At 37.0% G+C, this 144,179-nt stretch overlaps 2 protein-coding genes and 1 long non-coding RNA gene across 8 annotated transcripts; 1 reads left to right on the forward strand and 2 right to left on the reverse strand.

Annotated features, from left to right (window-relative positions):
- Window positions 1-8,485: 8,485 nt before the first annotated feature.
- Window positions 8,486-13,305, reverse strand: LOC105864270 (uncharacterized). The gene is made up of 4 exons (XR_012922418.1): window positions 12,114-13,305; window positions 11,430-11,520; window positions 11,261-11,333; window positions 8,486-10,703 (listed from the first exon to the last, which is right to left on the reverse strand). It is a non-coding gene; the product is annotated as an uncharacterized LOC105864270 (long non-coding RNA).
- METTL21C (methyltransferase 21C, AARS1 lysine) lies at window positions 9,575-18,066 on the forward strand. Its single transcript, XM_012752037.2, has 4 exons — window positions 9,575-9,739; window positions 12,818-12,969; window positions 16,058-16,175; window positions 17,025-18,066. Exons 1-4 carry the CDS (start codon window positions 9,610-9,612, stop codon window positions 17,417-17,419), a joined length of 795 nt encoding a protein of 264 aa, XP_012607491.1. The 5' UTR covers window positions 9,575-9,609; the 3' UTR covers window positions 17,420-18,066.
- A 6,138-nt stretch (window positions 18,067-24,204) lies between these two features.
- On the reverse strand, window positions 24,205-96,150 carry TPP2 (tripeptidyl peptidase 2). Of its 6 annotated transcripts, none has more exons than XM_012751986.3 (30): window positions 95,871-96,149; window positions 90,082-90,210; window positions 81,782-81,877; window positions 79,965-80,069; window positions 75,561-75,685; window positions 69,588-69,751; window positions 67,877-68,031; window positions 67,135-67,211; window positions 65,193-65,320; window positions 64,618-64,717; window positions 60,492-60,640; window positions 58,432-58,547; window positions 57,748-57,916; window positions 56,894-57,051; window positions 56,162-56,238; window positions 54,026-54,132; window positions 51,362-51,516; window positions 50,105-50,221; window positions 49,863-49,963; window positions 48,526-48,622; window positions 47,959-48,096; window positions 47,171-47,415; window positions 46,861-46,939; window positions 44,532-44,570; window positions 38,589-38,740; window positions 34,963-35,059; window positions 33,825-33,955; window positions 30,426-30,633; window positions 27,092-27,211; window positions 24,205-25,128 (listed from the first exon to the last, which is right to left on the reverse strand). In XM_012751986.3, the coding sequence occupies exons 1-30, from the start codon at window positions 96,033-96,035 to the stop codon at window positions 25,039-25,041; spliced, it is 3,789 nt and encodes a 1,262-aa protein (XP_012607440.1). In that variant the 5' UTR covers window positions 96,036-96,149; the 3' UTR covers window positions 24,205-25,038. The 6 variants fall into 6 exon arrangements, 5 of the variants coding, with proteins under 5 accessions (XP_012607440.1, XP_075865406.1, XP_075865407.1 ...); XM_076009291.1 differs by having other exon boundaries at window positions 34,963-35,173; XR_012922417.1 differs by lacking the exon at window positions 44,532-44,570 and having other exon boundaries at window positions 33,814-33,955.
- Window positions 96,151-144,179: the final 48,029 nt, after the last annotated feature.

The raw sequence follows: 144,179 nt of genomic DNA on the forward strand, positions 1-144,179 counted from the left end.
ACCCTTTCAAAGTTTTTGTTCTTAGTGTATAAGAATGCTGTTTTTGTAAAGGATCTTATATAAAGTTGATGAACTCTTTCATTAGTTCTCACAGCTTGTCTATAGAATTTGTTAACTGTTTTGTATAGAAAATCATGTTATCTACAAACATGGACATGCTATTTCTTCCTTTCCAATCATTATATCTCTTATTTCATTTTTTTGCTTTTATTATACTGTCCAGACCTTCAATAAACAATGCTAAATAGGAACAATGCTAGCTGATAGCTTTGTCTTTTTCCTGTTTTTGTAATTTTCCTCCATTTAATGTATGTACACAATGGATACACTTAATGTGGGCTTTCCGTGGATACACTTTGTCATGTTCATGAAGTCCCTTCTTATTCATGGGTATTTAAAAAGATCATGAATGATGTTGACTTGTACCAAACCTTTTTTTCTGTATCTTTAAGGTATGGTTTTTCTTCTTTAATCTGTTAAAGGGAAGAATTCTACGCATCCACATTTTCCCCAACAATGAAGATATTTTTCTGATTAGTTTAACAATGCACACTCATTGTAGAAAATTCAACCAGGATATGAAGGTGTATCAGACGTCTCTTGTTTGGCACTTTAAATCATCCTTCCCCCAAATCCTTCTCCAGCCGCGGCAGCCACATGGGCTTCGTGGGCCCCGTGAGTACCATAGACGCACATGTCCCCAGGCCCTGCCCTGTCCTGCTTCCTGACCAGGCCTTCTCTGATGCCGCAGCATGGGACACCCTTGGGAACCTGCTGGTTCTTACGCATGCACAACCCAGAAAAGCCATGGCATTATGCTCATGGGGTCACCCATGACCAACGGCAAACAGGAACACATGGAAGCTGTTTCCCCCTTTGGTCCTCTGGGTGAATAATTCTGAGATGCATTTCATAAAGCTCCTCAGAAGGTCCCATAAAATTGAGTCCAGTTACCTGCAGCACTGAGCAACTGAAAAATGCATCCTTAGCCAGGTGTGGTGGCACACACCACATCTGTAGTCCCAGGTACTTGGGAAGCTGAGGCTGAAGGATCACTTGAGCCCAGGAATTCTAGACCTCTCTGGAGGAACCCATATTAAGACAGGATAGAAGCATAAAACTACCCAAAATACAACCATCCAGATATATTAAATAATTATCATTAACATTTTGTTTTTCTATTCATGCATGGGATTACAGCACAAGTGATTTTTAAAAATCCAGCCTTTATTATCATTTGCTTATCACCCTCTTCCTGACTTCCATCTAACTCCCTCTTCATCAACTACCATGAATATCCCAGGATATGTCCTGTACTTTTCTTCATGCTCATAGACCCTCATCATCTGACAAGGGAAGTATATATGGTAACAAAACCCCACCATCTTGGTGGTTTATTCCATATAGTTTTGTCTTGAGCACATCAGATCTGCTGGGCACGGGTCAATGGCACCGTGGAGTGGTTGTCCATGAGATGAAATGAAAGGCTCCAACATTTCTCTACCCAAAAGCTTCTGCTTTTACCAGGGCACAGGAGAGAAACAGATTGAAGAACTAACTGCCCACAGCCTTTTCCTTCCAGAACCCTGGTGGTGTAGGTATGTTAAAGGTATTATTTTCTCTAAATAGGCAAAGGAAACAGAGCCTCGGAGATTAAGTGACTGACTCATCTGAGGCCACAGAGTTGGCAGGTGGGAGAGCTAAGCTTCCAAGGAACAGCCAGCTCCTCTCTGTCCCTTTTCACTTGGGTGGATATTTAAATAATTCAGCATATTTCTCCCAAACCTTGACAGCACAGCCCCATGGGAGAACATCTTTCTCAATTTGAGTCTAGAATGGAGGAAAGAACGAAAGGAATTCCCCATTGTGGCACATCCCAGAATAGTTCCACCAGGTAAACACATTCTTTCCTAAGGGAAATCTGTTGGGAAAATATGTTCTTTCTGAACAGCGATCAACTGCTGTTGCTAAAATCGGAGCATGATTAGTTACAACTAAGTCCCCTCTAAAAAGTGCCATATCCCAGCAGTGGACGCTGCTATGGAAAGACAAGTGGTGTGGGAGGCATTTGCCTCTGGCTGAGACGTAGGGTGTCAGAGGTGTTGGGCAGTCTGTTCTGTCTGCTCCACAGTTCTCACAATAAAACTAGAACCAACGTGTCATCTCCCATCCTCATCCTCAAAACCGAATGACCATGAAGAGATGCTGTTTCTGTACTGATACATGTATCTGGTTCCATTTATCTTAGGATTAAGGTGAGCTTCAGAAAGCTATCATTTATTAAAGTTTAAAATAAAAGGAATATCGTTACCAAACTATTTGTTATTCCAAAGACATTTTCTATGTCAGAATTTCTCATCCAAACCTATTTTCTAAGCATGACATTCCTCCATGATTAATATCACAGGCTTACAGCTCAGCCCCCAAACATTCTTGGCTATTTTGATAACATGAAACCTGGCAATCACTCGCTGTGATTTGCACATGGTTGCAGTTGGAGATTTTTCAAAAATTACAATAACATTTCTTTGAGGGGAAATTTGTTTTAAGAACTGGGTTGAAGAAAAAATTAAAAATAGAAACAAATAGTTTGTACAACTAGAATAGTACATCTATTCTCTAAAACGCATGTTAGTCCGTCAAGGCAACTCATTGGTTCTCTGTCACGGTCACTTTATAAGGCAGATAATTTATGGACAGCCATGCCGGTCCACGAGGTTAAGTATGAGACTCAAATGCCCAGGAACAGACATGTGCTATTTTTAAAATGAAGTGACTATAACTTCACTTGCTATTTCCAAACCTATTGGGTTATTTTACTTAGCGCCCTTCCCTCCTTCTTCACTGGCAATGTTTGTCAATATATAAAAAGCACTTAAGATGCAACAGAAGTAAATTCTTCCATGTCCACAAATTTGAAAAATTTTAGTTTACAAAACTCCTTTCTTTGCAGGGGGAGATTTGACACTGCACTCAAGTAGGTGTGGGATTTGACTGCCACCACAGCCAAAACCAAGGCAAGAAGAGTCCGTTTTAAGATCCCGCTGCACAGGCTGTGTCTGATGGCCTGTGCCGTGCTAGGTGGTCCCAGTCTTGCCACCCCACACAGAAGCGTCAACAGACCCTTTTCTCTGCCACTCTCAGGAGCTGCCCCCAGAAGTCTGGTCCACGAAGGAGCATTGTAGCAGCCCGGGGCCATTTGTCAGAGAGGGCTCTGACCTTTAGGCCACTGTGTCAGCAGCTATTTGAGGGACTGGAAGTTATGAGATTGCGCGATTTCATTGAGGCCAAATATTTTCTGCATAATGCGCTGAAAAGCACACTTGATGTTAGTGGTTCCTAGGGTTCTTTAAGAAGATCTAGTTCTCCAGCGAAACCCTCACCTCTCTGGGAGTGAAAAGCCAGCGCAGCCTCCCTTATAATAAGTGTGGTGGATACGTCTCACATTTGTGTGATTAGCATCCCTTCCTTTGTGGGAACTCTTGGAGACGATCATGTGAAAAGCAACGAGCCTCTTACCCCTATGCTGGGATGGGAGCAGGGACAGCAGCCTGTGATCAGCAGTGGTGAAACAGACAATCAAGTTGTCACCCGTGGCCACCTGGGATCAACGCGCTGATTAAGGAAGAAGCAATGGAACCGGGGTGGGAGGGCTGGGGGAGAAACAGACATCATCTAGTGGCTTGGATTTGGGGAAGAGTGGCTCTCTTCTCTCTAGTTGCAGTAGCTGAATGAGATGATCGGTCATCTTCCATTGTACAGACAGTGGGTCTCCATTTGGAAACTGTATTTCTGGAAATATGAAAGTGTGGATGGCTGGGGCAGCCACGAAGGGGAGGAGGGCCACACTGAACTCTTGCCTTCTATGGGTCTGGTGTCCTTCCTTGAGCTGCCAGCCTGTGTGTCATTTCACGGGCACTTCTCACACAACCCAGCCCTGACAGCAATGGTGAGCTTATGGCAGAATCTTCTTCCCTAGACCCCGAATCTTGACCACAAGCACACAGGATCGCAATGGTGGCTGCAGTTGAGGCCTTCAACAGGATGTTTAAAGAGGCTGACCATGAACTGCTGCTGCTGCTGAGATCTCTGGAGCCAGAGCAGCCCTGGGTCCTTTAGGTCCTCAAGGCCATGAGCTCGGCTTTTCTGTCTGATTCACTAAGTGACCCAAAATCCTTCCAAAGAACCCTGCTGATTCCACCCTCTGCTGAAAAAACACACAATATAACACAAGACATTTATTTATCGATGACCCTGCAGGCACCAGGCGCTGTGCCAAATTATTTCAGATATATGAAATTTCAATTACTTGGTATGATTCTGTAAAGGAATGATGGCATTTGGGGGCTATAGCAGATACTGTCACAGCCTTGCCCACACCTGGCACACATATCTGAATGCCCCGGCTGCTGGTCTCTGCATCTGTGCCTGAGCTATTGGTGTAAAAATACCCCAGAACTCTCTGCCCCTGGACCGGATAGTTTTGAAGTGTGTGTTTTGCCTCGTTTCCCAGCGTTTGCCCACAGGTTTAAGCTTCCATCGCCTACTGCAGTCAATGGCTTCACCTTCTCCCTGGATCCCGTCCCTCTTCCTGGCTGTGCTGCTCATGTTTCACAAACAAAAAACCTTCATTCAAATTCTTGTCTTTGTGTTGCCTCTTGGAGAAACCAGACTACGTAAGACTGGGGTTGCTGGGATGCTTGGAAGATGTAGTCAGCACTGGCCGAGTGTTAATCCCTCTGCAGAGGACGGAGCTGAGAGACAGAGGGGGCAGGGAGCTTACCCAAGGTCCCCTGGCTAGTGGACACCTAGGGTGGCAGTTAGAATTCATCTCGCATCACGACTCTGATCCATGGCCTGGCCCAGGGTTGTCCCACCTCTGCACGGTTGACGTTTTGAGCTGGTAGTTCTCGATCGTGGGGGGCCGTCCGTGCACGGTAGGATGGTTAGCAGCATCCATGGCCTCTATGCACTAGATGCCAGCAACATCCCCTATTGTGACAACCAAAAATGCCTCCCCTCAAAATTGCCAAATGTCCCCTGGGGGGAGGGGAGGACTCCCCCAGGAAAACCACAGCCCGAGAGAGCCCGGTTCCCTCAGAAGCAGCACCATGGCCTACGCTGACGGACAGGGCAAGAGTGACAGCACACGCGTGGCCTATTTATTGACCCTTATAAGCCTTTGATCCAGTCTTGCGCCTCCTGACCGCAGATCTGGCCCACTTTCCATTATGCGAGGCTTCCTGAGATCAATTGTTCCATTGCTCTACTTGTTAGAAAGTTCTTTCCTATTGAGCCCAAATCTGCGTCCCGGGAACTGACTTCATCAGCCTGCCTTCCAGGGCCGCGCAGGGGCCTAATCCTTCTTCAGAGGCTGGCACTTCAACTATTTGAAAACAACTCCTGTGTCCCTGCCTCGTCCCCTCCCCACCAGGCCCTCCCTGGACCTCTTAGACCTTCCGGTGACTGCTCAGCCCCTCGGGGGGTCACGCTCAACAGCACGGCAGCAGCTGTAACACCTACCGTGTGCCAGGCACATAGTAGGTGTTAACACTACAGTGTGAAAGAGCAGTTCCCGGACAAGGAATGCAAACTTCTAGGTTCCTACTCACATGTTTGAACAAGAATTTCCAGAGGCCTAGAGTTTATGTGCTCTGAAGCTTCCAGATAATTCTGATGTAGCCCACCTACAGTCCTGCATTTAAGCACTTCTGATCTAACTTATTCCGACTCCAGGCAATAGAGTTCTCATTTATTTCTTAAAGCGCCACTTTTCTTTCTTTTGAAGAAAACATTAAAAGGAAACTCTTAAAACGATAGGATACTAGGTCAAAGAGGTACATGTTTCTCAGTAAAATATTATTTTTAAAGTTTATACCAAAAAAGCCTAGCAGTTGACACACACACACAAAAATGCTAACTAGGTTTATTTCTCTAGATGGTGGAATTTAATGAGATTTAAATTTTTTCCTTTGTTCTCTTCATTTTAAAGCTTGTAGAATCAATATATGTGTATATGAGTGTGTGTATATAAATATACATGCAAATATTCATATATGTTGCGATCAGGTTTTAATTATTTATAAACCTGTAATAATGACTACCTTTTTACTACTTCTTATAGGGATGATGGCACCTGGTGGAAATATATGACAGAGAAGCAGAATGCAGTCATAGAACTGGACTAGGACATTTTTAAGGACTGGACTGGACATTTTAAGACTAGGAAAAGCTCTAGATCATCTCCCTTCATGTAGGGATGCAGGAAAGAAGATTTAATAGTTATGGGACCATAGCACATCCAGATAAAGATCCTGGGTAAAAAGAAACTGACATAAAGAACAAAAAAAATGGTGACGGCAGAGAAGCAAGTACCAAGGGTGGATAAAAACAAAAAAATAGGCCCTTGTATCTACTCAAGCCAAATTACCATTCATCCAACTCACTGGTTAAATAATCATAAATGATTATTTCCCATTTGCCTAAGGCTTTACTTGACATGACCTAAAGCTTCATAAATGTTTCCAAGCTTCATAAATGAGCACACAATTTTTCTTCTTCCCTTTCGACTGTCTCTTATTTCAATTAAATAAATATTACAATGGCTTACTTTTTTTTCTTGGAAGAGTTTCTCTGATTTCCTGGTCTTGCTGCTCCTCCTAAACACCCTGTATGCGACTTTAAGCCTTTGACTCACCTCCCTTCGTATGGATAGGTGGTCTCCTTTCTTCCCCCTAAAAGTGCACCCTCTCGGTAGATTTGGTGTTATTTCTGGCTGCCAGGATCAGGGTCCTGGGCAGATGCCGCGGCAGGCACGTCCTCCCTGTGGCCACCAGAGTTTGGCGAATGAGCGCAGAGTTTGTGCGTCTGTACAAAACCCCAACTCCCCACCCCCACTTCTTTTTAAAGTGAACTGAAGTCTGCATTTCAAACCAGCCACAGCAACTAGATACCACGGGGGACAGCCTCTGTTCTGCTGGAATGATATTTCTGGATCTTTCGAGGGCCATTCCATTTCACATTGCCAGGACTGTGTGTGTGTGTGTGTGTGTGTGTGTGTGTGAGTGAGAGAGAGAGAGAGAGAGAGAGAGAGAGAGAGAGAGAGAGAGAGAGAGAGAAAAAGAGAGAGAATTCTACTTTGCTAGCAAAGTAACGTGTCTATGAGTACTGGTGGGTAATGCTACCCTAAATAACTTGGGCTTCCACTGGCTGGCTTTTGTTCCTAAAATGCTAATCCTTTCAGGTGTAGACCTATATAAAACATTGGGGATTATAGGTGCACAGAAACCTCAAATCTTTCCTGCTGCATAAGGTAAAGATACTATTAAACTAACAGTTCAAAAGTATTTTGAGGCTACTAACAAGGAGTTTAAAAGATTTTCCAAAGTCCTTATTAAATACTAACACGTGATGGAGATGAACTAATAACGCTGAATTCATAACAGGCACTAGGTAGACTACTGTAGTTATTTTCCAGATTGCTTTTCATGCACAGCTGTCTTTGGGAAAAAATTAATTTCTCGTATCAACTAAAATGCTGGGGAGGGAGTCACCTCGTTTCACAAGGAAAAGCATCACCTGGTATTTGAAGAAAAATAGTTCTCCTTTTCTTGCATGCAAAATGGAGAAGTGTCTTAATGTGATTTAATGTGCAGTGTCCCATGGGGATGGGTTGGAATTCTACACACGGTGTCACACTGTGCTTCGACGCCGTAGCTTTGGGGACATTAGCCACAGTGGCTATTGTATGCGTGAGGGGCTTTGCACAGATCACCTCTCTTCCTTCCCACAACCACCATAGGCAGTGGGTGTCACTATCTACGTTACCTACATGGATTGTACAAGGCGGAGCTAAGATTTAAACTCAGGTTCCTGACTACGCTGCTGAGACGTCTACACTGAGGACACGTATGGACTTTCAGCATCCACTCTGCTCTTTCCTAGGGGGAACAATTAACTTCTTGGAGTCGTGGGAAAGCTGAAGGGAAGGAGCAAGTAAGTATTTGTAAGAGGAAAAAAACAAAATCTCCTGTGAACCACAGACTGGTAGAGCATTCTTGGCTGGTTTGGTGAGTTGGAAAATTGGGGTAAATACGTGATTCTAGAGCCAATGGAAATGCCACGTTACTTCCATGACAGTCTCATTTCTTTGAAATCTGTGGCATAAAGATGTGAAGGGACACACAGCCTCTCCAGGGGTGTGCTGGCATTTCAGACACCCCAGGGGCTGCTCTTTGTGCTTTCTTTGTTCATGGAGAGTGATCCTGAGCAGAATGGCTGGATTTAGTGCTGGGTGTAGGTGAGCCGGTTAGTAACGCACTGTTGCTGGTGTGGCCAGTCGCCATGCTTGGTTGGCTGAAACAACGTGATGGGGCAATGGGTGTGTGGAGTAAACCCAGGGTGGTAAACACAGAGGAGGAAAACCATTTACTTTTATATATATATATATATATAAGACCAGAAAATGTCACTGTGACAGGATGGACTTACGATAAACTAAATAGTGTGAGTCATTTCAGGGCAAACGAGACAAGGAAAACCAAAGCAGAACCAAGGCAACTGAGGCTGCGTCCTGCCTGGTGGGGAAGGACAGAGACTCTGCAGCTGGGCGTCCCAGCTTTCAGTCTCGGCTCTGTCCCTAGCCAGCTGCATCTGGTCTTGGGCTGGTTTCTTTACCTCTCTGTGCCCGAATGTCTCTCATCTGCTCACGGGGCTGTCGTGAGGATTCAGTGACTCCACTGAAAGCACTAGAGCCGTGCTCAGCACCCGTGGGACAAGCCCGCCCTCCGGCAGGGTCAGGCATTATCCTTTTGATGCTGCTCAACGATCCCAATAGCCAGGTCTCTCGTTCTGAACCGGGTGTAATTGTTGTCCTGCTTTAATAACCCCCGTTTTGCTCTTCTGTTTCTCGCTGCAGCCCTATGAGGTAGGCAGATATTATTACTCCCTTTCTGCTGATGAGGAAATGGGCGCTGAGGGGATCAAGTGAGTTGCCAAGCGTTAGAGAAGGAGCCAGATCAGGCTCCTGGCCCAGCCCCAGCGCTTTCTACTCTCGTGCAATAGAGGCTCAGATGAAAGGACAGCCTCGTGTTTGTGCCAAATCCCAGCTTCTCACCCATGATGTCATGAACCCCATAATCCACATGTATCCCCCAGGGGTATGCAATCTGGGCAGATTTTTGTTTTTAAGATTCAGTTCCAAAGGCTATGAGAAATACATTTGAGACTCCCAGAACTCAGTGATGTGCTACAATACTTGGGAAGTGGGGGTGGCGGGGATGGCAAAGAATAAATTTGCAAAATAGCAAAAACTTGCCATAGCCTCCTGAGCAACATGGTGCCTGTTCTCAGGCTACAACTGCTATTTCTGCATTTCTTCATGCACATGGGTTTGGGAACGGGTAATGGTCACCCTGGACCTTGTTCTGTAAAACCGGGATGGCACCTCCTTGGGCGGCTGCTTTGCTCACCCAGGGAATGAAGCTGAAAAGCAGGCGTTCTTTTGGCTTGGATAAGCTACACCTTTGGAACCCTCCAGGAATGTCAGACTTGACTTGGGCTGAGTGACTCCAGTCTTGTCCAGTTCTTTCCTCCCAGCAGGCTCCGGTTATGGACGTGTGTCTGAGCTCCGTGCAGCAGTCCGGGCGCTTGGGGGGAGAACTGAGCTCCCCAGCTGGCTGGTTGGAGACCAAGAAGGAGGGGGCTCCCCAGAAAGATGGCACCGGGGGACCCCCAGGAGGTAACCCCTTTCTCATCACCTCAACGGTTTTCCTCAGTTGCTTTCCTGGTGATGACATTTTCATGTAAACTTCAGTGACAGGAATTTCCATTTTCTTTTTTACTCTAGATTTTTACTATAATGAAGCTTATTAGAAAAATGCCTTTATGTGATGATAAACATAGCATTAAAAGTAATCTCTGTTTTTTCATTATTTACTTATCAAAGTCCACAAATTTGTCTTATCTTATGTATAAATCTAAAATAGCTGTATTTTTGTAACAAGTACTCTTTTAAAAGTCTAGATTCATTTCTGCTTTTCACCAAAATGCATTCCCGGCAGCTTCGTCATATAGTGGATCCTTTTAAATCAAAGCGTGTTTTCCCATTAGGATAATTTAGCAGTTTAGGGTTGCATTTCTGGGCATGGATTCAGTAGTAAATAAATAACAGACATTAACAAATGAAGTGATATAAGCCAAGATACAGCATTTAAAATATCTACAGTCACTTAAAGTGGTAAGAATACATCTCGATTCTACTAAATGAGGATGTTATTTTATTGAATCGTTTACGTAAAAACGCAACTCTCCTTTATTTCTAAAATCTGATCTCTCTAAAATCTGTTCTTTCTAAAACTGTCGCCCAGCACAGATAGCATAAATGAAAATATTTAAAGCACAATACATTTCGAAGAGTCTGTGAGAGAACATTCATATGTCCACACTTCTTCACAATATCGATTGGGGAAGTATAAACTGTCAGTTTATTTACCTGGGAAATGATGAGCCATTGAAATCAGTCCACCAACTTTTCCTACGGTCTTGGGATAAAATAAGTCCCCAGGCAGTGACATGTGGCAGCATGGGCAGAAGGCACAGTCCAGGCGATGGCGGGGTAGGAAGGGGTGCGGGCCCGGCTGGCACGTCCCCGACACTCTGAGTCACCAGTCTGGTGGTATGCTGCGGGTGGCATGTACCAGTGCCTGAATTTCGAATGTTAAGCACGGCCATTATTAAAATGTAAGTCATATAATCTTATGATTAAATAGGTTCCATTAAAGACAAAGGTATATTAAAAAGCTAAGGTAGTAAGTACTCAAAACTGATTATTTTACACTTTACCACTATCTATGCTCTTGAGATGATTTTGGTCTGTCGTGTCCATGTGCTACTGCACGTCTGCTCCCAGGGAAGCCATGCTGGCAGGAGTATTTGCACCAGGGCAATTGTCAACCCTATGAATCAGCGTCCTTCCCCGATCCTCACCCCGCCAAACTGGTTGCTGAACATTCGTCAGCACACCACTGTCTACTCTTCTGCCTCTTTAAGTCTCCCAACCAGAATTCCAAGTCAGCCTCTCAGCTCTGAGGTAGAAGCTAGGGCTTCTTGGGGCACACGTAATACTGGGTTCCTTGCGCTAGATGCCAGGGGCCTCCCGTCATAAGAGGCAGGCGAAGGCTATCTGTCTCCCTCCCTCCCTTCCCAGGGCAGGTAACGGTAAAGGGCAATCTCAGGACTGAATTGGCCACTATTTACTGACAGGTTCTTGTGAGTTCCGTGAAGTCTCAGGTCTGTGGAAGATCACCCCATTTTGGTCAGGGCAGAGAATTCACCTGTAAGTGGTGAACACACTACATCAGAACCGTGGCAAAAAACAAAAACAAAAGAAAACACCTGAAGCGCTAAGGCTGTCCATCATGCCAACTTACAAACGAGTCGCTTCCCTCACACTGTGGGCAAGGACCATTTCTCAGGGTGCTGCACACTGATATTTTCGTCACACACAACAAAAATGAATTTCTAGAAAAACAAAATGAAAGTATACGGACGTAAAATATGAGCCCCATTTTTGGGTAATGAGATTCAACTGACATTGTTAAACGATTGTAAATATTTCTAAACGCTTACTCCAGATTTGTGTACTTACTGCGAACCTGTCACGCAGGGTCTGCAGACCGGCAGCACAGACCTGCTCTACTGTGTATTGGAATTAGCGACACTTGCAATAGCTGGCAGGGCCTGCCCCTGCCGCTGCCCCTGCGGACCCACTGCTGAGTGCATTTCTTCCAAGGCCCACTTCCCTTTGCCTCTATTCACTTTCCCCTCCCACGTCCCTCCTCTTGCACCCTGAGAGCATTTTTCTGGGTAGAGCGCTTCGAATGTTGACTTGCTCCTTCTAGCTTTTCCCCAGAGCCTGTATTCTAGCCCTAGTTAAACATTTTCCAGTCAGATCCCAGGCAACAAGGGCAGATTTCATGCAAATAAAACCGACCTTCCCAGACTCTGCAGTGTTAATTCTTTCCCACTGCGGGCGCCAACATCTTTTCCTCTGCTCCTTACGGCCACTAAGTATGTGTTCAGGCAGCACCCTCCTTCCTAACACCCTTACTCACCACTTCTTTTATCCTTTAAACACTCTGGAAAGCCTGCAACGATTTGTGACTCCATGATGTCAGCCCGATCAGGTGTTCTTTACCTCTCATTTTATATGATATTTTAGAGCTGCTAGAGTGGGCCATGGGTTTAGAGGAGTATTTAAAGCTGTAGTAACTTAATAGCCAGAGCTCATTTGACAGCACCTCCTCCCCTCCCCGCAGGGCTGCAGGGCTGCAGAGCTGGCTGGGCTTTGGGTGGCCTGGACCTTTTGAGGAGCAGTTGTAGGGAGGATTTAAGAAACATGCTCCAGCCAACACGTGGGAATGTTACATCACTTCAAGACCTAAAAATAGCCAGGTCCGTGTTTACCCAGTTCCTCCTTACCCAGATAGCTCATTTGTGCCAGTGAGCTGGTAAGGTAGCTTCTCCCCACCAGCAAAACATAAGGCGGGCTTGGATCCGCTCCTCTTCTGTCCTCTCCTAAATCAAGGAAAGACCCAGAACATAGTTGGGCATTTTGTTGTATTATTAAAAGGTCACATCTGAATTCCATGTCCACATCATCCCATATAATTCAGTTTTGTGCTAGTTTGCAGGCACTGGCATTGATAGAATGACAACGTTTGTGGAACACCCCACCCCCGTGTCACCCTTTGTACCAAGTGTGCATTTGCACTGGATGAACAAATCATGAAATCCGTTTTATTTTTCTGCTTCACAGATTCTAACAAGATAGAACCAACTCTTCATAGCCTCCAGAAATTTGTTCCTACAGATTACGCCAGCTACACTCAGGAGTATTATCAGTTTGCTGGCAAGAAGATAGTCATTCAAGAATCCATAGAGAGTTATGGAGCAGTGGTGTGGCCAGGGGTGAGAACTGTTACATTCATGATGTCAGGATTTCTGGAAATAATTTCATACATCTGTGCTGCCTTGGATAATTTGTCAAGTGCTTGAACATTGTGTGCTTCTCAAATTGAAGTTCAATTGCCTCGCCCCCTGAGGGGTGTTGGTAGTGTTTTGGGGATCAGCAAAAGATAGTATTTGTTCCAGAAGCACTGGCTTTGCTTTAAGCTATGTTTCTTGAAAAACTGTTTTTATATTAAATAAACTCGAATATATCAGGAAGTGGATGCAAAATTCATATGAATTATTAAGCAATGACTCCAGGTAAACTAGAGTTTAGTTGCAGTAGGCACCTTTGGGCCACACCCACTGACGTTGGGCCATTCATATTTTTTACAGGGTTAGTAAAAATGCTTAGGAAGCATTACTTCATCTCATTATACCCCTGCAATACTCCCAAAAGAATGGCAGTGAAATGGGAGAAATATTCTGGGTTTAGAGCCAGAAACCCTGCCATTTCCATGCGGTGTGGTCAGCAATGTTCACTTCGCTTCCATTTGCCTTCACTTCCATATTTAAAACGTGGGACGGTGGTGACGTCTAGTCCCTGCCATGCTGGATGGAAGTGTGAGAATTAAATTCAGGTTGTGAGAACTAGATGAAGTGCTACGTGTTAGCTCGTATTAGCTATAGTTATTAATGTAATATTATTTCCACCTTATAGCTGAGGAAATGGGGGCCGGGAAAGGTTCACTGGTTTGGGAAGCCACTCGGCTGGCACCTGTGCTCGTCCCATGCACAAGCTGTCATGCATAGAAAGGCTCCAGATCAGAATTCCTCGTGTGTGAATCATCATACTGAGATCCTAGTAAAAAGCAGATTTTGACTCAGGAGATCTGGGGGTGGAGGATGGCTGTGACCACATTTCTTGCAAGCTCCCAGGTGATCTGCTGGCCCAGGGACCCGTGTCGAGCAGTCACACTCAGAGGGTCCATGGGGCTCCCGCAGGAGGTCTAGGGGGTGGTGGCAAGTGAGGGGGAGTGGAAGCCAGAGGACTCAAGGCTTGTAGGGCTCCCCACTTCCAAACAAGGAGGCTGTATACTTACACCTTATGCATGGAAGTATGATTTCCTTCAAACAAAGGCTTTTCTTTGCCTTAACACAAGTTTGAAAGCCACCAAACTACTCCACAGATTCCCATTATAATACTGTTGGCAAATAAACTATGGCAGTGGTATAGCTATATAGCAGTAGAGTAAGAGACTAGAAATGGGAAAAAGAGTATTCGTCCACTTGACTGTTTCATTCTCAACAAGGTGTCAGCCTTTCACGCCCCCAACACTGGCCTCTCTTGAAACCTGTTTCCTAAAAGCTGCAGAAGGGTACACAAAGGGGGAAGACACACTTTTCTTGTGTGACTTCAAGTGCAACTCTGTGAAAAGATCACTTCAGAGTTCTCACACAGGACTAAGAGGTAGATCTGGCAATGTCATAAGACATGGCTGTTCCTTTGTCTCTATGACACACCCCTGGAGCCAGCCCCTCCAGGACAGGGCTTGGAAGGGGGGATGCCTACAGCCGTCTCCAGGAAGTCCCTCAACACTTGCCCACTGAACACCTGTCCTCTGGATCAATCACTCTAGGTGACCCTCTCTCCCTAATATGGAATACCCCTTTACAGTGAATACTTACCATCTCTCCTGAAGGACTCCTTTCTTCAAAACTTTCTTCCAGTTCTGGAGCTCCTTGCAATGCGCTGCGGATGGTACAATTTCACACCTTGCTTCCGGTTCACCTGCCGTCTGGTCTGCAGTGCCTCTCGTGCTAGGATGCCGGCTCACTCCTCCCAGGGCCCAGCAAGTTGGTCTGACTCCTCAGTGGCTCCATTGCCCCTCCCCCTCACCTCCCCCAACCAGTCAGTGTATGCCTCCTTTATGCCACTAACCTCCCAGGAACACAATCCATAACTGGTTTACGTGCCCACCAGCCCTGCCACTGAGTTCCTGGACAGGAGTGACTGTCACATTCACCTTTGCACGCACCTGTTCAATATGAACAGATGAGGGTGGAATGGAGTGACTTATGGGGTCAGGTCCTGCCCATCCCCCACTCCAACATGGGCCCAAAACAGAAAGCGGAGCCTGGAGGAAGATATATGAGGGTATATCTTTAGCTAGGGCCTAAGTGTAAAGGCAAATTATAGAGCTCGTTAAAAATCCAAAAAACAAAAAACCCTCAATGTTCACATTCCCAACTCTAGGCTATTTATACTCAAGTTTAAGTCACTTTCTCATACATAACTCTTCCTAACCGCTCCTCTATGGCGTGGCTAGCTGGGCCTCACTGGCATAAATGTAAACACCTCGTGGATCAGTGCAGACCGAATATACTTTACTCTTTGTAGGAAGGTTAGGGGAAGGTGGAGGCAGGACAGAATGGATAAAGAAGGAAAGGGACGTCTGATTTCCTGTATAGATTTATTCACACATAGAACATTTTAAAACAATGTCCTTGCCACTACTGCTCAAAGTGTGGTCCCTGGTCCAGCACACAGTGTCACTGGGGGTTTGTTTAGAAATGCAGGCTCTTAAGCCCCACCCCAGACCTACCAAATGAGGATGTGTGTCTTTAACAAAATAACTTTCTAGTTGTTCAATATAGGACAAACTCCTAACCAAACTGAATTTTGAAAGAGGAGTCAGGAGAAAGGGTCTAAGTTTATACAACATTCTTAAAGCAAGCTGGAGACCCAAAATGATTAAACCAGCAGAAGAAGTTGCTGTTTTTAGCCTGATTTGTAAGAGCTGAGCCGATCTGCTGATCTTCCTCTTCTTTGGAGATTGGTCAAATCTGATGTAGGCAATCTAACAAATCTGTTTCTCCAGTTCCTTAGATGCAATTTATTATAATTTTTATATTCCAGAGGTCTAAATACGGCATTGACAGTATATAAAAACATTCAATAAGCTCAATAATAAATAAGCTGAAAATATTTAATAACATGTATTTTAGTATTGAACTTGAGGTCATGCTGGTTTAGTATTTAACTTGAGGTCATGCTGGTTTCCAATGTCTCAATGCCCAGGTGAAGACTGTAATAAATGTTTTTTAGGCCACAGCTTTGTGTCACTATTTGGAAGAACATACAGATGAACTGAATCTCCAAGATGCTAAAATACTTGAAATTGGCGCTGGACCAGGCCTTGTTTCCATCGTGGCCAGTATTTTAGGTTTGTTTGTTTATTCTTTACCTTGTTTTAAAAGACCTTACCTGTGACATGATAGCAAGTGCTTCCTGTATAACAGGCCGTGGTGTAGGCACTTGGCCATGACCTCACTCAGTGAATCTCCCCAAAATGTCATGCAGCAGGGATTACTACTGTTATCCAGAGATAAGATAACTGAGTCTTAGAGAGGTTCATGAACTTCTCCAGTCCACCCAGTTTCCATGTAAAGGGGGTGAGCATCTAGAAGCCCGACCCTGCTGATGGTCACGACCTGGGTGGGGTGAGCAGGGGTGCTCCTGACATCTAGTGGGTGGAGACCAGGGAGGAGAGCTGCTAATCATCTCATAGCTCACAGGACTGGACCACCCACAAGAAAGAACTATCCAGTCCAAATTATGCCAAATATGTCCAGCCTACATGCCAACAGGGCTGGGGTTGAGACATCTAGTACTATTAAATATTTCTGGCTGGGCGAGGTGGCTCACGCCTGTAATCCTAGCACTCTGGGAGATGGAGGTGGGAGGATTGCTTGAGCTCAGGAGTTCGAGACCAGCATGAGCAAGAGCGAGACCCCATCTTTACTAAAAATAGAAAAAATTAGCCTGGAGTAGCGGCACATGCCTGTAGTCCCAGCTACTTGAGAGGCTGAGGCAAGAGGATTGCTTGAAACCAGGAGTCTGAGGTTGCTGTGAGCTAGGCTGATGCCACCACACTCTAGTCTGGACAACAGAATGAGATTGTCTCAATCAATCAATCAATCAATATTTCTTGTGTTTCTCCACGAGTATGTGCACGCTGTGGCTGCCCAAATGTTTCCATGTAATTATTACAATTTTTCTCTTTTTCTGTTAGGAGCTCAAGTCACAGCAACTGATCTGCCTGATGTCTTAGGAAACCTTCAATACAATCTTTTAAAAAACACACTGAAATGTACAACACATCTGCCTGAAGTAAAAGAACTGGTATGGGGGGAAGACCTGGAACAAAACTTCCCCAAGTCAACTTTTTATTATGATTATATTCTGGCCTCGGATGTGGTCTACCACCATTACTTCCTGGACAAGCTGCTCACCACCATGGTGTACTTTTCCCAGCCAGGGACTGTGCTCCTTTGGGCAAACAAGTTCAGATTCAGCACAGATTATGAATTTTTGGATAAATTCAATCAAGCTTTTGATACAACACTCTTGGCTGAATATCCAGAGTCATCTATCAAACTTTTTAAGGGAATACTAAAATGGGACTAAATCAAACAAAATGCCGTCCAAAATATTAGTGTGTCTTTTGAGCTGTTAGAAACTGCATTAGCAATTAATGACTTCTTTTATAAGACTGAGACAGTAGTGTATAAGAAATGCATTGTATACCTAGAACAAATGTAATTTAATAGTGCAGATATTTTCTAAAATAAGATTACCTGGTTAATCTAAATATATACAAGGGATAACATGAAAACACAAAAGTAGCTTTGTTGACATCCAAAAGTCTCAATTACGTTTAATAAATTTTACACAAATAAATTAATAAACAAGTGGATATCCTCCTTGTTATTTCTGTTGCAGAACATAGTTTTAAACTTGTTAATATAGTTTTGTCACATGATTTTTGAAACCGGGCTTGATAGGGTCACTATAGCTTACTTTGAAGAATCCACTTATATAGATTTTTAACTAGCAAAAGGAGAAGCTATTGAGTGACAGAAAATAGATAACAGGCTTCACACTGATTAAAAGTGATGAAACTGCTGGATGAAAAAAACACATGCTGTTCTAGGGACTTCTTAAGAGAATTTACTTTACAAATACTCGCCCTCTGTGTCAATCACCTGTGACAATTTCAAGTTAAATTTCTGCACTGTCTGCTTTTTTCACAATAAATACTTTCGGCTTTGCAGGCCACATACTGTTTTTGCAAAATATTCTTTGAGTTTTGTGTGTGTGTGTTTGCTTTTATAAAAAGATAAGGACCATTCTTAGCCCACAAAACCAGGCCTTGGGTTAGATTTGGCTTGCAGGTCACAGATTACCAACCCCTGGAACCCACATGTAATCTACACTATAATTACTGGAATTCAAAAGAGTTTAGCAAGGTTGCCAAATGTCAATATATAAAGCTCAATTTTATTTATAAATTCTAACTAAAAATAGTTAGAATATGAAATTTATATAGAGATACCACTTAACTATAGCAATATCAAATACTTAGGAATAAATGTAACAAAAGATGTGTAAAACTTCTACACAAATTTAAAGCAATATTGAGACACATTAAAGATAACCTAAGTAAATAGGGAGGTAGGCCAAGTTTGGGCAATGGAAGACACCGTAAAGATGTCAATTTTATCCAAATTGGTCAATAGCTTATGAGAAGTCATAGTCAAAAAATCCCAATATGAATTCTTGTGGAATTTGTCAAGCTGCTTCTAAAATCATATGAAAATGAAAAGGCTAATACGAGTCAAGATTCTTGAAGAACCAGGTAGGTATACAAGAAGTAAAAAAAAAAAGTACTTAAAGATGTAGTAATTGAGATAGCAATTAGTATTAGTTGCTGATAATAATATATATTGGTCCTTTTTTTTAGTTTTTTGAGACAGAGTCTTGCTCTGTTACCAGGGCTAGAGTGCAGGGGCGTCACCCTAGCTTCAGCAACCTCAAACTCAGGGGATCTTCCTGCCTCACCCTCCTGAGTAGCTGGGACTACAAGCATGTGCCACCAGCCTAGCTAATTTTTCCTATTTTTAGTTGCCCAGGTAATTTTTTTTCTGTTTTTCGTAAAGATGGGGGTCTCACTCTTGTTCAGGCTGGTCTTGAACTCCTGAGCTCAAGCAAATTTCTGCCTCGGGTATTTCTTAATACATGTATATACATATTGGTATTTTTAAAAGTGAACTTTAAAGTTCCCTGCAAAAAATAATACGTATCTATAAGTTTAAGGGCCAAATGAACATTCTAGACATAATTACAAAGATTTAATTGCATCTATTTTCTCCTTTATTGTATTTTCTAAATAGTTTTCAATTCCTCTGGATGATTAAAATTTCTTCTCTTTTAAAACAAATAACAGTCTATTAATCAACTAACAGAAAGGCCTATGTGACAAAAACCTATTTCCAAGATTTTAAAACTAATATTTAAACAAAATAGAGGAAATTATGTGATCCCTACTCCCACTAGGAAAAAAAAAAAGTTTGCTAAAGCAGTAGCCTTAATTTCCTTCTCTTAAGCAAAGGGAAGGAAAATAAACATGCCTTTTGCTATGTTCTCCCTTAGGATATACAACTTAGAAGAGCAGGCCCCCAAAGGTGGAAGGAAAGTTGTAGGGAAAGATAGGATGTCTTTTATATCCAGATACTCTGTGGCAAGCACAGGACGGTCACCTGGTGATTTCTGATTATTTGACCCAGTTTTATTTCCTGCTGCTTTTCTCTCATGTGGACAGGGGTGGGAAAGATAAGGGAATCTGGAAATCCTTGGTTTGTCAGTATGAAGCTCTGTAATCAAGCCAGTTGGTTTCAGCATAAAAACAGAGATATATAATAATGGAACAGAAGAGAGTACCGAAATGGACCCACATACATGTGGTCAATTGATTTTTGGCAAAGGTGCCAAGGTAATTCAATGGCAAAGTATAGTCTTTGAAACCAGTGGTGCTAGAACAATTATCCGTGTACACACAGAGAACTCTGAACTTCTCTCATACCATACACAAAAATTAAATTGAAATGGATCATGGACCTAAATACAAGAGTTAAAGCTATAAAAACTACAAAACTACTAGGAAAAAACAGGATAAAATCTGTTACCTTGGGTTAGACAAAGATATTTTAGATATATCAAAAGTATAATTCATAAATGGAAAAATGTTGAATTGGACCTTATTAAAATTAAAAACTTTTGTAAAAAGACTCCATTAAGAAACACACTGGTGCCCCAGACTTCTACATGGGTTAACACACACACACATACACACACGTGTGCACGGAGAAAATATTTGCAAAATACGTGTCTGAAAAAGGGCTTGTATACAAAACATATAAAGAACTTTCACAACTCAGTAAGACAGACAATCCAACTGATAAAACAGGCAAAAAAACTGAAATAGAAATTTTAACAAAGAAGATACACAAATGTCTAACAAGCTCATTATTTATTAGGGAAATGCAAATCAAAATCATGAGATATACAATCAGTAAAATGGCCAAAGTTAAAAAAGTGACAATATCAAGTGTTGATGAGGATGTGCAAAACTTGCAACACTCACACATTGCTAGTGGGAATGTAAAATGGCACAGTCACTTCGGAAAACAGTTTGCTAGTTTCTTACTATGTTAAAAAGAAACATACCATATGACTCAGCAATTTCAGTCCTGGATATCTACCCAAGATAAATTTAAAATATATGCCTCCACAAAATACTTGTAAACAAATGTTCACAGCAGCATTATTCATATAAGCCTCAAATATAAACAATCCAAATATTTATAAACTGGTAAACAGACAAAATGTGGTACATCACACAATGCAGTTTTACTCAGAAGTAAAAAGGAATGAATGGGTATCCTCAACATGGGTGAAACTCAAGAACATTACACTTAGTGAAAGAAGACATAAAAGATATATCGTATGATTCCATTTATATGAAATTTCTAGAAAAGTCAAAACTTTAGAGTTGGAAAGCAGATCACTGGTTGTCTGAGGCAAGAGGTGGGAATGGAGATTGATTACACATGGGCGGAAGGAATGGAATTGTTGTAAAACTAGACTGTGCTGATGGTTGCACTACAGACATCAGACTGCACACTTAAAATGCTTAAATTTTATAGTATTGTACATTATACCTCAATAGAATCAAAAAATCCCCCCATGGTTTTTCCCAAATACAAAGGAAATTCTCTTTCAAATCCTCTACCTTTCATGTATACAGTATACAAGGATCTACCAAGAAAATTATAGCAATGGGACCCTGCCTCCTAAATCTCTTCTTAGACTTACAAATGCATTTTTTCACAGTCCCAGGGCAAAGGGATATGATCATACACTTAGTTTGTAAATGCACAGAATTCTGTCCTTTTAGAAAAAGCTGGACTGATTGCAGTTATAAGAATCTTTTTCTTTGAATTTTTTATTAAAGAAAAATTTATGTGAAAAGTAGACAAATTATACACTTTAAATATGTGCAATTTATTGTATGGCAACTATTGCTCAATAATCTGCTAAATAAGTAGATGACTATTGTGAATCCCTCTATTCTCTGATGAATTTTCAACTCATAAAAAATTTTGCATCACCTAAACCTCCACCAATTTCTTCACTCCTGTATTAATTTGAAGCAAATCACAGATAAGTCCTTTCTTCTATAAATTCAGCTTATATCAATGATATATAACCATACAATTATCACATCCATAAATACGAAAACATAATTTCATATTACTTTTAGTAACTTAAACATTAAAATTTGAAAATCAAGTTTTCAATCGTCTAATGTTATAACATTTATTTTTAGAATTTGTTTCAATCAGCACCTTAATAAGGTCCACATACTTGTTTGATTAGTATGCCTCTTAAATCTCTTAATTTGATTCTCCTACGTCTTGCTTTTTTTTAGCATTTCAATCTACTACGTTATGTGGACTGGATCATCAGGGTGTCCTTTCATTTGTTCTAGAAAATTGTAAATTTTAACAACTCAGGCTTGGAACAATCTAGGCCAAGCTCAGCTTAGATCTGCCAAACTCCAACCAAGTTACACTCCTGAGTGAAAATAAATTGCTGGAAGCTGTTTTAATTTTAAGGTAGCTTAATCACAGAATTACTGAGGAATATGTCAATACATTAACTTTAAAAATCATACATAACATGAAAGGGAATTATAGAAGGTTATTTCTAGTTGCTTTGTATTCTATTTGCATTTTAGGTAAGATCTGGCACAGTCAGATTCTAGAGTGCATTTGGTTCATACGACTGAGAATGCAGGTAGTCCCAGCTAAACCCCACGACACCTGCACTGATACTGGTTTATACATGTAGTGATATGTACATTAATGGTTAAACACGTTTGACCCTTGTGAGGACATGGCTTGAATAAATTATACCCTTGCTTGTTTGAAATTCTCTCACAAAAGCACCAGTTTGAAATGAAACTAAACAGTACCTTCTGCTGCTTTAAAAGTAAGGACCTTAGGAAAATATAGAAGAGAAACTAAACAGTACCTTCACAGAGCTGAGTGCAATGAAGTGCTGGTGGACACTGCTCCCAATCAAGTCCTGACCCTGACACTTCAGGAAGGGATGAGTTCTGCTGGGCAGAAGCCCAAGAACCTTTCATGTTAGAGCAGCACTTACATCTCCTTTTTCTAGTTTCTAGGAATTTAGTCTGTTTCCTTTTTTCAATTGATTACCCACTACTACAGATGCAGTTTTCTCCTCTTAGTTTACTGTGTTTGGACTCAAAGTTCAGAGTTTCTTTCTTATTCCTCAAAAAAACTCATTCCATTCAAGAGATCCTCCCCCCCCCCTTTTGGTGGGGGGGATGGAAAGGATCCTATCCATTTCCCTACATAGGTTTCTCTTAGAGCCTGCAGGAAAAGACAAGACACATATATTCTTATTGCTGGGGTGTTGGGATTACAGAAAATGAAACATTGAATCCAACACCATACTTTCCTAGATGGGACCCATGGGGGTCAAGTGATTTGGCTTGTCAGTGCCTGAACCAGGACTAGACAGCCAAGACCTAGGTTAGAGTTTCTAGCCTATGGACATGTCTTCAGAATTGGGGGTGGAGTGATAAGGGGTTTGAGATTTGTGGTGCCTAAAAAGAGGACCAGATTGGGCTCTTCTGGTGTAAAGAGAAGTTATCCTAGGAAGCAGGTCAATATTGCAAGGAGAGAGAAATCCCATGAGATGGCAAACTCCCACCAGTAATAACTGGGAACTACCTGTTATCATTGGAAAGGGGCCACAGAACCAATATTGAGCACACTTCTGTTTGTCTAGCTCTTTCGGTTGTCTTCAGTGGGTGCGTGCAAACATTGGCCACCATGACTGAAATAGGAAAACTGTCCCCTGACTTTTTAAAAACACCATCTTACCGCTTGAATTATTTTTAATCGCATAGAGACAAACAATGATTTTACTGAGGATCCCTTCTAAAGCTTACCTGGGTCCAGTTGTTACCATGGAAGCCTAATATAATCCAGACAAAAAGCAGCAGCTGACACAGCAGCTTTGTATAACTGCTTCCAGTTATAGGAGTCATAAATAGATGGGTATGGCTCTGTTCCAATGAAACAATTTACAAAAACAGGCAGCAGTACAGTTTTGGCTTGAGGGCCATAGTTTACTGATTCCTGCTCCTTGAAATGGCAAAACCTGGGCTGTAAAACAGGTTTCTGTAATCAATAATCAATAAGCAGTATGACCTTGGAAGAAGTCATCCTACCCTTTCCGAGTTTCTTGATTCCCTTATTAGACTAAATAAACCTGTATACATGGAGATCTGTGCAGGTGAAAGTATGCATATGTGTGTTAGAATACTAACTGGTTGTTCATGGATGGTCTTCAGACTCTAGATGCCCCAGAAATTGTGTGCAGTTTATATGCATATTTGTATTTTCTCATAAAGGTTCTAATACTTTCATGAGATGAAACAAAAATAGTTATGAATGACCAGACAAGATTATTGGTAGGTCTTTTGCAGTGGTAAATTTTAAGGAAACAAGATTAAAAAAGCATACACACACCACTGTTATTAGATAAGTAACTATAGACTTTTTAATATTGTTTACCTGTGTGTTTATTTCATGCATTAATGATGAGAGAAGCAGGTTTGTTGCCAAAGGATAAAAATAATAAAAAGTTAAACATACACAAAAGTTAATCACACAATAAGAACTGTAAATATATCCAAATAATTGCAAGCCTATAAGAAACATTATAAAATAAATTACCTTATGCTTAATCTTTTGTCTGTGGATCTAATATATTGTTATAACCCCAAATTTTATTTATGAAAAATTAAGACCAACTTTAAGAAGCGTCAATATTCATTTTTATTATTTATTAAAAAAAATTAAGGTATAGAGTGCATATGGTGTACTGTGATCTTGGTTTTGCACATTAATTCACGTGTTTTACATTATTCAACTTTAATAAACATACCATATGTGTATCTTTACAATACCTGATAAAGATTTAGCTGTCTGGCACTTATACATGTATTATTAATTCATTTTGATGCTCTGCACTTCAAGAGGATGTTCAAATGACTTGCCTGTAATAACCCCAAGATGAAGATTTATGGAAGCAGTTATGCTCCAGCAACTGCCAGGCGTTCGTGCCATTTCCCCCCGTAATTGAATGTAAACGTTTGCCAAAAAAGAAAAAAAATCTGGAAATGAAGTTCTTTTAATTTTTAGTCCAATAAATAATTTTAGCTACGCTTAATGTAGCTTTTTTTAAGGCCTTCATATAATTGAAAAAAAAGTTGAGCATGTTAAAACCCTGTTCATTTATAAAATAAAAAATAGAATTTTACAGGTTTGCAGTTAAAAGTTACTATTTAAAACCTATCATGCATGTATAAGCTGCAACCCAACTCAAAGGCCTGGGTGCTGGCAGGCAGGGCATATCCCCGAGCCAGCGATGGTGAGGCATTACGAAAACACCATGATGTCAGAGGTCTAGATTTACATGTATTAAGCCACACGCCAGTGAATTCTCTGATAAATACACATCATTTTAATAATCAGTATTTGATAGTGGATGAAAACATGCATTAGACTAAAAATGCCACAAATTTGTTTTTATATCCATTCACTATAAAACTTTCTTTGTAAAAATTTAAAGTCTTGGTTTCTATTTTAGAATACGCAATAATCAGGAGGATACATGATGGGGAGCCAGTTTTCAGTAAAAGATGCACAATGAGTCCATCCAAGTAACTTCATCAGCTACAACAAAACACAGCAACATATTACTAAAGGAAATGGCAGATTTTCAAGCTCAATATTGAGGGTAAATTCTGTATTAAATATTCAGTAATAATAAAGTAGTGGCATATAGAATCTTCCTTCCATCAATCATCAACCCACCCACCCACTGATTGTCCATCCTTCCTACCAATCAACTTTTCTTAACTAACAACTAATCAACCAACTTTCTGTCTGCTTATTATCTCTACCAACTTTCCTTCTCTCTCCTCTTTCCTACTCCTAACCTTTCTGTCTTCCTTACTTCCTTCCAACTTAACCTACTTGTTCCGTTCCTTCCTACTAACCTAACCTCTTTTCATTTTTTTCTGAGTGCCTACTGTTAAGTCAAATAATGTTCTAAGCATCAGGAAAACAGCATTGAACAAACTCAACTCCCACTTTCATGAAAAGCAAATAATAAGCAAGTTAACAAATGGATGAATAAATAAGTTTATAAATGAATAAATAGATTTTTAGAGACTTTTTTTCTTGTCATTCAAATTCAGCTTAAATGTCACCTCCTCAGAGATCCTTTCTTGACTAACTACCCACTTACTTTGTATTATATCAGGTATTATTTGTATACAATATTTTGTACATATATATTGTACGATATATCGTACAATATATTGTATGATATATTGTACAATATATTGTACGATATATTGTACAATATATTGTACGATCTCTGAGGAGGTGACATTTAAGCTGAATTTGAATGACAAGAAAAAAAGTCTCTGAAAATCTAGGGAAAGAGCTTTCCATATAGTTGTAACAGTGCTAAAATCCTTCACTGGGATAGGGTGTGGCTGCTTTAGTCAAGCAGAGAGAGGCTGCTGTGGCAGAGGAAGAAATTATAAGGGCAAATGTGGTATGAAACAGGGCTGCAGAGGTAGGCAGGAGCCTTCTAGGCCACAGGGGGGAGTTTGGATTTTATTACAAATGTGATGGAGAATCACCATCTTTTCTGGCTGCTGTGTGGAGAACAGACAGTAGAGGGGCAGAGTAGAGTGGAGACAAGTTCTAAAACACCCCTGATGTGAATGTCTGGGGAGAGATCATTGGCTTCAGAGACATAAGTGCTCAGATTATATTTTATGTGATGAGAACCACACAAGACATATCAACAACTGGCTCCAGAAAGAGTTCTCTTAACTAGTCAAAGGTCTGAAGGAGCCAATTTTAAATGTTTTACAATTTGGACTGGTGAAAGTAAACTGAAAAAGTTCTAAGAGTAAAGATAACTTATAGCTTAGTCTAATTATCAAAAATTTTCAGAGGAACCTACCAGTCTGTTTTACATACAAAGCATACTTTGACTATAAAAGTATAACTAACCCAGATCAGCCCCTTAGCCACATTTGGCACCATCAAAATCCCCTACCTTCATATACGCAAACCAATTAGCCAAAGACAAGATAAGACCACAATAATGAAAACTTACTCATAAAAAAACTTGACAGTTTCATACTTGACAATTAACTTGTGCAGAAAACTCAACTATAGAATTTCTCTGCCTATGTGATATATATAAAATAATTAACAAAAATGGCCTATCATCTCAAATGAAAAATAAAATTCAATATAAACTCTGAAAGTCCAACCATTTTAGAATTGAGGTAACATGTATTTAAAAGGAATTGGTCCCTTCAAAAAGGAAAACTGTCTTCTAATTATATAAGATTCAAAATGGATTTTGTCCTTGCTAAAAACATTTGACGCTAAATATATATTTTATGGATAGGAGTAAAAAATGTTCTTAAAATTCAAATAGCTTATTGACTGTCTCTCATATATTTATAGTTCACATTACATTAATTAAAAGTATAACCGGTCATAAAATCAGTACTCTTATGTATTTCCACTCAAAACTTTTCTAGTTATCTTGTTACTATGCAATATTGAAGTGACACTTAACAGTGACATTTTAAAAATCACTTACTTGAATACAATTTTTCCAGTTTTCTTTTGTTGGTTTTTCTTCCACAAGTTTAGTTGCAAATTTAAGGCCTCTCCCATACATTTTATTTACTAATGCATGTTTATATGCAAATGTCAAAACCTATAATATGAAACAAGATAAAGCTTATGATATATTTACATTTTAAGGCACACAGCTTTAATAAAAAAATAATTAAGGTTTTAAGAGAAGTATAGCTTTTAAAATGAATATGTTACATCAAGTAAATTTTTTAGAACTTTTTTTTTGAGACAGAGTCTTACTCTGTCACCCTGGATAGAGTGCAGTGGCATCATTGTAGCTCACTGCAACTTGAAGCTCCTGGGCTCAAGCAATCCTACTGCCTCAGCCTCCCGAGTAGCTGGGACTACAGGCGTGCATCACCAAGGTGTGCATCACTAAGGTGTGCATCACCATGCCTTACTAATTTTTCTATCTTCAGTAGAGACAGAATCTCCCAGTTACTCAGGCTGGTCTTAAACTCCTGAGCCCAAGTAGTTCCCCTGCCTTGGCCTCCCAGAGTTCTAGGATTACAGGTGTGAGCCACTGTGCCCGGCCTTTAAAAACTTTTTAAAATAATTAATGTCTTCAGAAGAGCCAGGTATTCCTCAGAACAGATGATTTATTTTGGAGAAGAAAACTAATAATTTGAGAAATCATTAGCTGTTGAAATCCATTTTAAAATAACCTCTTCACACAAAAGAAACCAGAGCTAACAAAAATAATTATAAAAACATAAACTGGAATAGGAATCCCAAATGGTAGTCACTACAAATCAGTGGACTGGTTTCATGGAAGACACTTTTTTCATAGACCCGGAGGTAGGTGGGGAATGGTTTTGGGATAAGTGCATTACATTTATTGTGCAATTTCTAATATTATTATTACATTGTCACTTGCCACTCACTGATAGGGTTTTGATATGAGTCTGCAAGCAATTGATTTATTATGGTCTCTGTGCAAACAAACCTTTCTGCTATAATAATCTGTATTTGTAGCCACTCCCCAGCGCTAGCATCACCGCTTCAGCTCCACCTCAAGATCATCAGGTATTAGATTCTCACAAGGAAAGTGCAACCTAGATCCCTCGCATGTGCAGGTTACAGTAGGGTTCACAATCCTGTGAGAATCTTATGCTGCTGCTGATCTGACAGGAGGTAGAGCTCAGGCAGTGATGCAAGCGATGGAGAGCGGCTGTAAATACAGATGAAGCTTCACTCCCTTGCCTGCTGCTCACCTCCTGATGTGAGGCCTGCACATCAGGGGTTGGAGACTACGGTTATAAATTACCAAAGTTGCAAATGAGGAAAAAAGGAAAAAAACAAACAAAAAAAGTATTAGATTATATAAACATGTTCCTTTTCTATAAGTTTTATACCTGTCAAATATACTTGTAATCATTTATTTACATTTTTGGTCTCCACTTTAGAATGTGGAAAATGTACTCAAGGAGAGGAATCCTGTTATATCTGCGGTCCCCAATACCCGGGCCGCGGATCTGTACCGGTCCATGGTCTGTTAGGAACCAGGCAGCACAGCAGGTGAGTGGCACGTGAGTGAAGCTTCATCTGTATTTCCAGATGCTCCCTATTGCTTGCATCATCAGCTGAGCTCTGCCTCTTGCCCCATCCCCAATCTGTGGAAAAATTATCTTCCATGAAATCAGTCCCTGGTGACAAAAAGGTTGGGGATCACTGTGTTACATTGATTTGTACTCTAAAGCCAAGTAAAGTGTTGACCAATTGTTGCCATAAGTGTACATAGATAATATAATGCAAAGCTCCCAATATAGTAGTACTATTGCAAAAAGAGAATTATCTACAACAATTTTATTATGATGTTCACCAAATGTTTATTGATCTGTTACATTCCTCAAAGACAGGGACCAGGTTATTATTTGTCTTTATGTTTCTAGCAGCCAGTAGTGTTTGGCACATAGCAGGCCCTCAATAACTGTTAACAGCAACAGCAAATACTGTTGGGGGCCTTCCAAGCACTTAAGACTCATTTGTAACGGCCTATAGGGTAGGCAGTGTAATAACAAAGTGAGGCATCAAAATTTAGTAACCTGCCGAGGTCACAGATTGGTTAGAGACAAATGGAAGGGGTCTAATTTCAGATCCAAATCTTAATCTCTGGTGCGATACTGACTCCTTTAGTTTCATGAATAATTACTGAGTACCTGCCATAAATGTACCACTGTTCTGTAGTGGAAAAATCTAAAGCATATAGGAAGAATTTTTTCCTACTTCCTCAGTTCTTTACTGCAAATTATCATAATTAATCCTGAGAACAAGTATCTGTCTACTAAGACAAAATGACTTTTTCTCCTCTGGGCTGGGTGAGGAGAATCCTACTGATTTCACTTACTTTATTTCCTTTATCTCCATAGGAAAGAAAGATTAAAAAAACTTATAATTATATAACTTCTACTATTAAGAATTATATTGGGCTGGGCAAGTGGCTCATGCCTGTAATCCTAGCATTCTGGGAGGCAGAGGTGGGTGGATTGCTCAAGGTCAGGAGTTCGAAACCAGCCTGAGCAAGAGCGAGACCCTCTTCTAAAAATAGAAAGAAATCAATTGGCCAACTAAAAAATATACAGAAAAAATTAGCCGGACATGGTGGTGCATGCCTGTAGTCCCAGCTATTTGGGAGGCTGAGGCAGGAGAATCGCTTGAGCCCAGGAGTTTGAGGTTGCTGTGAGCTAGGCTGACGCCACGGCACTCTAGCCTGGGCAACAGAGTGAGACTCTGTCTCAAAAAAAAAAAAAAAAAAAAAGAATTATAGTGGAGAGCTAAAGGGATTTGAAATATTTTTATAACTCAAATCCAAATAAGTTCATCAATGTTACTTTTACCAAAACTGGGTTTTAAAATTGGCTACAAATCAAGATGACAGTTATATGGAAGTTAAAGAATTTTGAGGAAAATAAAGAATACCTAAACTAACAAGTATATACTCCTCCTCCTAAGCTCCTACCTCCAACAAATTAGCACATGAACAGATGTGGGAGGGCCTGAAGACAATTTCTGTAAGACTTTATTTTAGCTTTATACATAACTGGTTTAACTAAAAGACCATTACATATATTCTCAAAATGGTTTCAAAATTATTGTGGTTAAATAATCACTTTGTACTCAGACAAAATAATGGTTAAATGTTTTTAAAACAGGTAAGACACATGTGGCATCAGGCTAAACAGAATGTCTTCTTCAGAGATGAACCTCCTCTTCTTCTGGGAAGCAATGAGGCACAAGAGAAGTTTGTCAGGTAACCCCAAGAACTGTTATAAAACAAGGAGCAGAAATGTTACCTTATTGTCAAAAAGATCAGTCCATTTTGTAGTTTCCCAAAATGTTTCTGCCAGAGAATCCAAAGTACTTTCTCCCTCCTCTTCTTTTCCTTCTAGGTCACTTGAAACAGCCCCATCTGGAGCCTGTGTGTGAAGAAGATGGTCTGCCAGTGCACATCCTTTCCTACAAAGGGCATCTACCAGGGTAGATTTTTGTTTGTCCATATCACTGTATAGCAAATCAAACAATATGTCACGTATCAGTAAAATGTCTTTAGAAGAGTCTTACCTGAAATTAAATTCATGCATTCTTTTGCCTAAGATTTACAATGCAGAAATATTATATATTCATGTACATACATTTGCATTGTTCATCAAATAAAATGCCTCACTATTAATAAACATCAAATGAGCCACTATAATACACACATGATTAAATGAGTTAGGGTAGCTGTATCTGTTTGAAACAGAATGTCATAAGCAATAGAGTTGAAAGATTAATCGCTATTCTCAATTGTTAGGCACGTATCTCTTAATCAAGCCAATATCTTTTAAGTCCTTAGATTTCTTATAAATAGCAATTACTATATTATATACCAGTCCATGTGTATACACAGAGGTTATTCTAGTCAAGAATTTTCATTCTTGAGCAAACAAATATAATGCTTACTCTCAATGAGTCAGCCTCAGATGCCAGGTGCCATCCTTCCTGTCTTCCTAGCAGTACTTCACTTACACTTACAACAACCCCAGGAGTCAGGCACAACTATTATTCCTATGTTGTGAAGAGAAAGGGGGCCCTGGAACAGAAATAGACTGACAGGCAAATTTCCTCATCCATGCTAACTAACACTGACTGATAGGGCCTGGCTGCCAAGGGAAGGGCTGGAAGGATGCACAATTCAGAAGGTTAGCTGGAGAGGACACAGGTGTTCTGTTCTGACCAGGGTTTGATTAAATTACCTGTGAAATCCCATTCTATTTTAGCACCCTCTGCTCCAATAATCTAAATTCTCCAAACCTGGAATATTCCTTTTCTACCTTCTTAATCTATGAGGCTTTCCCCACTCAGAAGAAAGTTGGCTTTCCTTCCTATAGGCTTTTACATTTTAAAATGTTTATCATATTTCATATATCTCTTAATCACCTCCTATTTGGCCATTTCATCTTCTGGATTATCAATTTTCTAAGATTAGGGAGGGTCTGCCTTGTTCATTTCTTAAGTCCTTCTCAGTGATGCCTTGCATGTAATATTTGCTCAAGAAACATCTTTTGAATTACATCTAATTAGGTACCTATCAAGGTGATAATAGGTACATTTTAGGAAGCAACTTAATTTGAATCAGATACTTCAATGCTTAAATTAACCAAAACATATTAAGTGAGCAACAAAAAGTTATTTTTAAGACTATAAAATGGCTATAATTATTGACACAAGTGATTTAAGTGAAAGCAATTTTGCATAGAAATGAGAAATCAATGTTTAAGTCTAATGTTACTTGCCAAAAGATAATACTTATATGAAATATTAAATATTTTCTGATAGTATCTTGTCTTGAAAGCAATGGATTTCAAGTCTGGATATGGTTCTCTGTTGAAAAACAAACAACCTGGTCAGAATACATTTCAGTCAGGCCAAAGCAAAGGCCTAGAGAAAAATACCTTAATTACAATGATGGACAAGCTGATCCAATGCTACTAAAACAAAGTAGCTTCACTCGTTGCATTTTTACAAGATTTTATGGCTCCTTTCTAGTTTTATCCCAGTTTATTTCTGATAGCCATTGGAGTCAGTGCCCAGCATTTTCCAAACAGTAGAATTTTTATAAAAAATTGAGATAAAAATAGAAAAAAGACTAATAAGAAAACAAAACTAATATTGTATTTCTGGCTCACTTAAATATGGTATTTAGTTTCTTCTGTGGATGGTATAATTTAGAAAACATGGACCTTAATATTTACTGAAATTTCAAAATAAGTCATACATGTATGAGCTATACATCCTTTATTAAAAGGATTTATTCTGTAAAATTTGGATTTGGTCAAAAGGTTGCACTCAAGGATCCAGAAGGCCGCATGTGGCCCCAAGGCTGCAGGTTCTTTCACTTCTGCCAGAGTCTTCTTACCCCAAAATGGAAGGAAAGCAACGAGGATGGGGAGGCAGGGTGGTGATGCGCCTATTTTTTTCTGTGAGAATTTTTGAGGTTATGTTTATCTTCTCAAGAAGGGAGTAGGAATTTAAGGAGAAATGAAAGGCACAGGCTTTGGAGATAGACACTGATTTGACTACTGGGTTTCCCACTGCCTAGCACTTGAACCTTAGCCAAGTCATCTAACCTCTCTGAACTGCAGTTTCCTCTTCTATAAAACGGGGTTAAAAATATCCTTAGTTCACATGTTGTCTGGAAGACTAAATTTAAATGAGACAATGTATTTAAAATGCCCCTAACAGTCCCTTGTACATAATTGGCACTTAATAAATGCTGGCTACACCATTATTATCATCATTAACAACAGCAAAATGGCAATGTTTTAAGATTATTCTTTTGGAAAATATGAAAGAGTACTAACAATGACCAAATAACCAATTTTAAATAAATTTTATTCTACTTGAAAACTACTGCTTTTAAGAGTCATAAGATCCTATAATATCAATATAAAACAATATAATGGCAAGAGTTCTAGCAGTTTAGAATCCAAATGTTTTATGGAAAATACTGAAACTGCTAAATTTTTTTAAAGGAAAATTACAGTACTTTTAGGCAACTGCAACAGTTTTAGTTTATTAATTCAAATGGCAGCTTGGTTCAAATGGCAGTTTGTTCATACCAACATATGGAAACCATACTCTTAGATGGAAATGACCATATCAATCATGCATAAACCCTGGTAAGCTTCTCTATGTACATATAACAGTGGGTGTTATAAAAGCTAAACTATAAATTTTCCCTAAGTCATACTGTAAATTCAATTCCATAAAACTAAAGTTGCCAGATAATAGTTTTAACCTAATTTTATTTTTTATCATTTATTTCACTAGGCATTACAAACTAAATTTTAGGTTTATCATGCTATTGGTCAATAAATAGTTTAAAAATTAATTTTATAGGGTGTTATGCTTTTGTCTTCTCTATATGGTCCAGGTCACACAAATCCTCAACTGGCTGGACTGCCTAATTACAGCTATTCAAGTCCCTCTAACTCAATAGCAAATGGTCAAGAAAACAAACTACTTTTCTTGGGCTTAGTTTTAAAATTATTATAAAATTTCTAAGGAGGGACTATCCAAATACTGATAATCCCAATTATAAAGATACAACAAACATGGGAAGAGTATTATCTTCTATAACATTAGTCCCTACTTTTTAAACAAGTAACTAAGAAATGAGATGCAAGGAAGATTATTTACTGGTTAGGTACTTTTTTATAGTAGCTGCATCAGGCCTGGGATCAGTCTTCATTGCAATATAAACTGCTAGGGCCGTCTGATCTATATGAGAAATAACAGCATTTGCAGCTTCAACAATTTCATTAAGTCTTTTCATTCGTTCCTGGGGAAGAAATATGAAATAAAAAATCAGTATATCAATCAGTACATGAAAGCATTTTTACTTCTGTAGAGTTGCAACTGAATCATGAGAGGACTATGTAATCTACTTTGCAGCTTAGGGGCTCTGTGCCATCTTTTAATGTGGTTTTTGTAATTGCCAACATCTCTAAAAGCTGTAGCTCAGATGTGAAAATATCTAATTTTATATTCCCCGCTGGAGCTCAATGGTGACAGTAGGCAAAATATAAAGCTCATAAAAATGTAAAGTGTTTTGCTTTTTTTACCAAAGGCACCTTTTCTGTGTATCTTAAGATTCTAGAAATGTGACTGGATATATTACTCCGGTCCCACACTATATAAAAACAGAAGGAAAAATGACTAGCTGACGAAACAAATTCTTTCTAATCTATCATTAAAAACACAAAGAGTAAACAAAATTATAATCAACAGGGTCTACATGTGATTATCAGGGTATTCTCAGAAATTTGCTTCTCTCTTGTTAAAGTCTTCTAAGAGGTCTCCTTTAAACACTTTCTAGTTCACTCTAAACCCTTAATGATTTTTAACTGATTATGGCTAGCACCTTCCTAACCACCATGACTACTAATGAAAGCTGGTCCACATTAGGACAGTCTGGAACTATGGCCAATTCTCACAAATGAGAATCACTAACAAAATTAATGCAAAGTAGGAATAATTCTTTCAGTGAAATTGTTTAGATTTCCAACTGCCTTCTGCTCCTTGCCCCGCAGGTTAAGGTCATAAAAGCAATCCTTAGGGTGTTCTCTCTATTACTACTCTCACTAACCAAAAATGTACAAAAATGCTAAACTAAACTCACAGTGGTCAGGTTCTATAATTACCTTAATGAAAACAGCTTAATACAACATTAAGTTTGAGAAAACATATTTTTAATCAGTAAGAATAAAAGACAATGATGCACTTTTATTCAAAACACAATCCTTATCTATTATTACAAACAAGACATAAAGAATGAACATGTCCAACCTTTTCAGCATCCAACTGATGAAGTCGTGCAACGTACAGAGGAAGATAATTAGGATATGTTTCTTTCAATTCATTATAAATGTCACTAGAATCCAGCCTATGTATGCAAGAAAGAGAGAAACATTCACTTTTTTCTTTTAAAAAAAAATCTCTGTCTTCTCTATTATTTAACATTGTTTGGAAGTTCCAGTCAATAAAATATGGCATCAATCTGAAATATAAGTATAGTGATTGACAAGAATTATCATTTTGACAAGGATTTCATTATTGGCAGGTAATATAAATGCTTACCTAGAAAACCAAGAAAATCAAACTGAAAATTATTTAAATCAAGAGTTCAATATGATGTTCAGATAAAAATATGCATTAATAGCTTTCTTACATACTAGCTATGATTAGATTTGTTAAAAAGGAAGAAATATATAAGATTTAGAAATGTCTAAGATCTACAAGAAGAAAATTTTAAACTTTTCTGAAAATTCTACAGTCTTGAATGAATAAAAAGGGCATCATGTTCCCAGATGGGGAACCTAAATAAAACTATGGCAATATTTCCACAGGGAAGTAATCCAAATTAATATCCAAATGGTAAATAACTAGCATCAGAGACAGGTCACTTACATTAAATTCACTTAAAATTTTACCAAAATCACATAGTTATATAGTATAAAAATAAGGTTAACTGGCATTTTTATAGTGGAACTTTGTATGAAAATAAATTTAACTTGTACAATAAAATCTGCACCAATTCTTAGTACAAAAACTAAATCAGGGCCAGGCGCTGTGGCTCACGCCTGTAATCCTAGCTCTTGGGAGGCAGAGGCGGGCGGATTGCTCAAGGTCAGGAGTTCAAAACCAGCCTGAGCAAGAGCGAGACCCCGTCTCTACTATAAATAGAAAAAAATTAATTGGCCAACTGATATATATATATATAAAATTAGCTGGGCATGGTGGCGCATGCCTGTAGTCCCAGCTACTCGGGAGGCTGAGGCAGGAGGATCGCTTGAGCCCAGGAGTTTGAGGTTGCTGTGAGCTAGGCTGACGCCACGGCACTCACTCTAGCCTGGACAACAAAGTGAGACCCTGTCTCAAAAAAAAAAAAAAAAAAAAAAAAAAAAACTAAATCAAGTTGTTTTTTTCTTTCCACCCCCTCCAACAATTATACAACAGTGAAAACAACATTTTCGCTTAAAACTACTACAGCTTAATTACAGAGAGGGTTTTTTCCCCAAAAAATATTCTAAGGTTTAATAAATTCTACAAAGGGTCTAGAAATTCTTTCCTGTTTTCTTCTAAAATACCTATTAGGTCAAGAATCTTTTCAATTTTTCTCCTGGATGTTTCTGAATAGTCTAATCACATTTGTTATGACTTTGTGAATAATGAGTCTTATTCTCTAACATAATTTGCATTCATTTCACTAAATCTTGCATGTTTTACAAGATTTGCAATTTCATTTTTTAAAAACAGAGATATATTTCACAAATCATATAATTCATCCACTTTAAAAGTATCTATTTCAATAGTTTTTAGTATATTAACAGATATATGCAACCATCACCACAGTCAACATTAAAACATCTTCATTAACACAAAAAGAAACTCCCATACCCTTTAGCTATCAACCCTCCCCCAGCTTCTACAGCCCTCAGCAATCACTAATCTACTTTCTGTCTCTACAGATTTCCCTATCCTGGACATTATATGAATGGAATCATGTAGTATGTGCTTTTTTGTGACTGGCTACTTCTACTTAGCATTACTGTTTTCAACGTTCACTCATGCTGTAGCATGCGTCAGTCTTTTTTGTGGCTGAATAGTATTTGATTGTATGGCTACACCACATTTTATCTACTCATCAGCTAATGGACATTTGGGCTGTTTCCATCTTTTGGCCTTTAATAATGGTGCTATAAACTTTTGTGTGTAAGTTTTTGTGTGAATATAGGTTTTTATTTTTCTTGGGCATATACAGGGGAGTGGAACTGATGGGCTATATGGAAACTATGTTTAATCATTTGAAGAACAGCAAGATTGTCTTCCATAAAGACGTCACCATTTTGCATTGCTATCAGCAATGTCTGAGGATTCTGCTTTCTCCATATACTTGCCAAAACTTATTGGACTTTGATTCTAGCTATCCCAGTGAACGTTAAGTGGTATTTCATTGTGGTTTCGATGTGAAGACTAAAGCTGTTGAGCATCTTTCATGAACTTATTGGCCATTTATATATTTTTATAGAAATGTCTATTCAGATTCTTTACTCATTTTTAAAACTGGGCCATTTGCCTTTGTATTACTGAGTTGTAAGAGACTTTATATGTGCTGGATATAAGTCTCTTAGAGATATATGATTTGCAAATATTTTCTCCCAATTTATAGATTGTTCTTTTCACTTTCTTGATGTTTACAACAAACTACAATCAACTAGAGACAGACCTAAAGACTTTGACTTCTGGTAGAGATACAACCTAGTTTTACATGGAAAGGCAATTTCAATGACATTATAATGTCACTGAACTGACATTATAATGGTTCAATCTTTGAAAATTATTTTCACATTATGATGACTTCTATTCCCTCTAAGACCATATAACTTGCATACATAGCTAAAGATGACTCCCATAGAAAATCAGTGGTAAAAGAAGTATTGCATAACAAATGGAAAAAGCAGTGGATTCAACTACATAGAATAAATTTCTACTATATAAAAAGTAAACTATAAGTCAAAGAACAAGCTGGAGGAAAATTTGTGACAAGTACAGAAAAACAATATCTTTTATATTAAAAAGTTTAAATTGACACAAAAAATGTCTCCATAGAAAAATGGGCAAAGAATATGTTCAATTGACAGAAACTATATAATGAAGGATAACATTAAAAGAGCTCACCTTCAATAATAACTAAAGAATGTAATTTAAGAGAGCCAATAATGGCTTTTTTTTGCATCCTGCATATTATAGAATACATATATATACATTACTAGATGGAGTATAAATTATTATAGTCAATCTGAGAAAGGCATTTGACAAAACATCAAGATGACTTTTAAAAATTAATACTTGATTTGATAATTATACTTTAAAGATGCAATCAAAAATTTAAAAACATCTTTATGTATAAAAATGCTCATCACAGCATTATAGAGGAAAGCTATGAACATATACCAAATAAAATGCTTAAATAGATAATACTGCATACATAGACCCAGTCATTAAAAATGGTATTTCATAGGGCTATTAAATAATAAAAAAGTAATTAAAGAACTAGGATACAACTTTATTATACTGCTATATGCACAAACACAAAGAAAAATAATAATAGGACAATGACTATCTTTAGAGTGTGGGCCAAGGTGATTTTTATTTTCTCTTTTTATACCTTCCAATAAGATTCTCTTCTAAGAGGAAATTAGAATAAGTTATTAAAATAAAAATTTAAAAAATGTCTTATCACAAAAGGTAATTACAAAAATATAAATATAAGAAAATTTAAAAGCACCTATAATCCTACCATCTGCTTTTAACATTTTTGAAGATAGTCTATGCATATATACACAATACTGTTGTAAGTGGGGAAAATAAAACTAAACATTTGAAGAATTAAAATATATTTAAAAACCTACTTTGTCATCCATTGAATTTTAAGATCTCGTAATGCTTCAGTAAACTCTTCTTTTAAATCTTTCTCTTTTTCTGGATCTTTTTCCTTATCTTTGCTGCCATTCTTAGTCTTTGTGGGTGGAGGTATTAAGTAGTAATGAACAGGGATGACATCCTATGAATGTGGAGAGAGTTTCTTAGATTAATATGCTTAATTTTACATACTTGAAAACCATCTTCAATAGCTAAATATCATGTAGCAAGGGCTGCACCTAAGTTGTAGTATTGTATTTCAGATTGTGAGGGTCACAATATATCAAAAATTCCAATCTGCAATCTCAGTAATTTTTTTAGCAAACTTTAAAATACTGATACTTCTAATGTCTCCCTTAAAATAAGAACAAATTTTTCTCTATTTGAACATACTTGGTATTGCTAGCTTTTACTTCACAGACTGATGACAAACTACACTGACCTTTCACATTTTAAATCTGAGAAGGGAAGGAAGTTAAAATTAAAACAGGAAAAAATTCTCTTTTCTAAGTAACTTTAAAGGGACATTTATTCTTTTGTCCAATCAACAGGACTTATTGAGCCCCTCTGATATGCCAGGTAATGCTCTAACAAATAAAGAACGGAGCACACAAAGCCCTTTCTTGCTGTTATGAACATACATTCTAACTGGGGAAATCAGATGATAAATAAACAATTAAATAAATAATTTCTGATATGACATGTGATATGAAGAAAGCAAAACAGAATAAAAGGCCAGCATGACTGTTAAGGTAAGGTGACGGAACCAATGTACACAAATTGGTTATGGAAAACCAATCTGAAGAGGTAAATACCTGATCTAAATGACCCTACCTGACTAGAAGATGATGAGCAACTGCAAAAACCTGAACATGGTATATAGCAAGCATAGCTCTATGTGCTAAGAAGGCAGGCAGCAGCCAAATTAAGTTGGGTTTGACAGAATATGGTAAACATACAAACAACAAAAACAAACATTTTATTCTACGTGCACTAAGAAGTCTACCAGAAGAGTGTTATGCAAGGCAGTGACATGATTAAAGATTTTGCTTTTTGCTTAACTCTGGGATCCTAAATGGATTAAAATTCTTATTTTGTTTTTAATAATTCTTGATACTACATGAAAAATGGACCCTAGAGGGTAAAAATGGAGGCAGGAAAACAAGTTAGGAAGCTCAAGAAACCCTACACTACCTTGGATTAAACAACACGTTGTAGAAATGGAAGAAAATGAATAGATTTGAGATATGCTTTGATGGCAGAACTAATGTGTTTGTTGACAGTGCTGACAAATATGGGATGGAGAATAGAAAAAGAGTAAGTCCAGGACTTGGTGCTAAGCATTCTACTACTTAGATGCTCTGTGAGAAAGGGAGGAAGCAAAAAAAAATCTGGGGTCATGGAAGCCAAGAGGAAAAACCATTGTGAACAAAGAAGTAGCGGTCAACTGATCATGCAGCTGAGAAGTGGTGTACAACGGAGAAGAACATAACTGGAAAACCCGGCAGCACAGAGCTTGTTCATCACTGTGACAAGAGCAGTATCAGGGGATAGTGGAGGCATAAGGGCTGATGAAGACAGACATGAAGAGAGAATGGGAAGTAAGTACATCTACAGTTTTTTTGAGAAGCAGAGAAATGGAATGTAACTAAATCTATTTTATTAGCACATTAAATCTTTACTTATGAAAAGTAAAGAATTATTTGGAAAATGAAATCACATGTTATACATGCTAGATTTGTTTCTGGTGCAATAACTGGGTGTCCTTAATTAAGTTATTATTTATTAAATCAATCTCTCAAATTGTATCTTCAGGTTGTATTAAAGCTGCTAAATAAAAACATTATAGTCATTTTAATTAACATAGTTTCTAAAATTGGAACAAATTATATTACCAAAAAGACTTTTATTGCCCTAATAACAGTAATTTCAGAAAAAATATTACACAGGTTGAGTCCAAAATAGTATTGCAAGCCCCCACCTTCCCCAAAATAGGATTTTTAGGTGTATATGTTACATAAATATTCCCATTTTTAACAATTTTCACAATTAAACTCAATTTGGGGGTATAAAATGAGATAATGGTAAATACGAGGAACTACTGTTATAGTATTCCAACACAAAATAATAATTATCTCCATATGACTCATTTAAAACACAGAAAACCACCTTGATGTGAGATAACCATATAAATTCATTTGTACCCATTCAGTATCTCTCTCCCTCTGAGGTCAGGGAGCCAGAGGCTATAAACAAAGGCCTTATGTGAAATGTGGGACTGGGAAAAAGGAGGAGGTCTACTGCTCGGGCTAGCTCATTCAGAACCTGGCCACCCATCCTTCTCTCCACCTTGAGGTTCACTCTCCAGGGTGGGGACTTCCCTGAGCAAAGCCAAAGTAAGGCGTCTGCAAAATCTAAGCTGATTATCTATCACCAATTTCATATGGAAACAGACTTTTTTAGTGTCATCTGTATAGCACAGACAACATACCTAAGAATTAAAGGTCATGATCCCCAATATTTATTTTGTCAACATAGTTCTATTCTTTTTAGAATCAAGTTTCTTTACTATCCAGTGTGCTAGAATGTCAATGCCACTTGCCTGGCAGCCCCCATTCATTCTAACACCAATGTGTTCTCATGCCTGTTTGCCCTATCAGGGAGAAGTATGACCCTTCCAGGTAGGAAGCCTATGTGCTGTGAGGCAATTCCTCCTCTGAAATTCTCAGGTGAGTTATTTGCTATTTTTGTTTTAGTACAGAAGAGAGAAATAGAATAGAAGTTAAAATGAATAATCCATTAAAATTAATTTACAATTAACAAAGAATTCTTGTTTTTTTTTTTTTGAGACAGAGTTTCACTTTGTTGCCTGGGCTAGAGTGCCGAGCCCTCAAACTCTTAGGCTCAGCAATTCTTCTGCCTCAGCCTCCCGAGTAGCTGGGACTACAGGCATGAGCCACCATGCCCAGCTAATTTTTTCTATATATTTTAGTTGGTCAATTAATTTCTTTCTATTTTTTAGTAGAGACAGGGTCTCACTCTTGCTCAGGCTGGTCTCGAACTCCTGACCTTGAGCGATCAACCCACCTCGGCCTCCCAGAGTGCTAGGATTACAGGCCTGAGCTACCGCCCCTCAGCCTACAATTAACAATGAATTCTAATGAAGACCTGTAAGAAGTAGGAAGAAATCATATATGCTGGCAATCTTGAACTATTACTAAAAGCACAGAGACAAGGAGAGTTTATGATGAGTTATCTCAGGGAAAAAAAAATCAAAGTTTTGTAATTAGCATTTTATATAAATATATCAAATTGTCAAATTTAGTATATAAATATACTAAATGTTAGTATAATCTTATATTTTATGACAGAAACTTTTTATTATTTAAAACCATGAACCTGGTAGCTTTCATTTCTAATCAAAAGAAAAATGACACTATTTTTCATTTGCTTTATCATGGTCATTTGTTCTTTTTGCCAACAAGTATTTTTACAACTTACTTCTCAAGGGCTTAACATAGGGTCAATTTAATAGAAATGAATTTGTACCATAAATCTTGAGAAATGTTGATTATGGTTTAAAAAGACAGTCAAAAAGAAATCTTCAGCGAGGGCTGTGGTGGCTCATGCCTGTAATCGTAGCACTCTGGGAGGCTGAGGCAGGAGGATCGCTTGAGATCAGGAGTTTCAGATCAGCCTGAGCAAGAGTGGGATCCCATCTCTACTAAAAATAGAAAAAGTCAGCTGGGCATGTTGGCGTGTACACATAGTCCCAGCTACTTCAGAGACTGAGGCAGGAGGATTGCTTGAATCCAAGAGTTTGAGGTTGCCGTGAGCTAGGCTGACGTCATGGCATCTAGCCTGGGCAACAGAGTGAGACTCCATCTCAAAAAAAATAAAAGAAATCTGCAGAGCAAGCAGAAAGGATATGAACAGTTCTCTATAGTATATATTTAATGGTAAGTTAAAAAAAAAAAACATTCCACATTCCAGCTATCAGAAAGTATTTCAATAGTGTGCAAATTGAATAATATTTTCTAAAGTCAGACCAATTCACCAAACTAGTACTCTTTAAGCAATATAACAGACGTCATTTAAGTTGGTTTAAAGACTACAATTTCTTTAGTTCCTATATTATTAATAACTGCACAGTCAAAAACCTGAAAGCTTTACACAAACTATTTTAAAGAATTATATCATATTTGAATGCTATTTATGACCTGTTAAAAGTAACTATACTCTTTCATATTACCATAAACTAAAAAAAAGGGTAAGGCACTTTTCAAATCAAGTCACAAACTCAGAGAACAAGTCCATTGGGGATTATGTACAAAATGTTAGTTGGTATTTTTGTCAACCCAGAATTATATATATTTCCTTTGTAATGTGACTATAGAATTCTTAACACCGGTTAATTTTAAAAATAAAGCTTTATTGTGTACTTGAACTGGAAATAGGGAGGAATAAGTAGAGGTATCTCTAGTTGCCAAGTTCTTCACATGAAGCTTTACTAACCATCAAGTAATAACTTACTACTCATTGATACTTTCCTACTTCATACAACTCAATCCAAATAAAAATCCAGGAAAACTCCCAAAAGGTCAACTATAATATGTAAAAGGAAGAAAAAAAATTGGCTATGGCTTTTGTGTAAGTATCTTCTATTTTTAATGGGTTCCTAGGATACCTTTTCCTCATTCTCTAAAGCAGTGGCTTTCAACCTATTCTCACAATGACCCAAAGATATACACATCAATACATAAAATGAAATTAGTTTAAGGAGTCTGCTGAACTAACATTTCCTACTTTTTAAAAAAATGCTATATTCCATTAAATAAATCCCATTTATTTAAATTCCATTAAATAAATTCCAAAAATGTTATATTCCATTAAATAAATTTACATTGACTCAAAGAGGTCAAGACATGCAATTGAGAAATACTGGTCTTTAGTTATTTATCTTAAAAGATGATTGCTAGTGGAGCATTTTGTTTGAACAAAATGTTTAGCATTATGTAATAATATGAACATTTCAGAAGACATTTTAATAAAGGACTTTTATAATTTTTATTATAAAATGGTGATCCCCCCCGCAGTTCCATATCATTATAAATTTAAAAAACAAAGTTTTTTGTTTACACCTTAAAATTCTGATTCTCCCACTGCAACACTTCCTTCTTAAGAAATCACTAAAATGCTAATGTCAGCAGGTCTTCACCCGCGAGCTCATCAAGTGTGTCCCTTTCTCTAGAATATACTTAAAGTAGAAATTTTCTTTTTTGAAATTGGCTCTTTTTTAAAATTTGGCTCTCATAAGCAATCAAAGATTGCTTAATAAGCCACAGGGAAGTCAATCAGACCCCTTACAAGTATGGTGTTAAAATCTATTTGCGCTCTTAGTGTGAGCTTTAAGTTTTGGTCAACAGTCCTTACTTCTGTTCTTTCTATGCCCATTGCTCTGCCCTTCCAGAACTAGGATAGATGCAAGAGCAAGGAATAAAGTTCACTTTAAAGAGCTGCACTATTATCATAAATCAAAGCATCTGATTTAAAAATGCTTTTAGACTTTAAAAATAATAAGCATTTTGGCCCATATGGTGAAAAAATTACACTCATCTCTCTGTAGGATTTTAGATATGCAAAATTTCAAATAGTTACTAGGGATCATATTTGTAGCAAGAAATGAATAGCATTAAAATTTTTCTATATACAGAAAACAGGGGTCTTCCAGGAATTTATGGTTGAAAAATAAACCTTTAGAAAAGCAGTATGTCAGCATTGCTTGCAGGGATAGCTAAGAGCACTATACTGCAGAATGTAAAGAAAGGAAACTAAGGGAGATATTTAAAAAAAAATTGTAATAGTGACAGAAAAAAGGTTTAATATGCAAATAAGGCTTTAAGACATCTTTTTTAAGAACTGACAATCAGTACCTTTTTAAATTTTCCTTGTCGTTTTGCTGCAGACTGCCCCTGGGAGTTAGAATGACATTCTGTAAGAAAACATGCATAATCTACACAGGATGGAGACACCACCTCTGCCTAATTTTCTTCCAGTTTACGTTCCACCTGTGTCACAGCACTTAGAAGGGTCAGGTCTCTAATCAAAATGGCATGCTTTTAAGGAAAGCAACATTGCCACTTTCACTTTTTAAATAAAAATGCACTCTAATATGTTATTCCTAAGAGTAAATCTTTCTCAACTTTCAATTTGAAAAATTTAGTAGATAAAAATCTATTAGTGATGAAAACATTTTTTAAAATATTAAATTTAGCTGACGGTCTACAGAGTTTGATTTTAAAGGATGTCATGACAATCACACAAGCCTATGCATTCGTCTAAAAAGCATCATTCAAAGTTACTGTGAAAGTCAAAGCTAAAAATGAACAGTTACTTTCCCAACTACCAAAAACAAGAAATGAAACTACTGAGGAAAGATTAAATAAAAATGTGACAGAAATTACAACAAACTCAATAGCTTTAGATTACTGCTCTCTCTCAAGAAAGTCTACCCTGATAAATAAGAACTATAGTTAATGCCACATGTTTATAATTTAATATCACAACTGTCTCTGAAACAATTCAGGTAGGAAGTAGTAACTATTTCTGAATTGCTAAAAGCATACCTCTACTAACAATGCTTTTTTATTATAAGGAAGGAAGTGGACTCTTTGTAAGAGTCATCTGTCATATGAATGAAAAATTCATAGCTGAAACAGCTATACTTCTGGTGATATGAAATCTATCAAAAATGACTAACACGATTTCTTAAATTAGTGCATGTATGAATTCCAATATCATTAACAATTGACTTACTTTAAAATATACTGAAGTATGCATGTATAAAAAGTATAAACTGAAATGAGAAACAAGGAATTTCAGAGTAGTTAACTTTTTCTAAGCACAAAATTCCCCAATTATGCTTCAATGACAGTAGATAAATAGCCTTGGGTTCAACAGCGGCAAGAAATAAATATAATTTTAAGATGTATGAGATCTATTAATTTTGATAACAGCATTTGTAGATTCCAGCAGTAGATGGTAGACTTACTTAACTTTGTAAGAACTAATGCTAAAGACAAATGCAAACATGTAAGAATGACAACTTTTACTGCACTGCGCTAAAATGATTTTATAAAAAAGGTGACAAATCTATATAAACACCATTCTCATAATAAATGTGTAATGAAAACACAGAAAAAACAGGCACCTGTAAAATTGAACATTTATCTCCAAACTAAAACCAGCAACATGTTATTTCTAAAAAAAAGCATAATTTTGAAACTAAAAGGCAATGCCAAAATAAATGTCTCATATTTTCTATTATGCAAAACTACAATAAGAAAAAGGTTTGCACATGTGTGAAAAATACCATTCCTTAGTAATAATTACTCTGACTAATTTTTAGAAGCAATCCAAGAGAATCTGATTTATTCCTATATCCATAATATTATGTTGGTTAAAATTCTATAACATGTTTTAAACATCCCATTTACTTAAGCAAAGTTTGATTTGGATCTACACGTTTTACAGGGCGTTTGTGTGTATTAGCCTCGTGAGATACAGTGTTTCCCCAAAAATAAGACTTATCCATAAAATAAGCCCTAGCAGGATTTCTAAGCATTTGCACAATATAAGCCCTACCCCGAAAATAAGACCTAGCAATGGGTGTGGCTACACAGCGTATCTGCACAACCCATGCATTTCCTCCCAGAGCGGTAAAGAAGATGAGCAGCCCTTCTCATCTGCCCCATGAGAGCTCTATTGCTCCACATGAGAGATTGGGGCCAATGGTTCTAAAGGAGATAGAGTCACAAGAAATTCAGGATGGAATTTGGGGTTTGGAGAGTTATGATGATGTTCCAGAAGAAGATGACTTAACTATATTTGAATCAATGTAGATTGTTGTACTGTACTTAAAAAAAATAACACACCCCTGAAAATAAGACCTAGCGTGTCTTCTTGAGGAAAAATAAATATAAGACCCTGTCTTATTTTTGGGGAAACACGGCAGGACAGGTTCAGGGCTCAAGTATTTAAGCTTGTGAAAAAGAACACTAAAATATTTGAATGTATGACTCATTTTAAAAGATAACCAAATATTAATTGACCTTCCCTGGCAACTTGGGGAAAAACTATTGAAATTTTCTTTCCAGGGATATCTTTTCTTTTACCCATTCTGAAATATGGAATTAATTTCCATCTTCAAAGAAATGGAAATTTTGGAATAGGTAATTTCAGTGTAAATAAACTAATACTTACAGCTTTCTTTCCAAGTTCAGTCTTTGACAATGTTAAGGATCCTGCAAGGTAGCATCCAGGTCCTGCCCCTTTAGGTATTCTAATAAGAGAATTCAAAGAGGGGGAAATAAAGCAACAGAAGAGAAAGTTTCACAAAGATAATTAAGGGGAAAAACATCAAAACAATTGAATGAATTCCCATAGCTAAGATTTCAAGAATCAAAGAGAGAAATAACATCAGCCTAAAATGATAAATGATAACATATTATTAACTTAGCCTAATGTATTGTGTATAAGATGGGCATTAAGTACAAGCAATGTTATCACTTACTTATCATCAGGTAAGGAAGTAACAAAGAATGGCTGGTTATATTTGGGTGGTAATGTCAAATTGCTTGATTTCTTCTTTCCCAGAAGTGCAAGACTATGATTTTCATGAATATCTAAGCTCAAGGTATTAGACAATCTATGAGAAACAATAAATGGAAGATCTTTAAGACGTTCCAAATCACTGATTTGCTCATGGCGAATCTGTAGCCGAATTGTATAATCTCCTTTCTCCAGTTTCAAAGAATACTAAAAATAAAAAACAACATTTGGGTAAATTAAGTTTAACCAAGTAAACTGAAATCACAGTTAAGAGGATAAAGTGAAACAGTTACCATTTTCAGATTGCTTACAATATATGAGGTACAGTGTAAGCCACTAAACAAACATCTACCTATACACAAAGACCCTAGTGCACTGGTGAGCAGACAGAGATCATTACAAAGTGCTCACATCTCTCTGATAATTTGCTTTCCACCTTCAGACAGGTGGAAGCAATGTGTAGGAAGGAGAAAAGCAATAAACAAAAAGCCACCCTGACCAGTGTCTGCAAGCGTTCTTTGTCCTCTATTCCAAAACATGATTCATCACAACTATATGACAGAAAAAGTTGTCACAATCTGTTCAACAACTACAATAAACAACACATCTTCTCGTGGTTTAAAAAGTACTAAATAAATGTAAAACTATGACATTTAAAAAAATATGAATATTACCATAACAAGAAATCAGAGTTTCATTAGTTCAGGAAACAGCTTCTGTTAATTCTAAAAATTACTGGGAATTTTATACCTGATGTGGATAGGCATCGCCTGAACCCATCTGTCTTTTGTTCTGGTCAAAAATAATCCACAGCTGGCTGTCAAATTCTGATTCATATAATAATTCACAAAGTAGTGGGCAGCTTGGAGTTACTTCCCCACTCTTAGGCTATAAAAAAAGAAGAAGAATGATTACTTGACAAGGTTTATGTATGATTCTTTTTTGAGACAGAGTCTTTGTAGCCCAGGCTAGAGTGCCATGATGTCAGCCTAGCTCATAGCAACCTCAAACTCCTGGGCTCAAGCAACCCTCCTGCCTCAGCCTCCCAAGTAGCTGGGACTACAGGCACACACCACCAAGCCCAGCTAATTTTTTCTATTTTTAGTAGAGACGGGGTCTCACTTTTGCTCAGGCTGGTCTCAAACTCCTAAGATCAAGCAGTCCTCCTGCTTCAGCCTCTCAGAGTGCTAGGATTACAGGTGTGAGCCACTGTGCCCAACTAGTTTACATATGATTTCTAATACAGATTTTCAATATTGTTATTGACATCAGACTTTTTCATTTAAAAATACAATACTTTATTAGGTAAACACTTACTTGATGAAAGTTGTATGTCAGGACCATCTCATAAAGTTGACGATTATTTGGCAAAACATCCCTTGATCCTAAAGGTTTTGTTTTTGCACTCACTGGCCTGTAAGGAGGGAATCACATAACTGATTTAACAGTTCATTGAATGAGACAAAAGTGTAAGTAACAAAAACTATAAAATGACAGATGAGCATTTCTGAAAATTGTCCTTTTCAGTATAGTTCATAATATTTTAATCAGTAACTTATATAAATCTTTATTGACTGAACTATAGCCATACACAGTTTAAATTTTGTAATAAATATTATAAAGATAATCTTTTCATGATAAAATCATTTTTAAGTGCTAACAAATAGCTCTTAACACAACCAAATACCAACATGAGGGTGACAATCTCTAACAACTATTGAAGGATAGGTTTTGATTTGAACCCTTCTATCTACAATGCTGACAGTGCTACCCATGTACAACACAGGCCACCCCAGCTCCCTGGTGCTGCTCACCACGCGCCAGGGGCTACACTTTGCCCTCATCTTGACGGAGTGAATGGTATTTATTCTTTGTAGTAGTCCTCTGAAGCAAGTTATTAAGGTACAGATTTTATAAAGGAGAATAATGAGATTGGGAAAATAAGTTTTAAATATAGTTTAAAATGTTGATAAAAATAGTCTACTTTAAATTTAGTTCTAATTTTGAGAGTTTGGGGGAAAATATTAAGATGACAGAAACTGGATATATACCTTCTTCAAAAGTTGAAGTCTTAAGTTTTATTGATAATTCTAGAAGGCAGTATATCTTTACACATTATTGTATCACTGACTACTATCCTAATTGGTTATCTTAGTGCAGTTAAGGTCATATTAAACAATAAAAATCAGATATCCTTCTACCATAGTGAGTGTGTGAATATAGGTCAAGGTGCCCTGCTTTTATAGAGAGAGCTGCTGAGGCACCAACAGCAGACTACAGTACTTAAGTTTCTATCATTCAATAAAACTTTCTAGTACTGTAACTTCTGAAAAGGTCTGGACAAAAATTCAGAAAATAATGTCAGAGGGAATGTTAACTTGTTATTTTATGGCAAGAAATAAAAAGGTTAATGTCCACTGATCCTAAGTAGGCTTGACTGGGATGGACTATCCACCATATTTAACCAGCTTGTGCTGGTCGGGTAGGACAGTGAGGCTAGAAGCTGCTCCTGAGGCTGCCTCCCAGAAAGCTGCAAAGATACATTCTCATCTCCAACATTCAGATGGATTTTTAAAAAACTATTTTCAAAGAGTGTAAGAGATTCCTCTCAATCAACATTCACTATTTGTAGCCCCTAAAATATGGAATGGTACCGTAGTGTTTGGACCCAGCTCTTCAAGGTTATGCAGGGAGCCAGATCTTCATATTTCAAGGAGGACTGAACATCAAAACGGTTGATTCCTTCAGATGCATGCTACAAAGGATATTTATCATATTACTTTCTTAAATTTTATTAAAAATTTTTCCCATTAAAGTTTAAATCAAACCAATGAAATTACTTGTCAATAGTAAAAACAGTTGACATTAAAATTGATGTAAATGTTGTAGAACTTACAATGTTTAACTGAGGAGCAGTACACACTATCCCATGGAAAGAAATGGTATAATCAATGTTGACATCACTGAGACTTGCCCACCAACGAGCAATGCAAAATTCAATTGCTTTACCACCCTGCAAAAAAATAATAATAAATTATAAAATATAAATATATTTTATTTTTCATCAAATTATGGATTACAAATATTAGCTGTTTCAGAGCAATTCTATGCTTTTAAACTTTCCTATTTGTAGTAAGAAAATGCAAAGATCTTTTATCAGCTATGCTAAGAGACACAGTTGCATAGATAGGATGTAGTTATTTAAAGATACACAGTTATTTGCCCATAATCTTATAGTTTTCATCATGTAAGATCTGAGGCAGCTTTTGAAAGCACAATAATGGTGAAAAATAAGATGGAATAAAAAATCAGGACCAAGAGAAAAATAATTAAGAATAATGACAAGAGAAAGGATACCATAATTTGCAAGTTATATTCAATAGCTACAGTTGAATTTTGGGCTCAGAGATGCCTACCAACCAAAGCAAAATGAAATCATGGCGACATATAAAAACAATAAAATAAGGATAAATTGTTTTAAATCACTAAGTGTTTTAGCACTAAGTTTTAAATCAAATTTTCTAGTAATCAGTATTAGAAAGTTTAAAAAGATGAATCATACCACAATGATCCATAGAAGAATACAAATGAAAGTAACCAGAAACACAAGAGATAAGGGGAAAAAATTACACAATCAACTGAAAACAAAAAGTAGAAGTTTAAGAAAGAACATCAGTACCTTCACCTTCTATGGAAGAAAAACTAGTCATCACTTCTAGCACCAGAGATAAGACTGGAGATCTCATATTATTTGAGATAACTTAGACATGAAACAGCAGCATCTTAACCTCAGAGATTCTTAACAAAAGGGTATTAATAAAAGAACTGACATACAGAAAAGTCTTAAAGAAGGAAATAATCTATTTTGCAATAAATCAGGGTCTAAATTATGAGGTATCACAATCTACCAGTCTAGCACTTTTCTTTGACTAAATTATTCAAAAATGAAAGAGATTAATATTTACCTCCAATTGGTTTCAAGTACCCTAATTAGACTTCCTATCTTCCTACTTCATTTTTTGGGTATTAACAAAATATACTGTTCCAAAGTGCTCTGAATAGAAACTATAAAATCAAATTCAACTACTTAGTCTTAGCCTGTACCAAAAAGGAAAATAATTATTTCAGGATTTCAAATTGCAATTAAACTTACTAGGACAGGAAAAGCTTCAGTCAGTGTTCCTTTCTCTGGGAGGGAACAAAACTTATAGAATTCATGACTTCGATATGCTCTTTGCTTCACAAGCTGTACGGCATGAAGAACAAACTTGGCCGATACCTCAGAAGAACATGAACACACTGTAACTTCTAAAATAATAGGGCAAGAAACAAAGTTTTAAACTGTTAAGACTTAAAATGGACATAGAGTAGTTTTAATAATTTCTACTTGTTTAGGAAATATTATATCAAAACTGAAAGGATATTCAAATGAAATTTGCAAATTTCCTTAAAAAGAATCAACAGAGTATTAATAAAGCTAGGAAGGTATAAGATTTTCTTTGGGAAATACATTGGTATAAAAATGAACCACCACCATGCTACAAACACCAGGAAACAGCAGCTGTCTACAGATGCACACACTCCTAAACAGGTACCTTTTAAAATCTCTTTCTTCTTGTTTTTGCTGAAAACCAATCAATTCCTGATATAGAAGATTATAATTTATCATGCCTCAATTCCATTAGTACCTATTTATTCAACTTCATTAATAACTTTTCCTAGTCTCTCCCTCTTTGTGTCCTGTTTGCTTCTAAAAAGTATGACCACCAGAACTACTGGTATATATGCTTTTCTTCACTATGAGCTGGAGAGAAGCCAAAATCATTGTGAAGCAAGATTAGCAAGAATACCTGCTTTAATTCAAGGGAACTGGGAACTGAAGCAAGGCTCAATCCATTGGTTCACAAAGCCAAGTGGGCACAGAGCTTTTGAAGCCTTGCCAGTTGCTAAGAATACAAAATCTAATCTAATGTTATAATACTATTTCTAATTATTTGAACTAGAAATCATCTGTAGATTTCTAATCTAAGACTGTTAAAATGCTCTAAGTCACTTCTAGATCATTTGATAAATTTTTATTTAAAAAACTATTTTTAATACTTACCTAAATAAATCATAAATAGGGCATTATAATTACTGACATTTACCACTAAACAACTTCAATTCACTATTAACCACAGATTTTTATTCTTTAATATTAATTACTAGTGTGTGTTTTACCAGAGCCTTGAGCTGTAAAACTTCAAGGGGCCCTGTGTGAATGACACCACAGAGCTGTTCAACGCAGCAAGTCTGACTCTACCTCCTAGAAGAACTGTCACGTATATGAATGTAATCTCAACAAGGATGAGCTATAATCAAGGACTTTATAAAATCTCTAATCCTTTCAACAGGAGAATAAACAGTATTTATAGTTCAAACAGAAGTTCAGATAATTAAGAAACCTGCCCCAGGTAACCATTAGTGTATGGCAGAGTCTGGATCAGAACCCAGACTTGTCAGTGTCCAAAGCCTGTGTCTTACTGCTACTCCATGCTGCCTCCCTCTAACCAAGGTTCTCTTAACCGCAAAATAAGTAATGGGTTTAGACTAGATGCTCCTCAGGCATTTCCAAGAGAAAAGGTCTCTAGAAGCAGGGTCCTTTTCTATGTAGCTCACAATCATAGCCCTTTAAAAAGGGCCTGGCACACAGATGATACATATAAAGATGTTTAACAAGTGAGTCCAGATTATCCACAGAAGGCTATCAATGCTGCAATAGCTCCATTGTTACCCAGTGTGCACATTAACAGGCTATACTGGACCCTGTTCAATTCGTTGCTTTAACTCTTGGCTTTTGCTGTTCATTATTTTGCCCTTACCCAGTTGTGTAAAAGAAGAAAAGCCTTCCATTTCCTGTGCTATCAAGTGACAGATGGACTGCATATAGACAGATGACCAGAAGATGGTATGGGGAACCACAAAGACAATTAGCTCTTCCCAAACTAGCTCTCATATGATTTCATTTTTAATAAGCTCTTAGAGGTAAATACATCTCTATCAGCATGTAAGTACAAAAATACATTCCTAAGTCAAAAATATAAGCCATTTTTTTACTAATGGCACCTATCTACCTTATAGGTTCTGATGGGAATAAATGAGATATAATTTGTGTAAAGTGCCTAGCAGAGGTCCCCAACCCAAGAAGTACCAATAAGGTTGGCTACTAATTTAAATTGGGTGACACTTTCTTGACTGCCCACATTTCTATCAATGTGAGTGAGCTCTGACAGCTTACATTCCCCACCCCCAACACTGACATCTGAATTACATAATTAGGACATAGAACTTGCGAGGGAAAATATGGTATACTCATACCCTTACATAAAAGCATGACATGATTACTCTCATAAGACTGTAATATACAATTCAATAGTATTGTTTTAAGTAATCATTTACTCTCAAAATTTCAGAGACACTAAAGTGAATATCTTTTACGAACTTACAATTTGTTTATAGAACTTCAAAGATGGAAACTCCATTTCTAAAATTCTAAAAGTTTGACAGTTTCAGGTTTAAGCAACAGCTGCTGTAGTTAAACAGATTTGTAGCATTAAAAAAAAATCTTAAGATGGCCTAGATAATATGCTGTATGAGCTAGCAAAATAGTATTAGATTTTAAAAAAAATTAAAACTAACAGTAAATCTAAGGCACTAAATACATATAGTATTATTATGAGAAAAGTATGTGTTGGTAATAAATAAACTTCACATAAATCATTATACAGATAGAATGTACACGGAGATAAGTGGTTAAGACAGACTCTTTTTTACTTACCAGCCCACGTTGCACCCTCAGGAACCTCAATAAAATGCCTTCGAATTTGACCAGGTTTAAAGTGTACATCTGTAAAGGCTACATCATAATGTGATGATTCATTTACTCTGAAAATAAAAATAAATTATTAAATGTGATTCTCTTATAAAACAGCTTTATATTTATAATAAGCCCACTGATACTCTAGATTTTATGGAATAAATGCAAGAGAACAGTTCACTAGAAATAAACACATGGACTTAAAAGCTGGTTACAAAACAGTATGCACAACATTCAATTTTTGCAACATGTTAACAAAGATAACAATCTCTGGACAACAGAGTACAGATAATTCTTTCTACTTGTCTATTTTATAATTTGTAAGATACATACATACACACTATAAAAAAAAGCTCTTTTTTGTTAAAGGAATTTTACAACATTCACAGAATTTTCCAATTACCAGATTCCAAACGATAGTGAGTCCTAGATATTAAAATCAAGGGTAATGTTTTGTGTCACTGACACTGTTTTATTGCTATGAGACTGGTTTTAAATTAAGGCCCTCTTGTAGCTTCAAAATGCTCGCATGCTGTAAAATAGTAAAGAAGAAAGACAAACTACTTTCAAAGCATTTTTGTAAGCAATCAATGAAACACAAAGGTCAAATGTATAACCAAATGCCATGGAAACTAAATAGATGCTAGAGACAAATTCTTGTCTGTAAGACATTTAATGAGTGCCTACACTACATAGGAGGCACTATTATCAGGAGCTACAAATATAACAATGAAGAAAACCTGAGCCTTTGCCCCAGACAACCTAGTGGGGAGAGAAAAACCATCAGAGACATATAACATAAGATGCTCCTAGTAGACAGGAAGCGTTAGGGGAAAATGGGTGAAGAATACTTGTTCATTCCAAGAGAACCTGGGAAAGCTTCCTGAAGGAAGTGATGTATCAGCTGATTCCTGAAGTTCTTATAAATTACCTTATCTAAATTCCTACTGGACTTTGAGGGAATATATGGCTGAGAATTGAACTGTTGTGCAATTTTTCCATGTGAATGCCACTTTTTAAGTTTAATCTACTCAATTTCAACCTATGTTTCTCATGGGCTGAGACTCGTTACATACCTAATATTCAACAGAAATTGTTAACTTAGAACTTTCACTTGTTTCCAGTACTCTCATACAGCCAATCTCACCACTGATCTGCTGAATAATTTGCTTTGCTTTGTACATATTATAAAACGGGCTCCATGTAGGAAGGAGTAAGATATAGTCCCTGTGTCTTAAGTGGTCTCACAGTCAAATGGCATAAATTAATTAAAAAGTTACACTACATTAGCTAATGTCTGTTCAGGGGCATGTAGAAGTGCCATGAGGCAGAAAGAAGGGACTCCCTTTATCCAGGGAGGACCAGGAATGTGCCTGGCCAGTAAGTTAAAAGACAGGCAATCAAAGCAAATTTGTGTGAAATGCACAAATCCCAAGGAAACTTGGAGTATCAGAATCTGTGAACTGATTTTAACCAATCATTTAATTGGTTAAAATGTGTAATTTGTTGTATGGAAAGACAGGAAACACTGGCTGGGATTATAAGTGCGAGGGTTCATTGTTTACTATTTTAAGAAGCTTGAATATGACTCTTGGAAGTACTACTGAAATATTTTAAGCAGGAAGTAAAATGATAAGATTCCATGGCCCCAGGGGGGATAAGATGGAAATTTAGAAGCCTAGAAACATTAAATGCCTAGAAAAGTGGAAGAACCAGGAGAAAAGAATAACCCCAGACACAGGGGGACAAAAAAGGCAGGGATGGAAAGGGACAAAGTAATATTGTCTAACCCTGCAGAGTTGGATAAGATGAAGGCTGAGTTATCCTCTCAATTGGGCAATGAAGAGGTCATCAGTAATCCTGACAGTTTCGATGGAAGAGCAGGGCAGATGCCAGGTGTCATCACTTGTTCTCACAGTTAACAAGGAATGACATGGCTGACTCACACTACCTGAAAATGCTAGCCAGTAGCATAATTAAGACTACATCCCAAATACTTAGTTCCGGACTAGTAATCCATTAAAAGACTACACTATTCCATAAATAGTCATCAAAAACTTCAATGTAACAGTAGACTGTGAATAACCTGTTACTTACTTTGCTGCTATAACTGCAGTGATCGGAACTCTGAACAGAGGACCTGCATTAGGGGATGCTATATCATAGCCACATACCTCGAAAAAAGAAAGATACATTTCAATATCCATAAACAAACTTTTAAAAGAGAGGAAATAAAGGTATAATCTTTTCACAGAATAAATTAATTCAATCTGAAAAGTTAAAGGTCGTCAGCACAGGTGATACCAATTTCCCAACACTAAATCACACAACGGCAAACAGCCCAAATACATGTACAACAATCTCTGACTAATTCAGACTAATGGGGAAATGAGCATCAAGTACAAAATAAGTAATTTTAATTGTTCTCAACTGAAAATCAGCTCAAACTAGTATTACAGACAACTTTAGAAGCAGAGATAGTGTTCCATGCTTATTTACAGCTACTGTTTAACAGATGCTTTAGACATCTGAGTATTTAAAGGTAACTGCAGCCAGGATTAGCTGACTAAACAATGACCTAAGTAAAATGGTTCTGTTGTACCAATTCTCCCCCTTTGCTGCTTTACAAGAGGACATGACATTCTTAATGTATTTCACTGCTTAAATGGAGACAGATATACCAGAAGAGCAGTAAAATTTTGGAAGTAACAAGGTCCAACTGTTTCTTAACAAGAAAGCAATACACTGCAAATATACTTCAGATAGTTCATTTTTAACTTTTAAACATTTTAAAGAGTAAAGAAAGTAAAAATGAAGACATGTCAATACCTCTGTATAATGCAATCCTTCTCTTAAGCCCCTGGGATCCACACGTATGTTTATGTGTCTACACTGATTCATGAGTTCCAAATGGCTGGGACACTGAACCCAAGATGAATTTGAAGTTAAAGCTAAATGAAGCTGAAGGGATATTTTTTCAGAGTTTTCTGGCATTAAAAAGACCAAAAGTTAAAAATTAGTATTTCTTCCTTTACTTCCATTTTAAAAAGTTCTATCTTCTCTCAAAAATATTCGGCAACTTAGTTTAATTGATTATAAAATGTACCCCAAACACAGCTTAAATAAAACAGTCACAGAATCTTATGTTTCAGTACAATCATGATCTACTCATACTTTCACTAAACACTAGTATGACTTAAAATACATTTTAGTGGATATTTTTCATTACTGTGTGCAGATAATAACATTTGACTGAATGAAAACTACCAAATACAAAATGAAGACTATTTTTGTTTATACCTAATGGAGCTGCAATTCTCTCTGGCTGCTTCTACTTTCCACTTTCCAACTGAAAGCTCTATCTTCTACCCAAGCAGTCAGTTAAAGTGGGAAAGAAAAAGAATTTGATGTTTTATTATCCACAATGTAATAAAAATATAGGTTACTGAAGGCCTAGTCTACAGTTTTTCCTCAATAGTCAAGATGTTAATTGCATTGCTATTGAACTGGGATTCCAAACTGTTCTACTATTTCTCCTTGAATCTATAATAAGATCTAAAATAATCATACTGTCAATTCATGCTGTCTTTTCAGAACACTGGCTGAAAACAGTATTTCTCTACTGTGGTATTCATTCAAACTGCAAATGTGAACCTTTCAGCTTATTGCAGCCTATATCTGACCTGTGTTCTCTGGAAATACAGGTTCAATGCCAACACCGTGATCTGAAGGTGCAGCCACTTGGACAGGATCTCGGAGGTAGATGCCACGGTTATTTCCAACAGTAACAGTGAAACCTAATTTATTAGCGAATGATGTATTCTGAACGAGGTAGTCATAGGCTTTATCAACCTAATTAAAAGAATATAAATGGTTGAGTCAAGAAAATACTTTGTTGCAATTTACCAACCCACTTGATTTCAGCTGAAGCAAGTGCAAACAAAAAGTTTCCATATGCACCTCACTAAACTACCCATTACCCCAAATAAGAGGACAATTTCATATTTTTAGAGGCCAGTTGCATCTTCTACTCTGCTCTTTATTCACACTGTTGCTCTCAAATGATCAAATTTAAGAACTGATGATCCCTGTACCATTATGACTGACCAATTTTTGACCTTCTTTCCTTTGAATTTCCAACCTCTACATGGCCTCCATCTGTTATATTTCTCCATCTTAGTGCAACGAATTTGTCTTAACTATAAAATTTGTTTTTGTATCCTTTCTGCTCACAGTTCTACTATGGCCACAGAATCTAGAATTTAGATACACTGAATCACTGTTATAACAGAAAATATTATCCAGTAACATCCAAGACATTATCTTAATGATGCAAAACAACCAGTTTTTCATACAGGTAACAGTACCTGAATAATACCATGTCCTTGGGCAAATACTTCTATATTGTCAGCTTTCACTGCAGTGTTTTCTAGAGCTCTTCTAACTGAGTGCACTGTGTAATCAATATTATTAGCTTTCAGACCTAAAATTAAAAAACAAAAACAAGAAAAGCAGTGTTAGAGAACTCACTATCTGAAACCCTAGTTACCCTGAACCAGTGTGGGATGACATGCAGACTCTCTGGTTTTGTGTTTCAACACTCATTTTTTAATCTTTTTTCAAAGTGACTTACATAGTCTGAGTCAAACTACTTGCATCACACTGAGACTTTGCTCCAAAAGTCACTGCATGTCCATTATGCAGTGTTATTAATGCAGGTTGTGCAGAGGTAATATAAATGTACAAGCACACACCTAAAGGCACTGGAATGAAATTTTTCTTTAAAAGAACATGGTTGTCGGCAGTGGTGTACAACACAATTGCACATTGTAAACACCAGGGCAATTTAAGCAAAAAGAATGCTGAAGTCTCATAACAGACCAACTAAGGCAGAACCTTTGAGGAAGGGATCCCAGGAATTCCTATTTATTAAAAGCTTCCCAGGTGATCCTAGGGTACAGCCAGGTTGGGGAAAACATGGAGGCCATCAATTTGTAAGCCTTTTTATTTTGACTGTTGTTAGAGATAAACGATGATTACTATACCTTTCTTCTCCTTCCCAGAACTCATCAAACTAGACTCTGATATTTTAAGAAACAAACAAGCATGGAAACATAATGATGCTAAAAGAGCAAATCAAGAAAGTGACCAATTTTGTCAGTGAGAAACTTAAAAAAGTGAAGCTGCATCAGAAGAAATAACAGATGAGCTGGATCTTATAGAATGTACAGGAGTTTGCAAGGCCAAAAAAATGACAGAAAGGACTTCTAAGCAGAGAAAACAGTATACCCAAAGATGGAGGCACCTAAGGCCTTGAAATATTTGGTAAGGTTGAATAGGACTAGAAAGTGGATAGAGTCGTATCAGGGATTATTTTTTTTCTTAATATATTTTTTTTGCGACAGAGTCTCACTCAGTTGCCCAGGCTAAAGTGCCATGGCATCAGCCTAGCTCACAGCAACCTCAGAGTCCTGGGCTCAAGCGATCCTCTTGCCTCAGCCTCCCGAGTAGCTGGGACTACAGGCATGTGCCACCATGTCCGGCTAATTTTTTCTATATCATTTTAGTTAGCCAATTAATTTCTTTCTATTTTTAGTAGAGACAGGGTCACACTCTTGCTCAGGATGGTTTTGAACGCTTGACCTTGAGCGATCCTCCTGCCTCGGCCTCCCAGAGTGCTAGGATTACAGGCGTGAGCCACCACGCCCGGTCCATATCAGGGATTATTATCCTAAGAGTTTGGATTCAATTTGGTAAATAACGTGGAACTGACAGGGTTTTTTAAATAAGTGGTATATAATCACTGGCTTGCATTGGTAGTTCTATGGCACCAGTGTGCAAGGACCACTTTGGGGAGATATGGTGAGCAGAGGAGAGAGCTATGATGGTAAGGAAAGGGGAGAACAAAGGAGGCAGGGATGAGACAACTGGAAGAGGGACATTTTTGAGGTAGGAGCTTTACAACAGCATGGCTATCCTGACTCGGAGTCCCAGATTCAACCTGATGACACCCTATTTTATACTGCATACCACCTTAGAAATCTCTACTTCCCATTATACTTCATTTTGCTCCAGAGCATTCTACTTGTAACATGTAACATAATGGTTATTTTTTTGTTCAAAGTCTGTCTCCCTTAACTATAATATAAACTCTATGTGGGAAGATATTTTTTGATATTTTATTCAATAAATTAGCCCCAGAACTAAAATACTCTTTGATAGTCATTAAGAGTAGACAGCCAAAAAATATATTGCTGAATGAAGACAGATTGAAATTGTCATTATCATATTAATTATTTTCTACCTTAAACTTTACTTTGTGCTCTAAGACATTACCAATTCTACCATATGTTCTTACCTAGAGAACTTCAGAAAACAAAAATATTGGTCTGCAGTAAGGTAAGAGAGTAATAAGCAATGTCCTTACCTGAAAGTATCAGGGCAATGCCTCCACACGCATTAGGGGAAGACATAGATGTTCCATTCATTAGCTGAGTCCCCCTCAATGTCCAGTTAGGAACAGAAGCAATGGCTCCTCCTGGTGCACTGATGCTCACGCCAAGGGCCCCATCAGCACTAAAAAGAAAGCCATTGAAGTTTGCTTATGGTGGTGAAAGTTGAGGACACTTGGACATTCTTAAGGAAGCTACTGATCAAATCAATTATAGTACAATAATATGGACTACTTGCAGTCATTACAAATAATGACAAAGATACTACTATGGAAAAATCAGTGGGGAAAACATACCCAGCACAGCTGTTTCCCCATATGCAGCATTTTTTTCCTTATAAATCTCTGTGTGTCTGGGCTTACGTGTGACAGGCCAAAGGTGTCAGGTATATTTACAGAGAGAAAATAAATGAATGTCATTGCTCAGACTCCTTAAAGAACTTCTCTCTTATCTATAGTAAGTAGATTTCCTTTTCTAAATTTAAGATAGCACTGTACAATAGAAATATAATGTAGGCTGCATCATGTAATTTTAAATTTTCTATAAGCCACATTTTGAAAAACAAGATTCTAAATTTTAATAATATATTTTATTTAACTAGACACATCCAAAATTATTATTTCAACACATAATTGATAGGAAAAAAAGAGTTTACATTCTTTTCTGTACTAAGCCTTCGAAATCTGGTGTTCATTTTATACTTATAGCACATCTCAATTCAGACTAATCTCATGTGACTGGTGGCTGCCATACTAGACAACTCAAGTCTAACAGGACTGCCTAATTGAGGACATCAGCTAAGCAAAGTCTAACGAGTTAAAGCACTCACGGTTCACGATCACATTCTCATCCAACACAAGCTCTGTCCTCTGTCCCAAGTAAAGAAATAACATATTGGCATACTTCCTCCTTCCTAGAAAACTGGCCATAAATTCCCCACAGAGGATGCTAGACTCTCCCTCAACCATTCGTCCCCCAACTGAGTGAACTATTTTTGTTCCTGACTAGGAATCAATCCTAGGACAATTAATTTGGTTTCACATTTTTTACAGAAAGCTGACAGCAATGCACCTTTGAAATGGGTTGGTGACACCTCTTTCAGTGAAGATCTTAGAACAAATATTAGGTTAAAAAATCTATTGACCTATAAAGATGTTCATGACTCACCATTGCTGAGTGACAAAAGAAGGTTATAAAAGCACCTGAATAGTGAGACCTCCCATTTATGCATAGGAGAATGACAAAAAGGATGTTCATCAAAACGTCACCCATATGTATCACAGATAATTAGATTTAGGGTGATTTTTACTTTGTTGTTTGCACTGTCTATATTGCCTAGTGATGTTAATAATGAGCAATGGGTATTTTACAACTGGAAAAATAACTGGAAGAGTTAAGAATTCTCTTTTGTTTTCACATGGCAAACTTCATAAAGAGAGACACGAATTTAAACTGACTGATTCCTATTGCTCTTTATTAATTTTCTACTGGCCTGTTAAAGTGGTAAATCATAGAGCATTGCTAAGATATTTAAAACAGCACTAGAAAAATGAGTTGCATGAAATGTGTTTACTAAAAATTTAAAAACACCAGTGATATTTTTCTTCTGAATTACAATATACAATCCAAAAATACCAAATTGAAAACATGTTTATCTACACATTATTTGGTAGTATGTCATTAAGAAATACGCCACAAATATATGTAACCTAAATATTTGTAACCCTGTAATATGCTGAAATTTAAAAAAAAATTAAAAAAAGAGATATGCCATACTTGCAGACACCTGGAAGTAAACGCTACATATCTGACAGTCAGTGCTGACCAAGAGGCAGTGTTTTCCAAAGAGTACAGAACACACTCTGTGCAGTGATCATTAGTCAATGATTTATATATTTTATACTGTATAATAATTAAGACTAATAATTAAACCAAATAGTTTGCAGCATTTCATTTCAAATATAGTAAACATGAAATAAAGTCTCTCAATTCTTAGAACATTGGGTTTGTGAATCATTATCTGCTTTAATCCAAACCTCTCCCATAATTCATGAACTCCTTTGTTTTCTTACAATAATTCTTTAAATGTTCTATGGCAAATAAAATTGGCAAAGGCTCTTTTAAACATTCTCTAATACTTTTTTTCTAAACATTCTCTAATAACTTCATTAACTGTAAGACAAAATTTAAAATTTCAAAATCACTCTGGGAGGCCGAGGCGGGCGGATCCTTTGAGTTCAGGAGTTCGAAACCAACCTGAGCAAGAGCGAGACCCCGTCTCTACTATAAATAGAAACAAATTAATTGGCCAACTAATATATATACAAAAAAATTAGCCGGGCGTGGTAGTGCATGCCTGTAGTCCCAGCTACTCGGGAGGCTGAGGCAGAAGGATCGCTTGAGCCCAGGAGTTTGAGGTTGCTGTGAGCTAGGCTGACGCCACGGCACTCACTCTAGCCTGGGCAACAAAGCGAGACTCTGTCTCAAAAAAAAAAAAAAAAAAAAATTTCAAAATCAATTTTAGAAGAAGAGAATTAAGCTTATTATTAATTAATTAATTAATTAATTTTTGAGACATAGTCTCACTCTGTTGCCCAGCTAGAGTGCCGTGGCCACAATGCCCGGCTAATTTTTTATATATATTTTTAGTTATCTAGCTAATTTCTTTCTGTTTTTACTAGAAATGGGGTCTCACTCTTGCTCAGGCTGGCCTTGAACTCCTGAGCTCAAACGATCCTCCTTCTTTGGCCTCCCAGAGTGCTAGGATTACAGGTGTGAGGCACCATGCGTAGCTGAGAATTAAGTTTATTAATTTGATACTTTTATCTACTGAACATAAAGCAGAAATTTTTGCTAATTTTTCACTCTCATGCCTAGTCACTCTTATTCAATGATGTTAGTTGGGCTGACGAGGGTGGTCTATGGAGACAGTATAAGGCAAAGCTTTCTGACCCATATGGAGATCCACAGCCTGATTGTTTTCAATGACAGTTTATAAAAAACTACTACATTTATTCTTTAAAAAAGAAATTACCTTAGAGAACACTAGGAAGGTATTTGTAACTCAGAGAATTGAATATAACATTATCACATTTGATCTGATCTCAACCAATTTTTCTCATTTTGTCTTCCAAGATTCCCTACTACCTCTTTTATACTTACACACACCCAACTCCTAGTTATTTCCTCAAAAATTTTACATTAAAACCTGCTTATCTTTGGTTTTATGTTATTCTTGGCATATCTGTCTCTCAACATTCTATCCATCCTTCAAGGCCAACTTGAATACCATCTCCCCCATGAATGGTCAAAGTGATTGCTCCTACCTCTGTAGTCCCATCATCCTAAAATGGCATTTTGAATTCAGAACAAAACTGTTCATTTATGCCTTGCCTGATGCAGGAACTAAAGTATCTGCTGAACTGAATTCATTTATTTTCTAAATTAACTCCAAAGAGGTAGAGATGAATTAAAATAGGCTTTATTTTTCAGAAGGTGCCTGTACCACTGATGTCATAATGAGGAATTATATAAATTTGGACTTAATATACTTCTTTAGAAAGATAATCAGTTCCTGGGATCAGATAAATACAGTTCATAAAGGGTTTCAGGGAACCAAAACAGATGAACTTCACTTGTCAATCAGAATCTGCTTACTTAGGGATCTCACCCAAAATTGCTTAAAGCAGGTCATAACTTAAAAACATGAACATGGTATGCAGACCCTATACTGTGATGCTTTACAAAAGCTTAGGGATTTTGTTTCACTGAAGTTCAAATATCAAAATTATTTAAAACAAGGCCATCACTAATTTTTAAGGATAATCAAGTCCTTACTTTTTCTTTAGATCCTAATAAATGAGGAATTATGAATACAGGCATAAGAATTTATACTCAGAATAGTTATGTTATCTACCTAACAATGAAGCAATTATTTTATTTAATTATCTGTTTCTGAGATGAGACTGCTAATTAAAATGAAAATACTGAAAAAATTAAAAGAAAATAGAAGGAAACATCATCTAAAATTCTGCCCTTCACAATCATGTGAAGTTTAACCAAATACATATGATGGTCCCTGTACTACTTACTTACACCTACCTAGGGCCCCTAGAAGACCATGTATATTGATTTGCAGGTAATTTCTCTCTCAACGAATATTCAGCAACCATCATATCAGGAGAAACATAAGCACCAACACCTGTGGAATGAATTTTATCATTAACAAAAAAAAAGTCAAATGTGTATCTTATTCTAAATCTGGTTACTGAGTAAATTGCTTAATCTCTCTACACTAGTCCTGTTTTATAAAACAGAAAGAAGAAATTTAATAAGGAAACAGGGAAGTTTACTACGTACCAGACTTTATACTAAATACTTTGCTTTGGTATAAACATAACTATCTTCCAAAATTATTTAGAGGACTAAATATAATAACGTACCTAAAAGTATCATCTGTACCTCTCTCTATTGAACTACTTTCTCCAGTCTACTTTAAATTACAATAAACTCTAGATTTATAGTATGCTGGTTCCCATACTAGACTATAAGTTTCCTGAGGACACCGTTAAGGTCTACCAGTATCTTGCAAGTAGTGGAGATAAAATTAACGTTTAACTGTCATTTTTTTGTTTACTAATTTTTAAACAAATCTATTTCTAAAACAAGAAACTAACCTATCACACTTGATGTAGTTCCACCTGGACAACCAACTGTAGAAAGGCATGGACCGTTATTTCCAGCACTTGAAACATAAATTATGTTGTGCTTCCATACTGCTTCATTAATTACTTCACAAATTCTCCTGAAAAACAGAGAATTCATTTGAACATATAAACTGTCCTATTTTTCAAGAAATACATTATAATATATAATATGAAAAAATTTTCAAATATAGTTTATATTATAAAACAAACTAAAATATGAGTTCCAAACTGTAGAACTGAACAGTAACTATAAGTAAGGGAGTGTTCATTAGAATAACTCAGCAGACATATTCAAACCATAAACATTTTGCTTCTATTCCCAAAGTGTTTATAGTACTAAAACCTGTTCAAATATATGAGTACATAAATTTTGGCAATTACACCCTTGATGGAACATGATATAGCCATTCTAAGTGATATACTCCAGTTGGGTTTTTGCATAGAGAAGGAGTCATGAGGACAGATTAAATGTGGGAAAAATGCTAGATGCCAAATTTAATATATATAGGGAAATATACTGCAATACTAAAATCTTAGCAGTGACTGGCAATAGGTGTTTCATTTCCACCTCCCACTTAAAATAATATATTCAGAAGAAACTCCTCAGACAATTCCTCTACGTATTTGTGAGCAGAAATTGTTTGCCACTAACCCCTAGTGGCAAAAGTAAATTAGGACACTAGGAAAAACTTAGTTAAGATTTTAAAATATAAGAAATCTGGTTAGAGCTTGCCAGTAAACAAGAAAAACTTGCTGACATTAAAGGAGATGAAATTAGATAATAATGAAGAAGAACATGGAGTTAACATAAAAAAGGTACAGGGCCACAGGACTCTTCCAAATTATAAGCTTGAATATCCAAGCAAGGAAAAAATATCAGAGAAAGAGGAATTTAAAAGGATGAATATCAAAGGAAAGAAATACACGTATGTAATTAAGACAATAAAATGAGAGATGTGGCAAGATTGCATTAAAGAATGAAATGACTGAGGATGACAGGGTGTATGTTACAACAGCAGTAAGGTGTTGTCTCCCAAGAAACCCAGTACCAGTTATTTGAGAAAATTAAATAATTTGATAACAGCAGGGTCTGGCTTGGTAAAACTTCCACTCTGATAAGACATTCTTCAGAAAGCAGATAATGGGGTGTATTTGCATGGCTTGGTGGTGGGAATAGGGGAGAGACAGTCAATAAGTAAGCAAATACTAGAGATAAAGTAATTTCAGATAGTTATTTCTGTGAAGGAAAAAGGAAAACTAATATAATGTCAAGGCCACAATGCTGGGATTGGCAGCAAGACACTGAAGATAAAACAAAGAACAGGAGGGACGTGTGAGACACACTAGGATGGGCAGAGGAGACATGGACACTGAGATGTGGAGACAGTGATCACACACAACCAATAGGAAGTTTTGCAGATCAGGTACAAGGTCACTGTAGTGCACAGCAGGTTTCAGCAAGTCTGAGGGGCAGGAGGTCTGTCAGGTATGTAGCTTCAGGGTGCTTATGAAATGAGTAATTATAATGATGGGGGAACCATCAGATCTAATCTGGCTGGGGAGGAGGTGAAGGTGCAGCAATGGAGTAAACAGTGAAAAAGTACCAGAAGGGTCTGTAGTTTGCAAGTCTCAGAAGAAGGGTTAGGGTGGAGTAACCAAGTAAGAGCTACAAATGGACAGCAAAGGAATGCTTGCAATTGAAATTTCAGGTACGCTGCAATGAATGGCATTAACAACATCAAAGATATGACCACGGGAATGGGGGAGCCCGAGGTCCAGGAGACATACAGTTATTATCTAAGCACTGCGACTGTTCTTTTTTCCATCGTGACATTCAATCCATTTATGAAAAACATTTAAAACTCCTTACCAGCTAAGTTTTTACAGCTAACAACCATGAAAAAACACTCACCCAGAATTTGGCCAGTGAGTTGCTTCTCCATAGCTGTAGTTGACAAGGTCACACTTATGATTTATAACTTCTATCATCTATTAAAAAGATGAAGAGTTTAGTTCAGGCAGCAATTTACAGAAACAGATTAGGCAATAAAATAAAGGTAGGTATATATAATCCTACAGTTTCTGAGCCAATCACTTTCTAATTTATAAGTTACTTCCAGGCATATCACTATGTGTTTGAACATATAAGCAAACAAAAATAAAAAGATAAGAAGAGACACATAATAGTCAAAAAATAAAAACTAACATTTCCAGAGTGGAGTGGGATTAGAGGTAGAGGGAATAGAATGGTTCTTATTAGATTCTAAAATCACTCAAATTAAAGTAAAATATAATTCGTATGTTAAAATGAAGTACTAGCTGAGGTTTTACATTCCCTTTAGTCTGATGGAACAAGCTGGTAAGAGGTGCTTTTAATTTTTTTGTAACAAGTATCTCAAAATTGCTTAGTAGGGGAGAGATTTACAAGAAATGACAAGTATAAAAGAATTTTTTCAAAAGGTTAAGCCAAAAAACTTTATCCTAACAGTTTTTAATAAAAATAATTTTGAAATACATTTTTCCTTTTTAAAACAAAGTCCTGTACACCGAATATAGTTCAATGTATTCTCAGTAAACCAGGAGTACTTTATAAACCCCAAAATATCCAAGATCATTAATCATTAATCTTCTAAATCAACAACTCAAATACTCACAGCTCTTATGAGGCCTGTGCCTGTTTCCATTGTGCTTAGCCTTGTATCACCAATCTTGATGGATAGAATTTGAGCACCAGGAGCTATCCCATTCCTTTCAGGTTCTTCTGGAAAATGTCCAGCAGCTATACTAGCTACATGTGTCCCATGAGCTCCTGGAGACAAGGGTGGGGGTGGGTGACAAAATATTCTCACAGACTGAAAGTTTTAACCATTCAATTCAATTTGCATATTATTAATCATTATAAAAATAATCAATATATACATTGATCTATATATCTTAAGATAATCTTAAATGTCTTACCAATAATTAAAAAAAAAATCCTTGAATTACACCCACTATTTTGCTACCTTGTTCATTGACAGCATAAATACAAGTCACAAAGGAAAGTATTTGAAATATACACGAAAAAAGCTTATATCCAGAAGATATAAAGAATCATTCAGATTGAAAAGAAAAAAAGACTACTTTAAATGTTCATATTTGAGAAAGCATTTCAAAGAAGAGGATATCTGAATAGCAAAGAAACATATGAAAAGATGTTCAATTTCATTAGTAATCTGCGAAATATAAATTAAAGCTGCAATGAGATGTCTCTACATATCTTTCAGATTGGCTAAAAATTTAAAAACTAACAACAGCAAGTGTGAATGGGGGTGTGCATCATACACTGCTGGTGGCAGCGAAAGCTGAACACAGCCACTCCCTATAACCCAGCAATCCCACCTCTAGCTACACCTCCCTCCCCCAAAATGCATGCACATGTAACTAAGACATCCATGAAAATGTTCATGGCAGCATTACTTATAACATAAATTCAAAAACTTAAAATAACCTCAAGATCCATTAATAGTAAATGGCTACATGGCATACTGATTCATAGAACTGAGCAATGCATATGAACTACTTCTATGCACTATGAGATGAAGCTCACAAAAAAGTCACACACAAAAGCATATATACTGAATTCATTTACATAAATGAAAAACGCTACACACATGAAACTATTTTATCATTTCTGACAACAGAAACAGCAACATCATATGGTCCAAACTAACATGGTGACAGAAATCAGGATACTAGTCAACTTTGGGGGCAAGGGGGTAGGTTACTGATTAGGGAAAAGCATGATGGGGACTTTCATACTGGGAACTTTCATGTGTGTAGGTTACATGCAAATATGCCACTTATATCAGGGACTGGAGCATCTTCAGATTTTGGTATCTGAGGGAGGTCATGGAACCCATTCCCCCACAGATACCAAGTGACAATTGTATTTCACTGTAAGATTAACATACAATTATTTTTAAAAATATTCTTTTTGGTTAGTAGTATTTAGGTAGTTTCCAACTTTTTGGAATTTGCACAGAACACTGTAACAAGGATCCTTTTATCAGAATCTCTGTACTCAGGGGTGAAACTCTCAAGGGTTAATATTTGGAAGTAAAATTACTGCTCACATGATGAATTATCTTAATGGATTTTCTGATGTTAGACCATGCTCATATTCTTGGAATGGATCCTACATGGTTATGGCTTTAAAAAAACAACACCTTAATAGTGAATCAAATCACATCTATGATTCCAGACACAGTCCTTTAGTTAGGATCTCTAGACTAAAATTTTCTCTAAGTTTGCTCTGGGCTATAGAATTAATCATCTTACCACCTCATAAATATATCTCTCTTTAGTGAATGTGAAAGAGAATACCTCCACTAGTCACAATGGAGAGCAGGTTTCCATCATCATATATATTAACAGAGTAATTCAACATCTCAGCTGTGCCAAAAGAGCCATATTCTTGGGCCTCTTTGTAATTTCTCAATACAGTAGATTTACTCAAGTCCCCATCTTCATTAGAATCAATGCAGGCTCTGTTAATCAAAAAGAAAAGGGGATATCAAAATTTATCAATTTTCTTACCTTCCTAAAAATCATGTAACAGTTTTCTCTGCTACCTTCTTACAGAGAGGGAATTTATCATAAAGAAAGAAGTATATGTTTCATTAACAAACTATGAGAGTTTGGAAAGATGGATCCCTGAAAGTTTGTTTTTATGCATACCTTAATGTGATATTCTAAAATGATTGATGGTGTTTCTAAAGACATAGAATATACCAAGGTGTAAGAAACTAAACACTTATGGGAAAAATGAGGCAAAGAGAAAACAAGTAGCGTAGCAAATGTAATCAGGACTGAGGTTAATAAGTAAAAATGTATGCCACTAATTCTTCCATATGCTATAGGGAGTAGCACATGTGGCTCTAAAATATCTGTAATTGGCCAGCATCCATTCTGGAGGCATCTATGATGTCCTCTCTCTTCCCTTAACCCATCTAACTACATAGTCCCATATCCCAAAGATCTTCCATGTCTTCTAATGGCTCTCGGCATTGAAACTCCACAGCAAGTTTCCTCACAATCTACTTACCTCCCTTACCTCCTCTTCCCATCATACCCTCTGTGGCTACAACAAACTTCTCAGAGTTTCCACTAATATTCTCTGGATCTTTTCCCTAAACCTTCCACACCCTTTCCTACTCTCTTTGCTTAGCTAACTATACTAATCCTTCAAGTCTAAACTTATGATGTTATTTCTGGGAATTCCTTCCTGAGACTTCCTAGACTCATTCAGATGTTGCCAATACACACACACTTTCATAGAGTCTAGGGTCCATGGAGTAGCTTCTACAGAGTTTTCCTGCTATGAAGAAGGTACTCAATAAATATTTGCCCAATGATGAAAGAAACAGTGAAATCAACATCTTTAATAACATTCTTACAGCAAATACAGTGACACACTTCATAGGTCAGTTTCTTATTAATTGCCATCAAGATGCAACACAAGCATTACATCAAAACAAATTATTAATTACTTCACTAAATAACTCTACATATGGCAAATATGAATGCAGTAGAAGCTTATAGCTTTCTGAAGGTCTGACTGGCCTAATTCAAAGAGTAGTCATTAGAATTACAGAGAAAGGGAATATGAAAATGAGGCTCATAGATAGAATATGTGTGAAAGTGGGGAGGAATAGGAGGAGGGGATGATGTTTTATAAATTTCTTGATATTTTCCACACATTTCTTTGCCCATTTTCTATGGAAAGAATCCACAGCTTTCATCATGAATCTCAAAGCAAACACAACATAAACAAGGTCAAAACAGCACAGAAAAGAAAACAGTTAATAGCCTTTCTTTTTTGTAATACTCTGTAAATACTGTTTCTCTCAACCAGTATTTTCTGTATTTTGAGTGACAGGGAGTCTGACAGTATACAAACCTGACAAATACTCAAAGTGGAATTACACTGGGTTACCTGTGAAGTGAAGAGATATGGGTTAAGATTGCTACAAATGTGGCAGGATGAGAGCAGACTGGACATTCCTTACAAAAACCAAAATAAAACAAAACAAAAACCCAAGGTACTTAAAGAATAGGTCACTATCTCCCCTAAGAACAGCTGGCATTTCTGAAATAAGAAATGAGAACACTTGCAGACACAGATAGATTCACCTTAGGTACCATGGGATCGTCAAGATTCTTCTCAAAAATCTTGGATCTCACACCTCTCACCACTCACAAAAATCAATTCCCAATGGATAACAAACTCAAACCTGAGGCACGAAATCACAAGAATTTTAGAAGAAAATGTTGGAAAAACTCTTATAAACACCAGCATAGGCAAACAATTTATGAAGATGACCCCAAAAGCAATCACAGCAACAATAAAAATAAATAAATGGGACCTGATCAAATTAAAAGCTTCTGCACAGCCAAGGAAATTATCATTAGAGCAAATAGACAACCTACCATTTCTCTAGGGAGAAAATATTTGCATCCAATAAAGGGCTGGTAACTAGAATCTATATAGAACTCAGGAAAATCAGCAAGAAAAAAATCAAACAACCCTAACAAAAAGTGGGCAAAGGACATGAAAAGAAACTTTTCAAAAGGTAAGACAAATGGCTAACGAACATATGAAAAAATGCTGAACATGTTTAATCATCAGGGAAATGCAAATCAAACCCACAATGAGATATCACTTAACTCCAGTAAGAATGGCTTTTATCAAAAAGTCCAAAAACAACAAATGTTGGTGTGGATGTGGAGAGATATAAACACTCCTACACTGCTGGTGGGACTGCAAACTAGTACAACCTCTATGGAAAGTACTATGGAGGCCGGGCGCTGTGGCTCACGCCTGTAATCCTAGCTCTTGGGAGGCTGAGGCGGGCGGATTGCTCAAGGTCAGGAGTTCGAAACCAGCCTGAGCAAGAGCGAGACCCCGTCTCTACTATAAATAGGAAGAAATTAATTGGCCAACTGATATATATATAAAAAAAAATTAGCCGGGCATGGTGGCGCATGCCTGTAGTCCCAGCTACCAGGGAGGCTGAGGCAGAAGGATCACTTGAGCCCAGGAGTTTGAGGTTGCTGTGAGCTAGGCTGACGCCACGGCACTCACTCTAGCCTGGGCAACAAAGCGAGACTCTGTCTCAAAAAAAAAAAAAAAAAAAAAAAAAAAAAAAAAGAAAGTACTATGGAGATATTTCAAAGAGTTAAAAGTAGAATTATCATTTGATCCAGCAATCACACTACTGGGTATTTACACAAAGGACAAAAAAAATTCTATAAAAAAGACATCAGCACTCAAATATTTATAACAGCACAATTCACAATTGCAAAGATGTAGAAACAACCCAAGTGCTCACTGATACATGAGTGGATTAATAAAACATGGTATATGTATACCATGGAGTACTACTCAGCCATAAAAACAATTAGTGAACTACCTCCTGTATTATCCTGGATGGAGCTGGAGCCAGGATGAAGTATCACCGGAATGGAAAAACAAATGCCACATGTACTCACCATTAAATTGGTACTAACTGATCAAAACTTATGCATACATATGGAAGTAACATTGATCAGGTGTCGGGGAGTTGGGGAGGGGCCTGGAGGGGATGGGTAAACTCACACCTAATGGGTGTGGTGCACGCTGTCTGGGGGATGGGCACACTTATAGCTCTGACTCGGGTGTTGCAAAAGCAATTTATGTAACCAAGGTGTTTGTACCCCCATAATATGAAAAAAAAAAAAAATTGGACCTAAGTCTGAGATCAAAGTCCTACGGGATACACTGTTTTCTTTTTTTTTTTTTTTTTTTTTTTTTTGAGACAGTCTCGCTTGTTGACCAGGCTAGAGTGAGTGCCGTGGCGTCAGCCTAGCTCACAGCAACCTCAAACTCCTGGGCTCAAGCAATCCTTCTGCCTCAGCCTCCCGAGTAGCTGGGACTACAGGCATGCGCCACCATGCCCAGCTAATTTTCTATATTATATTAGTTGGCCAATTAATTTCTTTCTATTTATAGTAGAGATGGGGTCTTGCTCTTGCTCAGGCTGGTTTCGAACTCCTGACCTCGAGCAATTCACCCGCCTCAGCCTCCCAGAGTGTTAGGATTACAGGCGTGAGCCACCGCGCCCGGCAGGATACACTGTTTTCATGCAAAAAAGTTAAGCCCCTCAAAGTATGATTCTGCTGTATTTTTCACTAATGATTATAATAAAATTTTCCAAAATGTTACTCTGGGATTTCAGATTTTATTTTACTTAATGTGTGATTAAATTTTATTTCCAATACAAAAGTTCTTTAAAAAAGTCTTAAGAGTAGTCATCAACAAACTGCTACAAGTGAATCACTTTATCAACTCCCTTGAAGATCAATGAAACCTTCTGGAAATACACACTGGCACCTGGACACCATTTCCTTCTGTTAGGACACAGTAACATAACTACAGTGCTTTCAGAACTTGGAGGAAACACTTTAAATGAAACCACTTATCGCCTGACTACCCAATCCCTAATATTTTAGTATTTTTTCTTTTTAAGGCCTTTGTAATATACTTTACCACATATACTCAGTTTCATCTTTAGCATTTTCTTCACATTTAACCTTCTCTCCTCTCCCACACTAAAACTCAACCAAGCCTTATCAACTTGGAGTGACTATATCACCACATAGTAGATACCACAAGATTCATTAAACTATACATCTGAACAACTTTTTAATACTACAAACACTGTGATCGAAACTTTCTGTATAAAGCTTTTGGAAATAAATTTTTCAAAGTATGTTTGCACCTACACATGCCAAAACAACATACTTGAATACATACAAAAACTGCATTAATATTTAATGTCATCTAGACTGAAATAGTCATATGTAGATATTTTTATTAGTACCTTCAGTCACAAATGGAGTAGGGATTTCTCATTCAATTGGTCATTTCATATAACTTTGATCACAGATGAGTTAGCACCCAGATTCATGGGAGGAGAACCCTCCTTTAAAATGGGTGCATCATAAAGGTGAACAATCTGAGAGCAGTAATTAAGTAGTTACATTATATTCTGCCACATCTTGTGAAACAATTCACTGCATATGAGCAAGAACTCAAACTCAAATAATTTTTGATTACCAGTTTTAAGAAGGGTTCCCCTAGTTTACTGAAGAAATTCTAAAATACACATATGGCTAAATATCTGTTAAGAACATCTTCCTGTTTTCATACAGAGATCAACTGAAGAAGATACACTTGGCCAGGTGCGATGGCTCATGCCTGTAATCCTAGCACTCTGGGAGGCCGAGGTGGGTGGATCACTCGAGGTCAGGAGTTCGAAACCAGCCTGAGCAAGAGTGATACCCCATCTCTACTAAAAATAGAAATAAATTAAGTGGCCAACTAAAAATATACAGAAAAAATTAGCCAGGGATGGTGGTGCATGCCTGTAGCCCCAGCTACTCAGGAGGCTGAGGCAGTAGGATTGCTTGAGCCTAGGAGTTTGAGGTTGCTGTAAGCTAGGCTGACGCCACGGCATTCTAGCCTGGGCAACAGAGTAAGACTCTGTTTCAAAAAAAAAAAAAAAAAAAAAAAGAAGATACACTAACCAACTCCAAGCCATATAACTGCAGCACACAAGCCACTAAGAAAGAAACTGAAAAATGTACATGATGGGTAAGTTGGTATAAATCATATTATTAGCAGTTGTAGTAGTAGAAACAGCAGCAGCAGTTAATAGCTTCCATTTACTGAGTGCTTACTATGTCTGAAAACATCAAATTTAATTTTCACAAACCCTGTAAGTACTTTTATTACCCCAATTAACAGATGAGCAAACAGGCTAACAGAGGTTTAAATGATGTGTTCAAGGTCATACACCTAGGATTCCAACTCGCAGACTAGGCTCTTAGCCATTATACTGCCTCGCTTCAACTAAGCAACCCTATCTCCATTTATAAATCTTCAACATTCCTCCTTTGGTCTTAAAATATCTGCAATTAATGCTTTCTTTGTAATATTCACTTGCAGTTACTTTCCAAATTGTCCAGCTTCAATTAGGAACATCCCCATATATACCAATGGTCAACCTGCTAATATCTGGTTAATGAAATAAGTTTAAGACAGATAAAGGTCAGGTTTAGAGTAAAAAAAAAATGACTAAAAGAAATTCAAGAGGCTTATCCAAAACTACCCAAAAGCCAACTGGATTTTCAAATAATTTTTCTGAGTGTTAATATCACATAAAGCAAAAATCTGTGCAGCTCTGAGGGTTTAATGTTCATCAGAGTAGATAAAAACATTTTCAAATGAAGATCTATGATAGAGATGAAGTTTACCTCCAGGTTTCGCCATCATGCCATACTAAGCAGTCATACACAGGGCCAGGATCACTATATTTTTTCTCAAAAGAATTTAGCAATTCCACTTGACTTTGAAGCTCTTCCTTGATTAGTTTATTTGTCTAAATCAATTTAGAAAAGAGATTAACATCAGTATATTTTGTGCTTCAGAAAGCTGTATTAATATATAAACAATGATACAATGTTGCCCCAAAGCAAAATCATCTTGTCCCACAAAAATATAAGAAAATTTTCTTGTATTTATACAACTTATAGTTCAATTTAATGAAGCAGATGTCAATTAATATATTAAACATTAAAAAATACTTCTATAACTCAATCTCATTCAGTGACTTGCTTGGCCTGCTTTGGTCAAGACACTGTGCTATGTGTTGGTCACATATCTGTAATTTGTATAACTCATTTCTTTTTTTTTTTATGAGACAGATCTCGCTTTGTTGCCCAGGCTAGAGTGAGTGCCGTGACGCCAGCCTAGCTCACAGCAACCTCAAACTCCTAGGCTCAAGCAATCCTACTGCCTCAGCCTCCCGAGCAGCTGGAACTACAGGCATGCGCCACCATGCCCCGCTAATTTTTTCTCTATATATTAGTTGGCCAATTAATTTCTTTCTATTTATAGTAGAGACGGGGTCTTGCTCTTGCTAAGGCTGGTTTTGAACTCCTGACCTCGAGCGATCTGCCCGCCTTGGCCTCCCAGACTGCTAGGATTACAGGCGTGAGCCACTGCTCCCGGCCTCATTTCTTAAAGTATCTCTGAAATAAAATTGCTATGAACTAGGTTATCTATTGACTTAGATTTTTATATTAGAACCTTTCTCATCTCAAATTTATTTCTTAAGAACCCAAATAAATAAAAACCATGAACTGTTTTACCTCTTTTAGAATCTGCTAAGTTAAATATATAGAAAAGTTTAATGGGCGTAAGTAAAACTTTTATTTTAGCTCTGTGGTTGTGAATAAAGCAAGTGCTTCAAAATAAGATTACGTACAAACTGGACAACAAGTGGCCCTATCAAGTGTTACCCCTCCAAAATAGTTCTCTAACCTACAGTATCAAAACATCTAAGTTAGGTATTCAAATAATTATGACAGAAAATGGCAGGTTTAAACAGAGAATAAGTTGGCAGGTATAAAAGCAAAGAAATACTGACATTGAGACAAATAATATATTAAACCCCTTAAAACTGTAGTCTCCACCATCCAGGCCACAGCCCACTAGGAAATGGGCTGAACAACAACATCTGAGCTCTGCATCACACACTGTCCCCAACTCTGGTCCCTGGAAAAATTGTCCTCCATGAAACTGGTCCCTGGTGTCAAAAAGACTGAAGACCACTGTCCTAAAAGACACCCAATTATAGTCTAAAACAACAAAAAACACATCTAGATTCACTATATTACTGTTTTAAGATCCAGCAGGGGTTGACAAATCATGGTATATGGGCCAAATCTAGCCTGTGACATGGTTGTATAAATGAAGTTTTAATGGAACACAACCATGCACATTCAGTTACATATTGCCTATGTTTTCATGATACAAGGGTAGTGCTGAGTAGTCATAACAGATAGTGCTGAAAATATTTACTATCTGGCCATTTACAGAAAATGTTAGCCAACTTAACAGCACTTAATATTGTTTAAAATCTATTTTCTCTCTAAGAATAATGTGGTATGAGTATTATCCTAGAGCTAAGAAATGTGGATTCAAATTCCAGTTCAGCCACATATTAGCTGTGCAATTCTGAGCAAGTTACTCATCTTTATGATAATCCTCTGAGGCTGTCACAAACTGGTAGGACAGGATGATTATCTTGGCCAGTGTACCAAACTTCACTGCAAATCACAATCATTTGAAAGGCTATTAAAAAGATTCTATGTGTTGCTCCCAATTATTAAATCAAAATATTAGGGAATAAAGCCCAGAAATCTGAATTATTTTTTAAATATTTCAGGTGATTTGGAAACGACCAGCCCCTCAGTATCAATTCCACATATCAGCATGAACCAAAGAGTATAAACCTGTATGTTTGAAAACGAGGACCATGAGGTCTAATGTTGAGTGAAAATAAAGTATTTTGAAACCCCCTTTAAAAACACTTATAGTTATAAAATGTATTAAGTTGAATCATAGCAAATTGCTATTATTTAACTGTTTTTGACCTAAAATAAGGCAATTTAATATGCTTTGACCTAAGTTTTTTTGATAACCACATACTGTATTAGATTGCTCTACATTCACCTAAATAGTGCTAAGTGGACAAAAACTGATTTTCACATGCTCTAAAAATCTTGTATTGCTTCATTTTTATGTATTCAATATAGGCAATGTTTACTCCTCCTTAAAGGAAATAGCCAATTATATAGACATTATTGGTATATAAAATGTAATAAATTGAATAATGAAATTCAGGTATTTCTTTATTATAAAGTTAGCTATATATGTAACACCTAAAATACTACATTTAATGTATCTAACAGTGAGAGTCTGAAGTATAAATATTGATGTAATGGAAAATTGCACAGGTGCTTAAAAAGGATGATATACATAGATTAAGTAAATAAAAGTTAAACTTGTATGTTGGTATATACAGGCGAGTGGTTCTCAATCCCAGCTGCACATTAGTTAAAGCTCCTGGGGAGTTTTAAAAATGCTTCCCTGTTCCATAAGGTTTTAATTTAATTCCTCTATAGAACAGAAGCACTGGCAGTTTTTAAAGCTCTCCATGTGATTCTAATAGTAGCCAGAGCTAAGAACTGCTAACATGATTCCATTTTTGATTAAGGAAAGTTACATGCATGCATTAAAAGAACAATTTAGAAGGATAAACACCAAGTTGTGTTGATCATCTCAGGGGCTGGCATTATGAAGTCTTTTCACTTGCTACTTTGCACACTTGTGTTGTCCAAAGTTGCTGCAACTAGCACATATTATATTTTCATAATAAACACCAAGACATTATGTTCATCTTATAAACTGATTCAAAAAAATTTAATGCCAAGGGTGCAGAACAACAGGAATTTTCATATACTTCTTGTGGGAATATAAACTGGTATAACCACTTTAGGACCCACCAAATGTTTAAAATAGCATTATTCTTTTTTTTTTTTTTTTTTTTTTTTTTTATTTTTATTTGAGACAGAGTCTCGCTTTGTTGCCCAGGCTAGAGTGAGTGCCGTGGCGTCAGCCTAGCTCACAGCAACCTCAAACTCCTGGGCTCGAGTGATCCTTCTGCCTCAGCCTCCCGGGTAGCTGGGACTACAGGCATGCGCCACCATGCCCGGCTAATTTTATATATATATATCGGTTGGCCAATTAATTTCTTTCTATTTATAGTAGAGACGGGGTCTCGCTCTTGCTCAGGCTGGTTTCGAACTCCTGACCTTGAGCAATCCGCCCGCCTCGGCCTCCCAAGAGCTAGGATTACAGGCGTGAGCCACAGCGCCCGGCCAAAATAGCATTATTCTTAACAGTCAAAAATTGAAAAGACGGCCGGGCGCTGTGGCTCATGCCTGTAATCCTAGCTCTTGGGAGGCCGAGGCGGGCAGATTGCTCAAGGTCAGGAGTTCAAAACCAGCCTGAGCAAGAGCGAGACCCCGTCTCTACTATAAATAGAAAGAAATTAATTGGCCAACGGATATATATATAAAAAATTAGCCGGGCATGGTGGCGCATGCCTGTAGTCCCAGCTACTCGGGAGGCTGAGGCAGGAGGATCGCTTGAGCCCAGGAGTTTGAGGTTGCTGTGAGCTAGGCTGACGCCACGGCACTCACTCTAGCCTGGGCAACAAAGCGAGACTCTGTCTCAAAAAAAAAAAAAAAAAAAAAAATTGAAAAGAAAGCAAACAGCAATCTGCAGAATAAATTGTGGTGCACCCATACAACAGAATATTATAAAGCAATGAAAAATTCAATACTCTACACAACATGGATGAGTATCATAACATAATATTGTGCAAAACAAACTATGAATAAAGGGATACTGTATGGTTTTATTTTACAAAATTCAAAATAGTCAAAATCACTCTATAATATTATAAGTCAGGACAGTGGCTGTCTTTGGAGAGGAGGAAGGGAGAAATGATGAAGAAAGGAAGGGATTTCAGGTATAGCTTACATGACAGAATTTTTAACTATACACCTATGACTTATGCACTTTTACCCTATCTGTATTATGTGCTAATTAAGTTTTAAAAAATGGATAAATACATATGTAAATTGACTTCAGGATAAATAATAAAGGACAAATTAGTAAAATTAACCAACTTAAAAGAAAATTTGTGAAAAAAGAAAACTAGTAAAAATACAGACTATTCATTCTCTAAGCACTCTATGATAATATGGTTGTGTGATAATGTTTAAATAAAAGCGACTAGCACCAACTTGAGAAGAGCCATTGTTGGTGACATCAAATTCTTCCTGTTTTCTACAGGCTTCTGCAAGGGCCACTCTGTGAACAGGGTCCCAGATCTTTTCCTTCCGTTCTTTCTGCAGGGACAGAAAAATTACCTTACAATTAGGCTGAAAAATATTCAGGTAAACCTAGACAGTTATTTATATGTGGATCTTGTTACCAGTTGTGATGCTACACCATCCTCATAGAGATTTTTAAAAAGTGTTTCTAATTAAGTAGATAAAGCAGTAGATCAACTATTAAAAATTAGTTAATTCATTATACCTAGGTTTTAAGACGTTTACCAAGACACATCCAAATGTATTTTTCCATATATCATATTTCCCAATTTAAATCCTTCCTTTTACCAAGAATACACAGTACCCCACCAGAAAACTGATTAAATTTCCAGTCATTGAAAATAAGAAAATACTATATTCTGGGCCCATACAAAATTGAAAAGTGTCATAAGCCAAGGGCAAGCCCAGGACTAGAATACAACTGCAACTGCACCAATATGCAAGCTTCTTCGACTTCCTCCCTCTTGAGGTTATTTTTTTTCCATCGTCTTTGAATGATAGAGTTCTGTGTTACTAAAATTGGCCTTAACCTTTATTTCCAGTGTCTTTGATTCATGGTGACTCCCAATGGAAGTTTGCTACTTAAAGGAATCCTTTCCAGTATTAATACAATAATCAATTCAGCTAATCTAAACAAAGAGTCAACTTTCACTTTTATCTGCATGCTAACTGTACCTTGTCAATGCAGTTGATTAAATTTAATACAGTGCATAATAATGCTATCTGTGTATTTCAGCCAGAAATTTAAAAAACAATATAGTATCCAATGAAAGTTAAGTTGCAGGCATTGAAACTGACCAATAAAGGTTAAATATGTAATCTACTGAGTAACTTCTTATGGTTTATAGACCTCTGGGTAAGGAAATAATATAACAATACTGGGATCATACGAAAGGGCCCACAAGTCTCATTTATTCTCAAGGATTACACCTTACCTTACAGTTGAAACCCTGGACTTGTACCAGCTACTAGTGCTACTGAAGAGGCACTGTGCAATATGGTAGCCACTAGCAACATGTTGCTGTTTAAATTTAAAAATATTACATAAGATTAAAATTTTAATTCCTTCATCCTACTAGCCATATTTCAAGTTTTCAACAGCTACTGTGGCTGGTGTCTACCATAATAGAGCAGACACTGAACACTTCAAATATTTTCCATCATCACAGAAAAGTTCTATTGAATAGCAAGCACTGTCTTAAATCAGGCTCCTTACTGCTCTACTTATAACTCCTATCTTTCTAATGACAAACTTGTTTCTTACACTTCAGCAGTTTAGGTCTGATTAACCCCTTCTTAATACTGAATGATGACTAACTGGGAGGAAGAAGGCTAAACAGAAAAAAAAAAGACAAATTATCATGGAAACTCTAGGAACAGAAATAAGGAGGTCTGGACTTTAAATCAAGTGTCTTTAGCTTTTTTCAAGTAAGTCCTTTAAAAATCCAATGAAAGCTATATCCTATCTCCCAGAAAAACACAAGTGCCTAAAAATTTGAATATAATTTCAGTGTGCTTATAGATTCCCTAAGCTTATCCATGTATTCAAGATTAAGAACCACTAATTTAAATGGATAACATTCCATTAAACAGAATCCTTAAGCAATCATTGTTTGAAAGCCATTTGGCCCCCTAAATAAGATTTTATGAAAAATTCCTTTTTCTTCAGTAGAAATAAAACCTGAGGAAGAAAATATACAAGTCATTGATACCAGGTTGTATATTACCTGTATCCTTTCCTTGAGAGCCTTAGGGTAGAAGTCATAACCATTTTTTATGCCAATATGATATTTGCCTGAGGGATTTGTCCAGCTTGCAGGAATCTATAGGAAAAAAGGTAAATTGTTCATTCACACATTGTTCTCAATTCCAGTGATACACTACTGAGAAAAAAGTATTTTAATTCTACTCTAATAGCTCAACTTGGATAATACTAGAGCAACATTTTAATACTCTAATAACTTAATATCCTTATAGCTTCTTTTTTTCTTGCCCATAAATAAGATGCTTCAACTAGAAGAATACCTTTTATTTATACAATGCTTCAGTCTATAAAGTGCTTTCAGCATACACTACTTCATTAAACTGCTCAGATTGTTAGTTCTTAAATATCAATGATACCTCAATTCCCCCTTCACCACTCTACCTCCGTCAAATGGCTGGGAGGGGAAGAAGCAATTTACAGAACCTTCTCTATGCTTAAATTTCCTGTTAAGAAAAAGAACTTCATTGTCCTCTACACCACCACAGGGATAATGCATAGATATTAAACCAAAGCTCTTTGAATTCTTAAGAAGAAAACTCTATAAAATCATGTTAATTATATATAACATCTTATAATACTATTTTTTAACTATTTCAAAGTATTTAAAAATACTACTTAAAGCTTTTGATTAACAGAATGATGTAAAGAGCATGCCCGATTTGCAAACAGAAAGTAAAGCAACAAAGACAAATTAAATTACTTGTCCCAACAGGAAGGTTGAAAACTGGAACCTAGTTCTATCATGAAGACCAAAAATTCAGTGTAAAGGATATACAATTTCAAGTCAGATAAATCTGGCTGTGAATCGAAACTCTATCACTGACTAGGGGAACCCACAGGCTTCTACTTCTTTAGAAAGAAAATAATCTTCCTTGGGAAGAAAATAATCCCTACCTTATGATTCTTGTGAATAATAAAATGCACTGAGCATCAACCAACTTGAAATGTCAATTAAGAAAATGCAGAATATTCATATTCTATGCAATCATAGGACCCATCATCAAAAACAGCTTTTAAAGGTATATAAATTATAAAGTTGAACCATCAACCACTCAGGGCTGGCTGACTCACCAATCCCTACTTGTGAAATATCTTTAACCCACTCATTCCCATGTCCTTCATCCAATTTTTTCCCAGGTAGAAAACTTTTGGATGAAATAGTCTCACAATTCAAATCAAGAAAACAATCATTTGCAAAACTTCAAAGATCTACTGAATTGTGACTTTTCAAAGGCCTATGTGTCGTTAATCATTTCTGAATCAACTGGATGTCTGGAAATTGTGAAATTTCAAATATGTTCGCGTACAACCTAGCATTTTTCATTCAAAACTTATCAACCTTTAGAAAACAGGAACTCTTAACTAATGTTTTCTGCAATAGACCATGACAAAACACAATAATAAAGTATTGCAACAACAGAGAAGTAAGCAGTCACTAGCTGGCAAATTCAAAGACTATTTGATGTGTATCCCACTGTACAGGCAGCCTTGTAACTCTCAGCTACTGGTAACTTCTTTGTTGAAGAGATTACAGAAAGCCATGAAATGCCAAAGGATTAAATGGAAGAACTAATTAAAACAACTGTAAAATAAAAAGGGGTTAAGACATATTTAATCATAACTACTTAAAATGTATGTAATACAATAAAAATAATCCAAGACATAATTTATATTTAATTATAAATAAGACCAAAACCTTCATGGTCCATGGAACCAGATACTTCTCAAACCATGACTATATATTTTCTTTACAATGAAGGCAGAATAGTAACAAAAATCAGATAAAAGTTATAATCATGGTTATCCTATCTAACCTTAGCCAAGTAAAGTTTACTTTATGAAGCAATTATGGAATATGTTATTTTATCTATTTGAATATTCTACATAAATGAAGTTACTTGTGGTTTCTTTAAGAATCAAACCTTTACATTTGACCATTTAAATTGACATCTTTAAAATAGTTCTAATTACATGGTAATATAACGTAACAAGACTGATTTTCATAATACATACATAATCTCTAATTATCAATTACACCTCATTTCTACAACTCTCTTAAAGAGTGGATGCCTAACAAATAGAATATTTCAGTGTGCCAAGTGTCATCTGCGTGTTATTGTACTAGGCAGTAAAGTCCTTTTAGAGGTGTTTTCTTTTCTTTTTTTGTTTGCTTCAAAATGATTTCAGCCATGCCAGCCTCATGCACACACCTGTCCTCTGGCTACCTCTTCATCTGAATACTGTGCTAAATGTGGCTGGGTCATTCATCATGCCTTTTATCTTTTTATTTTATCTTTTCATCATCTTTTTTTTTAAAAAAAATATTTAAGGCTAAATAGTGATTTAAAAATGACTTCAAGTTAAATGTGGTAATACTGAAAAAGTACTGTGTTCCCTTCCAAAATTCTCCTAAAATTAGAATAAAGGAGGGATAAAAACATTTAGAAACCAAAGGGACAAAGAGAATAGGAAATAAGACCTTAGAAACTCACATTTTGAAGGTCAAAGAGAAAAGGCGGCACTAAAAATTAGTGAGGAAATTGTGGAATAATAATATATGGTGTTGGGGCAATTGGGTTTTCTTATGGGAAAGAGAAAATAGAACTCCTATTTCAAAGCATATAAAATCAATTCCCAGGTGATTTCTAGAACAAATACGAAAAGAAAAGCTGTGGAACTTTTTTAAAATATAGGATATTTTCATGATTATGAGGTCAGAAAAGTTTTTTTGACATAAAAATCCTACTCAAAAAGGCAAAGGTTGATAAAGCATTATACATAAAGTAAAAATACAAGTACAGAATGGGAAAAGACACCTGTAACACATATAATTAAATGATAGGTAAACAGATTATATAAAGAAATCCTACAAATCAGTAAGAAAACAACAATCATTAGCATAAAAAAAGGCAAATGTAGTTTAATAGGAACTCACAAAGAGGAAATACAAATGTCTAAATGTATGAAAAGGCACTCAATCTCTGCAGAAATTAGGGAAATGCAAAATTGAAACTACAATGTGATATACCTGGATTCCCTGCATATTTTCAAAAATTAAAAGTTTGAACATACCAAATGTTAGAAAAGTAGTACAACTATTGAAACTCTTACACACTGCTAGTGGAAGTGTCTTTTAATACAAACACTTTGAAAAACTGGCAGTCTAGTGAAATTGTATCCCCATGACGTAGCAATTCCACTCCTAGGCACACGACCTGGAGATGTCCACACATACGTGCACAGGATACATATACAGAGCAGAATGGACTGAATGTGGTATGTACAACCATAGCATACTATATAGCAATGAAACTGAATAAACCACTGTTACACTTAACAACAGAGGCGAAGATTACAAATCTCAAATCTCACAAACACCAGCAAGGGTGAGAAGACATAAAATGATATAGAAATAGAAATGAGACTATCATGTAAAGTTCAAAAACAGGCAAAACTATTAATACATTTTAGGTATCCATATATGTGTAGTGAAACTACAAAGGAAAACAAAGAAATGATTATCACAAAAGTCAAAATAGGTTATGATAGGAGAAAACACAGGAAGTTTCTCAGGTATGACAATATTATTAGTCTTATGGGGTCGATTCAATGGTGTTAGCTTTGTTCATTAAACTGTACACATGTGTTTTATGTGCTTTATTGCATGTATATTTTACAATAAAAAGTTTTAATGTTTCTATTCACTTTTTCCTTTTACTTGCTTATGAGAGTACCCATGGTCCAAAGTAACTTACCACTAGTTTCTCAAGGAGGCCCTAGAATATCACCGTCCTTAGAGAATGAGACTACTGAAATGTCAAAGCACCTAACTGGTTGATCTTAAACTCAGAGATGAATAAGACACTACCTGTCAGCAGTTTATGGGACTATTTAAAAGAAGAAGAAATAGAATACACATTTAATTCATTTTAAAGCATGACTAAATCAAAGAAACTTGAAGCCTTTATTGTGCTGATTTCTGAAAGTTGTGTACTAAAGAGTTGGGCAGATTCAAGTAGCTAGAATCTCCATGAGTAGTGATTCTTTTTTTTAATGACTACTGCGAAATATATGAACACCTGCACATCTTTGAAAAAAAATTAACTGAACATGTGTGTGGGTACATTTTATTTATGGATAGAGAGGGGAGTTGTAACGAAGATTGGTGGAAAGTTGGTACAAGGAGCAATTAGACTCCCACTGTCCCATCCCATATCCTGCCTAAACTTCACGCACCAGGCAAGGGCTCCCCATTTGAACCAGAGAGATGTTAGGATCTTAACTTTCTGAAGAGGTTTACATAGCAAAGAAGAGAGAGGCCTGGGGGTATAGCTCAGTGGTAGAGCATCTGACTACAAAGAAGAGAGATGGGACATACTGAAAAGAGTCAGCCAAGAGATCACCCCAAGCCCTTTCACAGCCCGACTCTCTGAATAACAATGGCTAGGTTTCTCTCTCACTCTTCCCCCTTAACCCCAGGACAAACAGGCTAAGGCCCTCTTTCAGGTAACTGAGCATATCAGTGGGGAAAAAAAATACTATAGACTAACATTCTTGGGTCCCCCCAAAACATCATTATTACCCTACAGTGAAACCCACTGCCAAAATATGCTGCATAAGCAAAGAGAGTTTCCAATCACTGTTCCTTGCTAAATAAATAACAGACAGCCAGGGATGACTAGATATCTAAGGAAAACATCTAAAGTAAAAAGCAGAGAGCAAGGAAAGAGAAAAGGAAGAGGAAGTGGCCCAGAAAAGAGGAGGAGGAGGAAGAGAAAGAGGATGAAGAAAAAAGCAAAAAGGAGAGAAGAAGAAAGCAGATAAGGAGACTAACAGGAGAAAAGGAAGAGGAGGAAAGAAACAAAAAGCAAAAAACTTTAAATAATAAATATTCTCATAGAGATAAAATGTTGCATGTATGAGACAAAAATATGCTCTGAGTGAAAATAAAGGGGCTTTTGCAATTAAAAATAGGTAAAAAAGTTTACATAAGGGCTAGTTAACAAAGTTTACATAAGGGCTAGAAGACAATGTTGAGACAATCTTGGAAATTTCTCAAGAAGGAAAAAGACAAAAGCAGTGAAGAAAAGGTGGAAAAACAAGATAATTGAAGGATCAATTCAAGAGTCCAATGTCCAATTAACAGGAGTTCCAGATGAAAGAACAGCAAAAACAATAGGGAGGAAGTTATTTAAGAGATGATGCAAAATAATTTCTTAGAAATAAAGGACCTGCAAGTTAAACCGTCTTCATCCACATATTAATTCCACAAATAAAGACTAAGACTAGGGAAAAAACTCAAGAAACAAAAAGCATTAGTATGTTACTTAAAACATTGAAAAGAATTTAATGTACGCAAAACTTAAGCCTGGTGGAGTCAAAATCAGCAGGGGAGAGATGGGACAAGAGACTTAACTTTTCTTGTTAGAAGCCTTGTAGAAATATTTGTCTTTTCAAACCATGCAGAAATATTAAACACAATTAAAAATTAAATAAAAAAACCCAAAATGGTGAGCTGAGAATTCTTAACAGTAGAGCTAAAGAAATCTGTCAAGTTGAGAAAAGACCAACTTTATCAATTTTTTACTTTTATACATTAGCAATATACATAGTATATATAATTTTACCTTTGAGCACCAGTGATATTACTAGTTCATGTGGTTTATCTAAAGCATGGGTTACTAGAGCTATTTTAAAATAAATGGTTGAGAAGAATACTTTATATGGTTCTAAATCTGTATGACCTACTAGGAATGCTCTCTGGTTTCCTAGAGTAACATAACTCACAGGAATCCCAAATTTCTCTTTAAAACATTTGCTATAACAAGGGTGACTGGGGAAAGACAGGCCAAACTCTAGAGTAATCCAGATGTGTGGAATTTCCCTGCAGTTTTTTTTTCCTTAATAAAAGCACATGGTGTCTTAGCTCAGACTGCTATAAGAAAATACAGGGTGAGTGAGTATCCTTTATTTGAAATGCTTCGAACCAGAAGTGTTTTGGATTTCAGATTCTGGAATATTTGCATTATACATACAGGTTGAGCATATCTAACCTGAAGATATGTAATCTGAAAAATGTGCCAGTGAGCATTTCCTTTGAGTATAATGTTGATGTGCAAAAGAGTTTTGTATTTTGAAGCATTTGGGATTTTAAAGGGTTTTAGATTAGGGATGCTCAACCACTATGTATGATACAAATATTCCAAAATCCAAAACACTCTGGTCTTAAGTATTTCAGATAAGGGATACTCAACCTGTACCATAAACTGGATGACTTTAACAACAGAAACTTCTTTTCTCACAGTTCAGGAGACTGAAGTCCCAACAGGGTACCAGCATGGTTAAGTTCTGATAAGAGCCTTCTTCCTGGCTTGCAGAGGCTGCCTTCTTGCTGTGTCTGCACATATCTTAGAGAGAGCAAGCTCTCTAGTGTCTCTTCTCATAAGGATACTAATCCCATCCTGAGGGGCCTCACCCTCATGACCTCATCTAACTCTAATTACATACCAAAAGTCCAACCTCCAAATGCCAAACACATTGCAGGTTAGGGCTTCAACATATGAATTGTGGAGGGACACATTCAGCCCATAACACACGGAAAAAGAAGCAAAACTTGGATATTAATGACTGCCATCTGCCCGTAATAGGCAGATTTCTAAAATGACCCAAGCCTCTGTTTAGTCCCTCTCCTTAGTGAGGGCAGGACCTGTGAATATGAGACATCACTCCCATGATTATGTTATGGTATGGAATGTGGCAAAAGTAAAAAGATTTTGCAGACGCAATTAAGGACTCTGAGTTAATCAAAAGGGAGATTATCCTGGATGGGCCTGAATTTATCAGGTGAGCTCTTTAAAAGAGGAACTGGTACCATCCCGAAGGCCAGAGATGCTCTTGCTGGCCTTGAAGAAGCAAGCAATTACAAGTGTTACAGCTGCAAGGAAATGAATTTTTCCAATAACCAAATGAACTTGGAAGAGGACCATGAACTTCAGGTGAGGCTTTGACCTTGACTGCAGTCTTGTGAGACCCTGAGCAGAGACCCATAAAAAGCTATACCTGGAATCCTGACCCATGGAAATAGTGAGATAATGAATGTAAAAATGTATGAGATTTTAAGATGTTCAGTTTTTGACAACTTGTTACACAACACAGAAAACTAATATGCTGCTATATACTAAGTGTATCTAAAGGACAATGCCTAAGTATAATTCAGATAGGTGGGAAAAGTTAATTATAGCTCTTCAAGATATCTAAATAATCACAATTTTATATTCCAAACTAATTCTGTTTGTTGCTTTAAAAGATAGAGTGCCGAATCACAGTTAAATTCCTGTCATCCTCTATGATCATTAGCTAGTATCTCATGATCTGTTCTATGCTTATTTGTAATTATTTTTTATGTTTAGCTTACCCAAGTCTTTCTACCAAGGACACAGAATAAGACAAAGCTAGTCATTTAAGTCTACAGCTATTATATCCTAAATACTTATTCATGGTCAAGTTTGAGCAAATATTAGGAAGGGACAGGAAAGATGAAAGCAAAGCTACCATGCAATAGCTTTCTCCACCTTTCTATTCAAAACATAAAATAGAATTTAGCAACTTCATTGAAAATAACTCAATTCCAACTACCTTTCCAAACAATAAAACAATGGTTGCTTCTAAGATGGCCCTAATGATCCATACCTACTGGTATTCATGCTCTTGTGAAATCCTCTCCCCTTAACTGTGTGCTGGATTTATTGACTCACTTCCAACAAACAGTATATAGTCAAGTAAAGGGCTGTCACTTCAAAGATTACTTTTATAAAAAAGACTGTGACCTTCATTGTGGGCACTCTGTCTCGGATACCTATTTACCCTGAGTGATGGCAGACAGCTGCCATATTGTAAAGCAGCATTGTGGAGAGGCCCATGTGGCAAAGAACCAAGGTCTGCCAATGACCACTTGAGTAAGTTTGGAAAGGGAACCCTTGTCCCCCACCCAAGTGGAGCCTTCAGATGAAGTCATAGCTAACAGTCTGCAACCTCATGAGAGTTCTTGAACTAGAGGTACCCAGCTAAGTCATACCCAGATTCCTGACTCGCCGAAACTGTGAGGTCATAAATACTTGCTTTTTTAAACCACAAGGTTTTTGGGTAATTTGTTATACATCTATAAGCTAATAATAAACCTACCGCCAAATGTAAGCTAGAAACATTAGATGCTTTGAGGCAACAGTACAAAAAAAATTAAAAAAAAAAGATAAAAGCTCCAACCTTAAGCACTCTTCCTGAAAGACCAATAATTTCACCATCTTTTGGCTCGACTTCTATAGCAGTATTCACATCACCACTTCCTGTTGTATCAATGATATCAATGATTTTTGGTTTTCCATCAGGTGTAACCTGAAAATTGAGACAATTAAAATATAAATTACAGATTTTAGGTTTTTATCCTTAAAGAAACCAATGTAAACTCATATGTAAGTGTGTATAAAATTTCCCACAAAATTTGCATTCATTTAAAAAAGAGAATTGAATTCTTTTAAACCAAAGCCTGACAAATACTAATAAGAAAATTTAGCCCTGAAACACTACAGGATCCTTCAAGTGGTTTCATACATCCACTTAAACATTTACTGAGCATTTACTATAGGCCACACCCTGTTTTAGGTACTGGGGATACACAGCAGTGATGAACACACAAAAATCCCTGACCTCACAAATCTTATATTGTAGCAAGGAGGAAGTCAATAAACAAGCATGTAAAATAAAGAACATGTTGGATGGTGATAATTACTACAGAGAAAAATCAAGCAGTGAAGGGAAGATAGGTGTTGTGGGGCTTTCAATTTTAATTCGGCAGGTCAAGGAAGGCCTGGCTGAGAAGATAACATTTGAGAAAAGACCTGAAGAAGGTGAGCTTTGGGCTGGACAAGTATAAAACTTTAAGGGAAAAAATGTTTAGTAACATTTAACAACATCATTATAAGATGCCACACTAGCACCTTAAATGCAACAAGTCCGAAGTTCAAATTTAACATGACTTTCAAAAACCCATTTTTCTCCAGGCTTTGCCATCTCAAAAATCACTACACACCCAGTTGCTCATGCCAGAAACTGAAAAATCCTTTTCTGATTCTTTACTCCAATTTACTCCTCACATCAAAGCTATCAGAAAGTCCTGTTAATTATTTCTCTAAAACATAGTTCAAATCCATCTTCCCTTCTGATTTTCACTACCACTATTCTTTCTTCAGACCATCATCAACTCTTGCCTTCATTATGTGGATCACCTCCTTAGAGGTCTCTCATTTTCCATCATTTGCCCCAACCAAAATGAATGCAGGCTGATCCAAAAATCTGAAATTTAAAATGCTCCAAAATCTTTTTTAGAGCTAACAGGACACTTTTCAAAGGACACGTTGATTGGAACATTTCAGATTTTTGATATTTAAACAAGCTATATTGTATCAGTCCTCCCCTTTAAACCCATCAATGGATTCGTAAAGCACTCAGAATACTCTGTATAAAAAGCCCGGTGCTCTCTGACCCCAGTCACTCACGACTCTAACCACACTGGCTTCCTTTCAATTCCTGAAACATGACAAACTGTTTCCTGCCTCGTGACTTTCTAAGCAGGGTTCTTCTGCCTAGAATCCCCTATCCCTTCAACTGTTCTGCAAGATTCCACCTTATCTTTCAGTTTTCCATTAGTGTCACCCCTTCCTGATGACTTCAAGAGTCTGCCATCCTAAACTTGAGTATGCTTTCTCATTGTACCTTGTTTCTTTCACATCACATAATTCAATTTCTAACTATACAGTTAGTCTTTCTCTACTTCTATTAGAATATAAAGCTCCATAAGGGCAAGAACTATGTCTATTTTATTCACCAACATGCCCAACATCTAGCAGTGCTTGTTAGGTACTCAAATATTTATTTAATTATTGAAAGACACACAATTAGCACTAAGAACACAAATCATCCATCTTTATATTCTCATTCAATGAGCAAAATTCAGTGACTTGAGATCAAGAATAACAAGTGGTTACTAACAAGTCAGACAGATCTCCCTCATTAGAAACCTCATTATCAATATATGCACAAAGGAAAAATGCCTCATGGGATTTAATGGCTTATTTACCATCTATTTCCACAAGCTTTACTTATAAGGACCTCTCTCTCTCTCTAAAAATTCTCATTAAAAATTCTCTTTTTGTTTTTCAGAGACAGGATCATACTCTGTCACCCAGGCTGGCACAATCATAGCTTACTATAACCTCAAATTCCTGGGCTCAAGTGATTCTCCTGCCTCAGTCTCCTGAACAGCTGGGACTACAGGTGTATGCCACCATGTGAGGCTAATTTTTTTATTATTTACAGATGGAGTCTTGCTATGTTGTCCAGTCTGGTCTCGAACTGCTGGCCTCATATGATCTTCCCGCCTCAGCCTCCCAAAGTGCTGGGATTACAAGTGTGAGCCGCCACACCCTATTTTGTAACTTTTATTCTGAGAACATAACGATGAACAAATAAATCTTTGCTTTCAGGAAGCTTACTATCAGTTGGGAAGACAGATGAGTGGAGAGATAATTACAATACAAAACAATAAATAATAGAAGTAAGGGACAATATCTATGAAGCATATAAGAACACAAAACCCAGCTTGGAGGAATAAGGGAAAGCTAATGCAAAGAGAAGTAATAAAATTTAAAATTAGTAACCAATTATATATTTAATATATAACTTAGTATATTCTTTACTATATTTTAGTGAATATAAAAATAGATTTTGATAGGACTACTTGTAACCTCCTCCCCTAAACCTTTTTTATTCCACAAGGAAATGCTCCTTCATTGTGCATATACATTTTTTCCATTCAATGAAAACATTTAACATTGTAAGCACATTTCATACAAAATGAATTTTGATGGTTTCAAAGAATGTTAACCAGGAAAAAGGCACATAAACAGAAAAACTGAAATGATGTTATTTTAAATGTTACTGGGGGATAAGAGCAAATTGCTATGAGAAAAAATAAGGGGGAAAAATCCTAAATAACTGTCAGCAGGGATCATCTTTGAAGCTTCAGGCCCTAACACAATGGCTGGTATGTACACATAAATATATGTGGAGGGGTGTGGAATTAAATCAGTTGGTTTCCCAAAAAGTAATGGGGTCAAGAACCAGCTGCGTCTTAATGGATTAAGCAGTTTACAGGTGATTGTAGAAGACTTGCAGAAAGATTATACACTACATGCAAACGCATGTGTTGGGAAAAAGACCTGAAACATCTGGGTGAGTGGAAAAGTGTGAAATGTTCAGGGGAGAGGCACAGGATGAATGGTAGGAGGGGATGAAGGGGTGATGGGCAGAAGAACTGAGGCTGTACGAGGCAGCTAGTGTTGTATGGTGAAGGGCCTTATATACAAAGCTCACAGTTTTGGATTTGCAGGCGAAAGCAAGTGGGATTACAAAATGGTTTTGTTTTTTTAAGGAAAATAACTTTGGCATTGCGAAGGATGGATCAAAGAGAAGCAGGACTCGTGGCAGGGAGACCTCCTGGCTACTACATATATATACTTTGATCTAGTCCAAGTTCCATCTTGTCTGTGAAAACCAACTGGTCCAGCTCTCACTGGCTGCCACTGTCTCCCAATGCCCAATCTCTGTGATAGTTACAGTCTGCAAGACTAGACAGTTTAACACAACCTTAGGAACCTGGCAGGTGCTTGAATATTTGCTGAGGAAATATTTAATCATTTATGTAATTACTACTCTCATGCTGTCCACTCCCCACCTCCCCAACACACACTTTTAATATGCCCAGAGAGCTGTCACAAAAGAACTTGGCCCGAGAAGTCATCAAAGAATGATAGAACCCACTGCATTCTTGAAAGTTTTTACTGTGCCTCTAGTCCTTTTCAGCCCTCACCTGGCTTTCCCAATGGCCAGTTCAGTCACCTATTCCTATTTCATTCTTTCCTTCCATTTAATTTCTATCTACCTTAATGATGTATACATAGATCTCAAGATAAATTTCTTAGAGGTAAGCGGGAAAAATTCCTTACAAATTCACTCATGTTTGCAAGCCACCTTACTGAATTTCTTTTCACCAGTTGGATTTAGGTGAGTATCTGAGAGTTAAAGTTGTTAGAAGATAATATGAGTTATGTTTTCATTTGATTTTTAGTATTTAGTGCTTCAATATTTGTTATTACATGCAAAATCTAACACATATTTACCCTTCAGATAATTGATTAAGGATTCAGCACAAACTTATTCTACTAAATATCCTTGCTTAAAAAAATTAGTGTTTAATACTTTTCTTGAGTACTTTAAAAAGTCACTTGTAATTAATCCTCCCCTAATGAATATTCATAGCAACTCTGTGGGGTGAAAATCATTGTTACTTTAAAGAGAGTAACACAATAATCTGATATGCAGATCTGGAAATTCTATGAACAAATTTCTATGGAACAGTACTTCTCTAAACTTTTCTGATCCTCTTATTTTCCTGACAAAAGAACCAGTGAACCACTTATCCCAGCTGTTCTCCTCTCACTTATCCCTATAAAAAGTAAACACACTCCACAGCAGAAAGGAAAACATAACTACTCTGAAATAAAGCCTCAATGAGGTGACGGCTGTCATTATTTTAAGTCTTAAGAGTTATTAACAACAACTATATAACCACAGCCGGAGGGAACACATCACCTGCTCCTCTTCTAATTCCTCAAAGATGTGTGCTGTACTCCACAGTGGTGTTGAAGAATTAACACCAGAAAGCAAGATTCCCAGAGGGTTTCTATACTGTCAGCCAGACTGCCGCCCCTCATTACTTCCTGACCTCCAAAATGCTACCTCAGTTATTAGAGAGCACAATCAAGGATCCAGAGGAAAAGGGACGTTGGGAGCAATAGGAAGAGTATTATTAAACCCCAATATTTAGTGTAGAAAGGGGGATAACATACACAGATGAGGAACAGATAAAAAAGAGTGATCAGCACACAGTAGGATTAGACAGGGATGAGAGATGGATCTTGAACATGGTGAAATTTTGTTTATTACTAGATTTCAGTAAAAGGCTACATTTACAAAAGTTTTAAGGGTTTAAACCGAATGTTTTTGACTGAGACACAATATTTTTTCTAAAAAATTACCTTTCAGTATGGTATCCTGATCTAAATATTTTAAAGCTGCCTAAGGCAAAACTAAAACTGTAATTAAAGTATGGCATCTCATGTTTTTGAGGTTTACATAAAAACAGAGAAACATAATTTCATAAGGCCTTTAAAGTTCGCAAAAAACAAACTCAACTGGATTCTTCTCATGTCAACGAAGGCTACGCCACAAGATTCACTGACCCTAAGCAAATACACTGCAGAGCGTTTAAAAATAGAATACACAAAACTACCAGAAGAAACAATTCCGGAAGTGGATAAGCGAGTTATCTTCTGAAACCCGGCTTTTGTGTTTAAAGACAATTCTTCCCCAAACCAAATTTCCCGAACCCTAAAAATTAAGTTCTGATAGGTCATTTGCCTATCTGTTTTCTCTACCCCACCTCAATGATAAAAATTGTAAAAATTCTTGTTTGAAAATATCCGGCAAGGATCGGTGCTCAAGACACGCGGGACCTGCAAAGGAAAGCGGCGTGGTGGGAAGGAGCCCCGAGGTGTCTGGCCTGGCAGTGCCTAAGAAAGAAAGAAGGGGCATCCCTGGGGTGAAAAGCGGAGCCAGGCTCCCCCAGCCAGCCGCGCCAAGCACAATGCTTTTGTCTGGGCCAGGAACGGCCCAGCCCGGGCGCCCAGCCTGTGGGCCCTCACCCACCTTGCGCGTTCGGCACTCGGACGCCTCCAGGCCCCCTTGGCGGGCGCGGGTCCCTCTCACACCCGGCTCTGCCCTCTGCCTCCTCCTGGCGCCTGGCTCTTGGCGCTACCCACCCCAGCCCAGGCTTGGCCGCAAAGTGGGGCTTCGGCCTGCTAGGCTCCGAGGCTGGGTCCCCGCCCGCGTCCCGGCCTCCCGCGTCCCCGCGCCCGGGCCCTCGGGAGCTGCCTCACCTGCATGCCCGGAGCCCCGGGATCGACCCCCGTGTCCAGGACGGCGATGAGCACCCCCCGCCCGTCATACTCCGGGTAGCGGCAGAGGAAGGAGGCGGCCCCGGTCTCTTTCTTTGGCAGGAGACCGTGAAAAGGGAAGGGCTCCTCGGTCGCGGCGGTGGCCATGGACGCAAGCTAGAGGACGAGGAAGAGGCAAACTGCCAGGCTGCGCGCGGACAAGCAGCGCGAGGACACCCTGGTAGCCGTGGGTCGTAGGCGGGGGCGAGGGGCGGGGCCGACACGCCTCCACCAATCTCGGCGTGCCAGAATAAGGAGACCAATCACACACTGCGACGTAAGCCAACGGCGCCGCTCTCGGGAGGTAGGCCCGAGTGTTGCCCAGGCTGCAGTGAAGAGGGCGGAGTCTGAGTGTATTACTAGAGGGTTCGGTTCTCGAACCTGGGGTCTTAAAGAGACCCGCACTTGGGATTTGTAGGAGAGCGTAAGCCTCCCAGCAAAGGCCTTGGTGTCCGGGACCGGAACACTCTCCGAGAGACTGGGAAGAAACTGGATCACCAGTCAGGAGTAGCGGGAACCTTCCATCTGGCAAACGAGGTTTCCGAACTTGAGGTGGTGGATGAAACTTTTCCGTGCGGCTGCTGCAGGGGTCCCAGCCCGGGTGTGCTGACCCAAAGAAAGGGACCCTGCGGATATCGGCGAAATCCCTAGAGCGTCGTTTTGAAAGACCTTAGATTCAGTGGTGTAGGTTTGGGGTTCCCCTGTCTGGTTGTGCCTCTTTGATGGCGGTGGGGGGTCCTGGGGGAAGAATAGGGTGGGGATAGGCAATAGTTTCAGTCAACAGGAAGTGGGTTGTTGGCCATTCTGTCGCCTTTGTAGCCCGTAACAAAGCGGAGACTGAAATGGGCCCCTCCTATCCTCATTGCCTACCCTTGGCTTCCGGGATTTCGAAAAAACATTTTTTTTTCCCTTCTTAAATTGAAGTTCCTGATTGCTCCTTAGGGCTCTCAGCTCAGTTTGCAGTTTTTCAGATTCACAGTGACTGCCATCTATTGCACCAGGCTGCACAGAGGTCCTCTAATGATCTTTATGTCTGCGTTCATGCCAGACTAATGCCTTTTTTGTGCCATAGACCCCTTTGGCAATCTAGCGAGGCCTATTTCTCAGAGCAGTGTTTTTAAAAAGATAAAATGAAAGATGTAGGATTACAAAGGAAATAAATTATATTGAAATATAGTTATCAAAAATATTAAAGCCAACTTTGTTATATAGCAATAGTTTTATATGTGTTTATGTAGTTATATGTGTGCTTCTTTTCGCATTAAATAACAGGAGCTAGCGCCAAGTCTAATAAACTACCATAATTTCAAAATGGTGAAGAACATAAATATTTTGAAATATGTGTAACAACTGCACTATGATAAGAAACTGATTTTTATTGGTAACGGTAACTAACAGCTAATACTACTCTGGTTATTGCCTACATTCGTAATTGAGGAAAACAAATTTAATTAAGAGGTTACCCCTTGGATTCTGTTTATGGACACCAAGTTAAGAATGCCTCATTTAAAGGGAAGCCCTATATATATGCCTGTTTCCAATCCACAGTATTTAGGAGATCCTCCACGAAGTCTCAAAAAATTACTCTAATGGCTGTGTAATGGTTTAAACTGATACCTTGACCATTTATTCATTCCACATGCCTTAGAGAAGCATGTTCTCTTCAGTGGAGAGGAAAAGGAGAAAAGTTAATGTTTTCCTTCTTATTCTCAACTTTTTAAATATTATTTCTAGGAAAGAACTTCAAATTAACAGGAAAATAGAATGACACACTCTCAAAAGACATTGAGTATAAAGTTTATAGTGACAATGGAATGGCTCCCAGTTTCAAATGAATAGTCCAATCACTTCATTTTACAGGTAGGGAAACAAAGCTGGACAGGCTAACTGACTGCCATGGATTACAAAACGAGTTAATGAAAAAGCTGGATTTCTATTCTCATAATCTCTCCCCAATATTTTCTACCACACTATGTTGCCAGAGAATCACTCATTGAATAAATGGGGAATGAACTGTGCATGATGAAACCTAAGTGGCAGACTTTTTATTAGACTGCTGTTAAATGTTCAAGTTTTCTTTTGCTTACATATCTTATAAACATGTTTTAGAAAAATTATTCCTTTGTGGTTATAAGATGGAGTCTAAATTTGTCATAAATTTAAAATTATAAAGCATGTAATTTCTAGCATATTATAAATATTGGTATTCTTTGATGAAACTTTTACATCACTCATTTAAATTTAGCCAGTTGAATGTAATTCTTTGTTACCTACCATTGTCTATTTATAAAATACCTGAACATGTTCCATTTAAAATCAGCCAGACATTTTACATCATGATTTTTTCTTGAAGCTTTATTTCTATTCTACACAGAATATTATCCTTATGTAATTGGCAGTTATAATGGAAAGGCATATTAATAATTTATCTGCAAGAAAAATAGGTGTATTAATATTTTTTAAAATTTTCCTGGGATCAAAATGTTAAAAGTTTTGAGTTATCTTTCAGTTATTATAAAGTTGATCAAAACAACATGAATAAGTCTTAAGTTTTTATTAAAAATTATAGAACAAAAATTTTATTAAAAATACAGCTTTTAAAAAAGATGCATGTTATGAATAAGTTATGCTAACATTAATGACAGGACTACTAAACAACGACAAGGTTTCCATGTCTGTTTCTCTTGTAAAATTGAAACCATAAGCTGGTAAGCTCTTAGGAAGCAAAACTGGGATATCTAAGTATTATGTAATATGCCTAGAAGGTGACATGAACAAGATTCAGAAACACAGCCACTCCCATTTTAAGAACCACTCATCTGACAAATGTCATCTTTTGCTATAACCTTTGCCTAAATTGGAGAAAAGATGGATTTAGTGAGATGAGCAGCTGTTTGACATAGCATGCAGCAGAGTACTATATGCTGTTATGCTTTGGTATTTATTCCCTAGCACTTGTTCCTCATAGTAGATTCTTGGATATTTTTTAAAGACTGTAACCTTTTACTAATTGTGGTCTTACTGAAAATTATCTTTTTTCTAACCACTATATGACCACAGCACAAAAATGTTTATGATAAAAAAAGATGCATGGTTTTGGTTATTGGACTTTGATTGAAGTTTTACTGACAATATTTCAAATTGTTCCTTTATTTGATGCCCTAGAGGCTATCACACCTGCAGGTGGTGCACAATAGCAAGATTCCAGATGTACATCTTTTCTCCAAAAGGTGGAAGATGGAGATGCAGCTGTGAAATAGGAAATGCACAGGAGAAGAGATATATCTTTCCACCACACGCAGGGTCAGGCAGATAAGGTTAGAAAAGAGTAGATAAAATGTTTAATCATCTGGAAGTTGATTTTGTTGAAATTGTGTGACTTTGTACCACAGTTTGAAAACCATTATTTTATATAATTCCTGAAATCACTAACTCAATACAAAGTCATTTACTCTTTGTCTTCAAGCCATAGTATTCTACATGTTATATGTGTTTACAACATTTCCTTCTTTGATTTAATGACACTTTCAGCTAAGGGGAATCTTTCAACGTTAAGTTAGTTTGTGCAATTTTTTGACAAACAACTTGACAGTTCGTTGGATCTTGGAAGAAAAGAAATAAAAGATACTTGTAAAAAAACAATGAAGATATAGATGATCTGTAGTAATAGTAGATAATAAAATAGGGGCTTAGCATGGGGAGAGGAGGAAGGAGAGGAAAAGACAAAACAAGGTTAGTAGACCAAGGCATGTCACCTTATGCAGGGTAAAGTAATAAGCTGGCCGCACAGAAACCTCCCACACAGCATTGCTCACAGCAGGAAGTGGGTGGAGATGTCCTCCAGGAGCACTTCCTTTCCCCAGCATCTGCCCCATTTGAGGCTGCAAGCCAATGCCAGGTGCTGTGAAAGACAATAGTTTCTTAGGAGTTACCTTTGCAGCTGTTGGTGCACCATATCATTTGGAAAATATTTTATTTTATGTTTATTTTTTTTTGAGACAGAGTCTCACTTTGTTGCCCAGGCTAGAGTGTGTGCCGTGGCGTCAGCTTAGCTCACAGCAACCTCAAACTCTTCGGCTCAAGTGATCCTCTCCTGCCTTAGCCTCCCGAGTAGCTGGGACTACAGGCATGTGCCACCATGCCCGGCTAATTTATATATATTAGTTGGCCAATTAATTTCTTTCTATTTATAGTAGAGACCGGGTCTCGCTCTTGATCAGGCTGGTTTTGAACTCCTGATCTTGAGCAATCTGCCCACTTCAGCCTCCTAGAGTGCTAGGATTTGGAAAATATTTTAAAAATCAGCTTCCCAAAACGGTGTAGAGATTTCATAAGTATCCAACTCGTCTGGAGGAAGGGGAACTTTTTGACAGTTGTCTTAGGCATGAGGACTCCCCAAGGGCTTTGCCAACTTTTCCCTAGACTGCTTGGTAGTCTAGGACTCTTCCACTCAACCTTCTCTTTCTCTCTCTCTTTACTCAGGGTCAGACTTGCATCGTGGCCTGATGCCTTTCCCATCTTTTTGTGTACCTCACACAGGCATCTCAGTAGAATCTTTGCTCGTTTTAATCTTGTCTGGGCATCCCTTTCTTGCAGGACTTGAACTGAAATAACTCATACCAAAAGAAACTGAAGTTCAGGTGCTTAAAGCTTCGCCACTGCCCTGCCCCCTAATGGCAAAAGCCTACCAAAGATGCCCACCTCCTAGTAGGTTTAGTCTAAAAACTAGACAGGTGACCTGATCCACACAGCTTAAGTCAGGTGTCTGAGCCTAGCAGTAAAGCAGGCTGGAAGATGACGTTCTGACTTATTACGTGGAGAGGCAGAACTGACAATGTGGGAAAATTCATAGACAGAGGAAGGCTTTTCAGGAGATGCCAACAATTCATGACAAATATCCATTATGCCAACATGTATATGTATGTGAGTATACATATATGCATATATTCATTTAGCCTTGACACTTCTATGACACTAAATCTTCAGAGTATCTTTGCTAGCCTCCCACTTTCTATTCTTTCTACTGCCAGATCAAAGTTGGTGAAATAACATCAAGTTCCAGACACTTGGGCTTCCAGTGATAAAATGGTACACTAGGTAATTTGGACCAAGCTTCTGGTGAGAATGAGAAAAAGCAGACAACATATGAAACATATCTGCTTGAAAGATACCTTCCTGAAGGCATTCAGGAACTAACACTGTGGTGAAGAATTTTTGGAGAAGATGTAGCTCTGAGACGTAAGCCTAACATTTGAGACAACTTTGCCTTTCAGGGCTTCTGCTAATTCTTAAAGCTGTAGCTGAGAGACTGAGAATCCTTTTTACAGTCTTCCAGGGCTATGGGTACAAGGATGAGGCGACAGCCTGCCAAGAGTCAGGGTGGTGATGGTAAACTTCCCACATTTTGGGTTGAGACTGCAAAAGTATTGTACCCCAGAAGTAGAAATGACTTGAAAGTAAACCTAGACTGGCCCTTGAAGGGGTAGCCCATTATAAATAATATTAAGTCCTGAACTTGGATCAAGGTGGTGATTCTCAATTTTGGATGTTCATTGGAATCACCTAGAGAAGCTAAAAAATACTGATATCTGGGCCCACAGATTCCCAGAATCCTAGAGATTCTAATTTAATTGGTCTGAGCTTTAGCCTGTGCAGGGGGACATTTTATACCCACACAGATTATTCTAGTAGGTAGCTAAGGCTGAAACCCACTTGGCTGGTGGTGCCTTGCAGAAGCAAAGTACTTTAAAGTACCTATGCTTACTACATTCAAGAAGATAAAGTAAGATTAAGTTGAGAATTTTGGCAGGAAACTAAAACTTAAGACATAGCAGATTTAGAAAAGAGTCAACTGAAAAACACAAAAACAAAACCAAATTAAGAACTCAGTGAATGAGTTTAATAGCTGTTTTCACTTAGCCAAAGAGAGTTACTGCACCAGCAAATAGATTGGAAGAAAATACTTGAAAATACCTGGAGAGATAAAAGGATGAAAAACACAGAAAGAGAGGAAAATAATCATAGAAGTAATAATAAGAAGTTGTAACAAACTTTTAGCAAATGAGAAAGAGAATGTGCTAGAAGCAATATTTGAAGGGATAATTTATGAGATTTTTCAAAACTGGTGAAAGAAATCAAGCTATATATTCAGAAGATCCTATGACCCTAAAGCAAGATAAAGAAAAAGAGATCCACACCTAGGGACATCATAGTGAAAAAACAGAAAAGAAAAGGCAAGAGTAACTAGAGAAAAAAGACTTTCAAAGGAGCAGCAATTAACTGACACCTGAATTCTCAACAAAAATAAAGAAAACCAGAAGACGATGAGATGACAGCTCATTGATGCTGAAAGAAAATAATTGTCAACCCAGAATTCTATAGCTAATGAAAACATCTTTCAAGAATGAGGATGTGTTGGCCGGGCGCTGTGGCTCACGCCTGTAATCCTAGCTCTTGGGAGGCCGAGGCGGGCGGATTGCTCAAGGTCAGGAGTTCAAAACCAGCCTGAGCAAGAGCGAGACCCCGTCTCTACTATAAATAGAAAGAAATTAATTGGCCAACTGATATATATATAAAAAATTAGCCGGGCATGGTGGCGCATGCCTGTAATCCCAGCTACTCGGGAGGCTGAGGCAGAAGGATCACTCAAGCCCAGGAGTTTGAGGTTGCTGTGAGCTAGGCTGACGCCACAGCACTCACTCTAGCCTGGACAACAAAGTGAGACTCTGTCTCAAAAAAAAAAAAAAAAAAAAAAAAAAAACAAAAGAATGAGGATGTGATAAAGACATTTTCAGAGACACAAAAGCTGAGACAGTGTGTCACCAGAAAGCAAATATTAAAGGAAATTCCCTAGGTAAAAGAAAAATGATCCAGATGCAATATTGGAAATGTATGGGTAAATCTAAATTAATATTGACTCAGGAAACAATAATAATATTAATGTGTTGTGAGATGTAAAACACACCTGAATTAGAGTACCTGACAGCAATGGCAAAAAATTGGAGAGGGGAATAAATGGAATTAAAATGTCCTAGATCCCTTCCATTGCCTAGGAAGGGGATAAACATACCAATTCACTTAGACTCTCGTAAGTGAGGGATGCATGTTTGTGATCACTGAAAAGATAGTAAAGGAAGCTAAACCATACAAACTCTAACCTAAGTAAAGCTGGTGAAGCTATTTAAAACTTAAACTTTAGGGCAAAATGCATTAGCAGAGCTAAAAATTGGCACTTAATAATAAAATATTCATGATAAAATGGTTCTAAATTAGTATGAACCAAATAACCTCAAAATATATAAAGCAAAAGTAGATGAAGGACAAGACCCACAATCATAGTGGAAATTTAACATATTCTCCTCAGTAACTGATAACAGAAAAAAAATTAGTAAAAGTATAGGTAATTTGAACACTAGTCATTTTTCAGGTTGCAATTTAGCTGTAACTTTTTTCAGGAAGTTTCTCTTGATTTCCTACCTGCCCCCACTTCAGTCTACCTCTTTTCTTGCATGAGGTGATCACTGCTGCTCTGTGCTCTTAGTGCAACCTGCACTTCTCCATGTTAGAAATGATCACCCTGGACCATAATTGTCGATTGGCTGTCTTGCTAATCCCATCAAACGCTCCAGGAAGGCAGTGACTATGTCTCTTTCATCATTTGCTGCATACAACACACATTATGCTGTTGAAACTATTGAATTGAGTCAAACAATATTAGTTTGCACTTAAAAATGAATATGGTCATTTGTATGTATTCTCCTTCAATTTATATCATCATTCCCAAATAAGTATTCCATGGGGAAATAGGTATTCCATTCTGGATTATCTTTGGATAGAACGCTGGTGTTACTGTTGCTAAATTTAACTTCAAAGAATCTTCAGATAAAGAAATGAAGTGAAATATATATATATACACATATGTAATATATATAAAATTACTTTGTTATCTTATACATATGTCTAAGTAATCTAGACAAAAAAGTGAATATATGCGTCTATGTATGTATGTGTATGTGCATGTATATATTATATTTATATGTATCCCTGTGTATCTATATACACACATAAGAAATTATACCAAAGAAATCTCTATATACATCAATGTAAAGCAAAGCTTCCCAACCTTATTTATCCTCTCAACCTCAGGGCAGCCTGAGAATTTGGCTGTGGAGCCTGCAGGGTTGTCACAGGCTGTGAGTAGCCTCACTCAGTTTCTACAGTGTGCCATACAAACATTCTCATTTTCTGTGGGTGCAATGATGTAGGAAAGGTTGGAAACTCTGACATATGGCATATATACATTCAATCTGATTGCATCTGTCGTTGAAGGAACTCAGGGGAAAGCTAGTGGTAATAAATTCTCAGTACAGCATGTGTCTGTTAAAGAGATATATTTTGTTGCCCCCTTAGTGCACGGCAATCATTTACTCTAAAGCCAGATAGAAAAAGAATTTAGATGTAGCTTTTGCTATTAAGAAATTTACTACATAAAATCATTTACTTTTGAGCAAATTCACCTAATGAATTTGCCTAATGAATTCCCTTTGTGGTACTCTATCATCTCTCCATAACTGATTGTGCTGAGGGCCCCACTGATCATCCAGTGGATTCTGAACCAGTCCTTGCTCATCATCTGTAAACTAGTATATAGGAGTTGATTCTAGCATAGCTGACACATTCTTTGTGGTGACAGAGTTTACTAATGGGAAGCCAGACAGCTATACAGAATTGTTAGGAAAATGGGGAGAAAATTCTAAAAATTCAGATTGTAGAGGCCATAGACTGCTGGGGTGAGGCAATGTCAATTGTCCATCCATGTCTAGTCCTGTGTAGAAGTCAGTGTTGGGAGGAAGAGGAGAGTTGGCTTTGCAATGCTGGAGATCTGAAACTTAGTCTTGGCTCCTTTTTGTTAAGATTTATTTTATTTTTAATTAACATATAATTGTACATGTTTACTAGGTATAGTGTGATGTATTGATACATGTATACAATCAAATTAGGCCAATTAGTGCTTAAAAAATAGTAGCTGAATTACACCATGTCCTCCCTGGGTATAGCATTGTGTTCTGTAATACCCAATTATTTCTCCCACTGCTTCTAACTTAGATAAGTTCTCAAATCTTTGTGCATTAGCCTAAATTTATTTTAATATCAAATGTTCACAGTATTGGGTTATGACTGCATAGTCTTTTCAGCTCTATTGCTTTGGTATTCTAAGTGAGAAAAGAAAAGTTACAGAAAAACAGAATAATATTATACTTTGTAGTACCACAGGAAGTAGGAATGCCCAAGAAACATCTCATCTTGAAGAATGTAAAATCCTCTAGGCTTCTTTAAATTGTGTATTCTTCTAGAAATGTCTTATACATACAAAGAATATTTCCTCTTCTTTTTTACACAAATGGTAGTATACTGTACTCACTGTTCTGCACTTTGTTTTGTTTTTTTCTTTACAAAATTTCCTGCTGAATATTAGTACACAGAATGATTATTGTGTCTTTTTAATCCTGCATAATATTAATTTTTTGGACACGTCATTGTTTGTTTGATCCCGTGGGTTTGTTTGTAAATTTCTTGTGAAGCTGGAAATAGGTAATTTCTTGCAAGTAAACTTTTTTTCCAAAACATAAACCTTTCAGGTAATAAAAATCTTCATTTACTTTAGTTCTGACAAAGTAAAATTTCCAAATATGGCTTATATAAGGCCCACTCCCATGCTTAGAGGAATTCAACCTATAGACCCTTTTAAGTGGGCAGAAAGAGTGTAACTGACCTACTTTCTGGCCATAGATGATCAGGCCAGGAGTGGACTCCTGACTTGAGACCGAGAGAAAGAAGCAGATAGGTATGCTGTGTGTGGTAGAGGCTTCAAGTGGGAGTTTGGTCCAATAAGCGTCTGCTTTCAGGTTCATGTGTGACTCCCTTGTATCCTGGTATTAAATGCTCTTACTTGACATTATGCAGAATTTTCTCATACTCAAAAAAACTTTAACTACAAAAGACATGTGGTACATATTTTGTTTCACCTCAATTCCTGATATATTTTAATCAGCAAAAAAAAAAAAAAATACTCCCACTGGATTCTATGACAGCAAATCACCATTAGGATGGCAAACATTTATTCAATCAGACAATGAAGGAATTGTGCAAGGAGCAGTTCCCACCCTCCATTGTTTTACTGCAGGAAGCACCTCAGAGTCTCTTGGGTCTCTGGATGGGTTCATGCCTGGTCTTGCCTAACTGGGACTGTTGTTATGTAGAACACCTGCACGAGATTTCATAAACCCCATCCATCTGCCCACACTTGGTATGCCAGAAAACATGTTAGCTTTAGGATTCCAACGAAAGGTTAATCCCAGTGATCATCCTGAACATCTTGAATTGAACAAGAGGCTGACATTATGATAATAAAAGCAGTTAGACAGAAGTTAAAGGATCTATTCTTCTAGGTCTAGTTCTGTCACTAATTAGCTACGTGATCTTTAAGAAGGCCTCCATTTCCTCAACTATAAGTCTGGAAGTTTTATAAGAAATGAGAAAAGTGAGTTGGGTTAAATGAGGAAAAATACCTTCCACAGTGGCAATAAATGATTGCTACTATTATAACGTGGCTGGTACGTAGTAGAGACTCAATAAACTAAACTGAGACTGGTCATATTTAGCATTCCATTACTGAATTTAAGACTTAAGTAGTCAAACATTATTTTTTTTAAAAAAAGGACTATTTAGTTCATAAAAAATGTTTTTAAAAATCATTAGGCATATAGTAAAGGGACCTTACAAGCCTGTTTCTTTGAAGTAAATAGATCAAATTATTTCCTCCATGACTTCTGAAATGTAGTATGGACAGATAAGTTTATATTATTTACAGAATTTAAATTTTTTAACAACATACATCTCTGATTTTGTGGAACTATTCTTTTTTTCTTTAAGAAAGACAAATGGAGCACTGATTATAAATATCACTTTGTGTGTGTGTTTGTGTTTATGTACATGAACTGCGTTATCACATATTGGGTGCCAGACTCAGAATTCTCTGATCTTCTGAAAGCAACTATTAATATAAGTATTGGTTTAGAACAAACCAATATCCAATAAATTCATAAAGTTTTAGGGGGTGTTTTGGGCTGATTTGGAGAGTATAAAAGGAGTTAGGGAGAAGGTAGGAAGGAAAGAGACTTTAAAAAAAATCAAATATTATCAAAGATTTTGAATATATATTTGTTAATTCAAAACAAAAAGTTTAACAAAAATTACAGTATCTATGTGTGTATATAGTGTGTACCATATAAATATGCACACATATACACACATACACTCATGCCGACATTAAAATCAGGAAGCAATTATCTCCTGAATACTGAGAAAAATATTTCCTCAACCAGTGTCTGCAAACTTGCTCAAAGGATCTGAATCACCAAGTACACTTGTTCAAAATGCAGATTACCTACTGAATCAGAGTTTCTAGGGGAGAGCCATAAGAATCTCTGTTTTTAAACAAAGATCCCAGTTAATTCTTATCATCAGGCAAGTTTGGGGAACACTGGCTTGCTGTACTCAGTGCTGAGATAGCGCTATGGTACAGAGAATTCAAACCGGAAAGTTTCTGTGGGATTGTTTACTCCACTGGGTGGTGTGCGAGTTACTAGTTTATTTCTTCTTATCTGGAAATGCTCTCTTCTCTGCTCTGCTTTGTTATCCTCGGGCTGGACCCTGGGGATATGTCTTCCTCACCAGATGGCACAATGTTAAGCTTTGTCAACTTTCTATGTGTGTTGTCTCCAATTTAACCCTTCTATTGTCTAAGAACCCATTCGGATTAGGCTTCTCGACCTTTGAGATCGTTCACCCTAGGATCTCCACGCTACTGAATCTGCAGGCTGACTCTCGTCTGTTTATCTGACGGTTGGCAGTAGTATTTGGCACAGTCAAGGGCTCTTCCTCCTCCACAGTCTGTCTTTGGTTTTCAGAAGAGTGCTTTGTCCTGGCGTCTTCCTGTCTCAAGGCTTCAATCTCCTTGGCTAGTTCTTTTTTTTTTTTTCCTGACTTCTGAAAATTAGCATTCTCTAGGACTCAGTCCTTGGACCTTGTCTCTTTTCCACTCACACTTACTCTCTTGATGATGAAATTGAATTGCGTGGTCTGAGTACCATCTGCATGCTGAAGATTCTGAAATTTGAATCTCCCGCTGGGCCTCCCTCCTAAACTCCAACTGCCTGTTTGATATCGTCACTTGGATGTCTAATAAGAATATCACACTTTACACGCTCCAGACTTAAATGCTGATCTTCCCCAAATCTGTTCTTCTTCTAGTATTTCTCTCCTAAGTTACTGGAAACTTCATGCTTCTGATCACTCAGACAAAAAATCTTGTCTCCACAGTCTCTTGCCATGTGTCCTGCCCATCAGCAAAATCTGTTGGCTCTATCTTAAAAAAACACCAAGAATATGATTACTTCTTATCACCTCCACTGCTAACTGCTTCATCCAAGCCCACATGATGTTTTATCTGCATTATATAGGAGCCTCCTCTATCAAGATAGGCTAGGTTATGTAGTAATCAAAATGGCTCCCCCCTTCCCCCAATCTTAGTTACTCACAACAATGTGTTCTCTCTCTCTGGCTTGATCATTCCCTGACATCTTCTGTACAGGCCCTGGCTGATGGCACATCTGTACACGAGAGCACTGCTAGCTGACCATATGGATCAGGGAAAACAGAGTGAATGATGTGATGGCTCTGAAAGCTCTGCTTGGACATGAAACACGCCCCCTTTGCTTCCATTGCATTGGTCAAAGCATGGACATGCCTGAGTTCAACACGGCAGGGCTGTTCGGCTAATTCTTATTAGTCATGATAGTTATTTTCTATAAGTCATAGCAAATGGAATTCGCAAATACTGAACCATTGCTCCTAGCCTGGGAAATACAGGATTAGGTTTCCGTGAGCTTCTGGTCACGTGTTCATAAAGAGAAACGCCATTTGTGTTAGGTAGGTTCATCTGCCAGCATCCTTGTAAAACAAGCCAGTCTCGTCAGTGTGGAAAACGTGCTCTTCCACATAACCCTTTTCTTGTATAACACGTAGCAGGTATTTTTTTCAATATCTGTATTTTCCTACTGGGGGAGAAATCAGCCCTTATCCTGGGACTGATTCAATGGCAGCTTCTTGTTCCATAGGGTTAAAGGAAGCCTCTGAGGAAATAAAAGCCGGTGTGGTTGTTTTGTATGCTGTGATGGGTAGAAGGGACGAAGCGAAGTGTGAAGGCCCCTGACCCCCTCATCTTGCCTCAGACTGTGTCCTGGAACCTGGGGCAGAGAGAGACTGACTGGGACAGCAGCTTTGTGGGCCAACCCAGGCCCAACCCAGGCACTTCCTGCCTGGGGGCTCACAGCAGTCTCTCCAGCCCTGCTAGCTCACCTGCTGCAGCAGGGGTTTTTCAAATTCTTCCTCAGCCTCCTGATCTGCAGAACCTGCCTCAGCTGCAAGTTTAACATTTCTAGTGCCATCTGGCCTTTTGAAATGAGCCAGCCAGCCAGTGCCAGCTGAGAAGGGTTTAACACTTTCCTGACATTAAGGAACATGACATACATGTCTTTGGCTTTCAGCTTCAAAACAATGCTGTGCACTATGCTTTTTGAATTAATGATCATCTCATCAATCCACGAATTTGGCCTCCTTTCCATCTTTTCCATAGCTTCACCCCACATAGACATAACTTTGGCACTTTCTGGAGTGGCCTTCTACACAGATTGATGAATATCCTCTTCGTTTTTCTGGATGTACCACATTGTTGATTCATTGTTATTGAACTCACGGCTAACAGCACTGGATGAAGTTTATGCCTGAATGAAGTTTATCCAACTTGTATTTTCTCCATAAGGCACATCACAGCCTTCTTTTGCTTCAAAACACTAGGGAGCACTTCTACACAAGGGCCATTTTAAACAGCAAAATTACAAATAAAAAGCACAAAAAATGCAAAAACTTGGCTTAAAGTAGAACTTGAAAAATATGGGGATTGTTTTCTCTTTGGATAGGTTGTTGGATTTGTTGTTCAGATAGTAGTTTGGATAGTTTGCTGTTGGTGTATAGATATGCAGTTGTGGTTGCCAGAAGGCTTGCATCGAACTTCTTATGGTTGTACTAATCTATTTTAAGCTGATAACTTAATTTCATAGGAAATTAAGGAAATTTGCATAGGAAAGCTCTACACGTTTATCTACCCCTCTTCCTCCCACACATTAAGTTACTGATATCAGAGTTTATATCTTTTTATATTCTGTATCTATTAACAAGGTTTTGTGGCTGTAGTTATTTTTAGTACTTTTGTCTTTTAACTTTATAATAAGATTGGAAGTGGTTTATATGGGGCCCTGAAGCCCTATGGTGAAGTTAAACTCAGATCACAACCAGGATTCAGACACGCACAGCTGAATTCATGGCATCGACACGAGTAAAAGAGTAAGAGGGTGATGATGGGAAGTTGGCAGTCTGCAATGGAGATAGAAAGGAGAGGAGAGCGCCTAATCTTGCAGACAGTATTGAGCACTGCTCAGAGAGTGGAGGAGGTGAGTGGGGTGATTGGCCCTTGGATCCCTGATGTGTGTCCATGGTGGAGAGCTGGACTCTTCCGCTGTCCTGTGGAGTGGCCGAGGATGGTCTTCTGCTTGGTGTGCTTTACAGTCACTTCTAACTTTCAGAGGTTGTGCGGTACAGTGGTTAAGTGCATAGACCGGAGCTAGACTCAGTGGGTTTGAATCCTGGCTCTGTCATCCATCCACTCTGCGGCCTGGGGCTAACAGAGTTAGCCTCTCTGTTCCTCAGTTTACTCATCTAGAAAAATAGGGATGCTAATATAACAACAAACCAATTCCATAGAGATGTTGCAAAAATTAAATGACTATGTAAATTGCTTAGTACCATTCTTGGTAAATGGTGAGAGCCAGAAAAGTGTTTGCTATTTTGCTTAAATTACTGTAATATTTACTACTGGTCACAATTGATGGTAGGTAAACTGCAAATCTACACATCGCAGGGAAGCATTCTATTGTGGGGGCAAACTTTTAAAATACGTGCCCTGTTTTACAACTGTAATTCCACTGTAATTATCATTAACAGAAATACATATTTCTTGATCCTTTTATCTACATAAAATTCGATCCAATATCTATTAGTGTGTGTGTGAGTGTGTGTGTGTGTGTGTGTGGGTGCGCGCGCGCACACATGCGCGTCGATGGGTAAATCTTAGAAAATCAAAAGCAATTCATTTAGATTTTTTTACTCGGCATTGGTTTTGCAATAGTGCCACCTTCTGGTTGAAGTCCGCCTTTACAAGCCAGCGTCTTGTCTAGGCTTATCTGACCGCGGTGCTGGGTAAATTGTGATTTTGTGTCAGAGGATACTTGAGTGAGCCATGACAAACCAATCCCAGCAGACTACTCCCTGAAGACGTCGGCCTGATTATGTGCTAGAAGGAGAAAAAGCACACAGAATTCAGGACAACATAAAGAAAATAGAACTAAGAAGTTATGATAGGCGTAGAAACACACCAATAGTGTGGCCTGGAATATTCCTTTGCTTCTGATTGATCAGTTCTCCTTTGGAAACGTTCAGTGGAACTGAATAAGTTGCAGAAAAGGCCAAATACAATGATTTTGTCAAAAGACTGAGGTTTTCTCAGGTTTAAACAGAGGGCGGGAATACACTGTTCCATAATTGTTCTGGAAAAATAATTGTGATAGTCTGGGGCAAAGGCAGACACTTGAAGCCAAAAGTTATAATGGATAGTGCCACAGTCTACAAAATATAGCAACTTTATGTGACTGATTAGCATGAGGGGATAAGAAAAATAAAATATTAACATACTATGTAATAGGTATTTTATGTGTATTATCTAATTTAATTTTCACAACACCCATGCTGTACACTTAGTCTTATCACTCCCTTTCAGATATGAGAAAACAGAAGCTGAAAAAAGTTAAGTATCTTGGTCAAGTTTGTAGAATTTATAAGTGACAATTGTGTCTCTTACTCCAAAGGCTGTGCTCATGAAAGTGTAGTATATGCTGTTACCCATTTTCATTTTTTAATTTTTAGAGAAAAAAGAGAAAAGAAGCAACATGAGCTAATAGTCTTTCAGCCTTAACTTTGTGCTATGCATTACAGTAAATGCTTTTACATGTGTGGCTTCATTTCCTTTATAAAAATAGTATTAATCACAATGGTTTTTTTTTCTTGGAGCTCATACATGCCTCTGTTAATTGTGTATTCGTACTGTTGTTTGTCTTGTCAAGAACAAGGTCTTCCCTTTCCTCTTCCTTTTTTTCCTTTTTCCCTTTACTTGTATCCACAGTCTTCAATTCCACCTCCATAGGGTGCAATTCTAACACATGCAGTGATACTCTTTTTGCATGTATGTGCTATTGTAAAATGTGTATTGCTGTCATATGTGCCTTTGTTTTAAGTATGCTGTATTATTTACTTGTCTCATATTGTTTCTTACTTTTGCTCACTCAACACTATTTTAAAAATCCCTGTGTGCTGCTCTGTGTACACCATTCAGTTACTTCTAATGGCTGACTAGTGCTCCCTTATGCCATTGTGCCTTGGTTTACCTCTCCACTCCCCAGGGATGGCAAAGCAGTGACCCTATGCACACCCTCTCGCAGACCTGGGCGAGATTCACACCAAGCATTGACACTTGCTAGGCCACAGCAAACAGTCTCCATGTGTTTTGATGTGTTTTGATCCACTGTTCTCTAGAATGGCTGCTGAGAACTCATCTGCAGTACAACAACTCTATATCCTCATTTCTCTGCTAGCAGTGGAATTATCCAGCATCCTAGTTTCTTCCTGTGTGATTAACCTAAAACGAAACTTCATTGTTGCTTTAATTTGCAATTCTGATAACCAATGTATTTGAACTTTTCTCCATAAAGGTAGTGGCCCTTTGTTTCCTACTCAGGTCTTTGGCCCATTTGACTTGTTCTTATTGATTTGTAGGAGAGTGTCACATAAGGTTGTATTCTTTCCATTTCTAAAGAGGCAAGAACTGACTTTCAGAGAGGTTAAGTGACATATCTAAGGTAACTAGAGTAGGCGATGAAGTAGATATTTAACCCAGCTTTATACTTCTGCAAAGCTGGATATTAGGGGACAACTTGTTGAATTGTCTACTAACTTTGTCTATTAGGTTATGAAAACTTCAGAATTTTGATTGTTGAGAAAGGAAGATGGTCCAAAGCAAAAGAGTGAAGTTGTCTTTTGATCTATTTGATACCTCTCTTCCTTTCTCTATCCTACATTCTTCTTTAGAAAATAGTTTTATTTTTCATGAATTAAAATCAAAAGATTAATCACCCACAACATGCCATGCCTCATTATCCCTCATCTGGAAAATGTACGTAAGTATCTAAGATGTGCAACATTCTCTTCTGGAAACTATGAGAAACAGAGCCAGCACTGGGATTTTATATATTCCTTTAAATTTCTATCTAAATGTCACTTTCAAAGATCAGTTAATTCCTCTTGAATTGTTCATAGTCACATAATCAGTACCTATCTTGATTATACTCTTTACATAATTCTTATTGGAATGTTACAAATATATAGACTATGGTTTATCATCAAATTTGAGTTCATATTTAAGAGTGTTTTAAATGTGACATCATCATTCATCAAAATAAGTCACTTGTCTCTGTAAGTTGGAACAGTGATAATTTAACATTAATTTATGGTGAAAAGTATATAAAAAGGAAGCAGGCAATACATTTAATATTGTCTCTTGGGATTGTCAGAGCTTTATTGTTATTTTAAAAGATTTCTGAACATAAACTCCGTTAACACTTTAGTAAAAACCAGCACCACTAACATAAATATAATCTTGAATAGTTAGAAAATGTAAATGTATTGATTATAAAATAAGGTATTAGTTTGTCTTTTTTAGTTTGTAAACTGGTTGTTACCAGAGCCTGGGGAGTAGAGGGATTGAGAAGATGTTGGTCAAAGGACACAACATTTTAGTTATACAGGAGGAATAAGTTCAAGAGATCTATTGTAGATCATGGTGACTATAATTAATGACAATATATTGTATACTTGAAATTGTTAAGAGAGTACATTTTAAGTGTTCCCACTACCAAAAAGTGATATGTGAGATAATGCATATGCTAAATAGCTTGACTTAGCCATTCCACAATGTATACTTGTATCAAAACACCATGTTGTACACCATATATATATATGTGTATATATATATATATATACACACAATTTTTACTTGTCAATTAAAAAAAAGGCACCTCCCCAAATTAGGTATTTACAACTATATATTCCAATAAAGAAAACAGAGTTTTAAAGGCATTATAAAATTAAAAAAAAAATTTAGGGTCTAGTTTGGAAATTGTTATACTTAGTAAATATTATGGTGGTGATAATTTGCAATTTACAGTTCCTTTTATTTACTTTTTACTTACTGATGTGTCCTATATTCATATTTCATTGAAGTATATTGATTATATTATTCAAATTATTAATTTGGCATTTCTTTCCTCTTTATTTAAATGTTGACAAAACTTTGAAAAAAACAAGGCTTCTATAAGAGTTAGGAACTGTCTTTCATTGCTAATCACAGATCTGAAATAACAGTGGTATAAACAAAAATAATGACTTGTTCTTTTCTAAAACATCACGGTCAGATACAGTCATTTCACAGCTGGCATGGTGGTATCAGAGAACCAGGCTCCTTCTGCGTTTCTGCTTTGTTTTCCTCAGCACCTGGGTTTTATCCTTAAGGTTTCTTCCTGGGTGATAGGTGACCACCGGAGTGCTAGAACATATCCATGTTTCAAGAAGGAAGAAAGAAAAAGAGAGAGGGATAAAAATGATATGTCTGCCAGTTGAGTAAATATCTTTTTTTTTTATTTCAAGAAAATATGAAAGTACGAATATTTTGGTTACATTTTATATCTTTGTCTCTCCCTAGCAATGGTTAGAGGTATGCCCTTCCCCTCCAGAATGCTCACCACATCCCTCAATGTGGGTCTACCTTCCCAACCCCTGAATCCCTGGTGAACATTGCCATCATTTGAGCACCATAGTGTTAATCAGTCAGTACCAATTTGATAATGAGTACATGTGAAGCCCATTTTTCTGATCTTGTATCACCTCACTTTGGATAATGGACTTAAGCTTAATCCAGGATAATATAAGCAGTGCTAGCTCACTGGAAAATCACATGGATTCTTTTAAGAGACTCCTAGACTTGATAAATGAATTCGGTAAAGTCTCAGGTTTCAAAATCAATATACACAATCAGAGGCATTCATATATGCCAAGAACCATCAAGTAGAAACTCAAATAAAAAATGCAATACCTTTTACTATATCCCAAAGAAAATTAAATATCTAGGAATATATTTAATGAAAGATACGAAAGACTTATATAAGAACTACAAAATGCAAAAAAACCCCAAAACTATTGGGTAGGCAATTATCAGCATCTAGCAGAGCTCTTAATGGTCTTTTATTCAGTACAAGATCACCCACCATGAATATGTATTTAAATATATTGAATATCATCTTAAGTAATAAAAATCTTAATATCCAGGTATTAAAAAATTCAAAACTATAAGGAAACTCTCCATCACACTACTTGATCTCAAAATCTACTACAAAACTATAGCAATCAAAACAGCACAATACTGGCACAAAAGCAGACATACAGACCAATCGAACAGAATAGAGAGTCCAGAAATAAGTCCACCCATTTATGGTCAACTGATCTTTAACAAAGATGCCTAGAACACACCTTAGAGAAAGGACAGTCTCTTCAGTAAATGGTGTTGACACAATTGGATATCCACATGAGGAAGAATGAAATTAGACCTTATCTCACACCACATACAAAAATCACTTGAAAATGGTTTAAAGACTTAAATGTAAGACCTGAAACTCTAAAACTACTAGAAGTAAACATACGAGAAAAGCTCCAGGACATTGGTCTGGACAATGATCTTTTGGATATGGCCCCCAAAACATAGGCAGCAAAAGCAAAAACAGACAAATGAGATCACATCAAAATAAATTGATCTGCATAGCCATGAAAACAATAAACAGAGTAAAAATAAAACCTATGGAATAGGAGAAAATATTTGTAAACCATAATCAGATAAGGAGTTAATATGCAAAATATGTAAGGAACCCAAGCAACTTAATAGAAAGAAAACAAATAACCTGATTTAGAAAATGGACAAAGGACCTGAATAGACATTTCTCAAAAGACATACAAATGGCCGTCAGGGATATGAAAAAATATTCGACCTCACTAATTATCAGGAAAATTAAAAAAAAAATCACAATGAGATACTGCCTTACCTGTTAGAAGAGCTGTTATCAAAAAGTTGAAAGTTAACAAGTGTTGGTGATGACGTGAAGAAAACAGAAATCTTGTACACTGTTCGTGGGAATGTAAATTAGTACAGCCATTATGCAAAAAAGTATGAAGGTTCCTCAAAAAATTAAAAATAGAACTGCCATATGATTTAGCAGTCCCACTGCTGGGTATATGACCAAAAGATATAAAATCAGTATGTGAAAGAGGTATCTGCATGCCCATGTTTACTGCAGCACTATTCACAACAGCCAAGATATGGAATCAACCTAAGTATCTGTCGATGGATGAACAGATAGAGAAAATGTGGGACATACACAATGGAATACTATTCATCATTAAAAAAGGATGACAGAAGGAAATTCTGTCATTTATGACAATATGGATGAACCTGGAGAACATTATGTAAGTGAAATAAGCACAGAAAGACAAATACTGCATAATCTCACCTATGTGTAACATCTAAAAAAGCTGAATCCATACAAGAAGTAGAATAGAGGTTACCAGGGGCTGGGGGTGAGTGTGGAGATGGGAGATGTTGGTCAAAGAGCACAAACTTTCAGTTGGAAAGACTGGAGATCTACTTTACAGCATAGTAAGTATAGTTAATAATTTATTGTGCACTTCAAAATTGCTAAGAGAGATTTTACCAAAATTGGTAAGCATGTGCAGTGAAGGATGTGTTAATTAGCTTGATTTAATTATTCCACAATGTATATGTATATCAAAATATCATGTTGTACATCATAAATATATAAAAATTTTATTTGTCAATTTTAAAAAGCCTACAAGGGACTTTTCAAGATGCTTTGGTCCAGTTTTCACTTCCATAGCAACTGCCTCATTGGGTTGGGCTGAGGGTGGGCTTGTTAGAAACAGACAGGTCAATTCTCATTTGGTTATTCATTCATTCAATAAACAATGCTTACCACCTATTATATTTAGGCATTATACTATTTTGGGGGTAATAATTACTACATTTGTATAGTGCTTTATAATTCATAAAGGACATTCATCCATGTTTTCCCATTTAATCCTCATGTAACACAAAGAAATAGACATTATTTCTTCATACTGTACATAAGGACATTGAGGAGCAAGGAAGTTAAATAAGTGCAATTCATAAAATCAGTGTGGGTCAGATCCAGGATGTAAGCTGGGGAATACCACCTCCTGTGACCTGTCCATTCTTCTGGCTTTAGAAATTGGACTCTGTTGCTAATTAGAGGACTAAGACAATTCTCTCTCTCTCTCTTAAAACTTGGGATATATGTAGGTCAATAACTGCCAAAGCTGGATCTTTTGGGCCACTAGGGCATTTGCTTAGCTTTCTTATAAGCATTTGAGTGTAGCCACTTGTCCAGGGGTCCTCAAACTTTTTAAACAGGGGGCCCTCAGACTGTTGGAGGGCCATTGAGAGTGTGGTGCACATTCCACATATGCACACTGTGGGCCCGAGCTGCTAAGCAGGACAGGCAGCAGTGGCAAAAACACCCAGTGGACTGATAAATGTCCTCGGCGGGGCACATGTGGGCCTCGGGCCGAAATTTGAGGACCCCTGATCAAAATCCTCCTACCTCTGGCCTTTCCCCCCTATTATATATGAAGTTAAAATTTGAGACAACTGCCATGATCATAGACAGATTTCCACAAAAGCTCCTCCCCCTTTTATAGTAATAATGCATTACTATATCTTGTATTCAGTTATGACTATTAAGGTTTAGCAGTAACAATTACTTACTGCTAAATTCGGGTACAGGATATGTACAGTATCCCCATTCCATCATTCACTTTCTCCCTCAGAAAAGCTTACTAACATGAATGAGAGGTTCTTTGTTATAGGAAAACTCTTGAATTCACTCTGAAGGACAAAGCTCAATGACTTTTCCACCACACTGGATCTTGGATACAGTCTTAGCATAGGGATAAGAACTGCTCCTTCTCCCCTGCCCCAAACTGCACCTGATTGACACAAAAGTGACACTTTATTAGGAACCACAACTTATTGGGCACAAACCTCACAAATGATCAAGAGAGCTTCTATTGAGATGCTTGGGTTGAGAATCTCTGATCTAAATGTCCTAAGCTCTATGACTATAGATACACTATTTATTCTCATTTATTCAGTCTTTCAAAATGTTCTTAAAGTATCAACAGTCTTACAACAAAGGTCACTAACAGCTTACTATTAATAAATTAATATCTGGAAGCATGAAATCTTTTGCCATATTATGATACTTTTAAGCAAAAAACACACACAAATTCTCCATCATGGAAAATAATAAAAGGATCTCTTTTGAGTTAAAAATGGGTGCCAAAAAGATTTAACTGGTATTTTCTTTATTGGTTCTAAAGGTGTCAAACTTCTCAATAGGAAACAAAGCAGACCAAGTGCCGATCTCATTGTGAGGCACACAAACCAAAATTTAGTCTAGTATTGATATGTGAATATTAAGGCAATATATATCATATTTTTTCTTTTATTTCTTCTCCAAACCTGATGACAAGCAAAACTTTTAAATTGAATACACATATTTATATATTCACTTGTAAAAAATGTTCATGTCATCAGGATGTCAGTTAGTCACCAAAACTAAAAGTAGATTTGACAGGCCAGATCTGGTGACACATAAATATAGATTTCCTTCAAAGAACAAGGACCTGAGCAGTGTTCCAAACAAGGAAGAACCTGTAGATGTCTACAGTTCACCTTCTATATTTGGACTTGTGAGATCATTAGTCAGCTATATTATTTATCTCCTACACAAAAGTATTTCAAGGTCTGTGGGAGTTTTCCCCAGTTAAGGTTAATCAATCTTTATTACTTTCAATTTATAGCTCCCAGATGCTAAAGTTGGTGAAGCCTTTTTTTATTTAAGAAAAGTGAGTTCCTTATTTGCCCTCCTAAAACTATTCTCAGAGATCTGAATTCACATGGCTATTAAAAAATGAATAATAGGGAGATCTAGATTTTTTTGAAAGTCCCTGAGAAACATCTATAGCATAGAATAGAATAATAAAGTAAGAATAAGGGGAAAATGTTATCGGGGAAATGTACCTGATAACATTTTGAACTTAGTATGTTTCTAGTAAGCTTTTTGAGAACCCATAAACTCTACATTTTTTAACTGAGAACTATAATTTAATGTGTTCGGCTAAATAAGTCATTTATATAGGAGGAGAGATTTTGTGCTAAGCCCTAATTTATTATAAAACAAGAAGCTATTTTTAATATAATTGCATTTCTGCTTAAAATAAAATCTATTTATAAATTTTATCCTAAAATGAATTATCAAGCAAGCCTCTGTGCTTCCATGTGACTCTGGCTTGTCATTACGAATGCTCCATATGACTGAATTGGATTCCTTTTCTGTAATTGCAAATCTGGTTACCCCACCTTGGATTGGTATCCTCAGATATTACCTTTGCCAATACAGTCATCATTTGGTAAACTCGGGAGATTTGTTTTAGGATCCCACGTATATCAAAATCAGTGCATATTCAACTACCCCAGTTGGAACCTACATATATGGAAAGTCTGCCCTCCTAATACACAGGTCCAAATCTTTTGAAGATTGTATTTTTGATTTGCGTTTAGTTGAAAAAAAGTCACATATAAGTGGACCTTGCATGTTGTTCAAAGGCCAATTGTATTTTCCTCACTATTTCCCATCAAATTGATAATGCAAATGCTATGACCTACAGTTTCTTCGCCAGTAAAGTGAATCATCCAACATGAATTCCTTTGCTGAGTCCTTCCAGAGTCCCTGGGGCACGGTGGCTTCTGTTGGTTGGTTTCCATCTCCACCTCTGGCTGTCGAGTCCTGTTCTCTGTGCTCTAGCTGAAGCAGTGCCATTTGTTCATGCTCCTGTTCTCCCCAGTCCTGTCTCTAGCATGTCTCTTTGAGGATGCTTTCCCTGTTAGCAGCCAAACACATCAGCAAGAAGTAACAATTTTGATATCTGTGCCTATACTCTAATTCCACTTTGCAGCAAGCCATTGGGGGTTGCCTTAATTTAGTTTCTACCTTAAGCTGCTTAAATTTTTTCAAAACTCACTACTTACATTTGAATTCATTCTGTCAGTCAACAAATCTTCCTAAAATATAGCATTTAAAAGCCTCCTGCAAATGCAATTCAAATAAAAGGTTAAAGTTCACACGGGCGTTCAGTACACCATCTCAAGAGACTCAACGGTAGAATCTCATGGCTTAGAGGCATTCATGCACAGTCCGTAGTAATGGTTTCATTCTATGAACACTTTTCAGTATCTTTAGGTTGGGGAAAAAACCCTAATATAGATAATGATTTTTTTGCATGACTGTCAAGGAAAAAGGAATGGATGATATTTCTGGGGTACATAGCTCCGTAGTTTAAATTGGAGTGAAGATTGGAGGAGATATGTTCTTCTGAAACAGTAAAGACATCGAGAAAGTGTATTTTAAAGGTTTTTTTCTGTTTAAAATTAGACACACAGAAACTTGTAAAGCAGGTAAATAGGTGGGAGTAGGCTGAGAGATGGAGGAGAATAAAACGAAAGCAGGAGATGGAGCAACTATATTTTCATTTTAGCATTTAGCAAGAAAATGATGTAGTGGAATTGACTGCACTGAACATAAGGCCATCATCAAAATGCTGCAGTGAGGTATGGCCATGCTGAGCAGAAGGGAGGAGCACAGCTGCCAGGGACAGCTGGAACAGAACGTTCCTTCAATCACAAGATTTCCATGCAATGAGACTTACACATGTAACTTCTGTGCATGATCCTTATTAGACTCTCACCCACAGCTCCCGTGTCATCTCCATCTTCTACAGCTCTTCATTGCTGAGGCATTGCCCTTTCTCTCCCCCAGATCTGATCATTTAACTGAATTCCTCAGGATTTTTAGCTCCTTGGTTGAAGGTTAAGGAATGCAGCCATGCTGGGAGGCATGCCTTCTGTGGCTGGTGTCAGCACAGTAAAGACTTTCTGCTGTTCGGCAAAGCCATGACTGTAGTCATAGCTGCCATGTGTTGTAAGAGGTCTTTGATATAGCAGATTCTTAGGTTTTCTGAGCAAAGTGCCTTGAGCAGAATAAGGACTCCATAAATATTCATGATTAATGGTTTCTAGGACTTGCGTTATCCATGTCATCTTTGCAGCCCACTCTTCTGGCTGGAGAAATGGAGATTAAGAGCAAACAAGCAAGCCCTGTATTTCCAAATGAGAATATAGCTAAGGGAAACGAGCTAATCATACATTTCCTACCAGACTGCAACTTCCCATTGTTTATGCTGGATTCTGTTGAGCATACATATGTGACGACTGCTCAGACGATTCCCTGTGACACCCCCTCAAATGGGAAGGCATCTGTTTGGTCTCAGTTAGGAAAGCATGCTAAAAATGTCTACTTTGGCGTTAAATCAGCCTATTTGAACTGCATACAACTCCCAAGTAGATGTTTCCTACTCTTCTTTTTTAATATTTCATTTATAATCTATTTATGAACAATGTAGGGACTTTACACACTGCATTTAAACCTAAATCCTAAGGTGAGGACAAGTTTCTGCCAGTTAAAAATACTAATATTTTAATTAGGTTGTAAGGTGATAAGAAAGAAGAGTTTCTTAATGTTTAGACAGATTTACTCTTAAGATAAAAATCATGAGGACACGTGGGTATATAAGGTTAGCAGAAAAATCACTTCTTATCCTAAGCTGAAAAAATGCCATTTAATAAAATTTATATCAAAAAGAGGATTTTCATAGTTGATTTTTAATAATAAGCTGAAAATTTATTTCTAAGCAATAATAGTTCAAGCTTTTCATTCCTAAAGCAACAAATTCACTTATTTGGTCAGAATATGTACTGCTTTTATGATGAGGGTACATTAACAAGTCACTTTTTAATGCTTTAATGATGGATGAGAATTTACTTCTAATAGGTATCTGTAAAAGCAAGAAGAATGTATGTGAGCATGGCGACATTATAGATATAAATAGTGCCTAAAATAATAACTGTGTTGGAATAATAGGTATCTTGATAGTAGAATATCTCGCTCCAAGATAGCTCTGGTAAGTACTCTAATTTTGTTTGCTGCCATAAGAAAATTTATGACTTTTATACCAATGTGGAACTGGATTCAAATATCATAATTTGGTAGGTTATTTCATGCACTTTTTTGTGTTTCTGCCAGATTTGGGGCGATTGTGTTTTTCCCCCTTTGGTCAGCCATATTCCCTTAACACCAGGATGAGTGGTCGTATTTATGAGGATGAGATATGGGGATCACTGGCAGCAGAAAGCAGGGAGCAGAATGTCATCAGTGGGAGAGGAAGAGTGTGTCCAGGTGAGAGGAAGCAGGGGCTGGGGTTTGTGGGAAGAACGTGGGACAGGGAGGTTAACATGGCTGGTGGGGCTGCTCTGGAGCACAAACAACCTTTGCAACCAGGGGTGCCTTGGAGCACTCCTGATTTCCCCAGCCACCCTGGGGTAGCCACAGTTATGGAAAAACACACTGGGACATGCCTCTGTTTACTGAAGTGGGTGCAACTAGGCTCCGTGTTACTTAGGAAATTTACAATTTCCTAAAGGAGCAATGGCTTTCACCTGATCAGTTGAGAGCTGTGAGCTCCAAAGGAGTCTAAGGAAGTAATGACCTTCCAAAACTCTATCAGGGAAGAGACAAAGCAGAGTCTGAGGACTGATTGGAACCTGGGACACAAATACCATCAGTGAGTGACCTCTTTGCGCTAGTTCCTGACTATGTAAGTCGACTCAGTATGTTGTCTTCATTCTTCTTATTTTGTACACTTCCTGCACAGATAGGAAAGATGGTCTATGAGCTTTACATATCTGTGGTCTTGAGCTTTACATATCATGGTTTCATTCCATGAAAGATTGCCCTTTACTCTTTCCAGTATCAAGTCATATGTTTTTTTTGTATTTTAATGTCAGAGAGGGGTTAATTTTAATTTTTGGATCAGATGGTCAAAAATCCCAAGGAAATCCCAGGATCAGCCTAGCTCACAAACCCATTGCTGTATAAATCAACTGTGCTCAGAGGTTCGGGGTCAGTAAGAACATGGAGCTGCCACTCCAGCCATGTGATGGGGAGCAGCCCCATGGAAGGTGCAGCCTAGATTTTGGCTATAGAAGTAGGATCATTCCATTTAGTTGTGAGACAGGAAGTTAAATCTTTTTTTGTTGTTGTTGTTTATTTTTTTAAATATTGCTATCTGAATTATCCCAATTTTATTTTTACTAAATTCTCAGCCTCATTTCTTGTTTCTGTTGTTTTTACCAAAAGTCATAATGCGTAATAGTAGCTAAAAAGATATTTGCTAATTTGAATGAGATTTATTTTTATGTCAATTATGACATGTGAATGTATTTTACAATTTTCAGTTAGGAATTATACAAATTAACATTTTGAATTTTCTTTCAACATCTGTCACAAAAAATTTATTTTGTAAGGAGCCATTTTCACTACCCTTTGTATTTGCTTTATGCATGAGAGTGAAGTTCAGAGATTAAGGAGAGCATCAACAGTAAGGTGGCTGTACAAAGCGCAAAGTGGCTATCTTTGTGTTCTTTGGTGCTGGGCTGTGGTGATCCACATCGGGTGCCTCTCTTGTACACCAGGGCTCCATGGATTACATAGTGCCATGTCATATGAAATAGGCTTTAAGGAGAAAGGGGAAACAGGTAGAGTCATCAAAGAAAGAAGGCATGGGTCCCCCGCTCCCTTCGTCCCAAGAGAAACATTCTCTGTTGGACACACAGCATGGAGTTGACTTTGAGCAGAGAGAACATCTGAATAGGGGTCCCCTTTCTTATGGAGCAAAAGTGAAAGTGACCCAGTCACTGGGGAAGCCAGGCAGTCTGGATTTGGGTGCCAACTGAGTACAGGAATTTTTTAGGGAGACAAGATGCTCAGAATTTGGTGACTTTGACGGGCCTGGTGGAACAAAGCCATTGAAACTCTCCTGCTGGGAGAAAAGGGGGCTCACGCTGCTCTTTCAAACTAGTTCATTGTCATGTCAACCAGAGTGGGACCTGACTGTCATTCTGGGGGTGCAAAGGACTATAAAGGTACAGAAGAAGACAGCCTTTAAACTGAGGGATCTATGTGTACTGGATGTGTTCTGTTTACCCCTCCAGGTCCACTCTCCATCCTTCTTCACCCTTCTCTGTGCTGCAGGAGACTGACCTTTATTGTCAATGGGCTTCCTTCCCTCCTAGCTTTTGGTGAATGGGCAGCCCTGGCAGAGATGGGATGGAGATAAGAGAGGAAGGCCAGGGTATTTATTTCCATAGCTTTGTCCTATCTGGATCTCTGTGAGTTGGCTTCAATCTTCTACCAAATGCTCATGTTGGTTTTCACTCTTCTATTATAAATGTTCTTTCTGGTTTCCAGCACATTCTCTCTGATCTTGCTCCTTTGCCTGTAGTGATAACTGCTCTGGAAGGGCTGACCCCGGAAGCAGCAGCTGGGCCATGCACAGGCTCTTCCTGCTATGGGGCCTGCATGGCACCTATGGCTTCCACATTTGTATTCTACTTTTGCCCTGGTCTTCTAAGTTTTTGCTAAATTAGAATTTCTTTGGTTCTCATTTTAACTTTCTCTTTATATTTAATGATCTGAACTTCTACTGTAATTCTTAAAAAAATAACATTTATTGAAGGCCAACTATTAGTCTAATGCTATGTTAAACATTTCCATCCATTGTCTTTTACTTTTTTTTTTTCCACAATAGCTATGTAAAATACATTAGGAATCTCATTACGAGGCTCAGAAAGATTGAGCTTAATGCTCATGTCTGTTTGATGTGGATACCTACACACATAACCACTATGCCATGCCTCTTAATTCATTCATGAAGCAAGGCAAAAATAATTTACTAATTTAAGTGAAAACAAGAGCATATTCAACTCTACATTCTTTGTCAGTACTGTGGATTGGAAGAAGACTGTTATGGGAAGTTAGCACCAAACAACTACGTTAGAGCCAGTGAGCTTAAGCTACCCTTTAAAAATGTTAAATTTTTCCCTAAACTCATTTTAGGTTTTATCCTTAGAGAGTTCTCAGCTATTGCTTCTGGCTGTCTTGGCTCCATCCTTATACCTATCCACCATGGCTTGTGGACTTCTGTGTGTCTCTTCATCATAAGCATCCATCTATCTGCCTTTAATTTCACCCCCTCTCTCTTCCTTGGCTCTGCTCTGCTCTGGTCTTTCAGATCTTGCAGCACAGCTAGTCTCTCTAGCTCTTTAGTGAATGAAGGCACCTTGTAGGGGTAGATCTTGTTTTCTTCACACTGGGCTTGGCTAGTGGATGTTGTCTGTGCAAATTAGAATGCACTCCTGAGCTGGATGGCACACAGTTTGGTTGGAGGGTGCATGGGTTGACTGCCTGTCTCATTTCCCACCTTAGTTGGGTATCCTTGCTTAGGGCCACAACCTGCACAATCTTGCATGGTGACCCTTGTACCAGGCAGCCGTAGCTTGGATCAGCTACCTAATTTCCAGGGTTTCTCTGCTGCTCTAATCTGGTATGGTATCTATTGGTTTATTTCTGTGAACTCAAAAGCTAGTGAGCTTAGGTGTGGGAAAGGCAACAAAATGCCTTTTGGACCAAAGATTCTAATAGTCTTTCAAGTAGTCTGCCATTGTTCCTAAAATTTTCTTCAGTACTGTGGCTGATATGTTCATTATAATTTTATCTGTAAGAGTAAAACATTGGAAACAAACTAGCTATCTGGCTGCTGGAGAATGAATAACTGATCCACTTGATGTCATGATAAAAAAACAATTTTGAAGTTTTGGAAGATTGTTGCTGATAATAAGTGTTAAAATTTCAGAAACGTTTTCTAAATTCTATGTATATTGTGATTGCTCAATAAAAAATGTGTGTAGGGTGATTTGAAGGAAATATTTAAAACTGTTATTATTGTTATACTGTACAGTTATGGATGGGTTTTTCTAACATTAGAAAAAACTAATGTGCTTCTTTTGCAATTACACAATAAAATTGCTTTACATTCATTATCTTATTTTTAAAATGTCTCTGTTAAAATTGCACATTTATTACTTGTCAATATAAGGACTAATAGATGGTGGTTTATAAGCTAAATCAAATATAGAATCTCGTAAGATATTGTTGCAAAAGAGTGTTGCAATTCCAGGTTGAGGGTGTAGAATTCAATCTATTCAAATAAGACAGTAAAAGCATAAGTTGGATTTGGATAGGTAGTGCAAAATCTTACCAACTTAATCACAAAAAGTTGTGATGTAAGAAGTTACATCATGCTAAGTCCGTAAGAAGCTGCTCAGGGAACTGTCTCATCCGGGAAGCAGCTCCCAGTTCCTGTATGCATATCAGAAGCCCTAATTGCTGTCACAGGCCCCAGATAGGTAACTCTGTTTTTCTTAGTGGAGGGATTATACTGCACCTTTGAGAATGTTTTCAAGTAAGAATAGAGATGATAAATACATTTATAACTTTGTATAAGTTGGATCCACATAGGTATGACAATAAGTTCTGTAACCACTGTGTTTTTTTTGCCTGCTTTTTCTTTCTCTGTTTTTAAATGTTTAAAATAATGAAAGCAATCGGTTTCAAAGTATATACTTGGACTCTTTAACTCCCCCAAGACCCTTTCAAGGGACTTGTCAGGTCAAGACTATTTTCACGATAATATAAGCTGCTACATGCTTTATTTTTACATGTTATTTGCCTGTTAAGAGCTTATAACTTTTAAGGAAAACAACTGTCAGTTTGTTGCCAATCACAAAACTTTGACTTTTAAGAGATAATTAGATCTTTGTGTCTTTCTTTGTGAGCTTGACAGCTTCCCAACATTTACTGAGATTGGGGGTAATATTAGTATACATTTTTTTTGATATTGTGAAATAAAATATTTCCACATTTGAAAGAATTATATAACTCAATGAACCAATATATTCCAAATGACCAATGCATGATATTACAAAATCATCCACAGGTAAAATAATCTCTTTGAAGTGTATAATAGACCAATGGATTTTAATGTTACAGAACATAAAAGATAAGTTTCATTAATATGATTTCAGATTCCACATTGCAACTAACCTTTATGAAATTATCACGTATGGAGTTTTGGTGTGATATCAAAGAAGAATAGGCACAATTATTTGAAAAGGCTATTAAAAATACTCCTGCCTTTTCCAGATACTTATCTGTGTGAATCTGGATGTTCTTTATATATTTTAACCAAAACAACGCGTTACAATACATTGAATACAGAAGCAGATACAAGAACCCAGCAGATCTATCCTTCAAAAATGAGGGATAATTAAAGTCTTTCTCAGATAATCAGAAACTAAGAGAATTCATCATCACTAGACTGATCTTAGAAGAAATTCTCAAGGCAGTCTTAAATCTGAAAGCAAAAAAGACAATAATCACCACCATGAAAACATTCAGAAATATAACACTGATTGGTACAACAGATATATTAATACTAAAGAGAAAGACAAAAGAATAAACCTCATCATTCCAGAAAACCACCAAACTGCAGTGATAAACAATAAGAGAAGAAGAAAGAAACAAAGGACATACAAAACAACCAAAAAACAATTAGCAAAATGATAGGAGTAAGTTCTCACCTATCAATAATAATCTTGAATGTAAATGGATTAAATTTCCTTAAAAGATATAGATTGGCTGAATGGATTAAAAAATGACCCAATGGATTAAAAAATGACTCTATGTTACTTACGAGAAACTCATTTCACTTGTAAAGACATGTAGACTGAAAATGCAGGGATAGAAAATGACATTTCATGCAAATGGAAATCAAAAGCAAGTAGGAGTAGCTATACTTATATCAGATAAAATAGACATTAAGTCAAAAACTATAAAATGAGACAAAGAAGGTTATGATATTAAAATAAGGGAATCAATTCAGCAAAAAGATATAACAATTCTAAATATATATATATATATCGAACATTGGAACACTCAGATATATAAAGCAAATATTATTTGATCTAAGGAGAGAGATAGAATCCAATACAACCACAGTCGAAAACTTCAACATTTCATTCTCAGCACTAGACAGATCATCTAGACAGAAAATTAACAAAGAAACATTGGATTTAAACTGTGCTTTAGACCAAATGGACCTGACAGACATCTACAGAACATTTCAATAGCTATAGAATACATTCCAATAGCTATGGAATACACATTCTTTTCATCAGCACATGGAACTTTCTCCAGGATAGACCACATGTTAGGCCACAAAATAAGTCTCAATAAATTTAAAAGAACTTAAATAATATCAAGTATCTTTTCTGACCACAATGGAATAAAACTAGAAACCAATAAGAGGAACTTTTGAAACTATACAAATGCAAGGAAATTAAACAAAATACTCCTGAATGACCAATGGATCAGTGAAGAAATTAAGAAGGAAATTAAAAACTTTCTTGAAACAAATGAAAATAGAAACACAGCATACCAAAACCTGTGGGATAGAGTAAATACAGTATTAAGAGGAAGTTTGTAGCAATAAATGCCTATATCAAAAAATGAAAAAATATTTCAAATAAACAACCTAATGATGAATCTCAAAGAACTAGAAAAGCAAGAACAATCCAAACCCAAAATCAATGGAAAGAAACAATGAAGATCAGAGCAAAAGTAAGTGAAATTGAGATTAAATAATCAATATAAAAGATCAACAAAAGTTGGTTTTTTGAAAAAATAAACAAAGTTGACAAATTATTAGCTAGACTAATCAAAGAGAGAGAGAGAGAGAGAGAGAGAAGACAGAAATAAATAAATCAGAAACAAAAAAGGAGACATTACAATGGGCACCACAGAAATACACAGAATCGTTAGAGACTATTATGAACAATTAATGCAAACAACTTGGAAAACCTACTGGAAATGGATCAATACCTGGACACATAAAAGCTACTTAGAATGAATCAAGAAGAAATAGAAAACTTCATTGTGGTTTTGATTTGCATTTCCCTGATGATTAGAGATGTTGAGCATTTCTTCATATGTTTGTTGGCCATTCTTCTGTCTTCTTTAGAAAAATTTCTGTTCAAGTCCTTTGCCCACTTTTTAATGGGGTTATTTGATTTTTTCTTCCTAATTTTAGTGAGTTCTAAGTATATTCTAGTTATCAGTCCCTTATCGGATGCATAGGATGCAAAAATTTTCTCCCATTCTGTAGGTTGTCTGTTTACTTTCATGACTATTTCTTTGGCTGTGCAGAAGCTTTGTAGTTTCCAGATCAATTATGAGTAATGAGATTGATTTAGTAATAAAAAGTCTCCCATCAAAGAAAAGCCCAGGAACTGATGTCTTCATTGTTAAATTCTACCAGACATTTAAAGAACTAATACCAATTCTTCTCAAATTCTTCCAAAGGATTGAAGAACAGGGAATTTTCCTAAACTCATTGTATGAGGCCAGCATTACCCTGATATCAGAACCAGACAAGGAAAAACAACAACAAAAAACCGTGTCATTATCCCTGATGAACATAGATGCAAAAATTCTCAACAAAATGCTTGCAAAGTGAATCCAGAAGCAAATAAAAAGATTATTTACCATGATCAAGTAGGATTTATCACTGGGATGCAAGTAAGATTCAATGTATTCAAATCAATAAACATGGTAATGACATTAACAGACTAAAGATAAAAACTACATGATCATCTCAATAGCCACAGAAAAAGCATTTATAAAATTCAATATTCCTTCATGATAAAAATGTTCAACAAACTAGGTATAGAAGGAGCATCCCTCAGCATTATAAAAGCTCTATATATGACAAACCCACAACTAACATCATATTGAATGGGGGAAAGCAAAACCTTTTTTTTCTAAGAACTAGCATAAGACAAGGATGCTTACTCTCACCACACTTATTTAACATAATACTGGAAGTTCTAGCCGGAACAATTAATCAAGAGAAAGAAATAATGGGCATCCAAATTGGAAAGGAGGAAGTCAATTTTTCCATTTTCAAATGACATGATCTTCTATATAGAACACCTAAAAGCTCCACCAAAAACTTCTTAGAACTGATAAATGCATTCAGCAAAATTGCAGGACATAAAATCAAAATACCATAATCAGTAGTGTTACTATATAGTGACAATAAACCAGCAAAAAAAAAAAAAAGAAAAAAAAAGAAAAAAAAAGATAAACAAATCAAGAATACAATCTCATTTACAATTGCTACAAACAAACAAACAAACAACAACCTAGGAATAAATTTAACCAAGGAGGTGAAAGATCTCTATAAGGAAAACTGTAAAACACTGATGAAATTGAAGAGGACACACAAAAATGGAAAGACAGCTAATGTTCACGGATTGGAAAAATTAATACCATGAAAATGACAATGCTATTAAATGTGATCTACAGATTCAATGCAATTCCTATCAAAATACCAGCAATGTTCTTCACAGAAATAAAAGAATCCTAAAATTCATATGGAAAAACAAAAGACCCCAAATAGCCAAAGAAATTTTGAGCAAAAAGAGCAAAGCTGGAAGCATCACACTATCTGACTTCAAAATATATAATAAAGCTATGGTACTGAAAACAGAATAATATCGGCATAAAAACAGACACATAGACCAATGGAACAGAATAGAGAAACCAGAAATAAATCCACATATTTACAGCCAACTGATTTTCAACATAGGTTCTAAGAACATTCTTTTGGGAAAGGACATCTGTTTAATAAACGGTGCTGGGAAAACTGAATAACCATATGCAGGAGAGTGAAACCAGACCCCTATTTCTCACCATATCAGTTGACAAAAGTCAACTGAAAATGGACTAAAGATTTAGATAGAAGTCCCCAAAATATGAAACTAGTAGAATAAAACTTAGGGAAATGCTTTAGAACATTGGTCTGCGAAAAGATTTTATGGAGAAGACCTCAAAAGTGCAAGCAACAAAAGGAAAAATAGACAAATGGGATTATTTCAAACTAAAAGGTTCTGCACAGCAAAGGAAACAATCAACAGAGTGAAGAGGGAACCTGCAGAATAGAAGAAAATATTTGAAAATTATTCATCCATAAAGGAATTAATACCTAGAATATATAAGAAACTCAAACAATTCAATGGCAAACAAATAATCTGATTAAGAAATGAACAAATGAATTTAATAGACATCTTTCAAAGGAAAACATACATGTAATCCTAGCACTCTGGGAGGTCAAGGTGGGCAGATCATTTGAGCTCAGGAGTTTGAGATCAGCCTGAGCAAAAGTAAGACGCCGCCTCTACTAAAAACAGAAAGAAATTAGCTGGACAACTAAAAATATATAGAAAAAATTAGCCAGGCATGATGGTGCATGCCTGTAGTCCCAGCTACCAGGGAGGCTGAGGCAAGAGGATCACTTGAGTCCAGGAGTTTGAGGTTGCTGTGAGCTACGCTGACACCATGGCACTCTAGCTGGGGTAACGAGTGAGACTCTGTCTCAAAAAAAAAAAAAAAAAAGGAAGACATACAAATGACCAACAGGCATATTAAAACATGCTCAAAATTACTAATCATTAGGGAAATGCACATAAAAACCAAAGAGACAGCATCTCACCCCAGTCAGAATGGCTATTATCAAAAAGACAAAAAAATAGCAAATGGTGGTGCGAATGTGGAAAAAAGGGAATTCTTAAACACTGTTGATGGGAATGTAAATTTATACAGCCACTATGGAAAACAATATGGAAGTTCTTCAAAAATCTAAAAATAGAGCTACCATATGACCCAGCAATCCCACTACTGAGTATATATCCAAGTGAAAGGAAATCAGTATGTTGAAGAGATGTCTGCACTCCCATGTTTATTGTGGCACTATTCACAATAGCCAAGGTATGGAATCAACATAAGTGTCCATCAATCGATGAACAAATAAAGAAAATGCAGTATAAATACACAGTGGAATACTATTTAGTGGTAAGAAAGAACAAAATTCTGTCATTTGTAGCTATATAGGTGAATCTGGAGGACATTGTGTTAAATGAAACAAACCAGCCACAGAAAGATAAATACCACATGTTCCGCTCGTATGTGGAAGCTAAAAAAGTTGCTCTCTTAGAAGTTGAGAGTGGAATAGTGGTTCCTAGAGGGTGTGAAGCGTAGGAGGCAGAGGATTATAGCCAGAGGTTGGTTAATGGACATAAAAGTACAGCTAGAAACAAGGAATAAATTCTAGGATTCTATAGCACTATAGATGACTATAGTTAACAAAAATTTGGGAACATTCAAAATTCACTCTTCTAGCCATCTGATAATATACAATAAATGCTGATTATTTAAGGTAAATTAATGTTACATTTACAAATTGAATATTAATTAAAGAATGAGTGACACTTTTGTTTATATTTTATACAGAATTTACTAGTTTGATTTTATAAATTTAATAAAAAGATTTATAATTTGATAAGGGCTATATATTTTTAAAAGTTTAAAATTAAACTTTTAATAAGCTCCATGTTATTTATTAATACAACATGAGTAAGTATATTAATTTTTCCTATGCATAACAAAAATTTAGATATTAAAATATATTTTAAAAACCCATTCACAAGTATTAGAAGAGTACAGATAGCTCAGAAAATAGGATACAGGACAGATATATTTTGATAAAGGGCTAAGAGGTATTAGAGGTATTTCCAGGAAGAACCCAGTAAGTGGCATCCCTGGGGATGAGGGTATCAAAGAGGAGATACCGCAAGGGCACTGCTGAGTGCCTGGAAATTCTAGGAAGGAAGAAAGCCCACCAGAGGCAGTAGACATTGAAGATAGACTTCATCAACAGAATCAAATATAGTTGGGATTTACACTTAGAGATTCGTATCCCTTCCTCTGGGGGCTTTGTTACAAGTAATTATCCCCCAGACACCTGTGAATTTGACTTTATTTGAAAATAGGTTCTTTGCAGACACCGTTTAGTTATGGCTGTTGGGATGAGATCACCCTGGATTTTAGGGTGGGCCCTAAATCCAGTGGCTGGTGTCTTTATAAGGGAAAGGAGAGTGAGATTTGATACAGAGACACAGGGAGGTCATGTGAATACAAGGCAGAGAGTAGAGTTTCACAGCTGCAAGACAAAGAACACCAAGCAATGCCTGCAACCATGAGAAGTTGAAGAAGACAAGGAAGCATTTTCTCCTAGGGACTTAAGAGGGAGTGTGGCCCTGCAGACATCTTGATTTTAGACTTCTGGCCTTCAAAACTGTGAGAGACTAATCTGTGTCATTTTAAGCCACCAAATTTGTGGCAATTTGTTGTAGCATCCCAGGAAAGCTCCTGAAATATGGTCTTTAATTGAGCAAGGATAGACTCATCCATAATCATATGCCTCTTTAAAATAATTCTGAAAATACTATTTTCAGAATTACATAAAGTCATCATCGTTGAAGCTATATTTAGAACATATAGTCTCAGGATAAAGTAATTTTCTTGCTATGGTTAACAAGTCTCTTATAATGGTCTGATATTTAACCAAACCTAAATGTACATTAGACATATTATATTTTTGGTCTCTGCAAATATTTCAAGGTGCAAATGACTTTTTAAAAAAATTTCAGGATATTATGGGGACACAAACATTTTTTTTCAAATGAACTATATGGTTTTTGATCGGATTTTGTCTTATTTATTTATAAAGTCTACTGCCATGTCTTGTCTTGATTTCCCCTTCCTGTGGTCTATAGTGCTCCCTTGTCTGGACTATATATTTTGTCATATTAATTAAACTGGCTTTTATGTTGTATAACACAGTACAGGTTCATCATAATTAGGCAATAATAGATACTATTTATTGAGCACATAGTTAAGTGTGCGTAATATATGTCATTTCTAAATCCTTCAGCAATGCAGCAAGCCAGTGTCATCTATATTTTATAAATGAGGAAGCTGAGATTCAGAGAAGTTAACGGACAGCTAATATGCGACAGAATCATAATTGAAATTGGTTTTCTCTTTGACTTCAAAGCCTCAAGCCTTTCTACAGGGCTATCTGGCTTCTTTAGAAATTTCTGGAAGTCAGTAATTTGAAAAATTGTTTTTAGAGAAATAATACCTCCCATATGTTTATTTGACCTACAGTGTACCTGTCCAAAAAGATAGGTGCCTTTAGGTATGTAATGATTTTTTAACTACTAGCAGGTATGGAGAAACAGGAGGCAGAAATAAGAAAAAAGTAAAAACTTAAAAGAAGACTCTGAAAAGCAGCTGCACACGATGTTCATTTGGTGCAAATAAGTGAGAGCTCACTTGCTTATCTTCCCTTTGCTGCAAAACCATCTCTACTCTTAGGACTTCCAAACAACCTTCTCTTCCTAGTGTTTTCCAGAATTAGTAGTTTGGGTCTCATTCCCTTATAAAACAAAGCTCTAGCTCATGTCTTACCTTCTCAATCCCTCAGCTCTTGAAACTAAATGTTCTTTTTATTTTGGTTTTTTTTGATTAGCCTCTTGGGGGCAGCAACCCCTCAGTACTGAGTGACATTTTCTCAGCTGGGATATTAGACTTCAAGTGAATCAGTGGCAGCTTATTTGTTTTGTCTTTTCTAGTGGAGTTTGTTGTGATGTCACTGTTTTAATTCTATCTTCAATTCACAAACTAAAATAGTAAACCTATGAATCAAATTCAGATGTCTTTGTTAATTAACAAAGAACAAATTTGCATGTTCAATGAAAGGAGCAGTTGATAAATTAGCTCACAGCTTCATTTAGCTCACTTTCATTTTTCTGAAAATCTATAGAGCAAAAATTCATTTTTTTCATTGTCACCCAAAGAATTGGATTGTTCTTTAACTGTTTTATGTGTTTGTTTCTCTCCCTGACTGTAACCTCCATGAGGCCAAAGGCTGTAAGGTATGTTTTTCATTTATTTTTTACTAGCCCAATGCTCATGGATGTATTTATGTAGGTACTTAATAGTAAGCTATTGGCTTGAATTTAGTTCTTTTAATAAACATTTAAATGTCTATTTTAGAGTAAGGATAATGCCAGATAGTTAGAACACAAAGATAAATAAGATATAATCCCTTTATTCTCAAGGACTTCACATATCTTATTTATTTTGTGTCCTAAATCTTTATGTATTGATTTGAATAGGTGATAGAGACACATGGTTCCAGACTAGAACAAGATAGAAAGGATTTACAGTGAGACATGCTGCTTCTACTTATGTCTCCATCCAAGCCCCATCCTCAGTCCAGTCAATACCCATTTGGTAATCATCTTCATTAATTCCATGTGTATCCTTTTAGGGTTTCTTTATGTAGACAGAAAAAAATTTGCATTTTCTTATTTTCCTTACTTTTTACACAAAAGTTAGTATATAAACCAATTTGACCTTGTTTTTTCACTTAATGTACTCTAATAATAGTTTTATGTATGTACATAGAGTGTTCTTACTCTATTTTTTCAATGACTACGTATTGTCTAACTCACGATTCTCATTCTAAGCACTGCTGAGATTTTGGGCTGGATTTTTTTTTTGTTGTGGAGGTTATCCTGTGCAAAGTAGGATGCTTAGCACCATCCCTGGCTTTATCCGATAGATGCCAGGAGGAGTGGAGCCCTCCCCAGTGTGACAACCGAAAACAAATCACTCCTGGTTGAGAACCCCAGATTTGAACAATTCTCTAATGAGGAACGTTTGAGTTGTTTCCAATCTTTTTATTATCACAAACTATGCAGTCATGAGTAATCTTGTACACATGTTATTTTTACGTGTGCAGGAATATCTGTAGAATAAGTACTAGCCATGGAATTGCCGGGTAAAAGTGAAAGTACCTTTTTAATTTTGGAAATATCGCAAACTTTCTCTAGTCAGCCATGCATTCAAAATAGAGTTCAATTTATTAAAATTCCATTTTGATCCATGTTTTCAGGAACCCAAATAACTTGCAGGTGTGATATGTTTTCAAACTGTTATTTTATAGTTTCTTCTTTCCCCCTTCCATTAATTATAAAAACCAAACATTAAGTTACATTAAGTTTATTTGGGGGAAGTTGTTTCTTCCCTAATATCTCCTAATTAATGGGTTAAGATAGTGATTCCACTTACAAAATCCCTTATTTAAAAAATGAAAACATTTAATGGAGCAGAGTAAACACAATTTAAAAGAATCCTTGATAATTTCTGTGTGTTTTAGGACTCTTTCAGCTTCAAGTACAGAAATCCCAACTCAGGAAATTTATGATCTCACCATCACAGAACATCTAGAGCAAGGTGGCTTTCAGGGTTTGGTTCAGTGGCTCAACAATGTCATCGGGATACAAGCTCTTTCCATCTCTCTGCTCTGACTTCTTGGTGCTGGCTTCCAACCTAGGCTGGCGTCATGATATTGCAGCAGACTGTCCCCACCTGTCCCCCAAAGGCCAGAATCCTGAGCCAGTTGCTGGCAAGGAGAATGATGAGATTATATGAGAGACAGGGGTGGAGTCAGTTTCCCCTCTGGCCCCTGGGTACCTAAAGAAAGGCGAATTAAATGAACTAATTTGTGGATCCATGAGGGAGGAAGAGGGGGGAAATTGTGTGCTGGCTGCGCAACCATGATCTTTAGAGAGTTCTTTTCTTTTTCTTTTTTTCCAGTTGGACGTCTCTGTGGAAACTGCTTCAAGCTTTTCGCAGGATGGCATCGCATGTCAAAAGGAAGTATTTCTACTTAGGCATTTGCAAACAGCTAAGCACAACTTCTGAAATGAAAGTTTTAATCTTCAAAATTTTTTAAATTAAAAAAACAGCTATATTTTCCTAAAATTTAAGAAAATTCTTTGGGTTGAGATATACTATAGAAAGTTTCATGTGAGAGGGTGATTTAAAAATAACTAAGGGATTTCTGAGGCAATATGGTACCACTGTAGTTACAAAGCATTGATGGGCATTGCATAAAATAACTCCACTGTTTAATAAAAAGAGTAAAATTTTCTCTGCGCTACTGGTAAGTGACATGGTAGTGATAATATATACATATGTATATAAACACACATGTACCATATGTATGTATGTGTACACGTGTGTTTATATACTGTAGATAGAGAAAATATACATGTAAATGTATATATGTATATATCACTATAGTTCCATTATAATGATAATAGAAGTCTATGTTCACATGTTGATAAAATATTATTTATTTTCTCCTAAAACTCTCATATGATTGGCAACTTTTAGTCTTCTACTTTGTGAATTTATTTCTTCTGGTTCAGTCTGACTCTAAACGAAGGCATTTGGACCATATGCTGAGGCTGTTATGGTTCTTGTCTTCTATTTGTTAGAAAATCAGACAAAGGAGGTGGCTATAGTTCACTCAGAAAAATAATGTTACAATGTCAGGAAATATTGAAGGGACTTTAAGAGATGTAAAAGAACATCAGATTTTGGGATATTGTTTCACTAACATTTGTTAGCCTCAAATTATTTTCCATTTTTCTGTGGAGGAATTGTTTAATCACCATAATTTTCATTTCTAGGACAATTTAAAGTGTTTTGTGAAGGTTTCACATTGAATCATTATTATTAACCTCAGGGAGCAGAAAAATGTAGAGAAACAATTCGTAAATGGAGTGAGCTCTTTAAAGCTCAAGAAACAAACATGAGAATATCAACTATTTCGGAAATAAGGCTTTTAAAATAAACGGCCTTGGGAATTCATAAACACAGAAGCTTGACACATAACAAAGCTGACTTGGGCTTTAAATATTGAAGGGATAAAATTAACGTGTTTAAACACACCTCAGGTTCAAGGCTGTCTTTACATGTATTTTCCCATTTTACAATGTGAATTAGGCATCCCAGTATGTGTGAATGACACCCCTTTATAATCACTACTGTGAAAGCCCCAAGGCTAATTATAAGTTTTTGTAACATGCCATTGATTTGACACCTTTCTCTACTTCTCTGCTCAAACTTAACTTTCCTCAACTACCCCTGTTAAGGGTACTTTAGGGTCCTCCAACTCTATTCTTAAAGGTATCTGGACATCTTTATATACAGTCACAATCATTTATAATGATTGGCATTTTTCTTTCCCACTGGGGCATGAAATACTTGAAGACAAATGCTGTTTTACTCACTTTGTGTTCATCATTGTGTGCACAGATTGTAACACATGGTATTTAATACGTGTATTGAGGAAACAAAATAAAGAAGGCCATGAAATACTTTTTCCAACTCAATTTTTCTTTTAAATATTTCTTTTAAATATTGCCTCTGAAATATTTGCATGGTAAATAGTACAAGGATTTCCATGTCACTGTAGCAAGTGCTCAAGATATGGCTGGAACTGTCTGTCCTCTTGTTGAATTCTTGTGTTAGAAAGGAGTCTGATGTGATGCCTCTCTCAGGTGGTCTACAATCCCAGTGGAAATTATACAGGTAGTTTAAAACAAAACAGATTTTCCCTTAAATATTCAGATGATGGAGTCTGAGGATATTCAAGCTGTTGTGGAGACTTGTAGATTAAGCATGATTTGTTTAAGTTAGGTTGAATAGAGAGCACAAGTGGTTAATTCAAGATAAGATGCAGGCCAGGCATTGCCTGTAATCCTAACACTTCTGGGATGCTGAGGCCGGAGAATCATTTAAGGCCAGGAGTTTGAGACCAGCTTGGGCAATATAGCAATGACTAGTCTCTACAAAAAAAAAAAAAAAAAAAAAAATCAGCCAGGTGTGGTGGTACGTGCCTCTAGTCCTAGCTACTCAGGAAGCTGAGTCAGGGAGGATTCCTTGGGCCCAGCAGTTTAAAGTTGCAGTGAGCTATGATCATGCCATTGCACTCTAGCCCAGGTGACAGAGTGAGACCCTGTCTCAAAACAACAACAACAACAAAAAACCAAATCACACAGAAAAACCCACTTTGGGTAATGTCCAAATTTCTTTAATTTATTTTGGAATCAAATAATCATCAAGTCTGGTTTCTTTTCTGTTAGGCAGATACAACTGAAACATTTGTTGTTTTTGAGTCACACAGATAATTGTGTTCAGGTTTGTGATCCATAAGTTTCAGGGAATTAGATTCACTTTCTATGACTAAATGAAAGTAAACCAATTGGTCAGTTGGTGAGTGGGTAAGGAGAGAGCCCTATAACAGACAATTCAGGAGAAAAAGAAGTAGCCAAACTATTTATGTCGAAATAATGGTTGTGAGACTGGTCTTCATGCTATTATCAGGATCCTTGTATACAAATAGCAGGATCCAGGAATCTCTTTGGCTCTTCAGAAAGTGATCTGAAGCTTAGGTCTTTGTTGGTAATTTGTGGTACTTCCTTTAATACAAACCATTAAAGACTGTGATGACAATGTAGTTATTATTTTGAAAAGATAGCACTGCAGTGCATATATGTAAGTCAGACATTGCTGGTGGGTCAGCTAGCTGATGGTGGGGTTGATGCAGCCACTTGGCATTGGTAGGCATCGAGGAACAAACACTCTGAAGAAGAGAAATTATGAAATAAGTGTTGAAATTAACTTTTGGGTTAATTTTGTTTTATCTTAAGATGAACCATTATCTTAAGATGTGTTTTATCTTAAGATGACCATTATCCAGAATGGCAAAGATAGATCTTCTCTCAAATGAATAAGCCATAAAACATTTGCTTGAATTTTCAATTTCACATTTATGTCCTGGTTAAATGGAATATATGGTGAGTTCATTTAAAAGAAATAATTTTGCAAATTTTTCTGGCTTTAGCCTTGAGCAATTTTGCTATTTTTTCATATAACATTCAATTAATTATAAGGCATTTATTTCAATCATCTAAACATACATAGACTGTAATTACATAATTATTGGCTGTTTAAATGTGGATGCTTAGTTTTTAAAATGTTCAATTAAATTCAAAAAGGATGATATACAATAGAAATGTATTTGTTGTATCTCCATTAGCACCATCAAAGTGAAACAATTTCTAGTCTCATTGTACATTGTGGTTTTTCTCTTTATTAAAATGGAGGAAATAAAGCAACTATTTCCCTATCAATTATTCTTATAATAATGTCAAAATGTTTCAAAATCTATCTACAGGTGACTAACCTACTGCATATCACTTTAAGAATAAAGTATAACAGAAGAAAAAATAATGAAAAAATATTTTAATAAAGAAATAAATAAAATGTGGTATATGTACACCATGGAATACTACTCAGCTTTAAGAAACAATGGTGATATAGCTCCTCTTGTATATTCCTGGATACAGCTGGAACCCATTCTACTAAGTGAAGTAGCTCAAGAATGGAAAAACAAGCACCCCATATACTCACCAGCAAATTGATATTAACGGAGCAACACCTAAGTGAACATATAGGAGTAACATTTATCGGGTGTTGGGAGGAGGGATGGGTATATCCAACCACAACGAGTAAGATGTGCAACATTTGGGAGATGGACACGCTTGAAGCTCTTATTCGAGGGGGGAGTGGGGCATGGGCAATATATGTAACCTTAACACTTGTACCCCCATAATACGCTAAAATAAAAAATAAAGAAAAAAAAAGAAAAAAAGAAATAAATGATTAGTTTGCCTCTTTGAATGAATCTCGCCAATTAGCTGCTCAGTTTAGACAAAATTCAACCAGAAAGTCATCTAGAATCAAATTCTAAAGCAAATTTTATTCAAAATAAGATGAGACCTTAATAATTCTGTTAACTGTGATATTCTTTACTTTGAATCTTAGCAATGGCCTTTATATTTTTTTATTAAAACTAGTATATGTAAAAAGAAAAGTAATAGTCATTCTTTTGCTTACAAACACCCCCTTTGTATCAATTATTTAGTTTATAAAAATTCAGAAAAGTTTTGTATACACAAAATGGTGCAAGATCGGGGAGGAGGGTAATACTGCCATCTAGTGGTTGAATGCCCAGACCAAACAAAATTTGCGGAAGGACAAATGCAGCCCTCTACAACAAAGAATTAATCGGCCCTAGTATTGTTTCTGCCATATTTGGGGTCTGTGTATGAATACATGTGGAATGGATTTCTGTATACCTAAGGCATCATAGAAGCATAGCACAGAAGATAGGAACATTTAATACCGTGTTTCCCCCAAAATAAGACAGGGTCTTATATTTATTTTTCCTCAAGAAGACACCCTAGGGCTTATTTTCAGGGGATGTGTTATTTTTTTAAAATACGGTACAACAATCTACATTTATTCAAATATAGTTAAGTCGTCTTCTTCTGGAACATCATCATAACTCTCCAAACCCCAAATTCCCTCCTGAATTTCTTGTGACTTTATTTCCTTTAGAACCAGTGACCTCAATCTCTCATGTCGAGCAATAGAGCTCTCATGGGGCAGATGAGAAGGGCTGCTCATTTTCTTTACCCCTCTGCGACGAAATGCATGAGTTGTGCAGCCACTGCGTAGCCACGCCCATCACCAGGTCTTATTTCAGGGTAGGGCTTATATTGTGCAAATGCTTAGATATCCTGCTAGGGCTTATTTTATGCATAGGTCTTATTTTCGGGGAAACATGTTAGGAAGTGCTTATGTTGGTCTATACTGAATTATAAAAGAATGTATAAAAGAACAGCATCATTTTGAAAACAAACGTGAACCTATTCTCTAGAGAAAGCCATACTCTAAAAGAAAAAAAAAAGCAGCTATTCATGTTGCAGTGCAAGACTTCAAAATATAGTTAACAATTGTGAAAGTTAGCCAGCTCTTATGGACTCCCTCTATGCAATTGTTCATAATCTATCCCTGTAATACACTTTTTCATATGTCAAATTTTCTTTTCTGTTTTCGTTTTTTGGGGTCTTTTTGTTGTTGTTGCTCTTGTGTTAGCTTCCCCCACCTCGACTATTTTAAATGGTCAGCATTATTTTTTACAATTTGCTATTCTATATATTTTCTCTTTGCGTAATTTCCAATACTGGAGGTATAAATTGTGTAACAACTTTTAGAGAGCTCTAATTCATTTTATGAATTTTTTGCAAAATTGACTCCACAAAAGTTGGTTATTACAACATTGACTTTGTGTGTAAGCATTGTTTGAGGTCATGAAACTGTTGGAACATCTTTAATAAATGAAAAGATGCCCATTTTGTACATACGCATTTGTGAAAGTTCAAATTTCTTGAGATCTCAGTTCTTTGGGCAACTGCTGTGGTCATGATGCAGTGGTGACTCATTGAGTTTTTTGATTGACATCATCAAAAAACTTAGATTGTCCATCAAGGTATTTCAGATGACAGCAGTTATATAAGCTATTTCATTATGAATGTGGTTCATCTGCTTATAACTGTTAAACCTGTGTGACTGTCATTAGTATACCCAAGTATTTATGCTTGCAAAATTACGTGTTATTATTGCCTGTGGTCCCAAGACCATAAATGGCCTTCCTGATCCCCAAGTGCAGCCCTTCAACCCCTTAATAAAGGGATTTGTTCTGTGAAGTTTGGATTCAGTGAAAAGGCTGCACTCAAGGATCCAGAAGGCCACATGTGGCCTCAAGGCCTCAGGAGACCTATGAAGTGTTCAGTCATATTTTTATGTTTCTCAAATAAATCTCCTTCTACAAATATAAATAAATTTATTTTAAAGAAAAAAAAGAATTAACTGGCCCCAAATGTCAATAGTGCTGAGGTTGAGAAGTTCTGGAATAAATCCTTTAGGAGGAATTTCCCCAAATTAGCTAAATGTGGTCAATAGAAAGATAGCATAGATTAGCAAAGGTCTAGAATTCAAGTTCTGGCTCTGCTAATAAATAGTTGTGCAGTTTCATATAAATCCTTTAATCTCTCAGTTTTAGTTGTCTCATTTATAAAATGGGAATAATCCCTGCCTATTGCATAGATTACTATGAAGATCAAATGAGATAATGTGTATGAACACACACTGTAAACTGTAATCCTAATTAAATTGAACCAAAGGATTTTTCCAGTGGGAGGAAGATATAGACCAGAAGTGGGTGTAGGATGCTAAAAAAGGTTTGAGCATCTGATTCAGCTGTCTGAAAATAACCGGATTCTTTAATGCGAATCTGATTTGTGGCTGGAGATTTTTTTCCTTAGTGTTTCTTACATCCTTTCCTGTAACTACTTCATCTCAGCTTTTTTTTTTTTACTTCAGTCACTGCATGATACAGAAATAACTTTCTCCTGGCTTCTCTCTATACTAGGGGTTGTCAAGCTTTAGGCTGCATCAGAATCACCCAAAGGTTCTTGTTAAAGCTTTATAAAACACAGATTGCTGGGTGCCACCGCCAGAGTTGCCTACTCAGTAGGTCTGAGAAGGACTGAAAAATTGCATTTTCTAACAAGTTCACAGGTGATGCTGAGGCTGTTGGTCTGGTGACCACATTTTTAAGAACTACTCCCAGTCCTATTATTAACTGGAGGACAGAAGATAATGATTAGATTGCTAATTTCTAACTGTCACTGGCAAGCTTTGGCTATGCACATTTCAATAGTTCATTGCCAAGACTCTTTTGGACATAAAGAATAGCTTTTATTTCCCTGGCAAGTGAAACCATCTCCCATAATTATTTATTCCTTGCCTAAAGAGGCCCATTTATTTCTCTTTCCTATTCTCAATGATGTTAATGATTTTAGCAATTTAGTATTGATGATGGCTTTGGCTCATTCTCAGTTAATTGAGGCCACTCTGGTAATCACATTTAACAGTAGAGGATGTACACTTGGCTGAAGCAAAGACAGGATGTGCTAATGTCTTTAGATAAAGAATAGTTTTGTTAGTCAATGTTTGTCCTCAGTCCAGGAATTACTGCACTATAAAAAACAAAAACATGAAAATGAAGGGACAAATGTGACCTGAAATCTTTCTGTTTGAAATGTACATGTGCGCCATGCGGCTTATGTACTATTCGTCT

This window comes from Microcebus murinus, chromosome 13 (genome assembly GCF_040939455.1).
Source record: "Microcebus murinus isolate Inina chromosome 13, M.murinus_Inina_mat1.0, whole genome shotgun sequence".
Lineage (NCBI taxonomy): Eukaryota > Metazoa > Chordata > Mammalia > Primates > Cheirogaleidae > Microcebus > Microcebus murinus.

Bases quoted from the DNA above. Each gene is read 5' to 3' on its own strand.
- METTL21C (XM_012752037.2), top strand. From the start codon at position 9,610: ATGGACGTGTGTCTGAGCTCCGTGCAGCAGTCCGGGCGCTTGGGGGGA. The intron at 9,740-12,817 runs GTAACCCCTTTC...TCTGCTTCACAG, and splicing joins CACCGGGGGACCCCCAGGAG to ATTCTAACAAGATAGAACCA. The intron at 16,176-17,024 runs GTTTGTTTGTTT...TTTTTCTGTTAG, and splicing joins CATCGTGGCCAGTATTTTAG to GAGCTCAAGTCACAGCAACT.
- TPP2 (XM_076009291.1), bottom strand. From the start codon at position 96,035: ATGGCCACCGCCGCGACCGAGGAGCCCTTCCCTTTTCACGGTCTCCTG. The intron at 90,211-95,870 runs GTGAGGCAGCTC...CTCAATTTTCAG, and splicing joins CCGGGGCTCCGGGCATGCAG to GTTACACCTGATGGAAAACC. The intron at 50,222-51,361 runs GTAAGTTTAATT...ATTTTTTTGCAG, and splicing joins CTGAAGCTTTTCCTGTCCTA to GGTGGTAAAGCAATTGAATT.